General features: G+C 38.3%; 5 protein-coding genes and 1 long non-coding RNA gene across 6 annotated transcripts; 3 read left to right on the forward strand and 3 right to left on the reverse strand.

The window, feature by feature from the left end:
• Nucleotides 1-3,971: 3,971 nt before the first annotated feature.
• Nucleotides 3,972-6,204, forward strand: LOC116143915 (probable LRR receptor-like serine/threonine-protein kinase At2g28960). The gene is given in 9 exon segments (XM_031429361.1): nucleotides 3,972-4,009; nucleotides 4,520-4,686; nucleotides 4,756-4,958; nucleotides 5,037-5,163; nucleotides 5,260-5,322; nucleotides 5,422-5,611; nucleotides 5,799-5,836; nucleotides 5,839-5,902; nucleotides 5,904-6,204. Coding segments are annotated over 9 exon segments (1,191 nt in total).
• Nucleotides 6,205-7,883: 1,679 nt separating this feature from the next.
• Nucleotides 7,884-12,162, reverse strand: LOC116143928 (putative leucine-rich repeat receptor-like protein kinase At2g19210). Its single transcript, XM_031429373.1, has 13 exons — nucleotides 12,073-12,162; nucleotides 11,437-11,980; nucleotides 10,898-11,367; nucleotides 10,619-10,760; nucleotides 10,456-10,527; nucleotides 10,290-10,361; nucleotides 10,092-10,172; nucleotides 9,695-9,861; nucleotides 9,403-9,605; nucleotides 9,199-9,325; nucleotides 9,039-9,101; nucleotides 8,750-8,939; nucleotides 7,884-8,578 (listed from the first exon to the last, which is right to left on the reverse strand). Exons 1-13 carry the CDS (start codon nucleotides 12,155-12,157, stop codon nucleotides 8,167-8,169), a joined length of 2,628 nt encoding a protein of 875 aa, XP_031285233.1. The 5' UTR covers nucleotides 12,158-12,162; the 3' UTR covers nucleotides 7,884-8,166.
• Nucleotides 12,163-21,142: 8,980 nt separating this feature from the next.
• LOC116143916 (receptor-like protein kinase At3g21340) lies at nucleotides 21,143-57,318 on the reverse strand. Its single transcript, XM_031429362.1, has 7 exons — nucleotides 57,270-57,318; nucleotides 56,727-56,863; nucleotides 56,455-56,587; nucleotides 56,306-56,368; nucleotides 56,005-56,198; nucleotides 54,761-54,765; nucleotides 21,143-21,536 (listed from the first exon to the last, which is right to left on the reverse strand). Exons 1-7 carry the CDS (start codon nucleotides 57,316-57,318, stop codon nucleotides 21,143-21,145), a joined length of 975 nt encoding a protein of 324 aa, XP_031285222.1.
• LOC116143917 lies at nucleotides 57,317-58,429 on the forward strand. Its single transcript, XM_031429363.1, has one exon. It carries the CDS (start codon nucleotides 57,317-57,319, stop codon nucleotides 58,427-58,429), a length of 1,113 nt encoding a protein of 370 aa, XP_031285223.1.
• A 3,908-nt stretch (nucleotides 58,430-62,337) lies between these two features.
• LOC116143918 lies at nucleotides 62,338-67,145 on the reverse strand. Its single transcript, XM_031429364.1, has 4 exons — nucleotides 66,873-67,145; nucleotides 66,491-66,712; nucleotides 64,549-66,385; nucleotides 62,338-63,725 (listed from the first exon to the last, which is right to left on the reverse strand). The coding sequence occupies exons 1-4, from the start codon at nucleotides 67,143-67,145 to the stop codon at nucleotides 62,338-62,340; spliced, it is 3,720 nt and encodes a 1,239-aa protein (XP_031285224.1).
• A 74,730-nt stretch (nucleotides 67,146-141,875) lies between these two features.
• Nucleotides 141,876-142,588, forward strand: LOC116143912. The gene is made up of 2 exons (XR_004130189.1): nucleotides 141,876-141,968; nucleotides 142,216-142,588. It is a non-coding gene; the product is annotated as an uncharacterized LOC116143912 (long non-coding RNA).
• Nucleotides 142,589-144,179: the final 1,591 nt, after the last annotated feature.

Below are 144,179 nucleotides of genomic sequence, written 5' to 3' on the forward strand. Positions count from 1 at the left end.
CCCGGCAAGGTCTATCATCGCGCGGGCAGAGCCTCAAAAACTGTCATACCTGGCGGACCACTCAACGCCCAGGCAGAGCCAATAAAATCTGTCATACGCATGCGCAGAGCCAAAATCTGAAACTGTCATACCCAGCGGAATCCTGCATCGCTCGGGCAGAGCCAAAAATCTGTATCTCTGGGGGATGGGTACTTCGTAGGGTGGTTTTAGCACCACAACATACTCATGCATAATCTCAAGTAACATGGAAGTCAAGAGTATATTACGTATGTGCCTACAGATCATACTATATGACATAATATTCAAAAATCACATATAGGGCTGAAAATGAAAACTGTAAAACATGTTTCAAAACTGACAGTTTAACCCCTTTTTATTTAACCTTAAAAAAAACGAAATTCCAACAACCTTAACCCGTCACTTTCCATGAAATCAACATCTTTAATTATTCAATTCACACATAATTTCCAAGTGATTGAAAGGCAATAACTTAAAAGTAACATGCAAGCTTAAAAACTCAATCTTTAGTAAAGGATTTGGTGCAATTCCCACTCAGTCTTTGATTAGCAAACTATCTCCAATTTAAGCCAGCAGCCCTTTTTTTTAAGAACAGAACACCAAATGCACCTTTATAAACCTATATGTGTACATAAATAAAGAAAAGAGTTAATTATATGATAAAGTCTCATTCTAAATAAATATATATTCCATTCAACAATTTAATAAGCCAACACCAACATTTCCCGTTACCAAAACTCTGCATAATATAATTTTCTCCACCCTTCAACATAAGCCGAACCCAACTCTCTCTACAGTGCCACCACACCCCAAATCAAGCAGCCATCAACATCAATTTTTATGAGACAGCCATATACATATATTTAAATAACATGCAGCATGAAAATTTATTACTTTGGAACAAGATCTAATTCATTATCACCCAAAAATTTGCTCAGCCGAAACATGCAAGATAAGTTTTAGCAAATAAAATACTTAACTCAAGATTTTGCACCCAAAACATTATAATAGAAATAAATAACTTGACATGCAAACCGGAATTAAGTTTTTTAAAAACACTTTTTGGTTAAACCACTCACTCTTCTATCCTATAATTGGCTGCCTATTACAGTGCTTGGATTTCAATCTCCACCGTTCAGAATGTAGAGTTGTGTTTCATGAACAACATCTCCAAAAATCAGAACGATCGAACGGCAGACGAGCTCCAGATCACGATTTGATGATGCACTGTTCACAGACTCAAAAACTAATATATCCTCTCCCTTTCTCTTAGTTCTTTTTTTTTTTTTTCTTCTCTTCCTCTCTCACTCTATCTCTCGGCCGAACCCACTCTTTCTTCTCTTCTCCCCCCTTTTTTTTCTTTCTCCTTTCTCTCCTCTCTTTCTCCTTTCCTTTCTTTCTTCTGCTCTCGTTTTCTTCTTTTTCCTTTGGGCGAACTACCCAGTTTCTTCTTTTAAACAAAAACAGCTTTCTGAAATTATTTCTGCCCCCCAATTTCTCTAAATTTCAGTTTAACCCCGCCACATAAGCTTTCCCTAGCAAAAATGTCCAAATTTTTCCCTCTTGAGACATACAAACCCATCAGGATTTATTTCTTCGATTTCACCCCTTAACACAGCTTTAAAAACTGACAGAAATACCCCTATCTTACCACAATATCAAAAATCAAATTAAAACAAAAGAATTAATTAACTAAATACAATTCATGATCTAACTAAAATCAGGAATGGGGTTTTACATTATTAGCATAGATTGTGGAATATCAGAAAACTCTGTCTATACTGCTAAGGTGACAGACCTAAACTATTCTTCTGTTGCACTTTAAAAACTGAACCTGGCAACATTAAGTTCTGATTAGAGCAAGATTCATGTATGGAAATTATGATGGCCTAGGAACAGTACCAAGCTTTGATCTACTTCTTGAAGCTGATGTGTGGGATTTAGTGCAATTGAAAGATGCAACCACTATTGTTACCAAGGAGATCATTCATATCCCCGAGAAAAATTATGTATATGTCTGTCTTGTAAACACAGGCTCAGGAACACCTTTCATTTCAGCATTAGAATTAAGGCCCGTGACTAATTCAACTTAACAAACTGAATCACGATCCCTACTACTCTCTTGGCGGTGGGATGTTGGTGCAACAGACAAGGGAACATTCAGGTAATTCATTTTATATCATCAAAATTTGGTAATTGAAATATTGGTTTCTTAGAAAAACTGTATAATGCAGGTACAGAGATGACTCTTTTGATCGCATGTGGACGCCCTACAACAAACACAGCTGGGTACCAATAATTAACTCGCGGTCTGTCGATTCCAGTTCAAACAGTTACAGGCCACCATCTACTGTCATGAGGACTGCAGTTATACCAGAAAATAGAAGCAGTCCCCTGCAGTACAGTTGGGAGAGCCCGAATTACACATCCGGATTTTATGCCTAGTTCTATTTTGCTGAAGTTCAAGAGCATCTAGCCAACCAGACTAGAGAACAGATCATCTATTTAAATGGAGATCTCTGGATCAATCCTGATGTTTTCTACTTACAAACAACAACGATTTACAGCAGATCACCCATAGTAACGGAAAATATTGATTTCTCAATCATTAAAACCGGGAATTCAACCCTACCACCAATCCTTAACGCTTTAAAGGTATTTGCAGTAAAGGACTTCCCACAATCGCTAACAGACGAACAGGATGGTATGTTCTTCCAGACAATTACTTTTATCAGTTGCGGATGATATTGTCCAGCTGTTTCTTCATTATTTATTTTTACCTTAGTCCCCCATGTTTAAATTCTTACTGTTTATATATGCGTATGGGCAACTACTAGTCAATGCTATCATGAAAATCAAGTCAATGTATAGAGTGAATACAAGTTGGCAAGGAGATCCATGTAGCCCTAAAAATTATTTGTGGCAAGGTCTTAATTGCAGCTATGATGACTATCGTGCCCCAAGGATCATATCCCTGTGAGTCTTCGCCTTTAAATTAAACTAGCATCCGTTTCAATTTTGTTAACTTTGATCCATGCCACACTTCCATTTTTTAACAAAATTATTTGTCATGCAACCAGGAACTTATCATCAAGTGGAATATCCGGTGAGATATCTCCTTATATATCCAGTCTCGCATTAATACAATATCTGTAAGCATCTCTGTCTTGAATCAACTTGTAAGTACTCAAATTATTGATGATGGGAACCACTCCAAGCTAGTTTAATATTCTCAACCACCATTTCTGGGACTTATCGAATAACAACTTGATTGGACCTGTTGTGAGGTGGCAATTGATTTATGCCCACGTGGAAGTCAAAATAACACTTGGGCAGTCAAAGTTAAAATGCTAAAAGCTAAGGGGCAATCCTGTTATATCCAGGTCTCAATAAACCTAATACAAATTAGGTTTTGTTCATTTTTCTTTCCCTTGAGCTTTCTCTCTTGGTTAACAGAGAGAGAAAGTTTGTTATGAACTGCTGGATACGCTGGAAATCTGAAGAGCGTTGATGGAATCAACGGTGGTAGTAGGTCTTAGCTGGATTATTCTTTCTGTTACACTTTCTGTATAAATCTGTCACTAATATTTGGTTATTGTGTGGGATATATGAGAGGTGAGGAGATCTGGGTTTTTACAGAGGGGTTTTGTGCACTGTGTAAAGGGTGAGCGTATACCTCTGTAAGGTTCTCTATTCTCATAATAAAATCTGCTTATTGCCCTGAAGAGTGGATGTAGGTAATCTGTAAAGATTACTGAACCACTATAAATCATTGTGTCTTTTATTTTCAGTTCATTATCTGTTATTTCTTGTGATTCATCTGCAATTTTGGATGCTGGTTTTGTTGTTTAGTTTTTCGTTAGGTCTCTCTTTTTGCAACAGGACCCGTGCCTGAATTTCTGTCATAGCTACCATTCCTGACGGTGCTGTAAGTTTTCTTCATCACGATTATGATGGATAAGCACAGTTACTCCACTGAAAAGAAAATTGAGTAATGCTATGCTTACTCATAATCTTACTAACCATCTTACAATCTTGGAAAATATAACAGCATAGTACGGGTACCATACGCATAGTACCCATACTATGCCGTTATATTTATCAGGATAGTAAGATGGTTAGTAAGATTGTGAGTAAGCATAGTTTTATTGAAGAAAATTTAGGGATCATCTTTACTATTCTCTTGCAGAAACCTGAATGGAAATAAACTCGAAGGTTTAGTTCCAGCTGTACTCGTGGAAAGAAAGCACAATGGTTTGCTATCACTAAGGTTTAATTTACATTCAAAGCTATAGCTTGATTGCTATGATCAAAATTCTAAAAGAGCAATACCTAAATTTTCTATTCCCGACACCAAAAAATCATCCGTACAGACCATATTCCGTTAAATAATAGATCTATGGACTATTTGTAGCTATCAGCACTAAATATTATTATTCAAGTGTTACCTTGACAGTTCTCATTTTTTCAAGTGCTATATTAATAATTCTCATTTTTCTAGTGTGGACGGAAATCCAGATCTTTGTCCTCAAGCTTCTTGCAAAGACACAGAGAAAAATAAGCTTACTATTCCGGTAGCAGTTGTTCCAATAGTAGCAGTAGTAGTCTCAATATGTATCATCCTAACTGCAATCTCTATTTTGTGGAACTTCAAAACAAGAAGACAAGGTACAAAATTATTAAAATTTTTGGAACATCCACTCAACTCATTTTATTGAATTTTATATTCTTTTCCAGTTGGGACGAAGAATGAATCATTGGACTCGAAAACTCGACGGTATAAATACTCTGATTTAGTGAGATTTACCAATAACTTTGAGAGGGCTATTGGGAAAGGAGGATTTGGAACAGTTTACCATGGATACTTGGATGACACTCAAGTAGCTGTGAAGAAGCTCTCTCAATCATCAGTTCAAGGATATAAGGAATTTAAAGCCGAGGTATTTCAACTAATTTACTTGATAAAACTTTCAACTTCCTCATATATGATTAACTAAGATATGTCTGTTGCTTTACAGATTGAACTTCTCATGAGAGTTCACCATAAAAACTTGACAACACTTGTTGGATACTGTGACGAGTGCACAAATATGGGATTAATCTATGAGTTCATGGCTAATGGAAACTTACAATCCCATCTCATAGGTTGGTTTTGGTCATTCGATAGTATTTTTATGAAGTTTAAGATGCTTATATTGACTTCGGAAAAAAAGTCTTCATACAATTTTTTTATGGATACAGAAAATGATGCAGATACCTTGAGTTGGGAAGGTAGACTCCGAATAGCAACAGAGGCAGCACAAGGTTACAAATACTTTGACTTGCAATATTCTTTTTTCAACATTTTCTACGTGTCTTTTCTATCTAAGAAGTGACCTATTGTGCATTGAATTTAAAATGTAGGATTGGAGTATCTCCACAGTGGTTGTAAGCCACCCATAGTCCACAGAGATGTGAAGTCCTCAAACATCTTATTAAATGAGAAATTCCAGGCCAAATTATCTGACTTTGGTCTTTCCAAAATCTTTTCAGTTGAAAGTGGAACTCATGTGTCCATGATTGTTGCTGGAACCCCTGGATACCTTGACCCGGAGTAAGTTGTAGATGTGACTGTTATAGTATTGTAATGCAGAAACTTCAACCATTATACACGTCTGCAATTTTAGAGGCGTGAAATTCCCTTGTAATATGTCAAATTGCACAATCATTTTATTAAGGAAACATAGTCTTATATAATAGAAATTAACCAAAATTGAGTCTATTTTTTTTTTAACCAACAGGGTCTATATATCAAACAGGTTAACTGAAAAAAGTGATGTGTAAGTTTTGGAGTGGTTCTGTCGGAGGTAATCACAAGCAAACCTGTCATTAAAAATACGCTAGACTCATATAAGTCAGTGGGTGAGTTTCATGCTTTCCAAGGGGGATATTGCAAATATTGTTGATCCAAGACTACATGGAGATTTTGACACCAACTCTGTCTGGAAAGCTGTAGAAATAGCAATGACTTGTGTTTCTCCAACTTCTGCTAAAAGACCAACCATGAATCAGGTGGTGGTGGAACTGAATGACTCTTTAGCAATGGAGGTAGCTCGTAAGAAGTTGGGCAAGGATGCTGAACCAAAAGATTCTGTGTTATCGATGAATTTGAATGTTGATACTGAAGCATCTCTCATGCTAAAGTAGTACTTTCGCAAAAGGTATTGCACTTCACTATGCATAATATTATGTGCATATACAGGTGCCAGGCTTTGGACCAACCTGCTTGTATGCTCGAAGAAAAATAAAGAAATAAGCACTGATGTTCTACTTTGTTTAACATATATTAGCATAAGAAAATAGAGGTGCTGCAGTTTTTGAAGCAGAACAGAGCAGATTACTGTAGTATTTGTTCCACCAATTACCAGTGCTAGTTAGCTTGGAAATGTATTATACATGCAATCAAGGGCCGTTTTTACAACTGTTTTGACGTACATATTCATAACCAGGGCTGCATATATGAAAGTGTACTCAAATTCTGTACACATGAAACAAATAACTATTTATATGTGTTTTTCTTCTCCAAATTCTATATCTCCTACCTAGAAGAAGAAGGAAAGTTCTTAACTCTAATGAAACAATAAGTGTTTTCGAAACATTGCTATTACTAGTTTTTATGATATGATATGACTTCAGGGCGAAAAATTGTTCTAGTTTAAAACAACTAAAATTGAACACAAACAGAGTACTCTCTGCTCACAGCCTGTTAAAATACAAACAGGACAAAGCAAAACAGAACGCATGTGAAAATGAATCACGAAGGCGAACGGGCACCAGCACACTGTGAACCACAACACACTTTTGAATTTCAAGTCATTGAAAATAAATAAATATTTGGTGATGCTTCGCTGTTATGAGTTCTCAGGCTACTCACTTGCAGCCAATTTCTGCAAAAATGTTTCGTTCTGATTTTTCCAGTAAATCGTTCTTGAAAACTAATGAATCAATTACCATGACACGATTATTTTCAATGTGAAAATATATTTGAAGATGGAAGAAAAATTAGATTTCAGAACCATCTTCTGTTGTCTTCCCTGTCTTTCTACAGAGTTTCAGTGCTGTTCCATAAGTACTTTCTCTTTCCTAGTTGACGGTATTGTTTAGCACTCTAGAAAAGAAGCCAATGGTATATTAGACCATATTTTCAACATGTTTACATTATCCCTACTTGATGGGTTTATGGGAATTTTCTCCTCAAGGTTTGAGGAAAGTACTGTACAAGGGTTTCAGATAGTAATAAATCCACCGAAAAATGATTATTTTAACATATAAAGACTATAATACCCTTTGTCTAATTATATACTCTTCAGTTTTTATTTCGTAAATTTTTATTTTATAAATAAAAATTGAAGAAATAAAAAGGGAAAAGAATCTGAAACTTTATTTCAAAAGGACGTTATTATTCTTTATCTTATTATACTTCACTCTCCCATTTTAATTTATTCAATTTTAGTAAGTAATTTAATTAAATTTAAGGTTTATAATTAGACAAAGGTACTATGGTAAAGTAATCAGTTTTCTGGATGCATTTGTTACTATCCGAAAACCCCGGGTGTGTTTTTTGGCTTCCTCAAACCTTGCGGATGAGATTGTTATAACCCCATATTTTGATGAGTGTAGCTGATTACTTAGTACTGCTAAGTGTTAACTTCATTCTCTGAACCATTTTCGTGCACTTGAGAAATGTCATGTTAAAGAAAAACTTGTGATACCATTGTTTGGAAACCATTTCTTGTTTCATTAGAGTTTAGAACTTTTCTTCTTCCTGTAGGTAGGAGACAGAGATATTTGGAGAGGAAAAACACGTATCAATAGTTATTAGCTTCATGTGCATAGAATTTAAGTACATATTAATAGAATTGGGATAACTAGAAATGCTAATTGGTGGAGGAATTGAAGGTCAAACACCAAATAATGCAGTTTTCTTCTCTGTTCTGCTTCAACAACTGCACCAGCTCTATTTCATGCTAATGTATGCTACACAGAGTAAAACATCGCTGCCTTATTTCTTTATGTTTCTTCAAGTACACAAGAACATTGGTCCAAGACCTGTCACATGTACGAAGATATATTTATGCATGGTTAAGTGGGCTACATTTAGGAAAAGTACTACCTTAGTATGGGAGATGATTCAATATCTAGATTCAAACTCATCGATAACATAGAATCTTTTGGTTCAGCATCCTTGTCCATCTTCTTACGAGCTACCTCCATTGCTAAAGACTCATTCAGTTCCACCACTACCTGATTCATGGTTGGCCTTTTGGCAGAAGTTGGAGAAACACATGTCATTGCTACTTCTACAGCTTTCCAGGCAGAGTTTGTCTCAAAATCTCCATGTAGTCTTGGATCAACAATATTTGCAATATCCCCCTTGGAAAGCATGAAACTCACCCAATGACTTATATGAGTCTTCTTAAGCGTATTTTCAACGACAGGTTTGCTTGTTATTATCTCCAAGAGAACCACTCCAAAACTATACACATCACTCTTTTCAGTTAACTTGTTTGATATATAGTATCTGCAAGGGGGGGAAAAATAGACTCAGTTTGGTTTAATTTCCATTTTTTCATGAAACTAGGTTTCCTTCATACTATGATTGTGCAATTTGACATTACAAGTAATTTCAAGCCTCTAAAATTGCAGATGTGTATAATGGTTGAAGTTTCTGCATTAGTTAACATCTACTTACTCAGGGTCAAGATATCCAGGGGTTCCAGCAACAATCGTGGACACATGAGTTCCACTTTCACCAGAAAAAATTCTGGAAAGACCAAAATCAGCTAATTTGGCCTGGAATTTTTCATTTAATAAGATGTTTGTAGACTTCACATCTCTGTGCACTATGGGTGGCTTACAACCACTGTGGAGATACTCCAATCCTACATTTTAAATTCAATGCACAATAGTTCACTTCTTAGATAGAAAAGACAAGTAGAAAATGTTGAAAAGAGAAAATTGCAAATTGAAGTATTTGTAACCTTGCGCTGCCTCTGTTGCTATTCGCAGTCTCCCTTCCCAACTCAACGTATCTACATCATTTTCTGCATCCATAAAAAAAATTGTATGAAGACTTTTTTTCCAAAGTCAATACAAGCATCTTAAACTTCATAAAAATCCTATCGAATGAGCAAAACCAACCTAGGAGATATGATTGTAAGTTTCCATTAGCCATGAACTCATAGACTAATCCCATATTTGTGCACTCATCGCAATATCCAACGAGTGTTGTCAAATTTTTATGGTGAACTCTCATAAGAAGTTCAATCTGTAAAGCAGCTGACATATTTTAGTTGGTCTAATATAAGGAAGTTGAAATTTTCTCAAGTAAATTAGTCTAAATACCTCAGCTTTAAACTGCTTGTATCCTTGAAATGATGATTGAGAGAGCATCTTCACAGCCACTTGAGTGTCATCCAAGTATCCATGGTAAACTGTTCCAAATCCTCCTTTCCCAATAGCCCTCTCAAAGTTATTGGTAAATCTCACTAAATCAGGGTATGTATAGCTTCGAGTTTTCGACTCCAGTGATTCATTCTTCTTTCCAACTAGAAAAGAATACCAAATTCAATAAGCATTGAGTTGGATGCATGTTAAATAACTTTTAATAATTTCACCTATGGTGTTTAATTTGTACCTTGCGTTCTTGTTTTGAAGTTCCAAAAAATAGAAATTGCAGTTAGGATGATACATATTGAAACTACTACTGCAACTATTGGAACAACTGCTACTGGAACAGTAAGCTTATTTTTCTTTCTACCTTTGCAAGAAGCTTCAGGACAAAGATCTGGATTTCCTTCCACACTAGAAAAATGAGAATTATTAAAATATACTTGAAAAAATGAGAATTGTTAATGTAACACTTGAATAATTATACGTAGTGCTGACAACTTCAAATAGTCCATAGATATATTATTTAGCTGAATATGGTCTGTATGGATGATTTTTTGGTGTTGCGAATAGAGAATGCGTGTAATACTCTTTGAGAATTTTGATCATATTGATCTAGCTATAGCTTTGAACATAAATCAAACCTTAGTGATAGAAAACCATCGTGCTTTCTTTCCACGAGTACAGCTGGAATTGAACCTACGAGTTTATTTCCACTCAAGTTTCTGCAAGAGAATAGTAAAGATGATCCCCAATTTATTTATTTATTTATTTATTTATTATTATTTTTTTTAACGAAGTAACTGTGTTTATCCATCATAATACTGATGAAAAAAACTTACAGCACCGTCAGGAATGGTAGCTGTGACAGAAATTCAGGCACTGGTCCAATCAAGTTGTTATTCGATAAGTCCCTGAAACGGTGATTGACAATATTAAGCTGACTTGGTTCCCATCATAAACAATTTTGAGTACTTACAGAGGTTGATTCAAGACAGAGATGCTTACAGAGATTGTATTAATGCGAGACTGGATATATAAGGAGGTATCTCACCCGATATTCCACTGGATGATAAGTTCCTGGTTGCATGACTTATAATTTTGTTAAAAAATGGGAGTGTCGCATTGATCAAATTGAAACTAGGATGCTAGTTTAAAGGCGAAGACTCACAGGGATATGATCCTTGGGGGACTATAATCGTCATAGCTACAATTAAGACCTTCCCAAAAGTAATCTTTAGGGACACATGGATCTCCTTGCCAACTTGTATTCACTCCATACATTGAGTACTTGATTTTCATGACAGCATTGACTAATAGTTTCACATACGCATGTATAAAGAGTAAGAATTGTAACATGGGGAACCAAAGTTAAAATAAATAATGAAGGAAAAACTGGACAATATCATCCCCAACTGATAAAAAAAAGTTATTGACTGGAAGAACATACCATCCTGTTGGTCAGTCAGCAATTGTGGGAATTCCTTTACTGCATATACCTCTAAAGCGTTAAGGATTGGTAGAAGGGTTGAATTTTCAGTTTTGATGATTGAGAAATCGATAATTTTATCTTCTGCGGGTGATATGCAGTATTCCATACTTGTGGATAAGTAGTAAACATAAAGTTTGCTCCAGAAACGTCCATTATAATCGATGGTCTGTTCTCTAGTCTGGTTGGCTAGATTCTGTTGAACTTCAGCAAAGTAGAAGTAGGCATAATATCCGGATGTGGTATTCGAACGCTCCCAACTGAACTGCAAGGAATCGCTTCTTTTTGCAGGTACGACTGCAGTCCTCATGACAGTAGATGGTGGCTTGTAAATGCTTGCACTGGAATCGACGGGCTGCGAGTTACTTACTGCTATCCAGCTGTGTTTGTTGTACGGCGTCCATATGCGATCAAAAGGGTCATCGCTGTACCTGCATCATAGAGCTTACTTAGAAACCAAGATTCTAATTACAAAATTTTGATGATATAAAATAAATTACCTGAATGTTCCATTATCTGTTGAACCAAGATCCCAACGCCAAGAGAGTAGTAGTGATCCTGATTGAGTTTGGTAAGTGGAATTACTGACAGGCCTTAATTCTAATGCTGAAAGGAAAGGTGTTCCGGAGCCTGTGTTTACAAGACAGACATATACATAGCTTTTTTGGGGGATATGAATGATCTCCTTGGTAACAACAGTGGATGCATCTTCCATTTGCACTGAATCCCACACATCAGCTTCAAGAATGAGATCAAAGCTCGGCACTTTCCTTAGGCCATCGTAATTTCCATACATGAATCTTGCTCTAATCAGAAACTTAATGTTGCCCAGTTCAGGTTTTAAAGTGTAGCAATTTTTCATTCCTTCGGGGAAGCTTCTAACATTCAGGAATTGTTGTTCCAGGGTGTTATGGTAGTATTCTGATGATATATTTTTGCTAACACCTGTCTCTATGAAAGTTGCATCAGAAGTGTAATTTATGCCTGTTAACTTGTCAGTATATCCAGATTTTTCTGCTAGTCCACAATCTATGCTAATAAAGCCTGAGAAAAATATGGTTCGAAAATTTTAGTATAAATGCATACAGTTAGTGAATAAAAATAGAAATTAACACTTAAAATTGAGTTATAAGAACCTGATTGACTTTGAACATGAACCAGCTGCGTTGTGAGAGCAACTATGCAGAGGAATTCAAATATGAAATGTTTAAAAATCTCCATTGCTACTTTAGCTTCTTTTAGATGAAGAAAGCACACATAATCTTCATAAGTATATATAGTGTCATACCATGTAAACAACCAAGTATATTTAAAATTTGATGGTGGTTTTGAGCCACTTTTAAAGTTATCAACATCAAAATGTATGGGTAACGTAAATGTGAGGTAACGACCATAGCACATATGAAAGATCAGTCAATTGCCAATTTGGCCTTGCATGGGAGATTCCTACAGAAGACTTTTAAGTCAAGGGGTTTTACAGTGATCACTCTAGTAGACGTCTGATTCATTAACTGTTTAGAAAGTATCAAGGGGGTTCCGTTAACAATACTTTAAGGCAGACTTTCATGCTTGAGATCCAATTAGATGATTAAACCTGTATCCAGATTCATAATGAAACAAAAGGGTATGCTAATTCTAGAAGCTCAAGTCAGTTTGTCTTTTGATCAATAATTCTTAGTCATACCCACATGCAAAGAATTTAAAAAGGGTTTGCTAATTCAAAGACAAAGCCATCTATGTGATTAGTATTTATGAAAAGACCAGCACTAATTCAAGGTAGAATTTGAGTTCAGTGGAGCTATTGCGGACTAAAGAAGCCCCATTTCTTAAGAAACCCTATTTTAAAGTTTAAAAATTAACATTTTCTTCACTTCTGCTATATACCTCCCACCATTATTCCTAAAACAAAATTTTAGATAATCAAATTGAAAGTTCAGAAAAAATAGTGCTAACAAAAATGCTTACAAATAATCTCATGAATATAATAGATTTAAACAGCACAAAAAAAGAAAACACGATTAACATAACTACCCTCTTTTGAGGAAAAAAAATGATTAATTTATTTATGACTACAAACAATCTCATATGTAGGACAAATTTGTCATTATAAAATTTAAAAGTGGAGCTTCCTTCGCTCATTAGTAGGGTGTCAATAGCTCCACTCATTTGAGTTCTTGTAATAGCTCGGCCAGCACTAGTCCAAGGTAGAATTTGAGTTCCTATAACATCCCGACCCATTATCACAATATTGTTTGCTTTGGACACACAATCTATCACGGTTTTGCTTTTGGATTTTGTAACCCGAAACACATCTTGATAATTTAGGAGCTCACTGAGTATTTAAATAACCTTTCACATTTCCTTCCCAAGCGATGTAGGATGTTATAGTTACCCTTGGTTATTGATAGTTTATGTTAAAATAAATAGAGAACATCACTATTTAAAAGCAATTATATGTAAAATTATTCATTATGTTTATAAAATTCAAAGGTTGAATGTTTTGCCCTTGAAATGTTGGTACATGCAAACTAAAGTATACCTAACCTAGACAATTGATGTAGAAATTTCTCACAAAGTGTTATAAATGAATTTTTCCGAGGAAGAGTCCAAGAAAATGACTCATGAAGGCGAAAGGGACACCAGTACAACGTGAGCCACAAAAATTTGTTGACTATCAAGTCAATGGAAAAACCAAAAAGTTGTGGAACTTTGAATAACTCATGAAGAGCAAGTTGTGTAGGGAAGGTAGCTATTTTTTGAAATGGTAAACGATTTGAGTTCTCAGGCTACTCACTTGCAGCATTTTCCTGCATATATGTTTGGTTTGTTCTAATTTTTCTGACAAGTCGTTCTCTAAAACTAATGAATTAATTAGCATGGCATGATTCTTTTTAATATGCATATTCATGTTGATAGAACCTACAAAAGAAAAAAAGTATAAATATAGTTGATTTGGATTCTTATAAGCATAGAAAAAGAAAATAGCAATGCCAAAAAGAAATTTCCAGCAGCTTAAAGAAGGCTTTAATTCAAAGAAGCAGTGTGTAACTACAGAAAGTACTGCTGTAAACCTGAGTGCTCTGCTTTTCTTTGTCCTGTTTGTATTTGAGCAGGCTGCAAGTACATAGAATTTTATAAGTTTCAGCTTCAGTTTGGTTTCTTGTACAAGGTGCAAGCAGATATTATCATACAATTTATAGTATATTCCATATAAGTGTTTAAGATCACAGTAATAAACATTTTCCACTGATATCACAGTTTACAAGGTAAAATTTGAGTTCGACCAATTTGGTCAGAGTTCGTAAATGGAGAAAATCAACAATTAAAAGAAAATTATATGTAAACTTTATTCATTGTCTTTAATTATTCTTCTTGCTTAGTACTAAAAAGCAGTGATTAGTGAATTCGGTTTCTTCTTGTTTATGGTGTGGTAATTTATAATGATATGCAGAATACGATAGTGATGAACAATAAATTATAAGAATATCGGTCAATTTTCCTGCAAGTAGTCAAAGCATTTGGCTAGCTGCTAGAAGTCAGAATATTACTTCACTTAATTAAATTTTAGTACCATGTGGAATTTTCTAAGGGCACTTATAAATTCAACTGTATTAGTTTGTAATAAATATGATGTTGGGATATCTCGCTTTCTTGTTTGTTCTCATGCAAAATTGTATGTCTTTAAGAAAAGTATTTAATAAAAATACAATTGTATATAGGAATAAAATTGTGGGAGCTCGCATTAAAATATGAATCTTATTAGAAATAGAATGTCCCATATACTGCCAATAAATAAAAGGATGATGACCAATTCAAGGGTATGAGAGAATATGAGAATACAAGGTATTTGATGTAAGGGTTCTTAAACACCATGGGTAAAGTGTCTTGGAAACTAAGATTGTTTCCCCTCTAGGTACTGGGTTATGTACTAGGTTTATAGTGCTGTATACTCCTGTATATCATGTTCATGAAACTATAGTGAATTTCTCTCATTTGTAGATATAAACAGGTTATGTTGAACTACGTAAATATTATGTTTCTTTGTGTCGTGTGATTTTATTTTTATATTGTTAATCTCAAATGTAAGCATGAAAATGTAAACATGATAGAGACAAGGACATTAGCCTATAAGATGCAAGTTAATGGCCAACCTCATCCCCGGGAATGTATTTTTGAAAATACTTCCATGGTAAGAGTTGATTTATTGACTTTGGCGTTCGGCTGGTTTTCCTTCATTAGAATTTGCAAAATAAGAAGGATTAAATCCTCCAAGGATATATCTTAGTTGACTAATAATAGGACTTTGAGGAAAGAGAGTAAATGTCAAGTAACATCAAGCATTTTAATTAATTTGTTTAATATACTTACAGTTTTTTACTTCTTTAATGATTTCATACCAAAATTTGTATGTGTTAGCGAATTTTATAATCTTAGTTATACATTAGTAATTTTGGATTGAAGAATTATTCAACTAAACGTAGAGAGTGCTTTGTAGAGAAGAACTTCACATTCAAAGATATGTACCAGGAACAAAGTGGTACTCAAGGTGACAGGGACGACATTGGCCGACTGATGTGAAACACACACAAAAACAGAATTTTGACGCTCAAGTCAATCAGAAAAAGCTAAAAACCCCTGCTTTCAGAATAAGGTGGATTTTCTTCTTTCTATTGTTAATTGATTCTACACGCAAGTATTATATTCATATGTAAAATTACTTAATTATACTCGGGCAGTACTCCACCACACATTTCTCACCAGATAGGTATTATCCAATGTGAAAGTCTTTGCGTTTAGATTTTGTTTCAATTTCTACTCAAGCATCATTCATCTAAAATACCTCTAAATAACTGTGCCAAAAAAAAAAAAAAAAAAAAAAAAAAAAAAAAAAGCTCTAAGGTTTCCAAAAAAAAAAAGAATTATGTGAGCTTGAATTGAAATATAAATCCTATTAGAAATAGAATATCTTATATACTATACTATCTATAAATAAAGGGATGAGAACCAATTTAAGGTTATGAGAGAATGTGAGCGTACAAGGTATCTGATGTAAAAGTTCCTAAACACTATGGTTTAAGGGTCTTAGAAACTAAGATTGTTTCTGCTTTAGGTGCTAGGTTATGTATTGAGTTTACGGTGTTGTATAATCTTGTATATCATATTCATGAAATAATAGTGAATTTCTCTCATTTGTGGATGTGAATGAGTTATGCCAAACTATGTAAAAATCATGTTTCTTTGTGTGTCATTTTATTAATATCAAATGTAATGTAAGCATTAAAAAGTAAACATGATAGAGACAAGGACATTAGCCTATAAGAAGAAAGTTAATGGCCAACCTCATCCCCGGGAAAGTATTTTTGAAAAGACTTCTATGGTAAGAGTTGATTTATTGACTTTGGCTTTCAGCTGGTTTTTCTTCGTTAGAATTTGCAAAATAAGAAGGATTGCATTCTCCAAGGATATGTCTTAATTGACTTAAAATAGGAGTTTGAAGAAAGGGAGTAACTGTCAAGTAACATCATATATTTTAATTAATTTGTTTAATATACTTATAATTTTTTACTTCTTCAATGATTTCATACCAAAATTTGTATGTGTTAGCGAATTTTATAATCTTGGATTGAAGAATTATTCAACTAAACGTAGAGAGTGCTTTGTAGAGAAGAACTTCACATTAAAAAATATATACTAGGATCAAAGTGGTACTCAAAGTGACAGGGACGATACTGGCTGAATGATGTGAAACACGCTCAAAAACAGAATTTTGATGCTCAAGTCAATGAGAAAAAGCTAAAAACTCCTGCTTTCAGAATAAGTGGATTTTCTTCTTTCTATTGGTAATTGATTCTACACGCAAGTATTATATTCATATGTAAAATTACTTAATTATACTCGGGCAGCACTCCACCACACATTTCTCATTAGATAGGTATTATCCAATGTGAAAGCCTTGGACGTTTAAATTTTTGTTTCAATTTCTACACAAGTATCATTCATCTAAAATACATCTAAATAATTGTGCAAAAAAAAAAAAAAAAAAAATAAATAAAATAAAAAGCTCTAAGGTTGGGGTCTGCTAAAGTGGGTTTGAGTTCTACTCAAGCTCAAAAGCTAGCTTAAGGGATGAGAGAGCCCAACCATTTATCTACACTATAAGATCTCACAAACTTAGCGATATGAGACAAATTTAACTTCAATACCCTCCCTCACACTCGGCATGCAAAAGCTAGTTCAAGAAAGGAGAGAGCCAACCTACTTATATACACCATAAGATCTCACTAACTTAGCGGTGTGGGACAAATTAAACTTCAATACCCACTATCATGCTCGATGTGCAAAAGCTAGCTCAAGGGAGGAAGGTGCCCAACCATTTATATACACCATAAGATCTCACTATTCAATACCCTCCCTCATGCTTGGCATACACCATAAGATCTCACTAACTTAGAGGTGTGGGACAAATTCAACTTTAATACTCTCCCTCACACTCAGTGAGCAAAGGCCGGGTGCAAGCCAAGTCCAAACCCATCATTGCATCGAACAAACATGGTTCACGTGGCTTTGATATCATGATAAAATGAGCTTAGGTATAACTTATTCTCAAAAGCTAGCTCAAGGGAGAAGGGAGCCCAACCGCTTGTATACTCCATAACAGCTCACTAACTTGGCGATATGTGACAAATTCAACTTCAATAGGGTCCTCCTAAATAAATAGATATCTTCAATTTATAAGCCTTGAATGAATTCTCTTAACAAAATAGACTTATTTTAAGTGAAGGACACTTGCGGAAACCAAAATGCAATCTCAGATTGCTTGCCTGAACCCCAAAACTCAAATACATGCCACTTGCGTTTGCCTTCTCCCAACTCAAGTACAAGAAGTGAACAATACTGATTTGGTGCTATAGCATTTTTATTAGTGTGCATATCTGCAAACTGCAATTGCATTTTTTTTTTTTCTGAAACATTACCAAATCCAAAAGGGCATCCATATCTTCAGATTTTAACTCAGTACACTAAGATAATGGCAATTATTAGACTGGCCTCTTGCATCCTAGTGCAAATCCGATTAATTTAATTTGCAACTTCTTATAAGTCGTGTCATCGTTTATCATTTAGCTCTGCTGTCAGCTATGTACAATTAATCTTACAGATAATGATCAAGAAATGTTCTTTCATGCATATAGCGTTAAGGTCAAAGAAACAAATATATATTATCTAAGACCCGAATTTAATATATATATATATATTACCAGAAAAAAACTGCATTAACTACAACGGAAACATAGCTGCTTTCCTTTTTTATTTCTCCTCCAAAAGTAGTGTACTAACTGACGTGGTAGAAGGTCTAAACCGAGCACAAGAAAATTTGTATACATACATGTACGTGTATATTAAGAGAATACTACCTTTCTACGGGAGATAATTCAGCATGAAGATTTGAATTGATCCATTCATTTATATGCATTTATATATGATAGAATCTACAAACTAATATAGATAGCTGCAAGTTTTATTTTACTCATAATAGTATTTGGATGCTTATAAGCTAAACGAAAAGGAAAAAAAAAAAAAAGAACTTCCATAAAGAAAGTTACAGCAGGTTAAAGAAGCTTTGAATTAAAAAAAAAAAAAAAAAAAAAAAAAAAGCACTCTAGATGTGAAGTGTTGATGTAAGAATTACACTAACTAGAGTGATCCGATTGACCTTGATGAAACCGAAACCGATGTATACGTGATTAATTAAAATCAGCAATGTAATGAATGTAAAGGTAAAGCAAGTAAAGAACACAAAGAATTTTTAAAGTGGTTCGACATGTTGTAATCTCGAGCCTACGTCCATTGTATTTCTTATGGCTTAGAGAGCTTACAAAAAATAATAATATGCCTAGAATAATTTGCTAACCCCACTTCCATTGTTGGAGAGGGTTTATATACAAGTTTCTTACAAAGAAAATGGCGAAATTAAAAGAATTACAATCAAGATGAAAGTGCAGCTACGATATTCTTGCAATTGAGCGATAAGGTCACGCTATCATTATTGTTGATCTGATCTCTTCCAAAATATTCGGGATCTGAGCTTATCTGTGATCTGTTTGAACAACTGTCATGATTGGTCACAAATAGCTTATGTTGGGTCTAGCTATATCTCGACGAGCTTATACTGGGTCAGACAAGTATTGAGATGAGCTGATTCTGAGTCAAACTATAACCCCGGGAGACTTTGACTTCTCCGAGCTTAATAGAAAAATCACACATAACATGAAGTATTCTGATATTATTGATGTAACTACAAAATGGTTGATGTAACCACATAGTATTCTGTTTTTGTTTTGTCCTGTTTTTATTTTATCAGGCTGAGTACTCCGAGTATACTGTTCTTCCCTGCTCTATTTATGTGTTATCAGTTTCAGTTTTAGGTTTTTTAAACTAGCTAATCTTGTGTGAGGTTATTTAAATTTTAATGGAGCTGAAACTCGTGATCAAGAAATCAGATTAAACATCCTCTGTTGTCTTCTTCGTTTTTCTACATAAATTATCTATATTTTGTATTTATGTTGATAAGATTCAAAGGTTGCATATTAAACCTCTATAATTCAACAGAAGTTGAATTTTCCACAACGTGTTGTAGATAATTCGTCCTCGGAAGAACCGAAGAAAATGGCTCATGAAGTTGAAAGGTACACAAGTATAAATAAAATGAGACCCGGAACAAGCTATTGACTATCAACTCAAAGTCAATGGTAAAAAACAAAAAAAATTGTGGAACTTGAACAACTAAACAAGATCAAATTGTTCAGGAATGCAACTACCTTTTGATAATTTGCCTCATGCAATGGTACATTTCTTCTGTTTTCTGAGAAAAATCAGACTCTCTAAATGAAAAAGTAAAAGTTAGATCAAGAACTTCCAAAGGGAAATTTAGAGCAGGTTAATAAAGCCTATTCAAAGTATCATTTTAGAAGTATATATTAACATTAGTGACGTAATCACAGAGTAGTCTGTTCTGCTTTCTTCTGTTTATATTTTATCAGGCACAAAGAACAGAGCACTCTGTTCTGCTCTGATCTGCATTGATTAAATAGCATAATTTGAAGCATTTCAACTAAAATGTCGGCATCAGACTACCATACATTGCATATTTGTTAATTATGGAGAAGCCAATTGTATTTTAGACCATATTTTCAACATGTTTACATTATGACCACTTGTCGTGGATTAGCCAATAACAGATTTTAGAGCTTATAAGAGAATTTTTCTCCTCAAGGTTTGAGGAAAGTACAAACACACCCAAGGATTTCAGATAGTAACAAATACACCAAAAAAAAATTGATTACTCTACCATATAAACACTATAATACCCTTTGTCTAATTATATATTCTTAAGTTTTTTTTTTTTTTTCAATTTTTATTTATTTAAAATAAAAATTGAAGAAATAAAAACTGAAAATAATCTGAAACTTTATTTCAAAAGGACTTTAGTATTCTTGATCTTATTATACTTCACTCTCCCATTTTATTTTATTCAATTTTTAGTATGTAATTTAATTAAATTTACGGTTTATTATTAGATAAAAGGTACTATGGTAAAGTAATCAGTTTTCTGGATGCATATCCTAAACCCTTGGGTGTGTTTGGTACTTTCATCAAACCCTGAGGAGGAATTTATTATAAATCCATATTTTGATGAGTGTACCAGATTACTCAGTACTGCAAACTTCATTCTTTGAACCATTTTCGTGCATTTGAGTAATGCCATGTAAAAGAAAAAACCAGTGATACCATTGTTTGGAAACCATTTCTTGTTTCATTAGAGTTTAGAGCTTTTCTTCTTCCTCTAGGTAGTTACTAGGAGATATAGATATTTTAAGTAAATATTCATAGGTGCAAACCCGGTTATGAATATTTATTTAAAAAAAAAAAAAAAAAGCCCTTAATCAATCCTATGCATTCCAGGATAACTAGTAATGCTAATCTGTGGAGGAATTGAAGGTCAAACACCAAATAATGCCGTTTTCTTTTCTGTTCTGCTTCAACAACTGCAGCAGCTCTATTTCATATGCTAATGTATGTTACACAAAGTAGAACATCGCTGCCTTATTTCTTTATGTTTCTTCAAGTACACAAGAACATTGGTCCAAGACCGGTTACATGTATGAAAATATATATGCATGGTTAAGTGGGATACATATAGTAAAAGTACTACCTTGGTATGGGAGATAATTCAGTATCGACATTCAAATTCATCGATAACATAGAATCTCTTGATTTGGCATCCTTGCCTATCTTCTTGCGAGCTACCTCCATTGCTAAAGACTCATTCAGTTCCACCGCTACCTGATTCATGGTTGGTCTTTTGGCAGAAGTTGGAGAAACACAAGTCATTGCTACTTCTACAGCTTTCCAGACAGAGTTTGTCTTAAAATCTCTATATAGTCTCGGATCAACAATATTTGCAATATCCCCCTTGGAAAGCATGAAACTCACCCACTGACTTATATGAGTCTTCTCAAGCGTATTTTCAATGACAAGTTTACTTGTTATTATCTCCAAGAGAACCACTCCAAAACTATACACATCACTCTTTTCAGTTAATCTGTTTGATATATAGTATCTGCAGGGGGGAAAAAATAGACTCAGTTTGGTTTAATTTCCAATATATCATGAGACTAGGTTTCCTTCATACAATGATTGTGCAATTTGACATTACAAGGTAATTCCTGTTAGAGTCATGAAAGTGACTCTATTTTGGTGATAAAAATACCCATGTGTGATTAAATTGAAGTATATTGAGACAATTAAAGAATTTATAAATTTATTCACGAAAATCGTTTCCTAATATTTTTCTTATGAATTTAACGTGTTTGGAATGATTTTGGAAAGTATATGAGTTGATATTGGGTTGTGGTTTATGGATTAAGGGTGATTCTGTCTCATTTATGCTGTTTAGGGGGTAAAATGTCCTGTTTTAAGGGGCTGATTTTGTCACTTTTCAATTGTGTAGGGACTAATCTAAAATTTTGCAATTTGTTCTATAAAACAAAAAGTGCAGATCGTGTGAACAGGAGGCTGCCATCCAGAAAGTTTTCCGGCGACCCTTCGTCTTCCACCTCTGGTGACTCTTCGGCTTCCTCGACCACAGATCACCGTCATCCCATCGTCCCGGACCACCACCGCGAAACACGGAAGCTGCCGCGACGTTTCGTCTTCCCTCCACCACGTCGTTTCGTCTTCCCTCCACCACGTCGTTTCGTCTTCCTAGCCACTTTTGGCCATTTTCCGGCGACGATTCGGCTCCCCAAGGGTCGATCCACCTTCCCCACAGCCAGATCTACACTTCCCTTGCTTCAGCCGCCGCGAAAACCGCCGGAATCCGTGATTTAGCCACCGCGACTCTTCATCTTCCAGGCCAGATCCTGCTCATTTCCGGCAACTTCTCACCTCCCCAGGACCTGATCTGAACTCCCCATCACCAGAGCTTTCCATCGGTACCTTCGGATCCCATTTCCGCCACCGTTTTTCGGAGACCCGCTGGAAAATTAACGTTTTCCGGCAAACCGCGGCTGTTCGTATTCCGGGCTGTCCGTTGGTCGTTTGCAGCCCTTCTTCGCATCATATCACTGTCGGTTACCTCCTCTCTGCCATGGTCAGCTCCGTTTCCACCGTTTCGGCCTCCGTCATCACCACCATGAGCGGCTAAGCTCCCGGTTGTCTGTTACGGCATAGGCGAGATCGGGATTGACTCCACGACTCTCCTCATCAGCTCTCGACTAGTTGGATGAGCCCGATTATAGGACATTTGGTAGTATTGTGCTTCGGATTATATTTGTTTTCGTTTCATGATTGATTTCGATACTTTAATATTATTTGAGCATAATTTGTGATGAATATTGTTGTCCTTATGATTTAATGTTTTCATAGAACTTGCTGAATGAAAACGTTGGTTTGGAATAATAAATGATGAATATTGCTTTCATTACTTCGCATCGATTGTATTGATTTGTTCTCGGATTTAGTTTAATTTCTACTATTGTTGCTTTTATTGTGATTGGTTGATTGGATATCACGTGTTGACAATTGTATTATTAATCGGGTACCAACTAGTGGTTTTGCCTTGTAGCGTTTATCGACGTTCAATGATAGTCTTTACCCATCAACTTGAGTGATCGGGTGAGACAGGATAGATTATACCTAGAGTGTCGAGAAACCATTCATTGATTTACCTTGCCTTGTAGGTTTAGGGGATCGTAGAGGTGGAGGAGAATTGTGTGAGTCGGTCTCTGTCGAACCAAAACCGTAACGGCAACATTTTTATTATTAATCTTTATTTGTTTTAATTTCACTATTTCATTATTTGCATCTAGTTTATTTGTTTCACTAATCCATTGCCAATTTCATTTCCGCTACTTAAATACATTAGGTTGTTATCTTGCTCCCTGTGGATTCGATCTTGCTTACCCTGCTCCGGTATTTAGGTTTATTTTTTAGACTGTGACGATCGGTCTAACAAAATTTTGGCGCCGTTGCCGGGAGCAACGTGCTTTTGACTTTGTTGTTTTGGGTATTTATTAGTTTTTATTCTAGGTTTATTTTAGTCTTTGTTGTTTTGTTGTTTTGTTTGTGTTATTTTTTCTTTCTTGTGATTATTTGTTTGGGTGAATTGTTTAATATTTGTGTCCCGTTGTGTTTGTCTCTTTGCATTTTTAGTTAATTATTTTCTTTTTAGGTTGTTTGCGTAATTTCATTTTTACTTTGTTCTATTTTGTTTTCATTTTATTTTCATTGGAATAGTTTCATTTGTGTTTGTTTTTGTTTTGCAGGAAAATTGCAATTGGGAAAATGTAACGCCCCACCTGAGTCGTAGTTATTGTTTCTTCTTTCGCTCTTATTTGAGTTGGTTTGGTATATTGTTTGATTGAGTGTTGTGTTGAATGCTTGCCCTGAAATTGGTTGAAAATAAAGAAGTTCATTGTGCCAAGCTTCGCCGGGCGAAGAAGAATCTTCGCCGCGGCGAAGATGTTGAACCCACGGGAAACTCTCTGGACAGTTTCACCGCGGCGACAGAAGCTTCTTCGCCGCGGCGACAGGCCGACCAAAATGTTTGTTAAGTTTTAGATATTTTCTTCCCTAAGGGCAATTTGACCATTCTACCCCTAATTAGCAGGAAAAGTGGGGAGTTAATTATAAGGATTTTTCATGATATGTGGATATGGGGTGTTGTATGTAATGAATCAAGGATAGATAGAATTCCAAAGAAGTAAGAGCAAAATGGGAATGCTTGGGTATAAATTTCATTAAAAGGAATTAAGAGTTAGCAAACCCCTCATTCTTCTTCTCAAAACGCAACTCTCCACTCTTTTTTTCCTCTCTCAACTTCTCTTTCTTTTGATCAGGAGTTCCAGGGGTTTTTGAAGTGATTTGGGGTAGAAAATCACCTAAGGCTTCCGAAGGTAAGGATTCTTACTTTGGTTGTGAACTTTATGAGTTTATAGCTTATATGAAGTTTGAGGGTTTTTGTTCTTTTGGTTAGAGTAGAGAAAAAGTCAAGCAAACCAAGTGAAAGGAAGAGTTGGTGAAGTCTCTCCATAACAAGGTAAGTAAATCCAACTCAAGTTGAGATTTAAGAATTTTCTTGATTAAGGTTTTGATAGAATGATATGTATTGTGATATACATGTGATATGCCATGTGGAGGCTTAAAAGAGATTTCTATGCCTTGTGATTGTTTATACCTTTCAATATAAGAATGAGCTGTGAGTTGGAAAGGTAGTTTGAGATGGAATTGAAGGGTATTGTGAACCCTTTTTGAGTGTTTTTTATTTGGCAGGTTTTGTGGTTATGTGAAGGGGTTTCTCCCATTTTGGATGGTTAGAAAAGTTTTAGAATCATTGCTATATTAGATTTTTATAATGCACTGAGTTGTTTCATGAAATGCCTAATAGAGGTTTGAGTATGAGTAGTGAACCTTAATTCTTGCAACATTGCATGTTGGTTCTCATAAGTGCATTATGGAGATGAACCATCCATGGCACTAATTGTGCTTGAAAAGTGACATAAGAAAGTGTAGGAAACTTGTGTATGGAATTACTCTATGAGTAGAGAGCTTGGTGAATGCAACTACTCTAAGGATAGAGATGATGAAAATGCTAGAATAGAGTAAATGAAGTGTAGAGAGGGGTTGATGCTTTGTGATCATCACCCAACAGTTTTGGGAATCGGTGTGATGCTGGTGATCACCCCCAAATAGCCCTTAGATGGGTCGATGCTTTGTGATCGTCACCTGATTAGATAGTGGTGTGGATGCTTTGTGATCCCCCCCGGTTAGTCATAGAGAAAGGGTTGATGCTTTGTGATCATCATCCGACATTTATAGAGGTGGTTATGCTTTGTGATCATCACCCAAGTAAATAGAGACGGTTAATGCTTGGTGATCGTTACCCAAAAGTCATGAGAAACGGGTAGGGCAGGTGGTCTCCACCCTAGTTATAAAAACCGAGTAGGTGCTTTGTGATCCCCACTCGGTTCACTAAGAACGGGGTACTGTGTGAATTCCACCCGATAGTCTGGAGAGTGAGATGGTGCTGTGTGGGCGCCATCCGGCCGTGCCTCCGGTAAGATAGGCCATGACGTTTAGTAAACAGAATAGAATCAGAAATAGTATAAGGAAAGAATAAGGTAATACATACGGGGACAGACAGATAGAGGGTTTTACTTATTGAGCATTATTTTGTGCTCACCCCGTTATTTTCCTTTGTGGATGCAGGATCTAGGTGTTGATGCAGTCGGAGGGCGTCGGCAAGCGAGGAGCAATGCTACATTGTTCCCCTGTTTTGTCTTTTAAAATGACTTTTTGTAACAATACCTTTGTGTATAAAAGACATATGACTATAATGAAAGAAAGTTTTGGGCCCAATTTTCTATTGTTATTATGCATGCATTTTACTAGTTTTCAGCGTTGTTACAGAAAACGCTTCAGCATGTCGTGAGCATTGAAGATCCTGCACGTCCCGATTGTGAAATTCTCTTACCTTTGATTTTTGTCCTTAGTATTATATTCTTTTAGGTTGCATTGATAAATTTAGTTTTGATTAACATTTTGTTGTGGGAAATTTCATTGAGTATAGTTTCGTTAGATTTTAGATTTGTTTTAGTTTGTTTCGTGTGCTTAGTAAAATTTGTTTCTTAGGTTTTGCATTTAGTTAATTTTCTTTGACATGTTGCTGCGTTGCTTGTTGAGCCTTTTGTGTGTTTGGTTGATGAATGCAAACTAGAAGGTCTTTTACACGAAGAGTTATTACCTTTGAATCTTGAAATTGAACGCACTTGTAAAAGAATAGAAACACAGCACGTGATGGCTGACCAGGAAACCCGCACATGTGCCCCTTAGCTAACATTTCGCACCCCCACCTACACTTCAGCCTCATGTATCCATATCCCCATGTCCAGACACAGCACTATGAGATCAAAACTAGTGTCATCCAATTGTTGCCAAATTTATATGGGAATTTAAATGAGGAGCCATACAAACACTTAGATGAATTTTTAGAGGTTTGCTCCACATTTAGACTTCAACATGTGAATGAAGATGTCGTGCGCTAATTTTGTTCCCATTTTCACTTAGGATCGAGCCAAACAGTGGCTCAATTCTTTGGCAGCAGGGTCCATTATCTCTTGGACCCAAATGCAAGAAGGATTCCTAAAAAAGTATTATCCCATTGGTAAACCAACAGCATACATAGCCATTACTAGTTTCGCTCAACTTGATGGCGAAATTTTATGAGAGTTGGGAATGTTTGAAGGAAATGCTTAGAAGTGTCCCCATCATCTATCCCTAGTGGCAATTAGTTCGTAGTTTCTATGACGACTAACCAGAGGCATAGGAATGGTAAACGCCTCTTGTGGAGGAACATTTATGCACAAGTGAGAATGAGTTATGGCAACTCTTCGAGACCTTAGTAAATTCAATGCACTACATTTCTGCGTCTAGAATGCCTACTCAGGGCAGTCATCCAAGAAGGGTGGCTGTATGGGGTGTCACGGTTAGATGACATAGTTCCAAGTTAGAGTGTTTGGCCCATCGATTTGACCAGTTTGTATCTATACAAGGGCAACCCTCCCAATCATCTCAGAAGGCGAACCGGATGTTTTTTGCCATGCACTCCACTCTTGACCATCCGGTTGGGAACCTGCCCCTGACCCTTTTGAGGAGCAAGTGCAAGTTGCACAAGGCTTCCAGAGACGGAGCGATCCGTACTCGAACACTACAATCTTGGGTGCATAACCACCCTAATTTTTCATGGAAGCCAAACCACCTTAGAATGTCCCTAATAATATGCCATACAGGAACAATCCTTCCAATCAGCAAGGCAATTATAGGGAGCAACCTTCAATCCAACCACGCATCCACCCTAGGTTCCCACCCCCGTTCAGCAGCCTACTCCAGTGTCTAGTTCACTAAATCAATGATGGCTCAAATGCTCCAACCATGCAGGAACAAAAAGCGACATAATGCTAGGTTCCAGGACTTAGACAGAATACCCAACTTCTACATTCCCATTCCAATCCATTATTAAGCTAGAGACCTAGATTGGTCAATAGCTGAAGCAGTCAATAGGAGAACAGGCCAATTGCCTAGTCAAGTCATAGGTAACCCTAGTGGTGCTTGTCTCGCAAGAGGGTTTTCCAAACAAGCTAAGGCCGTGATGACTCTTCGGAGCGGCCGAGAGCTAATTAGGCTGAGAGGAAGTAAAATCCAGGGTAGAGAAGAGGAAAGTCTAGGTAGAGACCAAGCCAAAGAAGTGAGAGTGAGCCTCTGTTGTTGAGTTAAGTGTTCAGAGACCGTAAGGAAAAATTTGGGAGAATGAACCATCCCCTGCATCGTACATACCGAGAGCACCCTTTCCTCAGTGCTTAGCCCCCAATGTCCCCACTACTAGGAAAAGCGCTAGGATGGATGAAATGATTGAGTTGTTTAAGCAGGCAGATTAACATTCCACTCTTAGATGCCATTAAGCAATACCTGCTTATGCCAATTCCTCAAAGACTTGTGCACGCAAAAGAGGAAATGAAATCTCACACACCTAAGACTGTACATTTACCGGAAAATGTAAGTGCGTTTGTCTCAAACCACATTCCCCCCAAAGTTAAAGGAACCTGGAGCTCCTATTATTTCTTGTGTGATAGGTAATGTCACGATTGATAGAGCACTCTTAGCTTAGGGCGAACGTGAACTTATTACCCTTCCGTGTATGAACATTTTAACTTATTGAGCTCAAGTCGACTGAAGTCATACTACAGTTAGCTGACCGATTGGTCAAAATGCCTAGGGGCCTAATTGAGGACGTGTTAGTTAAGGTTGAGGAACTATATTTTCTGGTGGATTTTCTTGTCTTAGACATGGAGTATGCGAGCTGGAAGTATGCCACTGATTATTTTAGGGAGACCTTTTCTAGCAACGGCAAATGCTTGCTAACTGATCTGGAAGATGGAAGGTCTTTTGGGAAAGGAAATTGAGACTTATGTGTTTTAATGCTGGGTTAGGACCAATGCGTGAGGACTATATGATTGTTTAATGGTTGATGCTATTGACAGTCTAGTGGAGGCTCACCCCCACAGATATTATGTGATGATGCAATTTACACTCTTATGAATCTATTTGTTAGGAGAATCTAGCTTGAGTGTCGTGTCTGAGATTCAGAGGTTAGTGCGTATAGCTAGGTCGCCCACTCTAGATGTGTCGACCTTGGAACATCAGTATGAAACCTTACCACCTTTGTCTAAGACGACACAACACAAGGTCCTTAGTCTCCACCAGTCTTAGAGTTAAAAGCCTGCCTGATACTCTAAAGTATGTTTTCCTAGGACCCAACAAGACCTTACCCGTGATCATTGCCGCCAATTTAGATAGTGAGCAAGAGGAAGATTAGTGGTGGTCTGATAGCACATAAGGAAGCAATCGGTTGGTCGGTAGCCGATTTGCAAGGGATTAGCCCTTCTTTGTGCAGCATCGCATATTTTGTGAGGAGAATGCTAAACTGTGCATGAAGCTCAAAGAAGGTTAACCCGAACATGAAGGAGGTTGTGAAGAAAGAGGTGATCAAATGCTTGATGTGGGTATCATTTACCTATATCCGATAGCAATGGGTGAGTCCAACCCATGTTGTACCTAAGAAGAGTGGCCTCACCGTTGTTGAAATGAAAAAGGTGAGCGAATTCCTACCCGTACTCCCACTGATGGATAGTTTGCATTGACTATAAGAAGCTCAACCTAGCCACTAGAAAATCTTTCCCGCTCCCATTATTGCCCAATCCTAGAAAAACTCGCGGGCAGCTTCCTATTATTTTCTGGATGGCTATTCCGGATATAACCAAGTACCAGTTACCCCGAAGACCAGAAAAGACCACGTTTACATGTCCTTTTGGCACGTTTGCCTTCGTCGCATGCCCTTCGGTTTGTGCAATGCACCGGCAACATTTCAAAGGCCATGTTATCGATATTTTCTGACATGGTAGGTCAATTCCTTGAGTCTTCATGGATGATTTTATTGTGTTTGGAACATCTTTTGATGATTGTCTCGAAAACTTGAGTTGGTGTTAAAACGTTGCAAAGAGACAAATCTTGTTCTTATTTGGAAAAGAGCCATTTCATGTTCAAGAGGAATTGTCTTAGGTCATGTAGTTTCCAGGAGGGGATATCAGTGGATAAGGCAAAGGTAGAGTTGATTTCTCAACTACCACTGCCTTCGTCGGTCAACAAATTAGATCTTTTCTAGCCATGCAGATTTTATAGGCGTTCACATCCAGAATTTTAGCAAGATCTCCAAGCCTTTGTGTGATTTGCTTGCTAAAGATGTGCCATTTGTTTTTGATGACTCTTGTATGATTGCCTTTACCATTTTGAAGGAAGCGTTGACCACAGCACCCACTACAACCTCCTGATTGGAACCTACTTTGAAGTGATGTTGTGACGTGTCAGACTATGCCATTGGTGCAGTCCTTGGCCAACGGGAATAAAAAGCCCGTTGTGATCTACTATGCAAGCAGACCCTCTCCGATGCTCAATGAATTACACCACCCGGAGAAAGAGTTGCTTGCAATAGTGTTTCCCTTGTAATTTCTGGTCTTATCTTCTGGGTTAGGATAGTTGTCTTTACAATCACGTTGCATTTAGGTATTGTTAGCCAAGAAAGACACTAAGCCTACTAATTCGATGGATTTTGTTGTTGCAAGAGTTTGATCTAAAATCAAGATAAAAAGGTAGTGATAATGTGGTCGCCGACCACTTGCTAGACTCTTTACAGAGTTTGTCCCTGTCAATGTTTGAATGAACTTTCCCGATGAGCAATTGTTTGCGATATCCCAATCCAACACCTTGGATGCCCATATAGTCAATTACTTGGCTGTAGAGATAATTACTATTAGGGTGGACCAAAACTCAAAAAGATCATTTCTTTGCAACCATCAAGCATATTTTTGGGAAGACCCGGACCTTTTTAGGGTGTGTGCGACCAGAGTGTAGAGATTGTTCCCGACCACGAGTTTAGTAGTGTACTTGCATTTTGTCATTCTATGCTTGTGGTGGTCATTTAGTGGCAGAGGACCGCTTTAAAGGTCCTCCAGTGTGGTTTCTATTGGCCCTCTCTTTTTCGTGATGCATTCTTTTATTGTCGTGCTTGTACTTCATGTCAAAAGTAGGGAATATTGGTAGACGAGATTGATGCCCCTGAATCCTATTTGATTGTGGAAGTGTTTGATGTGTGGGGTATTGATTTTATGGGTCCATTTCCCTCATCTTTTGGCTTTGAATATATCTTGCTTGCAGTTGATTATGTGTCTAAATGGTAGAAGCCATTACCACTAGGACCAATGATCATAAGTTGGTCGTCAACGTTGTTCAATCGCACATCTTAGCCATTTCGTCTTATCCGTGCGCCATCATCAGTGATGGTGGCTCACATTTCACCAATAGGCACTTTGGCTCATTATTGAAAAGGTACTCAATCACCCATCAAGTTACCACATCTTATCACCACTAATAGTGACAAGTGAAACGTGCTAATAGGAAATTAGACTATCTTAGAGAAATGGTACGGCCCGATCGTAGGATTGGTCAATGCGTCTGAATGTGCACTTTGGGCCTATCGAACCGCATCTCGTCCCCCTATTGGCATGTCCCCTTATCGGTTAGTTTTTGGGAAAGCATGTCATTTGCCTGTAAACTTGAACATAGAGCATATTGGGCCCAAGGAATTCAATTTTGATATGACCCAGGCCGGTGACCATGGGAACCTCCAACTTTCGGAGTTAGATGAGCTAAGACACGAAGCTTAGGAGAACTCTCGCATCTCTAAGAGAAACTAAAGCTTTTCATGATAAACCATTGTTAGGAAGTCATTCCTCCTAATCAAAAAGTGTGGCTCTTAACTCTAATTCGCCTCTTTCCGGGAAGCTTCGGTCACGATGGGATGGCCCTTTTATTGTTTAATGTTTTCCCTCATGGAGCTGTTGAAGTCCGAACCCCAAAAACGGGACAAGTTTTTAAGGTGAATGGCCAAAGACTTAAACCTATGTCGATGGCATTAATGATGGAGAGGTGATTGGAGTGGTTTCTTTATTAGAACCACATGCCATGTCAGTGCACTGAGTCTGGCTGAAGACTTTAAACTTAGCACTTGTGGGAGGCAACCCACCTTTGTAAATATGTTTTTATTGCTTTTATGTTTTTGTTGTTTTTGTCTTCGCAGGATTGTCATGTTTGGAATCTCATTAACTATTCCAGCCTACGCTTAGCATGCTCCATAAACTCTGTTGATGACAGCCCCACCATTGTTCCTCAGTTTGTATCTCTCCACCTTACATGCTATTATGTTAGATTTCTTGTTCAAATCTTTGGAGTTTTAATGTTATTGATCATATTGCCATTTGAGATCATTTGATGTTAAATGGGGAGGATATTTGTAGTTGTGGGTCATTGAGGACAATGACATTTGAAGTTGGGAGTGTGTTTGATTTTATATTTTTGTGAAGTGTTGTTGATGATGCTTTTGTGGAGATTGTGATATTTTTTGTGATGTTTGTTTGACGCATGTTGTGGAGAGTGTGCTTAAATTTTGTGGCATGATGATGTTTTTGTTGAAAATGTGTTGAATCTATTCTTGTAAGTCCAAAAGTGGTTAGTAAACTAAAGTGAGTTATTTTTAAAATTTTTCATGATTCTGCATAATTACCATTTTAGAGCAATTAAGTGCTAGAAAGGTTTTGTGGGGTTTTTGAAAATTTTTTGTGCAACATGGTTTTAAACATTGAACTATTGTTTCTGTTTTATGCTAGGTTTTGTCCATAATGGTGTTAGACACTGTTTTGTGTAAATGTCATGTGTTTTATGTTTTTTATGCAGTCTCCCACATACTTTACATGCCCATGAGCAATTTTTCATTTATTATCTTGCGTGTGTTAAAAGTGCTTAAATGTTGCTTGATGATTTGGGTTTTGATTTGTAGCCTAGTTGACTCGAGTGAGTACGCCCGAGGGTGTTCTACACCTAATCCCCTAAAGCTATCGCTGGGAGCGTTTGGCCTAAAGCTCGTTACATGGGTCCTCTAGAAAGCTTAATAAGTCATATATAAATCATGAGCTTTTATAGAAAATAAAGAAATAAGTCTTGACTTGTAGCCTTTTTGGTTCGGTGAGTAAGTGCGAGGAGTATTTTACACTTATGGCCTATAGCCTTTGGTTTGGGAGTCATGACCTAAACCCATTCACGGACCTTCTAGAAAGCTTAAGAAGTTAACAAACCAAAAAAAAAAAAAAAAAAGGTGATGAATGAAAAGAAATTATATGTCAAAATCTTGTGTGGAAAATGACATTATGTTGCGTGTACAAAGTTGGGGAGTTTTGCATGACATTTTAACATGGTGATATGATATGAAATGTGTGTTTGAGAAGCTTGAATGGTATGGCAAATCTTGACAAAAACTTTAGTTCTTTATTTAGGATTGTGTTATTTACTTGTTATGTTCAAATTCTTCACTTTACCTTTGGATAATGTCTTGGTTGTTAATGAATATGGTTGTGTTGGTTTGTGAGAATGTTAAGAGTTCCTTTAACTTTACTCGAGGACGAGGAAAGAGTAGTTGGGGAGTGTGTTAGAGTCATGAAAGTGACTCTATTTCGGTGATAAAAACCCCATGTGTGATTAAATTGAAGTATTGAGAAATTAAAGATTTATGAATATTCACGAAAATCACCTCCAATATTTTTTCTTATGAATTTAACTTGTTTGGAATGATTTTTGGAAATATATGAGTTGATATTGGGTTGGGGTTTATGGATTAAGGGTGATTCTGTCTCATTTATGCTTTTAAGGGGTAAATGTCCATGTTTTAAGGGGCTGATTTTGCACTTTTCAATTGTGCAGGGACTAAAACTGAATTTTTGCAATTTGTTCTATAAAACAAAAGTGCAGATCGCGTAGACAGGAGGCTGCCATCCAAAGTTTTCCGGCGACCCTTGTCTTCCACCTCCGGCGACTCTTCGGCTTCCTCGACCACAGATCACCGTCATCCCATCGTCCCGGACCACCACCCGAAACACGGAACTGCCGCGACGTTTTCTTCTTTCTTCCTCCACCACGTCGTTTTCATCTTCCAGCCACTTTTGGCCGTTTTCCGACGACGATTCCTCCCCAAGGGTCGCCCCCTTCCCCACAGCCGGATCTACACTTTCCCTTGCTTCACGCCGCCGAAAACGCCGGAATCCGTGATTTAGCCACCGCAACTCTCATCTCCCAGGCCAGATCCTGCTCATTTCGCGACTTCTCCCCCCCCCAGGACCTGATCTGAACCCCCATCACCAGAGCTTTCCATCGGTACCTTCGATCCCATTTCCGCCATCGTTTTTCCGGAGACCCGCCGGAAAATTAACGTTTTCCGGCAAACCGCGGCTGTTCGTATTCCGGGCTGCCGTTGGTCGTTTTCGGCCCTTTCTTCGCATCATATCCTGTCGGTTACCTTCTCCGCCATGGTCAGCTCCGTTTCCCCGTTTCGGCTCGTCATCACCACCATAGCGGCTAAGCTCCCGGTTGTCTGTTACGGCATAGGCGATCGATTGACTCCACGACTCTCCTCTCAGCTCTCAACTAGTTGATGACCCGATATAGGACATTTGTAGTATTGTGCTTCGGATTATATTTGTTTCGTTTCATGTTGATTTCGATACTTTAATATGATTGAGCATAATTTGTGATGAATATTGTTGTCCATTATGATTTAATTTTTTCATAGAACTTGCTGAATGATAAGCGTTGGTTTGGAATATTATGATGAATATTGCTTTTCATTACTTCGCATCGATTGTAATTGATTGTTCGGATTTGTTTTAATTTCTACTATTGTGTTCTTTTATTGTGAGTTGGTTGATTGGATATTACATGTGTGACAAATTGTATTTGTTAATCACGTACCACCTATGGTTTTGCCTTGTAGCGTTTTTCGACGTTCAATGATAGTCTTTAACCAATCGACTTGGATCGGGTAGACAGTATGATTATACCTAGAGTGTCGAGAAACCATTTCATTGATTTACCTGCCTTGTAGGTTTAGGGGATCGTAAGGGTGGAGGAGAATTGTTGTAGTCGGTCTCGTGTCGAACCAAACCGTAACGGCAACATTTTTATTATTAAGTCTTTATTTGTTTTAATTTCACTATTTCATTATTTGCATCTAGTTTTTTAGTTTCATTAATCCATTGCCAATTTCATTTCCACTACTTAAAATACATTAGTTTGTTTCTTGCCCCTTGGGGATTTGATCCTGCTTACCGCTACTACTCGGTATTTAGGTTTAATTTTTAGACTGGTAACGATCGGTCTAACAATTCCGTGCCTCTAAATCGTAGATGTGTATAAGGTTGAAGTTTTTTGCATTAGTCACATTTACTTACTCAGGGTCAACGTATCCAGGGGTTCTAGCACAATCGTGGGCACATGAGTTCCACTTTCGACTGAAAAAATTCTGGAGACCAAATCAGCTAATTTGGCCTGAAATTTTTCATTTAATAAATGTTTGCGGACTTCACATCTCTGTGGATATGGGTGGCTTACAACCACTGTGCGATACTCCAATCCTACATTTTAAATTCAAAGCACAATAGTTCACTTCTTAGATGAAAAGACAGGTAGAAAATGTTGAAAAAAATATTGCAAATCGAAGTATTTGTAACCTTGTGCTGCCTCTGTTGCTATTTGAAGTCTCCTTCCCACACTGAAGGTATCTGCATCAGTTTTGTGTTCCAAAAAAAAATTGTGTATAAATTTTTTTTTTTTTTTCCGAAGTCTATAAGCATCTTAAACTTCATAAAAATCCTATCGAATGAGCAAAACCAACCTAGGAGATGTAGCAAGTTTCCATTAGCCATGAACTCATAGACTAATCCCATATTTGCGCACTCATCACAATCCAACGAGTGTTGTCAAATTTTATGGTGAACTCTCATAAAATGTTCAATCTGTAAAGCAACTGACATTTTTATTCCACTTTAGTATAAGGAACGAATAGAGACACAACAGAATTATCACAGTAAAACAAACAACCAGTAAACAAAAAAAAAAAATAATACGCGCGATTTACCCTGGTTCACCCAAGGTGGCTACGTCCAGCTGAGTCAATATTATGCATATGCCTCACCTTTCTCGTTTACATGAATAATTGCCTCTCACACACATAACAACAGAAAGTATGTTTAATACTAGGTTTAAGGGATTAAACCTAGTTTTACAAGGATTCTAATGATTCATTCTTCTTCCGAACTGAAAAGAATATAAATTCAATAAACTGAGTTAGTTGATGTTCAAAATTTGATAATTTTCATCTGTGCGTTTTGTACCTTGTTTTTGTTTTGAAGTTCCAGAAAATAGAAATTGCATAGGATGATACATTTGAAACTACTATGCAACCATTGGAACAACTGCTATTGGAACAGTAAGCTTATTTTTCTCTCTGCCTCCACAAGAAACTTCAGACAAAGATCTGGTTTTTCCGTACCCACTAGAAATCTTGAAAAAAATGGATATTAATGTAACACTCGCCATAATAATAATATGTAGTGCTGACAGCTACAGTAGTCCTATTAGATTTATTATTCAGTTGAATATGGTCGTATATGATTTTTCGGTTTTGGGAAAGAAAAATGCAGCACTTTTTGAGAAATTTAATCATATATATCTAGCTAGCTTTGAAAGTAATCAAACCTGAGAGATAGTAACCATTGTGCTTTCTCTCCACGGTACCGCTGGAATTGAACCTTCGAGTTTATTTCTACCCAGTTTCTGCAAGAGAATACTAAAATAAATGTTCCCTAATTTTTTTTTTTTTTTTTTTTTTATTTTTTATGTTTGGGCAACAAGTAACTGTGCATATCCACCATAATCCTAATGAAGAAACTTACAGCACCGTCAGGAAGTGAGCTGTGACAATTCGGCACTGGTCCTTCAAGTTGTTATTCGATAGTCCCTGAAATGGTGATTGATGGTGTTTAAGCTGACTTGGTTCCCATCATCATAATTTGACTACTTACAGGTTGATTCAAGGCGGAGATGCTTTTATGATGGAATGCAAAATGTCATTTTACCCCCCTAAACATTAGTCTTTTAACGTATTTGTTGCCTAAGGTTGTACTCAATTATCTAGTTTGATTTAGATGCAAATGGAGGCGTATTGTAAAACGGAACTAATTAAGTGATTCGGACAGTTTCGACCTTGTTTCGTAATCTGGGCATAACTCTCTCATCCGAGCTCCGATGAGATGATTCAAAATTCCTGAACGATAAGAATTTTACAACTTTCATGTTTTGAGTTTGGAGATACTCTGAATCAAGGCTGTAATCGAGCTTGAAGTTGACGCATCTGCACTGGACGTCCTTGAGCATTCTGCCTTGTCATGCAAATCAATTGAGCAGTTTATTATTGGAAGAATTTGATGGATGTGGCACGCAAGTTACAGTTCGAAATCACCACTTTCCATATTTTATTTTAAGACTTATTTATTTCCAATTAATTAGATAGGTAAATTATTTTAGGATGGAGAATTTTCTTTAGGAGATTGAGTGGGATTCGAATTCTAAAACTGGATTTTTGTCAAAGGGATCAGTTAGGGTTTTTTGAAAGGGACCACGCCTCTCCTCCTTCTCTTCTCTGGATTTTTTCTTTCTTTTTGGGTTTTTTGGTTTGGCCATGAGCGCCTAAAGCTTTTGTAAACTTGGTCGTCGAAACGGAGACCTCGGAATCAACCAACTGTGAGATCTAATCTATTTTATTTTAATGTTCAATTTTTGTGTTTGAGTATTGAATGTTATTCTGTGCATATTCTTCATGATGATGCAATTAATTACTAAAGGCCACTAGTGTATTATGTGTTGCAATCTACTGCTGAGTTTGATCAAATCCGTACTGGTTTGATCCCCTAACTTGTGAATGCAGTATGGTTATAATTTGCTGCGTCAGGAATTATAATCTTAAGAAGAAATTCAACTAAATTAAATACAACCGCTTGTGTTTGTGTTGTTTACTTCATCGATTTTCTCTAATTCTAAGGTGCCATTAGATTAATCTTGGAGCACTTTCTCAGGATTGGTTAGTGGTAAGTTAATTAAGATCGCTTGTTTCCTTTCCTAATTAATTACAATTAAGGAGATAGAATTATTCAAACGGTGAAAATATTAAGGTATAAATGTTATTTATTTTGCACAATGATCAGTTGTAAGATTCCCAATGGTGGTGTTGCCGGAGACCAAGTCCATTATATTAATTGATTTCGATTTGAATTGTTTTTGTTTTGATTTTTGCTAATTGTTTTTTTCTCTTTTACCTCAAACCCCAGCCTTATTCACATCATCAAAAATTCGGCTAGACACTCTTCGTGGGATCGACCCTTGCTTACCAATTACAGTTTAGTAGTTAGGTTAGGAAGTTTTTTAATCTTGGTTGCCTCACACAGCACACCACTTACAGAGATGGTATAATGTGAGACTGGATATATAGGAGATATCTCCCCGATATTCCATTGGATGATAAGTTCCTGGTTGCATGACCGATAATTTTGTTAAAATATGGAAGTGTCCACTGGATCAAAGTTAACATAATTGAAACTAATATGGCAGTTTAAAGGCAAGACCACTCACGGAAATGATCCTAGGGGGACTATAATCATCATAGCTGCAATTAAGACCTTGGCCCAGATAATCTTTAGGGACACATGGTCTCCTTGCCAACTTTTCACCTCCATACATGACTTGATTTCGTGACAGCATGACGATAGTTGCACATACGCATATATAAGAATAGAAATTGAAACATAGGAGACAAGAAAATTAAATATGAAGGAAATCTGGACATAACATCCACAACTGAATAAAAGTAATTGTCTAGAAAGACATCCATCCTCTTGGTCTGTTAGCAGTTGTGATTCCTTTACGGCATAACCTCAAAGAGCTAAGCATGGCTGGTAGGGTTGAATTCCCATTTGATGATGAGAATCATTTTGTGTACTCCGATGGGCTCTGTCTGGAAATGTTTATGCATAAGTAACTAAACCTCAGGTTTCCGCCAGGTCCTTCCATTTAAGCTGATGCTCCTTTCTCTAGTCGATTGGCTTGTTCTTTGAACTCCGCACAAATGGAAGTAGGCATAAAATCTTGTATGTCGTATCCGAGCGCTCCCAACGGAACTGCAGGGAACTGCTTCTATTTGCCGATTATAACTGCAGTCCTCATGACAGTAGATGGTGGCCTGTAATGTTCGTACTGGAATCGACAGGCCTCGGTTCTTATTGCTACCCCAGTTGTTGCGGTTTGTAGGGTCCATATGCGATCAAAAGGGTCGTCTCTGGCTGGCTTTCATAGAGCTTTACTTAGAAATCAGATTCTAATAGCAATTTTGATGATATAAATAATTTACCTGAATTTTCCATGTCTGTTGCACCACCATCCCACCGCCAAGAGAGTATAGTGATCCTGATTGAAGTTTGGAAGTGGAATTACTGGAGGGCCTTTTCTCAGCTTAAATGAAAAGGTGTCCGGAGCCTGTGTTTACAGGACGACATTACATAACTTTTTTGGGGGATGTGAATGATCTCCTTAGTACAATAGTGGAATGCATCTTCCATTTGAACTGAATCCCAGACATCAGCTTCAAGATGAATCAAAGCTGGCACTTTCCCAGGCCATCATAATTTCCAACAGATCATTTGCTCTAGATCAAAACTTATGTGCCGGTGCAAGTTTTAAAGTAGCAATTTTTCATCCCTTCAGGGAAGCTTCTAACATTCAGGAATTGTTGTTCCAGGGTGCCTTCGTTGTTTCTGGTGATATATTTTTGCTAACGCCAGTCTTTACGAAACTTGCGTCAGAAGTGTAATTTTGCTTGTTAACTTGTCAGTAACCATGATTTTTCTGATATTCCACAATCTATGCTAATAGCCTGGGAAAGGTATGGTAAAGACAGAGAAATTAGTAAATGAATATAGTTAGTGTAAAGAATAAAAATTTGATAGTTAAATTGAGTTATTGAACCTGATTGACTTGAGCATAAAACACTGCATTGTAGAGCAACTATGCATAGGAATTCAAACATTAAATGTTTTAGCATCAACCTGCTACTTTGATTTTCTTCAAGTTAAGAAGGCAGATAATCATAAAATTTGTTATGCCATGTCATGTAAACAACCATAATGAATACGTTATATTTACAAGGGTCAATTTTGCGTGTAACCATGTGAAGAAGCATAGCTCATATGAAAGAAAGTGGAGATCCTACAGAAGACTTTTAAGTCCACGGTTTTTCATTGTATCACATTGACTAGAGGTCCGCTTCATTAGTTGGAAAGTAAATAAGAACAGTTTTATTTTTATTTGCTTTAAATTATAAATCAAACCTCTCACACTATCATGTGAAACATGACTTGATCTTCAACAACTCTTGTACAGTTCCAAGAGATGCAATAACTGATGTACAGAAAGAATTCGGTCATTAACATTTGAAAATAGAACAATTGACTTAAATACAATCAAATAAGCAGTCATCATTCAAGTTTTTATGTTTTTCTTTTTTTTTAAAAAAAACTTTTATTGATTAGTTGACTACACACTAATTGAATCCACAATAAAGTGTTTATCTGAAGAATATAAATTCTATATCAGGGGATTGATTGAAGGCCCAGAGACACCACTAGGCAAAATCTGATGTGAATAGTTTCTTAACTTCTACTTAATTAGTCCTTCTGAGAACTATCCTCTGTTGTCTTCCCTGTTTCTCTACAGAGAGTTTCAGTTCTGTTTCATATGTACTTTCTGTTTCCTTATTGATGGTATTTTTGTAACAAGCTAAATAAATATTTTAGCCTTTGAAAATCAGTTTGCAGATAGATGGGGAATTAACATGTTAAATTATTTATCACTTAAAATCTCCATTAAAGGATGCAGGAGTATGGTCCAAACCTTGTTTCCTTCTTTCAAGGTTCCCAAACTAATCAAATTTTATTTAAGAGGATGAAAAGTTTAGCAGCTGATGTCACTAATTGGAAACAAAGAGTCGACTGAGAAAAAAATATGCATGGTAATTTCAGTTGAACTTATAAGCCATATATTATACCTCACTGCAATTTGTTTAGAGTAAATAGCATACTTTGGCGCATTTCAACAGTAATGTAAGCATCTTCATACCAAGCCAATTTTATATTACACCATTTTTTATTCTTCTTTATGACCATCATACCTTCTTGTCGCAGATTAGCCACAAACAGATTTTAGAGCTTTATATTTTGATAAGTGGGCTAATTACTTCATTTTTTGAACAACTTTTCTGCAATTTTGAGTCATGTCATGTCATAAAAAACTAGTGATACCATTGTTAGGAAACATTTTCTTGCTTCATTAGAGTTCAGAACTTTTTTACTTCCTTTAGGTAGCATACTGCATATATGGATACTTGGAGAAGTAAAACACATATGTATAGTTATTTATTTCATGTGTATAGAATTTAAGTACGTACGTATTCATACATGCATCTCTGGTTGTGAATATGTATATTGTGCAGTTACGAAAATGGCCCTTGTATGCATTTCAAGGCTAACTAGTGCTGGTGATCAGTGAAACAGTTAAATGTCAAAAACCAAATAATGCAGCACTCTTCTCTGTTCTGCTTCAAAAACTGCAGTAGCTCTGTTTTCTTATGCTAATGTATGTTACACAACATAGTGAAGCGGGATATCTTTTGTGAAAGTACTACCTTAGTATGGGAGAAAATTCAGTATCGAGATTCAAGTTCATCGATAACACAGAATCTTGAATAAACATGCAATCATGCAATTATTTGGTGATAGCAACATTAATCTAGCTACAAGTTCTGTTCCAATTATATTAACATTTGAATGTCTATAATGAAGCCAAGTAAGGAATGTTAATATTTATCGATGTAACTGTTAGATTTGAGCACGTGTAGTTAATAATAACTTTGCATTATTAGACACAATAAACAAGACACTTGAATAACTAATAATGAAGCTGAATTGAAAGCGTTAATTGCGGGTGTTTCACTGTGTAAAGAGCTGGGTTTTAATCAGTTGAATATTGAGAGTGAATCCACTTTGGTTGTCTCTTGGTTGAGTAGTCGTAAGTTGGTATTTATGGGACTACTGAGATGAGCTTTTGATCCTGTTAAGAGACGTTCATTTCACCATTACTCATCAATTCCGCGAAGGGAATAGTGCAGCTGACTTCCTCGCTCGACTGGGAGAGGAGGGTAATACTAATACATTTCTGGATTTTATGTCGTTACTAGGGAGTTGAAAGGCATTCTTCGGTTGGACAAGGCGGGTTTGCCTCAGCTCAGGCGGTTAACTTGATTTTGGGAGTCTGGTTCCAGATGGTTTTTCCTTATTATGTTGGTTGTTAGGATTCGTTTAGATTTTTCTGTTTACCAGTTTGTTTTCCGATTTGTTCCACGGCTTTCCTCAGTCAAAAGTGAGGCCTGGTAATAAAAATTGGGAGGAAGGCACGCTAAGGTGACTTCGTCTCTTTTATTAAAAAAAAAAAAAAAAAAAAAAAAAAAAAAAAAAAAAAAAAAAAAAAAGACACTTGAAGACAGACTAGACTCTCACTTGCACTCGCCATACACAAGCACTTAGACACTTGTGTTTTCCACATCCTCAAAGTGGAACCAAGTGGGGCTATTTATAGTTGCTTAAGTCGGTAAAGAACCAACTCTAAATCTCTCCAGAGAGATCTCCCACTTGCACTGAAAATCTTTGCTGCATGTCAATGAGATTTTCTTTGCCTTCAAGAATGACGAGCGGCGTGAGCAAGGAAGAAGATTCTGGACATTGCCCACCGCCATACTACTGGAGAGAGGCAGAGTTGATTTTTAACGGTAACCACAGAGTAGTCTGTTCTGCTTTGTTTTGTATTTTGTCAGGCAGTAAGCACAGAGTAATCTGTTCTTTTTCATAGTTATTAGTTTCAACTTCAGTTGTTTTAAGTTGGATAGTTGCTTGAGTTCATTTTGATTGTATGAAACTGAAACTCATGACCAAGAAAGGATCTCGTTGACTGTAAATATATTTATTAGNTGAATGAAAATTTGAGAGAAAATGGGGGAGTAGTGTGGCGGTGGAATGAAGAAAATAAGGGTTTCAAACCCTTAACACTTTAGTTTATAACCACACTTTCCCATTATGCGCTTATTCTTTCTTAGAAATTCCATCTATGTCCCTTAATCAATGACCATAATGCCCTCATTTTTAATGCATTCTCCATGAAATTCTATCTCTTTTCACTCTCCACAATTTCAACTAATTTTGAGTGAAAAGACCATTTTACCCCTAATGAAAGTTTAAGGGATTTTCTTCACATTTCTCTCAAAATAACTTTAACAAAAATTCAACTAAGGGCCAACCAACTAATATTAACAATATATCAACCCAAATAAAAGCAAAACAATAAACATTCAAGCAATACACCATAACTTAGCTACGTACCTCAAGTGGGGCATTATAAGGGAAGCTGTTGGAGTAGTCATTTGTTCAAGAGAAACCAGGTCTGATGCAATGCAGTTTCCCGGAGAGCTGGATGAGTTGTTTTGGAGAAGAAATGTTCAGTTTTTTTTTTTTTTTTTTTTTTGGTTGGAATCAAAGTGGCTCTGATACCATGTTGTTGTTTATGCACTGGAGTTTAACAAAGAAAAGAAAGAGAGCTAAACTGAATGAATCAAGTTGTGTTTTTCTGCATTGCGAAAAATGTTTACATTACAGCTAATAAAGCAAAGTTTAACACTGACTTATACCTACTTTGCAGACATATAATAACTTAAATTAATCTAAAGCCACACACTTATATCAACTACCAACTGCTGCATCAGAACATCCTTTACAATCTGGAATGCGTATCACACTTTTACAAAATAAGCAAAACATGCAGCATATCAAATACATCCCTGGCAGACTTCAGTTCAGGTTTTGCCGCCAACACACATTCAAAAACTTTAAATGAACTGCTGCATTTCCAGCCATGCATCAACGTTCAACAGAAACCAGCTGTGTACTAAGTCTCAACATTTTTTTTGGGACTGAAAATAAACCTTAATAACAGCAAACGCTTGTCTACTTTTTCTTTTAGTCTAGCTGGAATTGAGCCTTCGAGATTGTTTCCTTTCAAGTTCCCGCAACAGTCAAAATGTGATGCTCTTTTATATAATTAACTATGACAAGATAGCCTTTCTTACTGTCACATGTCCAGTAACTTACAGCACTCTCAAGTATTGTAGCTGTGTAAACAACTCAGGCACTGATCCTGTCAAACTATTGTTTGATAAGTCCCTGGAATGGTGATGGAAAATGTTAAGCTGGCTGGATTTTTATCACTCACAGATTGGCAAACTTACAAGTTTATGTGAGACTAACACGCTTACAAAGATTGAATCGATGTGAGACCGAGTATATGAGGACTTATCTCCCCAGACAATCCACTTGAAGATAAATTTCTGCTTGAGCAACACAATCAATAATTTTTGTTAACAATATTCAATCAAGGTCAAGAAATAGGATGCCTTTTGATTTAAATGCGTATACATACAGGGATATTGTTAGTGTTTTGCACTGGAGATGACAAAGAAAAGAAAGAAAGCATAACAAAGACGAAGAAAAGTTGTCTAAATTCATGCATTCAAAATGAGTTTACACTTCAACTAATAAAGTTGATATTACACTATTACAGACACAACCATGCAGACATATAATAACATGATTTAATCTAAAGCTACTGACTTAATACCAACTAAACAACAACTATGCAACACATCCCATATAATCTGGAGCACATATCTAGTATTACAAAATAAGCATAACTATGCAGCGTTACAAATGGACCCCTGACAGATTGCCTTCCAGATTTACCACCAAAACACATTCAAAAACACTAGTTAAACTGCTGCATTTCCAGCCAAGTATCAACCTTCAACACTCCTCCTTGATGGTTGGCTGGAAACATCAAGTCTGAATCTGAATTCTTCATACTTGGCTTTAGAGACAGCCTTGGTCATAATGTCAACCACTTGATATTCACTCTTGCAATGTACTAGTTTCACTTCACCATTTTGCTCAGCTTCTCTTACGGCATGGAACTTAATTTTAATGTGTTTTGTTCGTCCATGCTGCACAGGATTCTTGGCCATAGCTACTACAGATTGATTGTCACACATGATAGCAGTAGCCTTGTTCTGTTTCAGCTTCAAGTCTTCAAGGATTTTCCTTAACCAAATAGCTTGATTCACAGCTGCAGCAGCTGATATGTACTCTGCTTTAGCTGTGGATTGAGCCACGGTTTCTTGTTTCTTGGAAAGCCAGCAGATAGCACCATGATTGAAGAAGAATACAAATCCTGAAGTGCTCCTTATATCATCTGTTGAACCAGCCCAATCACTATCCGAATAACCAACTAAACTGAAGTTCTCTGATCTTTTGAACCACACCCCATATTCAATGCTTCCTTTTACATACCTTAATACCCTTTTTGCTGTTTTGAAGTGTGTTTCAATTGGATTACTCATAAATCTGGACAGCAAACTGGTTGCATACATTAAATTTGGTCTGGTCTGGTCGCTGTCAAATATAGCAGACACCCTATCAAGCTCCTATACAGACCTCATCAACCTTCTCACCATCCTCATCCTTTGACAACTTTGAGTTTGGAACCAAAGACAGATTTACTGGTTTGCAGTTTTCCATGCAGAATTTTTTCGAAACTTCACTTGCATATCTTTTTTTATTCACAAAGATCCCATCCACATGTTGATCAATCTCCATTCCAAGGAAGTAAGACATTCCACCCAAGTCAGTCATTTCAAACTCACTTTGCATGGATTTCTTGAATTCATCCACTTGAGCTTGATTGCTTCCAATTACTAGAAGATCATCCACATATAGTGAGATGATCATCAAATCATTATCAGCTTCTCTAAACAAGGTGTATTCATTTGGACTCCTAACAAAATCTAAATTCAGCAGGTGGTCATTAATCCTACTGTACCAGGCCATTGGAGCCTGTTTTAGGCCATACAAGGCCTTCCTCAGCAAATACACCTTTCCCTTTTCTCCTTGGATCACTTACCCTTCAGGTTGTTCAATGTAGATTTCCTCATTCAACTAGCCATTCAAGAAGGCAGATTTTACATCCATTTGGTACACTTTCCAGGAGAATTGAGCAACCACTGCAAGTAACAGCCTAATGGTGTCATGCTGTGCAACAGGAGCAAATGTCTCCAGGAAATCCATTCCATACTGCTGAGCAAATCCCTTAACTAAAAGCCTGACCTTATGCTTCAGAATTGACCCATGTGGATTCACCTTTTTTCTGAAAATCCACTTTACCTGGATAACTTTTCTATTTTCTGGTCTGTCCACCAGCTTTCAGGTTTGGTTTTTTTTCAATCATGGCCAACTCCTTCTTCATGGCACTCCTTCAAGATTCTGATTGTACAGCCTCTAAATAACTTGTAGGTTCTATTTGAGCTAAGTTGTACCTATCATACACATCAGCAAGTGTTCTGGTTCCCCTAACAGCAGCTTCTTCTTCTGATTCCTCCCCTGAATCTTCTTCAATTTGATCAGGTTGAACTTCACTCAGTTGAGGTTGTGTATCTACATCAGCTCTACCTTTTCACAGTTCCAGATTCCTCTTTCATCAACCTTAACATCCCTGGACACCACAACTTTTCTAGAGTCAGGAATATAAATTCTGTAGGCCTTGGATTGGCTGCTGTAGCCAATAAAAATTCCTATCACAGCCTTATCCTCCAGCTTAGTCCTCTTTGCAGGTGGCATTAGGACATAGCAAAGGCTTCCAAAAATCTTCAGTTCATCCACTGCTAGTTTGACTCCAGTCCAAGCTTCAAAAGGTGTTTGGTTTTTTAAGGCTTTGGTGGGAATCTTATTGAGTAGGTAGACACTTGTGTTTGCTGCTTCTACCCAAAATGGTTTGGGAAGATTTTTCTCAGCCATTAAGCATCTTGCCATTTCCATGACTGTCATGTTTCTCCTCTCACAAACTCCATTCTGTTGTGGAGTGTATAGGCTACTGTACTCATGTCTTATTCCAGCTTCAGTGCAGTTTTTCTCAAACTCTTGAGAAGTGTATTCAGTGCCATTATCACTTCTCAAGGTTTTGATAGATTTTTCTGTCAAATTCTCTACTGCAAGTTTGAATTTCCTAAATGTTCCAGCCACCCCATTTTTCTGTTTTAGGAAGTAAATCCACCCCATCCTAGATCAATCATCTATGAACAATACAAAATACTTGCTTCCATTGAGTGATAAGGTTTCCATGGGGCCACATACATCTGAGTGGACAAGCTGGAGTTTTTCAGAGGCTCTCCAAGCTTGGTTCACTGGGAATGGTTTCCTACTCATCTTGCCTAGTTGACACACTTTGCACACACCTCTTGGTTGCACAAGAATAGGCAGATTCTGGACTAGATTTTTGGACTGCATTTCAGCCAAATTTCTATAGTGTACATGGCCTAATCTTTTGTGCCACATTTCAGTTTCATCCTCTCTAACATTGCATGCTGTGTCTGGTGTAGCTTTCCACATTATTGGAAAGCTTTTTCCAACAATTTTCACTCTCAAAACCTCATTACCCTCATTGTCTTGAATAATGCAGGATTGTTTTTGAAAAAACAGTGCATAATTCCTTTCCAACATTTGCCCCACACTCAAAAGACTTTGACTTATATTAGGTGCATAAAGTATATTTGAGATTAGCTTTGTACCTTTTGGAGTTTGGATTGCAACATCTCCTTTGCCTCTTGCTTCCACACACTCTCCATTCCCAACCTTGATCTTTGACCGATGAGAGTAATCTATGTTCACAAAGCTACTCAAATCAGGTGTCATGTGATGTGTGCACCCACTGTCAATCAGCCATGTATCATCATTTGCTTGGATCAAGTTGGATGAGGCCATAAACAACTGCTCTATCTCCTGCATTGGCTGTTGTTCATTAGCAGTTTGAGCTTGCCATTGGGACTGATCTCCCTTGTCTCTGCATACTGTTTCAATATGCCCAAACTGTTCGCAGGCCCTACACTGTATACCAGGTCTGAACCAGCATTTGTGCTCTGCATGTCCCTTTCTTTTGCAATGAGAACAAGCTGGAAAATTTTGCATCCCCCAGCTTTGTTCCATTGGTTGTTGGACATTTCTTTTCCTCTTTTTTCCCCAGCAAACTTTCTATAATTCCCTTGCATAGGTTTGCCTTTGTAGGTTGCCAACATTGCCCCTTCATTCGCATCTTCAAGCCTTAGGAGCCTTCTTTGCCCTTGTGCCTGCAGAGCATGGACCAGCTCAGTCAATATGATCTGAGTTAGGTCCTTTGAGTCCTCCAAGGATGAAATCTTGGCTTCAAACCTTTCCGGCAAGCTCACCATTTCCTTCTCAACTATTCTGCTGTCTAACATCTCCACTCCAAGTAATCTGATTTTGTTGACAATGCTCATCAACCTGTCAACATATTCTTTCACTTTCTCAGCCTCCTGCATTCTTAAGGATTCAAACTCCCTTCTTAAATTCAGAACCTGCATGTTTCTTATCGTGCTACTTCCCATGAACTCTTCTCTCAACTTGTCCCATGATTCCTTGGCTGTTTCGCAAGCCATGATCCTTGTAAAAACAAGGTCTGTGACAGCTGAGCGGATATGGGAGAAGGCTCTTGGAGCCTTTGATGCTTCCTCTTCATGCATTCGAATTTGGTTGAGAGTGGGATTTGGTCCCAGCTGAGGAGGTTGTCTCTCTTCCTCTACATACTGATAGAGTCCTTGACCCCTCAGGTAAGCCTTCATTTTGACTAACCAAATATGGTAGTGTTCACTGTTGAACACAGGAGGTAGAAGGGAAGCTGTTGGAGTAGTCATTTGTTTGAAAGAAAACAAGTCTGATGCAAGGCAGTTTCCAGGAGAGCTGGATGTGTTGTTTGGAGAAGAAAATGTTCAGTTTTTTTGTTGGAATCAACGAGGCTCTGATACCATGTTAGTGTTTTGCACTGGAGATGACAAAGAAAAGAAAGAGAGCATAACAAAGACGAAGAAAAGTTGTCTAAATTCATGCATTCAAAATGAGCTTACACTTCAACTAATAAAGTTGATATTACACTATTACACCAACCATGCAGACATATAATAACATGATTAAATCTAAAGCTACTGACTTAATACCAACTAAACAACAACTATGCAGCACATCCCATATAATCTGGAGCACATATCTAGTATTACAAAATAAGCATAACTATGCAACATTACAAATGGACCCCCGACAGATTGCCTTCCAGATTTACTGCCAAAACACATTCAAAAACACCAGTTAAACTGCTGCATTTCCAGCCAAGTATCAACCTTCAACAGATATGATCTTTGGGAGTCCAGAATCATAGCTGTAGCAGAGACCTTCCTAGATGAAAAGTTTAGGGATACATCGATCTGTTTGCCAATTTGATATTTTCACTTCGTACTTTGTCTTGATATTCATAATAGCATCAACTAATATTTACACACAGATTAATTTTGGTAAGGATTAAATAAAAAACTATAGTGATTGATCGTAACCAAGAAGAGAAGAGAAAAGGAAAGAAAACATACCATCTTGTTCCTCTGTTACCAATTGTGAGAATTCTTTTAACCAGTATATCTCAAGGGCGTTTAAGATAGGCGGCAGGGTTGAATTCTCAGTTTTGTTGATTGAAATGTCAATTCTCGTTCCACTGAAGGGAAACAAGTTATATGCTGATCTTGTATAGAAGGAGAAGGGATGAAATTCCTAATACAAAACCTTTCCATTTGCAAAGATGTCAAATTCTCTAGTCTGGTTGTCTTGTAATTCTTCAATTTCAGCAATGTGCAGAAATAGATAATACAATCTAGTTTCATTGGCCTCCCAAAAAATTGTCAACGGATCGCTAGCATTCATAAGAGTGACGACAGTGCTCATGATTGAAGTTGGTATTTGGTCATCATCAAACTTGTTCTCAAGAAGATCAGTTTTCATTGTGCTTATTATTGTCCAAAAGGGAAAGTTGATTGGCAACCATATTCGATCGCAAACATCATCCTTGTACCTATATTTATTGAAACATAATTATATTCAGTAACCAATTAAGACCAACATATATAATTCAAGAGATGTAAAAATTACTAATCATTACCTGATTGTTCGGTTGGTTGTTGAACCAACATCAAACCTCCCATAGAGTACCAGTGATCCTGATATGGAAGGTGATCCATAACTAGAATTTATCAATGGCCTTACCTCTAATGCTGAAATGAAGGTGTTCCAAAACTCGTGTTTAGAAGACGAACACATATATAATTGTTCTGAGGGATATGGATGATATCCTTAGTAACGGTTGTAGAGGTGTCTTTGAATTCCACTGAACCTCATACATCGGATTCAAGAAATAGATTAAAACTTGGCAGGATACTTTGGCCATCATAATTTCCATACATGAATCTCACTCAGACAAAAAACTTAGAATGGTCATGACCTCCAGGTTTTAGGGTGTAACAATTTCTTGATCCTCCAGGGAAGCTTCTAACATTCAAGAACTGTTGTTCCAGGGTGTTACTCCTGTATTCCGATGATATGCTGTGGGTTTCACCAGTGTCTATAATGGCTGCATCCGAAATGTAATTTATGCCTGTTACCTTATCAGTGTAGGGTGAATTTTCTGGTATTCCACAACTATACTAATAAAACCTGAGAGACCGAGACAAATAAAGAGAAATTAGCAGAGGGACTCATTTTACATAATGAATAACTATGAGTAAAAAAGATGGAGTTCTTGAAACCTGTTTGATTTTGTGCATGAATCAGAACTGATGTTGTGGCTAATATGCCTGATGCGTGTTTCTTACAACATGCAAAACTGGCAAGTGCACTAGTCGCTCAAGTAATAAAGTGATGGGTAGGATATCGTTCCCACGAGGACTGTTAGCAAAGCACTAAGTTTCCTAACGTTATCAAGTTGAAGCAATCGAATTCTTTGGATTGGTGGGAGCAAATTGTAATGAAAAACAACAATGAAATTTAAATAAAGAATTAAATCTTAATTAAGAAAGCAAGATGAAACACAGAATATCAATTTAAGCAAAACGGGTAGGGTTTTGACTTCGTTTGGATTTTTGTGGGTTAAACCTAAAATTACACTATATTCACATTCATGCGCAATGGTTGTAAATCGAATTCACTAATGTGTTAAACATACCCTCTCGGGCTATGTTTTCCTATTCATCCTTATTAACATTCCGCACCCAACAAATTGAAGGTTAATAATTATGAATTCATTAAGCACAAGAATCCTAAATTGATTTCATTAATTCTTGAATCTATCTCTAGCATCCAATACTATAATGGTGATTACCCAAGAAGCCTAACATGAATTATTTCTCAATCTCATCATGTTCATCACATACAGCATTTAATTTCAGAGTAACACACAACCAAAGCTTATTCACATGGAAATAACACAATCAAATACTTAACCCATTTAAAATCCAAACTACAATCAAAACCCTAACCCATAAAAGATTAGTTCATAGCTAAATTAACACTACAAAAATGAAAAACAGAAATAAACAAGTTAAACATAATGAAACTGAGATGAAAGATAAGAAATCTCCCTAAAAGATGAATCTTCTAGTCAAAATCTGAATCTTCACCCTTAAAAATCCGAAAAACTCAAAGCTTTACTCTAAGAAAAGTGTAAAAACGGCTAAACCTAAAAAGCTAAAGATCCCCTTGGCAAAAGGTTAAGTTTTTCTTTTATACTTAGTCCAAAAACCCAGCCAAAAACACGCACAACACGAAACTGTGCGTTTACAAAACTGAATAAGTTGACTGTCGCCGCGGCGAAGAATGAAGAAATCCCAAATCATCTTTGGCTTACTTCGCCGCGGCGAAGACAATTTCTTCGCCGGGGCGAAGCTCCTTCAAAAGTTCTGAAATTTACAGAACTGCCACTCTGCTTGCTTCTTCGTTCGATTCTTCGATTCTCGGCTCTCTTCCTTGGGAACAAGCTTCATCGTGCTTTGTCCTGCTCTGGAACTCTCCTATCTTCTGTGATCCGCTAATTTCGGAGTCAAAACTATCCAATTTTGTCTTTATTTGCTCAAAAAGTCCATTTTAACCTGAAACACGAAAAGTAAAGAATTAAGCACCAATTCAGGTAAAAATGCACTAGAAAGTACCTGAAATCCGACAAAAAGATCAAATAAAAACTGTATAATTTACGGATTATCAATGTCAAGTAATGCAAAGATCAAATGCTTTAGAATCCCCAAAAACATTTTCGTTTCTTGGTTAGGATAAAACTGAATCAGTTTTCAGTGAGGAGATGAGTATATTATTTATCTTAAATGTTACTATAATTGGAAAATATTACGAAGCATCACTTGTAGAATCTTCAACTTCCAATTGTAATTTTAAATTAATTCGAGCATGTTAGATATTGACCTTAGCCTATAAATTTTAACTACAGCTGCACCAGGCAGAAAGTTCATTGCCGGCCTGATCTGATTGGAAAATCTTGAGAAAGACTTCAATGAGAAAAAGAATTGAATAGGCACGATTGCATCCGGATATCATCATATTATTTTTACTGAAATGTTCCTATCATGTGTTTTCATTATGATGTGCTTGCGAAATTTCAATTGCAAATATATTTGTAAAATAAATTAATGTGACTGAGTTAAACAATGACCTTAACCTAAAAGAAAGGAAAGTAAATTTCCTACATAATCTGTGAAGGAGACTCTTGAAAAAGACTTCATCAAGGTTTCTATAAAATGGGAAATTTAAGTATCAGATTTTTTTACTACCAAATAATATGTATATTTTAAAGTTGAGTACCTAATCTGATACCTCATCAACTACAAGTTGTAGGCAAAAGATCATTATTGATAATACTTGGAACAATAGTGGCTTAATAGAAAATTATTTTCTTGAGATTGTAACAAAATTTTTCCATATCTGAACTTGTTAAAGTAAACGGAAAATGTGATCAATTCTTAAAAGCCTGAACATTACAATAATTTTTTATTGTTATCTTCTGTTTATAAGATTGAATATTTCAAATTGAAATGTTTTTAAATAACATTGTCCAGCATCATTGTATGGTATTGTAGAGGTTGAAATTATTCACAAATAGTTCTTTATATTCTGTTCCTGCATAAGGCGACAAACCGACTCATGGAAGTTATAGAGTTAGAGACATCGATGTGATGCAGTTCAAGAAACCTCTTACTTTGGGCATGTCAAGGACAAAAAGCCAAACTTTTTGTGCAACACAATGTGCTCTTGACCTTTATGAGTCTTTTCAGCTTATTGTTGGGACGGAGAGTAAACAATTCTGTTAGGAGAATTGATCTATGCAAGCACACTTGCATTTCATCATTCAACCAATTTTTTGCATGTAGGAGTAACCAACCAACTCAGCAAAAGCAAGTTGTGTTGAGATTTTACCATTTCTGATAGTTTTTGTTAGGAATTGATCTACCCAAGGCAGCGGAAAAACTAAAATAAAGAATAAATTGATTCCTTTAAAACCTAAAATCAGAGTACAGATTATATAGTTATTGTGTTAAATAAAAAATGCTATTGAAAATATAAATAATTCACACAAGAATCACAGATCTTACGCACGTTTAGAGGCTCTTTAACTTTGTCTCTGATTTGGATTCGCTACCGATTCAAAATAGAATGGACCGAACGGTGATCTAGAAGGAGACAATCCAAAGAACCAAAGAGGGATTTGCTAGATCTTCTTTGGCTTCAAGTACCAAGGGTGACGTGAGAGAGTAAAAGGGAGAGAGGGCTGCCCTTTTTTTTTTTCAATGATTGAATAATAATGAATTATATATTATTTTCTCTCAACAAATATGCACTTATATAGTGCACGTGTGAAAACCCTAATCCTCTTAGGAATAGGATTGAGCTCCAACCCAAATTAGCCCTTGTGTCCAAACACTCTCAATTTGTATTTTATTTTAATTATTATTATTGTAATTAAAATCAATCAATATATTTATAAAATATATTAACATTTAATAATAATAACAATTTATTTAAATATATGCGTACATATATTTAAATATAATCTCACTTACTTGATTTAATATTAAATCCAGGCAACAATCTCAGCAAATCTAATTGCACTTTGAGATTACCAAAATACTTTTTTATCCCAAAAGACGAAATTATCCCTTGCACAAACTGATTATCAAATTATCTTCTGTGTGTGACCCGTAGACTCCTCATCATACTGGCAGTGAGTAATATCGCGATTAACACCAATTAATCGTCTCACTACACACAGACCAAGATTGACCCATAGCAAGGCACTATGGCCACTCGATAGATTTGGATTCAACGAAATAGTTACCTATCAACGATATGGTTTTTGTGCAATCAAATCCTTTCATCATCTGTTATCTCATCGAGACCGAGGTACAGAAATAGTGTCAACCTCGGTTACTCTCGATATGTTTTGTATTCAGTTACTAGACCAATGACCGAAATAATAAATTAGATTGAGCAGCAACTCAATCCCACTGTGGCCACAACTTTAGTGTCATTGTCATTTACTGAATTGCACAGCGAGATAACTTCTCCCGTACTTGGGAGTGATGAATCCTCTATTGAAACACCATAGTCTTAATACACTCCTTGATGCAGCCAATCACTACCATATTGACAACTCTAAATAGAACTGCATTGGGCTAGTGTCAAACTACACCAATTGGTGCACAAGATGCTCTAGTGATCTCAGGTCTAAGTATCACATGCACCACCATTCGTTAGTGGATTTGTTCTAGAGACACTAGGGTTACCATCTCTATGGAATCCTTTGTTGGGTCAGTCCAGTAAACTTGCCTACAGCAAACACCCATGTGTTGCACCAGGTTGTCGGCAAACAACCTTGACAAGTGAGATCAGTCACTGCCTTTCGACAAGGTCGTTCAACATTATGTTAGCCTTACCGTATTATCGGTGTCCTTCGTCAGAATAATACTAGGGCTACAGACATTTCTAGAACGACCACTATATGTGATCATGGGGTTCTCACTATCAAGATTTGAAACACTTGATACCCTCGTCACGGTTTTACCATCCTAAGGACATATATCAATACATACAATATGATTTATACTATAGAGAATAAAATGCCTTTTATTGATCAATAAGCATTATTACAAAGAGTCAATTCTACAATAATTGATTGGCTCTAGGGCACCTACTCTAATAGTTTTCAATTGCAATGGTTAGATTTCTTCTGATAACACAGGAGCAAAACCATCCAATGTAATTCTGAAATTTTTTTTTTCTCAAGAACTGGTTATTATGTAGCAAATTGGAGACTAATGGGTAAATTATGACTTGATTCTCTTATTGCACATGTAAATGTAATTTAATAATATCCTGAACGCAGAAGAGCTAATCGTGTAGCGTGTCTCTATAATTTTATATGTAACCTTAAACCGAACTGATAAGGTTGTGTATGAAACTTGTCTTCTGTCCATAGTTTTATATTTTTAAGTTTTTGAAGTGGTTAAATTTTGGAAAGATCAAGCTATATCTAAGAATCACTTGCACCAACATTTTAATCCACATGCATTATTCTAATTAATTTCCAAATCCGTAGCCATGTCAATACTTTCTTCATTTCTTTTCTACGCTATTAGCTGTATACTGATCTTACAATAGGTGATCAGGAAATGATTCCTTGACATACAGACAGAAAAAATACCAAGTCTAACACGCCAATTCAATTTTTTATCCAGAAAATGTACACTAACTTAAGTAGAAGCATAGCTGCTTTCCTTTTTAGTATTCATTGAGATACACAATAATTGATGAAGTTGAAGAAGTGTAAAACCAGACATGCGAAGACGTATATATAAACTGAAGGAACAAATAGGTTGTTAAGTTTTACTACCTTGCAAGGAGTGATAATCCAGTATGTAGATCTAAATTGACCATTCCAGTAGGATCTCTTGATTCGGTCACAGAGCTTCCTTCCTATGAGCCATCTCAATTGCTAAACATTCATTCAGTTCTGTCACTACCTGATTCATGGTTGGCGTTCTATTGGAAGATGAAGAAACACAAATCATAGCTATTTCTACAGCTTTCTAGGCAGAATTGACATCAAAATCTCCTTATATTCTTGGATCAACATTGTTTCTAATATCCACGTTCGCAACCATTAAAAGCACTCGTTTGCTTATATGAATCCCCTGGCTACTGTTTTCAGATTATCTCTAGCAAAACTACTCTAAAACTACGTACACATATCACTTTTTTTGGTTAACCTATTTGTTACAAGGTACTGCAGGACAAAAATTGATGACTCAGTCTAAGCAAATTTTGAATAGATTACGGAACAAATTTTCTCAAATGCAATAATTAAGCCTCAAAGGTTTATTGAATCTTTTTAATCACAAAAGGATATGTATAACATTAATAATCCGGTTCTACATATTCGGGGTCAAGAAATCCTGGGGTTCTAGCAATCTTTGTTGACACATGAGTTCCACCCTCATTTGGAAAACTTCTGGAGAGACCAAAATCAGCTATTTTCACTTGGAAATTTTCATTCAATAAGATATTTGCAGATTTCACATCTCTATGAACGATGGGTGGCTTGCAGCCACTATGGAGATACTCCAATCCTATTCAGAGCATAGACTTATTGATCATTTCAAATCATAGAAGAGAAACAAAAAATATAAACAAACTGAAAAACAAGATGTGAAATTCAGATCATATTCTTACTTACCTTTTGTAGCATCTATTGTTATTCGAAGTCTCCCTTCCCAACTCAAGATACCCGCTCGGTTTTCTGCATATCCATGACAAGTATAAGTCTTTAATCTGCAAAAAATTGCACTTGCAGATGTTTACATAGCAAAAAATAAATGGGGATACGCAAACCTAAGAGATGTGCTTCTAAGTTTCCATTAGCTATGAACTCATACATTAGCCCCAAGTTTGTGTCCTCATCATAGTATCCAACAAGAGCCATTAAGTTCGCGTGATGAACTCTCATAAGAAGTTCAACCTGTCAAGAAAAAAAATATATCCTCACATAAACATGAAACAGCATATAAATCCTGCACAAGTTAATTGCTTCATTTACATTATACCTCGGCTTGAAACTCCTTATATCCTTGAGCTGATGATGGAGAAAGCATCTTTACAGCTACTTGAGTTTCGTCTAAGTAACCATGGTAAATTGTTCCAAATCCTCCATTTCCAAGAACTCTCTCAAAGTTATTGGTAATCTTTACCACGTCAAGGAAACATAACCTTCTATCTGTTGAAGGTTGATGCTGTGCTGGAAGTATGGTTTGCTGAAATTGAAAGTTTGAATCTATTTTGCTGCTGTACAGGTGACGTGAATGGTGCTGTTTCTGAGTTTAGTAGTTTAAGCCTTATTGTAAACTTAAGCGTTAATTTTGAATTTGATGACTAAGCTAATTTTGTAAGGTGGTTGTTAGATGTGTGTGGATTAGCTGAGATTATGTAAAAGTTACTAACAGTGGTTGTAACAGTAAGCCAAAGCATGTTATATGCAGGTTTTTGTTGGTTAATGAATTTGTATTAGTTCTCTTCTGTTCTCTTTTTCTTTGATACATCCAGCATTAGCTTAGACACTAACATGGTATCAGAGCTACATCAACAAACCAGCAACTAACAAACTCACTCAAAAAAAACTTCCTGAATCACCATCAAACTTCAACCTTCCGCAAGAACAACACTTTCCAGAAAAACTCCAACCTGGTTTCGCATGGCAACTCAATCGGCTTCTCTCTCACCTCCAGTGTTCAATTGGGACCAGTATCACATTTGGGCTATTAGAATGAGAGCCTACCTAAGAGGGCAAGGGCTGTGGCTGTATGTGGAAGAGGAGAAACAGCAACCGCAGCTTGGTCCAAACCCAACTTTGAATCAAATGAGGATGTATGAGGAGGAGATGTCCAAAGCTCCAAGAGCTCTTTCTCACATACACTCTACAGTAACAGATCTTGTATTTACAAGGATAATGGTGTGTGAAACTACAAAAGAAGCTTGGGATAGATTGAGGGAGGAGTTCATGGGAAGTGATACAACCCGAAATATGCAAGTTATGAACCTGCGAAGAGAGTTCGAAATGCTAAGAATGCAGGAGGTAGAGAAGGTTAAAGAGTATGTAGATAGGCTTATGAGTGTAATGAACAAGATTAGATTGTTGGGAGTTGAGATGAGTGACAAGATGATAGTTGAGAAAGTGTTAGTCAGCCTACCGGAAAGATTTGAGTCCAAGATATCTTCCTTAGAAGATTCGAAGGACCTCTCCCAAATCAGTCTTACTAAATTGGTTCATGCACTGCAGGCCCAAGAACAAAGAAGGTTGATGACGCAAGAGGACTCCAATGAAGGTGCTATGATGGCTGCTCAAAAAGGATTGAATGTGAAGGGAAGAAATAGGAAATATGCTGGAGATAAGAGAGGAAAAGAGAGAACTGATGGACAGGGGGGAAAACCGAGTGGAGGAAGGAATTATCCACCATGTTCCCACTGCAAAAAGAAGGGACATCCAGACAGTAAGTGCTGGTTTAGACCTGGGATCCAATGCAGGAGGTGCAAACAGTTCGGGCACATTGAAAAAGTGTGCAAGAACAAAAGTGCACAGCAAGCACAAAGTGTAGAAGACCAGCAGCAGAGCAGTGAACCCGAGCAGCTGTTTGTAGCTTCATGCTACTCCATGCAGACCACCAGTGATGTTTGGCTAATAGAAAGTGGTTATACTAACCACATGCAGCAAAACTGGAGAATTTTGTTAGGACAGACAAAACATACAGCTCCAAGGTCAAGGTGGGAAATGGTGAGTATGTTGAGGCAAAAGCTATTGGAGATGTGACTGTCCAAACTCAAGCGGGTACCAAGATCATTTCAAGTGTTTTATTTGTTCCTGAAATTGCACAAAACCTGTTAAGTGTAGGTCAAATGTTAGAGAAAAACTACACCTTACATTTTCAAAATCATGCTTGTGTAATAATGGATTGTGAGGGAAATGAATTGATGAGTGTTAGGATGTTAGGAAAAAGCTTCCTGGTAGAGTGGAAAAAACCAGGAAACTTAGCACTAATTAGCAGGGTTGATGAGTCTAACTTGTGGCATAAAAGGTTTGGCCACTTTCATTACTTGGGAATCAAAGAACTTAAGGCAAGAGAAATGGTGCTGGAGCTACCTGAAATAGAAGAGAAAAAGTTCTTATGTATAGCCTGCCAACTTGGCAAACTTAGCAGGCCTTCATTTCCTTCGGATCAAGCCTGAAGAGCAAGTCATAAGTTGCAATTGATCCACACAGATGTGTGTGGTCCTATGAAGTCTGAATCTTTAAATGGCAGCGGGTACTTTGTACTCTTCATTGATGACTACTCAAGGGTGGCTTGGGTGTATTTTCTTAAGCAGAAAAATGAAGTGGCTGCTGTGTTTAAGAAATTCAAGTTGCTGGTGGAGAATGAAGCTGGAACCTTGATCAAAACCATAAGAAGTGACAACGGGACAGAGTACACCTCAAATGAATTCAGCAAAATTTGCAGTGAAGCTGGAATTCAGCAGCAGTTCACAGCACCATACACCCCTCAGCAGAATGGTGTTTGTGAAAGGAGAAACCAAACCATTATGGAAATGGCTAGGTGCATGATGGCTGGAAAAAATCTTCCTAAAGTGTTCTGGGCTAAAGCTGTTAATACAACAGTTTTTCTCCTAAATAGGTTGCCCACCAAGGCAGTCAAACATCAAACACCAATTGAGGCATGGAGTGGAATCAAACTAGCAGTGGGAAGCTTGAAAGTATTTGGAAGTATAGCCTATGTAATGATCCCAGCAAGCAAAAGATCCAAATTGGATGATAAGGCTAAAATTGGGATACTTGTAGGCTATAGCAGCAACTCTAAAGCATATAGAGTTTATATTCCTGAGTCTAGGAAGATTATAATCACAAGAGACATAAAGGTTGATGAAGGTGGAGTATGGAACTGGGAAGAAAAGAGAGTTGATGTGCAGGCTGAATCAAGACAAGAAGAGATAAATGAGAGGCTGATTCAGATGAGGAAGAAGAACATGCTGTTAGAGGGACAAGATCATTGGCTTATGTATATGAAAGGTGTAATACGGCAGTGGTGGAACCAAGATGTTGTCTTGAAGCTGCAAAATCTGAATTGCGGAGGGCTGCAATGCAGGAGAAACTCAGCATGATTGATAAAAATCAAACCTGGAAATTGGTACCAAGACCTGAAAAAAGGAAAGTAATTCAGGTGAAATGGATCTTCAAACTGAAAATAAATCCTAATGGCTCAATCTACAAGCATAAAGCAAGGCTAGTGGTGAAGGGCTTTGCACAGCAACCAGGTATTGATTTTTCAGAGATATTTGCCCTGGCAGCTAGGCAAGACACAATCAGGCTGCTGTTGGCACTTGCAGCTCAGTTTAATTGGAAAATTTTCTAGCTAGATGTTAAATCAGCATTCTTGAATGGGTGGATTTCAGAGGAGATTTTTGTGGAGCAACCAGAAGGGTACAAGGTTAAGAGATCATGTGTATTTGCTAAAGAAAGCCTTGTATGGCTTGAAGCAGGCTCTTAGAGCCTGGTACAGCCGAATAAATGACCATTTGTGCAGCCTTGGTTACTCTAAAAAAATATGCGGCAGGGCGCGTCGGGGTACGTGGCGTTGTTAGACCAGAGGTCGCCAAGTGCTGCCAGGCAGCTTTTAAGGCGGTTACTGGTTTCCAGCCGATATACCCTTAGTAGGATGATGCTGCTACAAAAACGTGAACCACAACGGGCTGGTGAGCCGCGGCCTCTTCTAGATTCTGAAAAGGAGGCCAGCTCCAGAAAACACCCGCTATTCAGCAGTCGTAAGTTGTCGTAACAGGAAATCCGGTGGAGTGAATAGCATAAAACGCCGCATCCAGGATCACAAAAATATTCAGGTATTAACAGACAACCGCGGCAGAGCCGAACTGAGTGTCTGTTAAGACGAGAAACTTCTGTGAAGGTGGAGGGCTTCCGGCCAGAGAAATCTTTAACAGAACTAATGCATTAAGAAATTTAGAGAGAGAGAGACATTTGTAGAAAGAAGTGTTTATTGCGTTTCCCTTGTGTTCTCTGCCTTCTGAGTGAAGGGGAGTCTCCTTATATAGGAGAAGGGAGGCTAACTACAAGCATTACAATCCATACACGTATTACATCGGGATTGCAAATATTACAACAAGTGGAAGGCCAAGATTTGGCCAGCATAAAAGCAAAATACAAGTGGCAAAAGATTAAAATAAACGGCTAGGATGTTGCCGACAGTCGGTGGAGACTACGTGTCTGCCTCTGGAGAGAGGATGACATCAACAGGATGACGTCATTCAGAGGATGAGGTGTCAGTCCTGTTTGGGTCTTCATTGTCTTCTGAGTCCATTGGGTCGTGAGTATATCCAAGAGTCTTCCACCAGAGTGGATCTGGAGAGTATGGGTTCTGGGAGTCTTGGATCATTCGGGCCTGGGCCTGGATGTAGGCTGGGCTGTTGAGAACAAGATCAAGATCTTCATCTCCTGTCTGAATTCCAGGGATGGTAACAGCATGATTCGTTTGTGGAGGTTGGTGGTTGATAAGCTGAGTGTATTGGAGGACTGGAACAGTATCCTTGACTTTGGGACGAACATTTGAAGAAGATCCTGCTTGAGAGTTTGCATGTTGATGAACAGCTGTAATCAAAGTTTGGCAGTAAGGGTGAGGTAATGTATCCCATGGTGGTTCTGAAGGATTATGGCGAGGCCAAAGCGATGGAGGGATATATTTGTTTAGGTGACACATATGAGTCTGAAAGAGTTTAAGCTCTGAAAGATGGAAGGACCAGTCTGTGTGGAGGGAGAAGGTGTGAAGACGATACTTCTTAATAGTGCCAATGTGAGTGAGGTCAGTGGTGACATAATGATCGCGTTGGAAGGTAAAGATTACATAGGCTGATTTCTCTGTAGTAAAAAGATGCTTCCAATAAGAGAGAGGGTGGAACCATTCGAGGAAAGTCTGAAACAGGAAGTCAGGGAATCCAGGGTTTGGTTGGTGAGGTTTGTATGACTGAAAATAGGAGATCATAGGTTGAAGGGGAAATTCAAAGGCTAAAATGTGTTTATATAGAAGACACCAAAGGAGATACAACAGAGGGGTGGTAAACATGTGTGGGTCTGATATGTGGAAAAGAGTGAGGAAAGGGTAATCTGGGTGATAGTGTAATCCACCAAGGGTTTGTAGACCAGTGGCGTGAATGGTTTGGATTTGGTACTGTGAGGTAAGATGGGGAAGGTGTTGGTCTATAGTGTTTTCTTCAAGTAAGGCCGGGATTTCGGGAGGCTGATCTGAAAAAGGGTTCATCATGCAAAGCACAGGAATAGGTTGGGTTTGATGGAAAGTGGGCTTGATTTGCTTGGGCCGGGATAGGAAATCTGCAAGGGTGTTATGTTTGCCTTTGATGTGCTTGACAGTAAACTGGTAGCGAGAAAACCATTGGGCCCAGCGAAGACGTTGGGCATCAGGAATTTCTTTCTGCTTGAACTCGAGCATTCGTGGAAAAGATGACATGTCCATTTCAATGAGAAAATGATGACCGATCAAGTGGTATTCAAATTTCTCGATACCACGTCTGACAGCGAGAATTTCCTTGTATGTGGAATGGTAGTGTTCTTCACTTGGTTTGAAGTGTCCACTTTTGTAACCACATACTTTGCGAACACCATTATTTTCTTCAAGGAGAATGGCGGACCAGTGGGAATCACTAGCATCGGTTTGAAGTATTCGTTGGCCAGTTGAGGGAATTTGTAGTGGGGGCAGCTGTTGGGCAATTTCTTTGAGTCGTTTTACTGAAGTGGTTTGGTCTGGACCCCAGGGAGGAGGATTCTTTCTGATCNTGTATAGGGGTCAAGTCTTCTGTGGTATGATGGGTAAGGAAATCCGTAATCGGATTTGATCCAGAAGAAGACATCATGAAGCTTGGTGGAGGAGGTCCTGGTGGTGCAGGAGAAGAGGGACCTGGTTGTTCTGTTTTTGGTGGTTTTGGCGGTGGAGATGGAGTATATGTGGGAGTTGGTGGAACCTGTGTTTGTTGAGTAGGTGGTGAGGTCCGAGGGGACCATGTTTGCTGTTGAGCTGATTGTCTGTTTCGGAAAACAGACATATTGGGTGAGCCTGTAGTGAACAAAGGTGTACTCTGTAACGGTTGAGTAACACGTGGTCTGGGGAAGACGGAATACTGGCCTTGAGAAGGTGGAGTCCATAAAGGACTAAGAGTCGAATCATAACGAGGCCGAACTGGCTGTTGTGATTGCTCAAGGGAATCAAGTTGGTTTTTAAGGAACTTGATCTCCTGTTCCTGCTGAGAGAAATCTTGTCGATTCCGAATAAGAGAGAGAATCTCATTATGAAGAGAATTGATATGGGCCCGCAACCTGGCAAGATTATCTTCTTGTGATTGTAAGCGGGTAGACAACTGAGATTCTATCCGCTGTAGGCAGGAATTCTGAGCAACAGCATTCTGAGATTGCCAGTTAAGAACTGATTCAGCCGGAGAAAGCTTAGTTGGCGCTCCAGAGGGGTCCACTGTAGTAGGATTCTTGATTTTCCATTGGTGGGAAGAATGATTAGTGGTAAATGGAGTGAGTGGTGGAAAATCCTCGGGTGCTGGAGCTGAAGCAGGAGTTGATGCTGGTGGACCTGAGCTGCTTGTATACATAGCACAAGGAGCAGCTTCAAAAGTCTGTAAGGGTTGACGCTGTTCAGCAGGGATGCACTTAAGAGCCTTACGATAGTAAGGATTAAGTTCCATATCATCATCGATATCCCATCCACTTGGTTTGGTGGGATATGGTGTAGGTGGAGGAGCACCATAGGAGACAAGATAATCATACTTGCCTGAGGGTTGGCCAAGTGGGCCAACATGTGGATCACCATTATCATGTCGACTTTTAAAAGTCTTACACGAGGAACGAGGCTTTTTCTTCTTTGGGCGACGAGAATGATTCTCATCATAGATGGAAACATTCCACCCTCCAGGGCCTTGGTTTAATCTTGATGAAACCCATCCTCCAAATGAGAATGAAAATCTGAGATTATACTTGGCTGAAACTGAGCTGATAAGCCCATGCCACCTACTTGGAGTCTTAGAAGCTGTTGTAGCCCGATCATGGGCATACTTAAGCAATGGTGGAATGCCCTTGGCCCGTATCGCCAACAACAGGTCGTTGATATCAAACTTTGAACTTTGGTTTTCTCTTAAAGAATTTGTTGGAGAAACCCAAAACCGAGTTGACCAACTTCGGTGAATTCTTCAAGCTTAAGTTGTTGCTCTTGATCCTAAGGATCTGCAACTTCACTTTAAAAGAGCATCTCTTCGCTTTATAAATTGGTGGTCTGGATGACCCCAATCTAGCAGGCCTATAAGCTCATTCCTGATCTCTTTCTCAAGAGCACAACGGATCCTTGACACATGGGCTTACACTAGCTTCTATTACTTTGGTCATCTTGGCCAATTAGTTGACAAGCCCTTCAAGGCCTTGCAACAAATGGAATTTATCAATCAGTTCCATCAGACTGGTCAACGCATTGAAATCATGCCAACGTCCTGATCTTCTTCTTAAGTGCTCTCACAAGGACACTTCCTGTCATTGTCCTACAAAAAAGAAGAAACACTCCGTCGTTAAGCAGAATAAGCAATATTTGGGTGCAAAAGATAGAAACCCTTCCGCAAGAAAGGGTCCAAATTAAACCAAGGCCCTGAAGAGGGTGGAATGTACGGGGTCGGTTGACCATAAAAAGGGGTGTATGGTGGCCTGCGGTATCCTTGGGTCAGTGGATCTTCCACTATAGGGTCAGTAGGAGCCAGGAGTCGAGGTGTGTGAGCTTGTTCATGAAGATGACTGGAGACTCTGATTCGGTGGATGAGGTTTCATCAGATTCTTCAGAGGAACTAGATTCGTCCAGGGTGGCATACTGGATAGGAAGATTCTGTATATGGGTCGTTGACCATAAAAAGGGGTGTATGGTGGCTCTGTGGTATCCATTGGGTCAGGTGGATCTTCCACTATAGGTTCAGTAGGAGCCGGAGGTGGCCTAGGAGTGTGAGCTTGGTTCATGAAGATAACTGGAGAATCTGATTCGGTGGATGAGGTTTCATCAGATTCTTCAGAGGAACTAGATTCGTCCAGGGTGGCATACTGGATAGGAAGATTCTGTATAGGGGTCAAGTCTTCTGTGGTATGATGGGTAAGGAAATCCGTAATCGGATTTGAACCAGAAGAAGACATCATGAAGCTTGGTGGAGGAGGTCCTGGTGGTGCAGGAGAAGAGGGACCTGGTTGTTCTGGTTTTGGTGGTTTTGGCGGTGGAGATGGAGTATATGTGGGAGTTGGTGGAACTTGTGTTTGCTGAGTAGGTGGTGAGGTCCGTGGGGACCATGTTTGCTGGCTAGCCGGCTGTCTGTTTCGGAAAACAGACATATTGGGTGAGCCTGTAGTGAACAAAGGTGTACTCTGTAATGGTTGAGTAACTCGTGGTCTGGGGAAGACGGAATACTGGCCTTGAGAAGGTGGAGTCCATAAAGGACTGAGAGTTGAATCATAACGAGGCCGAACTGGCTGTTGGGATTGCTCAAGAGAATCAAGTTGGTTTTTGAGGAACTTGATCTCCTGTTCCTGCTGAGAGAAATCTTGGCGGTGCTGAATAAGAGAGAGAATCTCATTATGAAGAGAGTTGATATGGGCTCGTAATTTGGCGAGATTATCCTCTTGAGACTGTAAACGGGTAGACAGTTGAGATTCAATCCGCTGTAGGCAGGAATTCTGAGCAACAGCATTCTGGGACTGCCAGTTAAGAACTGATTCAGTAGGAGAAAGCTTGGTTGGAGCTCCAGTGGGGTCCACTGTAGTAGGATTCTTGATTTTCCATTGGTGGGAAAAATTATTAGTTGTAAATGGAGTGAGTGGTGGAAAATCTTCGGGTGCTGGAGCTGAAGCTGATACTGATGGACCAGAGCTGCTTGTATACATGGCACAAGGAGCAGCTTCAAAAGTCTGTATTGGTTGACGCTGTTCAGCAGGGATGCACTTAAGAGCCTTACGATAGTAAGGATTAAGGTCCGTATCATCATCATCATTATCCCATCCACTTGGTTTGGTGGGATATGGTGTAGGTGGAGGAGCACTATAGGAGACAAGATAATCATACTTGCCTGAGGGTTGGCCAAGTGGGCCAACATGTGGATCACCATTATCATATCGACTTTTAAAAGTCTTACACGAGGAACGAGGCTTTTTCTTCTTTGGGCGACGTGAATGATTCTCATCATAGATGGAATCATAGAAACAATCATCACAGTCGCAAAGATCCCAGTATTTGTGACCAGTAGAAGGATCAGAGAAGGCATAAACAGGAGCACCTTCTGAATTAAAATAATTGATAGGAACGCCAACAGTAGGATCATGGTGCTGTGATGGTGAGACATCCAGAGGAGTCATGGCAAAGGATGTAGAGAAACACGGAGGTGTATCTGTCGATGGTGTTTCCCGTTCATAACGAGTTTCGACGGTGCCATCTGGAAGTGTCTGGAAAGTGCAAGTGGTAGTCTGCACTGGCTGATTAGTCTTAGCAGTTGGATGCAGCTTTTCATAAGCTGTAAGCCATCGTTCAGGCATGAGAGTCAACAATTCGGGCTGAGGTATTTGTCGTGGTACATAGGTGCAACTAGCAGCACAGTTGCTGTCCACTTTAAGGAACAAAGCCTTATCCAGAAGATCAGGGTGACGAGGTGGTACCAAGTCAAAAGCATGATTCTGGACCCTTTAGACCATCTGATAGTGGAGAGTGGCCATATAGCCACCAGCTTGGGGAATTTGTCCTGCAACCTGTATTTGGACTTTCAAAAAATCAGGGAGTGCCTGATCATTCAAAAGCATGTTTAAGTTCGGGTAGAAGGTTGCCATTACAGTGCCAGCATTGAGAGTTGTTTCCATGCTGCCTATGCAGGCGCTGATGTAGGACGGGAACCGAGTATCCAGTAGAGCAATACGGGCGGTAGTGGGAAGACCTTTACGTCCGTGGAAGGTAAGAGCCAACCGGATTGCTCCAAAATGGATGTGCGTGAACTCCTCTCGAAGCCACTGAGAGATAAGCTCAGCGGGAAGAGTCAATGAGAGTCAATGGGAAAAACTGCTCAGCATGTGACGTGGGAATACCATGCTGGTTAAACTTAGAACTGTGAACATACTCCTTGGTTTGATACCTGGGAGGCTTGACGATAGTTTTTATACGGGTAGCTACGGGTGGGGATGGTTTTTTGTACGGAGAGGGTATGAGAAGATTATCCAACGGAGTGGAATCACCTTCTGGGATGTATGATAGTTCATACAACGACTCTACTTTATGTTTATAGTCGGTATGTATAAGAGAAGATGAAGAATCAGCTGAAGAAGGACGAGGACTATTTAGGGAAGAAGAAGATGAAGTGCGAGATAAAGCAGGTTTTGGAAGGATATTCATGGCAGATGATAATGCACTAGTCTGAAAATCTTTCTCTGGCATAGAAAGCGACATATAAGAACGAATCACAGAGCATTAAGTATACTGGACCATATTAATCTGTGGCGTGGGCACAGAACAGTATCACACTGTAACGTTTCCAATTTACATAAACAGTGTTATTCTAATGAAGGAAAATTCTCCAGGTAGTCTGGTGCGGCACCATGGCCATCTTAAATACCAGCCGCCTTGGACACACAGTCCTTGTGACAAGAACTTTCCAACATCAAATAAACCATTTAAGTAACAGGAAAGCAGTATGATAACTGTACCTACAATTATTCATAGGTTTGATGGCATTTGGCTCTGATACCAAATATGCGGCAGGCGCGTCGGGGTACGTGGCGTTGTTAGACCAGAGGTCGCCAAGTGCTGCCAGGCAGCTTTTAAGGCGGTTACTGGTTTCCAGCCGATATACCCTTAGTAGGATGATGCTGCTACAAAAACGTGAACCACAACGGGCTGGTGAGCCGCGGCCTCTTCTAGATTCTGAAAAGGAGGCCAGCTCCAGAAAACACCCGCTATTCAGCAGTTGTAAGTTGTCGTAACAGGAAATCCGGTGGAGTGAATAGCATAAAACGCCGCATCCAGGATCACAAAAATATTCAGGTATTAACAGACAACCGCGGCAGAGCCGAACTGAGTGTCTGTTAAGACGAGAAACTTCTGTGAAGGCGGAGGGCTTCTGGCCAGAGAAATCTTTAACAGAACTAATGCATTAAGAAATTTAGAGAGAGAGAGACATTTGTAGAAAGAAGTGTTTATTATTGCGTTTCCCTTGTGTTCTCTGCCTTCTGAGAGAAGGGGAGTCTCCTTATATAGGAGAAGGGAATCATTACAAACCACACACGTAATACATTGGGATTACAAATATTACAACAAGTGGAAGGCCAGGATGTGGCCAGCATAAAAGCAAAATACAAGTGGCAAAAGATTAAAATAAACGGCTAGGATGTTGCCGACAGTCGGTGGAGGCTACGTGTCTTCATCTGGAGAGAAGGTGAGATCAGCAGGCTGACGTCATTCAGAGGATGAGGTGTCCGTCCTGTTTGGGTCTTCATTGTCTTCAAAGTCCATTGGGTCGTGAGTGTATCCAAGAGTCTTCCACCAGAGTGGATCTGGAGAGTATGGGTTCTGAGAGTCTTGGGTCATGCGGGCTTGGGCCTGTATGTAGGCGGGGCTGTTAAGAACAAGATCAAGATCTTCATCTCCAGTCTGTATTCCAGGGATGGTAACAGCATGGTTTGGGTCGTATTCCAAAGGGTAAAGTGTTTGCGGAGGTTGGTGGTTGATAAGCTGAGTGTATTGGAGGACTGGAACAGTGTCCTTGACTTTTGGACGAACACTTGAAGAAGATCCTGCTTGAGAGTCTGCATGTTGATGAACAGCTGTGATCAAAGTTTGGCAGTAAGCGTGAGGTAGTGTATCCCAAGGTGGTTCTGAAGGATTATGGCGAGGCCAAAGGGATGGTGGAATATATTTATTTATGTGACACATATGGGTCTGAAATTGTTTCAGTTCTGTCAGATGGAAGGACCAGTCTGTGTGGAGGGAAAAAGGATAGAGACGATACTTTTTAAGAGTACCAATATGGGTGAGGTCAGTGGTGACGTAATGGTCTCTTTGGAAAGTAAAGATCACATGGGCTGTGGGAAAATGTGGGGTGGTGCAGAGGGATTTTTCTGTATTGAAAAGGTGTTTCCAATAAGAAAGAGGGTGAAACCATTCGAGGAAAGTCTGAAACAGGAACTCAGAAAATCCAGGGGTAGGTTGGTGAGGTGTATAAGACTGAAAATAGGAGACCATAGTTTGAAGGGGAAATTCAAAAGCAAAAATGTGTTTATATAGGAGGCACCAAAGGAGATACAACAGAGGGGTGGTAAACATATGTGGGTCTGATATTTGGAAAAGAGTGAGGAAAGGGTAATCTGGGTGATAGTGTAATCCACCAAGGGTTTGTAAGCCTGTGGCATGAATTGTTTGGATTTGGTACTGTGAGGTAAGATGGGGAAGATGTTGGTCTATAGTGTTTTCTTCAAGTAAGGCTGGGATTTCGGGTGGTTGATCCGAAAAAGGATTCATCATGCATAACACAGGAATAGGTTGGGTTTTATTTTGTGGGCTGAGGTTTAATGTGGGCTTAACGATCTTGGGCCGAGAGAGGAAATCTGCAAGGGTGTTATGTTTGCCTTTGATGTGCTTGACAGTAAACTGGTAGCGAGAAAACCATTGGGCCCAGCGAAGGCGTTGGGCATCTGGAATTTCCTTTTGCTTGAACTCGAGCATTCGTGGAAAAGATGACATGTCCATTTCAACGAGAAAATGATGACCAATCAAGTGGTATTCAAATTTCTCGATACCACGTCTGACAGCGAGAATCTCCTTGTATGTGGAATGGTAGTGTTCTTCACTAGGTTTGAAGTGTCCACTTTTGTAACCACACACTTTGCGAACACCATGAATTTCTTCAAGGAGAATGGCGGACCAATGAGAATCACTAGCATCTGTCTGAAGTATTCGTTGGCCAGTTGAGGGAATCTGTAGTGGGGGCAGTTGTTGGGCAATTTCTTTGAGTCGTTTAACTGAAGTGGTTTGGTCTGGACCCCAGGGAGGAGGATTCTTTCGGATCATTAATTGGAGGGGTCTGACTAAAGGGGAAAGTTTCTTGATAAATGGAGCCATGTAAGTGACAATGCCAAGAAACTGTTGGGTTTCGTTGAAAGTGAGATGTGAGTCTGGGAATTTCAGTAATTCTTTGCCAATATGGGGTTGGAGTTGATATTGGCCGTCTTCAATATGCATGCCAAGGAAGTCAATGGAAGTTGTCTGGAGAACCATCTTTTTCTTGGAAAGCATGACACCATATTTCTTGAGAATGGTGTAGAACTGGTGCAGCAGGGACATATGGCTTGAGTGGTCAGGGGAATAAAGCAAAATATCATCAATGTAGATGAGAGCTTGCTTTAAAATGGGTTGAAAAATGCGGATCATGGCTTTCTGAAATATTGAGGGAGCTGTTTTGAGACCAAAGGGGAGAACGGTCCACTGGTAGTGGAGATTGGGTATGCAGAAGCCAGTCTTTTCTCTTTCAGTGGGATGGAGGCCAAGTTGCCAAAAACCAGCTTTAAGATCAAACTTGGAAAAGACATGAGCATTGGTTAAATAGCTGAATAAAAAATTCTGTCGAGGCAGAGGAAACTTGATATCAGCTAAGAACCAATTTAAGGGTTTATAATTGATGACAAGGCGGAGTTTTCCGCGAACTTGTTCTGCTCGTTTATTGACATAGAAGGCTTGGCAAGCCCATGAGGATTGGGTTGGTTCAATGAGGCCTTCTTTCTCTAGTTGAGCCAATTCTTCTTGGGCAAGAGCAAGGTGTTCAGGAGTCATTCCCGGGTGAGTGGCTTTAGTAGGATTGATGTCTTCATTCTTTTTGAAAGGAAGACTAACAAAGAAATCAGGGTTTAGCCACAATGGGTTGGAACACTTAGTTAAGAAATCTGAATGTGACTCAGCAGCACAGTCAGAAATAAGTTGGGCCTTAATGTCAATGCTTGCGGCCGAGGTAATGGGTAAGGTGGTGAAGTAATTCTTGGGTTGTTTGTAGGGTTGGAAATAGGATTTGTGTTTCAGGCCTTGAGGGGTAAAACTGAATTTGGCTTTGAGCAATTGGGTAAGAAGATCCCATCCAATAACCATATCTTTCTTCGGATGGTGGGAGCCAAGACATTGATGGGTCAAGATAAGGTTAGGGAAAAATTGGATGAGGATGGGTTTACTGATAAGGTTGGTGGAAAAATGTTCACCATTGGCTGCAGTGAACCATTTGATATGTGGAGACCAATAGTCTTCAGGGAGCACATCTGGATTGAGAATGGTTGACGTGGCGCCAGTGTCAAATAAGGCCATCACTTTGATTGGATGGTCATATTTGGAAGTGAGGTAGAGGGTGAGTTCTACCATAGGAACATGTACGGATAAATTCATGGGAAAATATCCGAATTGGAAAGAACTGTCGCTGGAGTAATCACTGGATGAGGAATCATCAGGAGTGGGGAAAAGATCAACTGCAAAAATAGTAGCTGAGGTTGGTTCCTCTGTTTCTGAGTAGAGGGACTCAAGATCATGTTGATCTAGTGTGAGGTCAGTTGCTATCAACTGATGGGCAAGCTTCTGCTTCTTGGGACAATTTTTAGCAAAATGACCGGGCTGCTTACAGAAGTAACAGCGTTGGGCCTTAGGGGATCCAGAGTTCTTTTTCTGGAAATAAGTGCGCCGCTTCTTGTTTTTTAAGCGAAATTTGGATCCTCTCTTGCGGAAGGGTTTCTTATCTTTCGGTACCCAAATATTCTGCTTATTCTGCTTATAGCGACGGAAGTGCTTCTTCTTTTTTGTTGGACAATGGCAGGAAGTGTCCTTGTGAGAACACTTGAGAAGAAGATCAGGACGTTGGCATGATTTCTCAATGCGTTGACCAGTCTGATGGAATTGATTGATAAAATTCCATTTGTTGCAGAGGCCTTGAAGGGCTTTGTCAATAAGTTGGCCAAGATGACCAAAAGTAACCGAAGCAAGTGTAAGCCCATTTTGTTCAAGGATCCGTTGAGTCTCTTGAGAGAGAGAATCAGGAATAGAACTTAAATAGGCCTGTTTGAGATTGGGGTCATCCAGACCACCAATTTCATAAAAGCGAAGAGATGCTCTTTTAAAGTGAAGTTGCAGATCCTTAGGATCAAAAGAGCAGCACTTGAGCTTGAAGAATTCATCACGAAGTTGGTCAACACGGTTTTGGGTTTCTCCAACAAATTCTTTCAAGAGAAATCCAATGAACTGTTCCAAATGTTGGATATCAACAACCTGTTGTTGGCGATATGGGCCAAGAGCATTCCACCATTGCTTTAGTATTCCCATAAATCGGGCTACAACAGCTTCAAGAACTCCAAGCAAGGTGGCATTGGGCTTTATCAGCTCAGTTTCAGCCCAAGTATAAATCTCATAGATTTTTATCCTCCATTTAGAGGGATGAGTTTCATCAAGGTTGAACCAAGGCCCCGAAGAGGGTGGAATGTACTGTGGTGGTTGTGCATAAAAAGGTGTATATGGTGGCTCTGTGGTATCCATTGGTTCAGGTGGATCCTCCACAATGGGTTCAGTAGGAGCTGGAGGAGGCCGAGGAGTGTGAGCTTGGTTCATGAAGATAACAGGAGAATCAGATTCCGTGGATGAAGTTTCATCAGATTCTTCAGAGGAACTAGAATCTTCTAGAGTGGCATACTGTATGGGAAGATTTTGTATAGGTGTCAGGTCTTCTGTGGTATGATGGGTGAGGAAATCCGTGATTGGATTTGATCCTGACGAAGACATCATGAAACTTGGTGGAGGAGGTCCTGGTGGTGCAGAAGAAGATGGACCAGGTTGTTCTGTTTTAGGTGGTTTTGGTGGGGGAGAAGGAGTATATGTGGGAGTTGGTGGAAATTGTGTTTGCTGTGTAGGTGGTGAGGTCCGTGGGGACCATGTCTGTCGAACAGGTTGTCTGTTTCGGAAAACAGACATGTTGGGTGAGCCTGTAGTGAAAAGAGGTGTACTCTGTAATGGTTGAGTAACACGTGGACTGGGGAATAGGGAATGTTGGCTTTGAGAAGGCGTAGTCCATAAAGGACTGAGGGTTGAATCATAGCGAGGACGAACAGGCTGTTGTGATTGCTCAAGGGAATCAAGTTGGTTTTTAAGAAACTTGATCTCTTGTTCCTGCTGGGAGAAATCTTCTCGTCTTTGAATAAGAGAGAGAATCTCGTTATGAAGAGAATTGATATGAGCTCGCAATTTGGCGAGATTATCCTCTTGAGACTGTAAGCGAGTAGACAATTGAGATTCTATTCTCTGGAGGCAGGAATTTTGAGCAACAGCATTCTGGGACTGCCAGTTGAGAACTGATTCAGCAGGGGAAAGCTTTTGTGGAGCTCCAGTAGGGTCTACCATAGTAGGGTTTTTGATTTTCCATTGGTGAGAAGAACTATTCGTTGTGAAAGGAGTAAGTGGTGGAAAATCTTCTGGGGTTGGAGTTGGAGCTGAGGTAGATGCAGGACCAGAGCTGCTTGTATACATTGCACAAGGAGCAGCTTCAAAGGTGTGTTGAGGTTGTCTTTGCTCAGCAGGAATGCATCGAAGGGCCTTACGATAGTAAGGGTTAAGATCTGTATCATCATCTGTATCCCAACCACTTGGTTTGGTGGGATATGGGGTAGGTGGAGGAGCACCATAAGAGACAAGATAATCATACTTGCCTGAGGGTTGGCCAAGTGGACCAACATGTGGATCACCTTGGTCATATCGTCGTTTAAAAGTCTTACACGACGAACGAGGCTTTTTCTTCTTTGGTCGGCGAGAATGATTCTCATCATAGATGGAATCATAATAACAGTCGTCACAGTCGCAGAGATCCCAATATTTGTGACCAGTAGAGGGATCAGAGAAGGCATAAACAGGAGCACCTTCTGTATTAAAGTAGTTGATAGGAACGCCAACAGTGGGATCCTGTTGTTGTGCTGGTGAGACATCCAGAGGAGTCATGGCAAAGGATGTAGAGAAACACGGAGGTGTATCCGTAGACGGTGTTTCTCGCTCGTAACGAGTTTCTACTGTGCCATCTGGAAGTGTCTGGAAAGTGCAAGTGGTAGTTTGCACTGGCTGATTAGTTTCAGCGGTTGGATGCAGCTTCTCATAAGCTGTAAGCCAGCGTTCAGGCATGAGAGTCAACAATTCTGGCTTAGGAATCTGGCGTGGGACATAGGTGCAACTTGCAGCACAGTTGCTGTCTACTTTAAGGAACAATGCTTTATCCAGAAGATCTGGATGACGAGGAGGGACCAAGTCAAAAGCATGGTTCTGGACCCTGTAAACATCTGGTAATGGAGAGTGGCCATATAGCCACCAGCCTGAGGAATTTGTCCTGCAACCTGTATCTGGACTTTCAAAAAATCAGGGAGTGCCTGATCATTTAAAAGCATGTTGAAATTTGGGTAGAAGGTTGCCATAACAGTGCCAGCATTGAGGGTAGTCTCCATGCTACCTATACAGGCGCTGATGTAGGAGGGGAACCGTGTATCCAGGAGAGCAATACGGGCAGTAGTGGAAAGACCTTTGCGCCCGTGGAAGGTAAGAGCCAATCGGATTGCTCCAAAATGGATGTGTGTAAACTCCTCACGAAGCCACTGAGAAATGAGCTCAGCGGGAAGAGTTAATGGGAAGAACTGCTCAGCATGTGAAGTAGGAATACCATGTTGGTTAAACTTGGAACTGTGAACATATTCCTTGGTGTGATATTTGGGAGGTTTAACTAGGGTTTTGATACGGGTAGAAACAGGAGGGGATGGTTTTTTGTATGGAGAGGGTATAAGAAGATTATCCAATGGAGTGGAATCACCTTCAGGGATATACGATAGCTCATATAAAGACTCTACTTTATTTTTATAGTCTGTATGTACAAGAGAAGATGAAGAACCAGCTGAAGAAGGACGAGGACTAGTGAGAGAAGAAGAAGACGAAGTGCGTGATAAAGCAGGCTTTGGAAGGATATTCATTGCAAAAGATAATGCATTAGTTCTGAAAATCTTTCTCTGGCACAGAAATAAAGAGATAAGCTTGAATCACAGAGCATTAAGTATACTGGACCATATTAATCTGTGGCGTGGGCACAGAACAGCAACATACCGTAACGTTTCCAAGTTACAGAAACAGTATTATTAATTAAATTTGCTAAGGTTGTTGGCTATATTTAATTTCATACTAAAATTAAAATTAGTGAGATTACCAAAATGCCCTTTCATCTCAAAAGATGAAAATATCATTTCCATCATAATTGACAAAAATACCCTTTCATCACAAATGACAAAAATACCCTTTCTCACCAATTCATCCTCAATTTGTCTTCTATGTGTGTGACCCGAAGGCTTCTTATCATATCGGCAGTGAGTAGTCTCGCGATTGACACCAATCAATCTTTCTCACCAAACACTGACCAAGATTGGCCTCTAGCAAGGCATCATGACCACTCGATAGATTCGGATTCAACCAAACAGCTTGTCTATCAATGATATGGTTACCGTGCAATCTGATCCTTTCATCATACATTATCTCATCAAGGTCGAGGCACAGAAGTAGGGTCAACTTCTGATATCCTTGATCTCTCGATATTCGATTATTGGACCAATGATCGTAAAAGATTGGATTGAGCTACAACTCAATCCCACTATGGCCATAGATTCAATGTCATTGTCATTTACCGAATTACTCAGTGAGATAATTTCTTCTGTGCCTGGGAGTGATGAATCCTTTGTCGATTGTAACGCCCCACTTGAGATACGTAGCCATTGTTTATGGTATGGCCTAAAGGTTTACTAAATTGCTCCTGAATGAGTTTGTATATTATTCATGTTGTTTGGTTGGCCCTTAGTTGAATTTTGTTGAAGTTATTTTGAAAAAAATGTGAAGAAAATCCCTTAAACTTGCATTAGAGGCAAAATGGTCTTTTCATTCAAAATTAGTTGAAATTATGAGGAGTGAAAAGAGATAGAATTTCATGGAGAATGCAATAAAAATGAGGGCATTATGGTAATTGACTAAGGAGCATAGATGGAATTTTAGCGAAAGTGCAAGGGCAAAATGGGAACACACGCTTATATTAATTGATATGAGGCTTTATTTGAAGAAACCCTAACCCATATCCAGCCCTTGTTCATGCCACTCTACCCCATTTTTCTCTCAATTTTCTTCACTAAACTTCAAAGGAAATTCATAGGTTTTGGGTGTTTTTTGAGTGGATTTTCAATCTCAAGCTTTTATAGGTAAGATCCTTGCACTAAGAAGTGATTTTTAGTTTTTAAAGTGTTGATTTTGATGGTTTATTCTCATAGGATTTAAGAGGAAGAGAGTTTGATCAAAGGAAAGGAAAAGTGTTAGTGAAATCTCTCCATTACAAGGTAAGTAAATCCAACCAAGTTGAGATTCAAGAAAAGTAAATGAGTAGAGATTTATTTTAATTATGTATATATATGTTATGCTTACTGAAAAATTGAGATGAGATGTGTGCTTAGTCATAGTTGTTGGATGTGCTTAAATTATGAGAAGCGTTTTTTATGTGTGATGAGAGAGTGAAATTGAGTTGAAGTTGGAGGAGTTTTGTATGAATATTTTTGGGAGTGTTTTCCTTGGCAGGAATTATGACTATATGAGGGTTTTTTCCTCCCATTTTGGATGGTTAAAGAGAAGAGTAGAGTTATAGATAATTAGAGCTTTGGTATGCCCATGAATTGTTTGATGAAATGCCTAAGTGAAAACTGCCCTGTCACAGCCGTAACTTTCTGAGTGATTTTTGGGCATCTTACAGATTGAACTGGGCTGAGACCAAAACATAAAAGTTGTAGCCCTATCTCTAACCTTTAAAACGAGACCAAACCTGTAGCAATCTGAGGTGTATAACTAAAGTTATATCTTCTTGAGTGTGACTTGCGCAGAATGACTGTTTTGATGCAATATTGTATTTTTGGCATTTCAAAAGTGCATTAATGAGCATGAACCATCCATATGCATTAATTGTGCATTGAGAAGTAGCTTGAGAAAGAGTAGAGAATGTTGAGTATGAGCTACATTATGAGTACTAGCTTAAGAGTAGAGAATGTTGAGTATGAGTTACATTATGAGTACTAGCTTGAGATAGAGTGGAGAACTTTGTGATAAAATACTCTAAGAGTATAGCTTGAGAAAGAGTAGGGAACTTTGTGAATGAACTACTCTAAAAGTAAAGAGAAAAACAAAAGAAGAGAATAGAGTAGGTTATGCGATGAGGAACCCGTGAGTAATGAGTAAAGTCACAAGAGTGGGTGCTTTATGATCCCCAGCCGTGCCTCCTGTAAGATAGGGCCATGACCGTCACGAAGAATGGAACATGAGGTTCCAGCCATGCCTCCGGTAAGAAGGGGCAGTGACATTCAAGAGATAGAGAAAAAGAATGTACACTCACATGGCCAAGGGTTCCGAATCCATGCATAACTGAATCCGATCGGTAAAGAAATGAGTAGAAGTCACGTAGAGCGGGAGCGTTCCCGGCCGTGCCCCCGGTAAGATGGGGTCGTGACACTCGAGTGAGAAAGAATGAGAAAAACAGAGAAAGAGAAAGAACAGAAAGAGAAATGAGTAGAGTCACGAAGAGTGGGATGAGTCTCCAGCCGTGCCTCTGGTAAGATGAGGTCGTGACATACACCAGAGAGTGTATAGAAAAGAGCATGAGAAAGAGAGACAGAAAGAGAATCAGTAGAAGTCACGTAGAGCGGGAGAAGTCCCGGCTGTGCCTCCGGTAAGATGGGGCCATGACCGTCACGAAGAGTGGAATATGAGGTTCCAGCCGTGCCTCCGGTAAGATGGGGCCGTGACATTTAAAGAAAGAGCTAGTAGAAAAGAATTATGAGAAATGAGAAAGAGATAATAGAGAGAATTAAATGATGAGAAAGCTTGAGAAAGCTTGAGAAAGAATGAGATAGAATGAGAGGTTTTGAGCTAGTAAGAATAGAGAGTAGAAGAAAGAAACATGCAGTTCTTTTGCATTAATTGCATATACATCTCATACATGCATGCACCATGATTTCTTCCATGGTTAGTGAGAGTATGATGAGCATAAGAGAGAACCATGATTTTCCTTCATGGTGAGTAAGCATAAGAGAAGAAGAAAAGAGAATGAGAACAGAGAGAAATAAAGAATAAAAAGAGCAGAACAGAGTTAAAGGAGAATAATAGTATTAGCAAGAAAGAGAAAAACAGTGAGAATTAGAAATAGAAGGACGGTAGAGTAAGGAAAGAACCAAAGAGTGAGTTGTGGGGACAGGTAGTAGAGAATTTACTTACTGAGCATTGTTGTGCTCACCCCACTGTTCTTCCTTGTTTTGCAGGAATTTGGAGCACCGGTCGGATGGACGTCGAGAAGCGGAGAGTATTGGCACTATTGTCCACCAGTTATGATATTTTGTATTAAGTAGAAAGTTTTTAATATAGAGTATTTTGTATATGTGAAGAATTATATTTTATGAGTAAAGAAAAGTTTGAGCCCACTATCTTCCATACGCTATGTATATCTATAATTTGCATAGTATGCATTATATGAATAGTAGTAGAGAGCATGTGTTACATTTTTGGTATCAGAGCAAAGATTTTGGGATTTGACAGTGTGCCACTCTCGCCGCCATGACGTTCCGTAGCCGACCGTTGTTAGTTAAGTTTTTCCTTGCTTAAAGTGTTATTTGAGTTGTTTAATGTGGTTGTCTTGTCAATGAGATATAAGACCCGAGTATGAGATGAGAATAAGAAAGCAGTGAGTGCAGGGAAACTTACTCCCCCGAGTTGAATTAGAAAGAATTGAAACCCTGTCCAAGTACGGCCTACTAGAAGAGAAAGAGAAAGGTCGGTACCTCAGATGGTACAGAATCAGATTGAGTCGATTCATGGGCTCCCAAGTCATCATCAGCCGTTAGAGGTTAAAGGTATAAGATCCGTTGAAGTGTATGACGACATTGGTTCCCATGATGGTCCGGGACAAGAGTTTATCAGTTTTAGTAAGGATTGAGTACAGTGAAGAGTAGGCAGTGATTGTTAACTCCCTTATAAGGTTTGTTCCTGGAATAGTGAGTACTCCGAAGTTGAGAAAAAACAAGTGGTCCATGGGCTAAAATCAGAGGGAATAGAACCCCCTCGAGCTTAGAGTGAAGTTTGAGAGAAGGGAAGACTTATTTAGGAAAGTTCGTAGTGATCCATGAAAGAGAGTTAAAGAGTTAACAATTGATTAGATAGTATCCTTTGACCTACTTGGATGTTTTTGGGCACGAATTCCTTAAGGGAGATATGGAGTAGAGGTTGATTGCCAAGGGAAGAGTAAGAGTCAATCATAATATCATTTCCAGAATTACAGCGAGCCATTAGTTCAGTATGTTGAGCAGTAGTGTGAAAGTTAGAGAGATGTTAAGAAAAGGGTGTTTTGAACAGATAGTTCATGTGGTGCTAAGTAGTGATGTCCCATAACCAGAGATTCAGAGTGTGCCAGTAGTCCGAGAATTTATGGGGGTATTTCTGAAAGAGTTATCGGGCTTACCTCCCAAAAAAGCAGTTGAGTTTAGTATTGAACTGGCACCGGGGACAGCATCGATTTCTAAAATCCCTTATCTGGTGGCCCCCGCCGAGCTTCAAGAATTGAAGAAGCATCTCCAAGAGTTCTTAGATAAAAGTCTTATCCGACCAAGTCATTCTCCCTAGGGAGCTCCGATCTTTTTTGTAGAGAAGAAAGAAGGTCATTACGGATGTGTATTGATTGTAGCGAAATGAATAATTGATAGTGAAGAATAAATGCCCGTTACCATGGACGGATGATCTTTAGACCAGTTAAGGAGTACAATAGTATTTCTAATCGTGATTGGAGGTCGGGTTACATCAAGGGTTTCTTAATTATCTTGCTCGTTATAGTAGTCTTTACCCTGAAGTTCGGAGACATACCTTTATGGTGCTAGAGTAAGAGCTACACTGACCATAGAGTTTAAAGTATTTCCTACTTAGAAGGAGGTGTTGAGTATGAGATAGAGGATGGTTGAGAGCTAGTTCAAAAGTATGAAGATTGAGATCATGTTAGCAAGGACTTGCCACGTTAGGAGTTCAGTCTCAATAAGAGGGCTCTTTACGAGACTTGGTATGGTAGACTATGTTGAACTCCATTGTATGAGATGTGTGGGCAAGAAAGATGAGTTAAAGACAGTTCTTGGGCTAGAAATGACTCAGGAATTGATCAAGAGATAAAGTGAATCAGAAATAGAATAGATCAAGCCCAAGTGAAACAGAAAAGTTTGACAGATTTGAAGAGAAAAGTTATGGATTTCGGAGTGGGTGTAGAGTATTTTTAAGACTTTTCCCCCTAACCGGGTAACGTGTTTAATAGCAAGAGGAAGTTAGCACCGAGGTACGAAGTCCATTTGAGATATTATAATGAGTGGAAAGGTGCCTGACACTACACCTTATGGACGAGTGTAATATGTGTTATATATTTCGATGCTTCGAAAGTATACAAGTGATCCCTCCCATGTTTTGAGCATTGAGGATGGAGATTGAGAATCCTAAGTTGAGAAGCGTCCGGTTCAAATAGGACAGAGAGACAAGGAGCTCCAAAACAAGAATTCCCTCTAGTGAAAGTACGGAAGGTAAAACAGGGTATGCAGAACGTTACTCGGAGTTGTTCATTTGAATTTCGGGGACTAATTCTTTTAAAGGGGGGAGAATTGTAACGCCCCACTTGAGGTACGTAGTTAAATTATGTTGCATTACTTGAATGTTATGATTTATTCTCAATTGAGCTTGTATATGTTTATTGGTTGGTTGGCCCTTAGTTGATTTTGTGAAGTTATTTTGAGAAAAATGTGAAGAAAATCCCTTAAACTTGCATTAAGGGTAAAATGGTATTTTCACTCAAAATTAGTTGAAATTGTGGGGAGTGAAAAGAGATAGAATTTCATGGAGAATGCAATAAAAATGAGGCATTATGGTAATTGACTAAGGGACATAGATGGAATTTAGCGAAAGTGCAAGGGCAAAATGGGAAAGTGTGGTATAAATTAAAGTGTTAGGGTTTGAAACCCTTATTTCGTTCATTCCACCCCCCACACTTCCTCCTTTTTTCTCTCAAATTTTCATTCACTTCTCCAAGGAATTTGAGGGCTTTTGAGTAGATTTTCATAGGGTTTTGATTCAAGGCATTAAAAGGTAAGGATTCAAGCTCTTTATCTATGATTATTTGTGTAAAGGTTGAATTCTTATGAAGTTTATGATTAGGGTTAAGAGAGATTGGAATCCAACAAGAGTAGAGAGCTTATGAGAGAATACTCAGCACAAGGTAAGTAAATCAACCAAGTTGAGATTGAGAATTTTGAGTAGGATTTAGTAGAGATTTATATATGTATGAGTAGTTATACTTACTGAAAAATTGAGATGATGTGTGCTTAGTCATAGTTGTGGATATGCTTAAATTATGAGAAGTGTTTTGATGTGTAATGAGAGAGTGAAATTGAGTTGAAGTTGGAGGAGTTTTGTATGAATATTTTTGGGAGTGTTTTCCTTGGCAGGAGTTATGATTGTATGAGGGAGTTTTCCTCATTTGTGATGATTAAAGAGAAGAGTAGAGTTATAGATAAGTGGAGCTTTGGTATGCACATGAGTTGTTTGATGAAAAGCCTAAGTAAATCTGCCCTATCACAGCCGTAATCTTTCTATGATTTTTGGGCATTTTACGGCTTGAACTGGGCTGAGACCAAAACATCAAAGTTGTAGCTGTCTCTAGCTTAAAACGAGACTAAAACCGTAGCAATCCGAGGTGTAAAATCAAGTTATGCCCTTTGAGTGTGACCGTCAGAGAGTGGGTGCTTGTGATCCAGCCGTGCCTCCGGTAAGAAGGGGCTGACATTCGAGAGATAAAGAGAGAGAGATACACTCACATGGCCAAGGGTTCCGAATCCATGCATGACCGGTCCATCGGCAGAGAATGAGTAGAAGTCACGAAGAGTGGGTTGGTGCTTTGTGACTCCACCAGCCGTGCCTCCGGTAAGATGAGGTCGTGACATGCAAGTGAGGAAGAATGAGCAACATGAGAAAGAGTAAAGAGAGACAAATGAGTGGGGTACGAAGAGTGGGATGAGTACCAGCGTGCCTCGGTAAGATGAGGTCGTGACACAGCAGGAAGTTAACAGAAAAGAGTATGAGAAAGAGAGACAGAAAGAGAATCAGTAGAAGTCACGTAGAGGCGGGAGAAGTCTCCGGCCGTGCCTCCGGTAAGATGGGGCCGTGACATTCAAAGAGCGAGTTAGTAGAAATGAATTATGAGAAATGAGAATGAGATAGTAGAGAGAATGAGAAAGCTTGAGAAAGAATGAGATAGAGAGAGAGAGTATGAGAAGAATGAGAGGTTTTGAGCTAGTAAGAATAGAGAGTAGAAGAAAGAAACATGCAGTTCTTTTGCCTTAATGCATATACATCTCATACATGCATGCATCATGATTTCTTCCATTGTAGTGAGAGTAATGAGCACAAGAAGAACCATGATTTTCCTTCATGGTGAGTAAGCATAAGAGAAGAAGAAAGAGAATGAGAACAGAGAGAAAGAAAGAATAAAAAGAGCAGAACAGAGTTAAAGGAGAATAAAAGTATTAGCAAGAAAGAGAAAATAGTGAGAATTAGAAATAGAAACGGTAGAGTAAGGAAAGAACCAAAGAGTGAGTTGGTGACAGGTAGTAGGATTACTAGAGCATTGTATTGTTGTGCTCACCCACTGTTCTTCCTTGTTTTGCAGGAATTAGGAGCAGCTGTCGGATGGACGTCAGGAGCGGAGAGTATTGGCACTACTGTCCACAGCTGATATTATATTTAAGTAGAAAGTTTTTAATATAGAGTACTTTGTATATGTAGAAAATTATATTTTATGAGTAAAGAAAAGTTTGAGCCCACTATCTTCCATACGCTATGTATGTCTATAATTTGCATAGTATGCACTATCTGAATAGTAGTAGAGAGCAAGTGTTACAGCTATCAACTGATGTGGATTAAGTTTGTTGGCCTATCTAATCAACCCATTTTGGCTTGTTCGCCACAACAAAGGTTTGAAATGGGCTAAATGGGATCTTAGTCCACTAGGAAAGCCAACGGGCTTTCCCAAGTTAATAGTGAGGGCTATTGGCTTGAGGAAAATAGTGGGAGTATTTTTTAATAAAATACCATATTAAGAAATAATAAACATTATATTGGCTTTACTTTTCTGAATTGTAGATTCACTTAAAAATGAGCATTATGAACCTGCAACCGATAATCGAGAAAGAAAACAAGTTGGATGGATCCAATATCTCGGACTGGTATCGTAGTCTTTGGATTATCTTAAGTCTGAAAAGAAATTTTATATCCTTGATAAGCCATACATGGCTGAGCTCGATCCTATTGCCACTCAGGAAGTAAAGGATACTTATCAAAAGTTCCTTGATGATGCTAATGGCATTCAATGCTTGATGTTAGCATCGATGACACTAGTGCTACAAAAGATGCATGAGAATATGAACGCTATTGCCATTATTCTACACCTCAAGGAGCTTTAAGAAAGGAATGCTCGACATGAGAGGTACAAGGTGTCAAAAGCATTGTTTGGAAGTCGCCTGATCGAGGGAGCCGAAGTTGGTCCTCATGTGTTTAAAATGATTGAGCACATGGAGAGGCTTGAGACTTTGCGGTTTGAGTTGGATGCAGAATTACAAGTGGATTTAATTCTGCAATCCTTGTCTGACTCTTATGCACCGTTCATAATGAACTTCAATATGAACGCTATGGTGAAAACCTTGTCGGAGCTTTTGAACATGCTAAGGACTGCAGAGTTAGACTTGAAGAAGTCCAAGCCTGTTTTACTAGTAGCTACTAGTAAAGGAAAGGGTAAGGGAAAGGGAAAGGCCAAGGCCAGTCCCAAGTCCAAGCCTAAAGGACAGAATGCTCTCAAGCCTATGGGTGGCGTTGGGAAAGGTGGGAAGGTAGTCTACTTCTATTGTGGCAAGCCTCACCATTAGAGGAAACACTGCAAGTTTCCTCGCAAACAAGAAGAAGTCAGATGCTTCGACTTTAGGTATGTTTATGATTGAGATTAACTTCTCTCCTTCAACATCTTTGGTCACTGACACAGGATGTGGTACTCACATTTGTACTAATGTACAGGGACTAAGGTAGAGTAGATTGCTCACCAAGGAAGAAATGGACCTACGAGTTGGAAATGGAGCACATGTGGTTGCATTAGCTGTAGGGACTTATTGTTTGTCTTTGCCTTCGAGCTTATTATTAGAACTCAAAGACTGTTATTTTGTACTTGCGATTTCTAGAAACATTATTTCACTATCCGCTTTGGATAATATAGGATATCGTTTTGAAATTTCTCATGGATTGTTGTCCTTTAGTTTGAATGGTATTCTATTTGGAATTGCAAGGTTATATAACAGATTATATGTTCTTGATTTGAACAATAAGGATATTCTCAACGTTGAAACTAAGAAAGCTAAACATAGCGAACAAAACCATACATGTTAGAGTAGATGCCCTAGGGCCAATGAGTTATTGTAGAATTGACTCTCTAAAATAATGTTCATTGATCTATAAAAGGCATTTTATACTATATCGCATAAATCATCATTGTATGTATTGATATATGTCCTTAGAATGGTAGAACCGTGATGAGGGTATCAAGTGTTTCAAATCTTGATAGTGAGAACCCTATGAGCACATATGGTGGCCATTCTAGAAACATTCATAGCCCTAATATTATTCTGAAGTAAAGGGCACATATAATACGGTAAGGCTATCATAGTGTTGAATGACCCTGTTGAAAGGCAACAACTGATCTCACTTGTCAAGGTTGTTTGGTGACAACCCTGGTGCAACACATGGGTGCTTGCTGTAGGCAAGTCCACTGGACTAACTCACCAGAGGATTCCATATGGATGGTAACCCCAGTGTCTATGGATCAAATCCTCTAACAAATGGTGGTGCATGTGATCCTTAGACTTGAGATCATTGGAGTGCCTTGTGCACCGATTAGTTTGACACTAGCCTAACGCAGTTCTATTCAGAGCTGTCAATACGGTGGTGATTGGCTACATTAAGGAGTGTATCAAGACTATGGTGTATAGACAGAGGACTCATCACTCCCAGGTACGGGAGAAGTTATCTCAAGGCGCAATTCAATAAATGGCAATGACACTAAAACTGTGGTCATAGTGGGATTGAATTGTTGCTCTATCTAGTTTATAATACAAGTCATTGGTCCAGTAACTGAATACACAATATCGAGAGTAACTAAAGGTTGACACTATTTCTATGCCTTGGTCTCATCGAGATAACGTATGATGAAAGGATCGGATTGCACGGTAACCATATCGTTGACAGGTAGCTGTTTCGCTAAATCCGAATCTATCGGGTGGCCATGATGCCTTGCTAGGGGCCAATCTTGGTCTGTGTGTAGTGAGACAATTAATTGGTGTTAAACCCGATACTACATACTATCAGTATGATGAGAAGCCTACGGGTCACACACATAAAAGATAATTTAAGAACCAGTTTAGAAGAATGGCGTTTTCATCTTTTTAGGCGAAAGGGTATTTTGGTAATTTCACAGTGCAATTAAATTTGTTGAGGTCATAGCCTTTATTTAATTTGATATTAAAATTAAATAAGTGAGATTACGTTTAAATATGTGTTCGCATATATTTAAATAAATTATCATTATTGTTAAATGTTAATATATATATTGTAAATATATATTAATTGAATTTAATTGAGATCCTAGTTAGTAAATTCGCGTTTTATACGCGAATTATACGGCTAGCCGTATAATTCCCGTATAAAACGCGAACTCACGTATTTTATTAGGGCTGCCGTATAATTCGCGAATTATATACCCTATCCGTATAATTCGCGAATTATACGCGAATTTTTGCCGAATTTTTGCAGACAAAAAAATAATTAAATGTTAAGGCAAAACGACGTCGTTTTGGTTGGGTTTGACTAAAATTAAAGAAAATCTCCTTCCTCTTCCTCGGTTCTCTCTTCCACAATCTTCATCTCTTCTTCAAATCTTCAATAATTCAACTCTTTTTTCTTCATCTCTTGACTCTTTGAGTCTTGATCTCTTCTTCTCTTCTCTTTTTAACTCTCTTCTCCAAGCTTTAAGTCCAAGACTTCAACTCTTCAAGCCTCAAGCTACACACTTCTTCTCTTCTCTTTTTAACTCTCTTTGAATCTTGTATGTTGGTGATTTGTTTGTGTTTGTGCTGGTGTGTGAGTAGTAGTAATAGGGACTGGTGGATTGATGGATTTGTTATGTTGGTGGATTGATAGATTTGTTTGAAACATGTTTGATGAAATGCTTGTGAGAGTTATATTTGGTATCTGTTTTAACATAATATTTCATTTAGTTCTGTTGTTTTGTGTTGTATGGGTCAAAATGAAAAGACTAAAGATCATCTATGAAAGCAAAAGGTAATGGCAAAACTGCAAAAGAAAAGCATGAATTCATAAAAATAATATTGTCGGGCTTGGATTTGGAATTGGCAGATACTTAAAGAAGAAGAAAAAAACAACAAACCATCAGCTTGCAACCAACGCCAACTGCAAATTGTAAACCCATGTGCACTCTGTCATGTTTTTAGATTTCATAACACTATTATTATTTGACCTTTGAATGCACTATCCAATTAAATTCAGAACATAAAATTCAGAAAATAAAACAACTATACTAATTGGAATCCAAATTTTGTATGCGTAGCTATAAAATTACGGATAAAAATACTAGTCTTAGTTATTGTTCAAATATACTTTAAATAAAAAGGAAAATAAATTGTAGGGTCGACCACAATGGATTATTTAAATTGGGATGTTTTGAAAAGTGCTAAAACCAAGATTGCTATTGCCGTATTTTTCAAAACGTATTATTGACAATGTGTCGTATTAAACCCGTATATATCCGAATCGTATTTTTTCCGTATCCGAATTTTATGACCGAATTTTTACAAACGTATTTTTCACCATTTGCCGTATTATACCCGTAAAATTCCCGTACCGTTTTTTTGCCGTACCCGTATTTACTAACTAGGATTGAGATAATGATAAATTAAAATTAAAAAATATCTTAAAAGGGATGTTTGGATACAAGGGGTGTTTGGGTTGGAGCCCAAGCCCATTCCATGATGGAATAGGGTATAGTGTGCACTTTATAAGAGCACACTTTGTGAAATATTTTAATTCACTCATTCAATCATTGAATGAAATATTTCTAGCCCCTTTTCTCTTCTCACGCCAGATTGCATTCTTTGCTAAAATCAAATACACTTTGTTTTCTTTTGGTTCTTAAAGGCTAAAGAGGATCTAGCAAATCCCTCTCTAGTTCCTTGAGGTTATCTTCGTGTGGAGGTTCGATCCTATACTTGGGTCAGTAGCGAAATACGTTCAGAGACAAGTTAGAGGAGGCTCCAAACGGGCGTATGATTTCTTAAACTCTAAACTGAAAATCTACAAATTCTTATTTATTGAATAAACTGTCAATTTGTACACTAATCTTGGTTCTAAGGAACGATCTATGTCGTACATATTTTTTGTTTTCCGCTGCGTAACTGGATCGTTTACTAACGGTGGTATGAGAGCCTAGGGTACTAGATTTTACAGTTTTTGTGAATGGTTGATTACATGTATTTGATTGATAACATGTTGCCTTGATGAATCACAAAATCTGCCACGAGAGCATGTTTTAAGAAATCAATTAATTGATTAATTTAATTTGTTGATGATCTGCAAGTTTGGAACATTGGGTTATGGATTTTTGTTGAAATCAGTAACTTAGATTGATTACAAAATCCAATTGGAGTATTTTCGATGGCTGGTTGAACTGATCTATTGCTACATATCAGTGTACGCTCGCCGCAGCGATATAACCCATCGCCCCGGCGTGCGTTGTTGGCGTACACACTGATTGCAAAAATCAACACTCGTCGCGGCGATATAACCCATTGTCGCTTGTCCTGTTCACAATCAATGCTCACCGTGGCGATATAACCTATCGCCGCTGTGAGCACACGTGAATCGTGAGCACTACAGTGATCTAACCCATCACTACAGCGAGCGCACTTCCGAGTACGTAGGGGCCATATTGTAAAGTTTCAAAACTTTTGGACCAAATATAGATCTATAAATTATCAGGGTGTAATTAATAATTAACCCACTCAATTCAAAAATTGATTGTTTTTTGAAATGTATGCCATGTACTTGTTTGTATATTGCATGGTGTGCGGTACATGAGCCTTAGACCCATGGTGAATGTTTTAAATTTTTTTTTGGGTATGTATGGTTGTAATTTATTAAATAAGGCATGTGTGTCCTGCCTTTCTCCTCTTCTCGATGTACATTCTCTTCTCATCTCATTCCCCTCGAATGTAAATCGAGGTTTCTAAATTTATTGATGTAAAGAATTTTTTTTATATAATTATTCTTGTTGTAAACTTAGAATCGTGTTTTGTAATGTACTTGAAGATGGATCAAGGAAGAGAGAATCATATTTGAAGACTCAAGATTTTATTACAGGACCCCTAGGTGACCCACCGATTCCTCAAGACTCGAGGAAATCATTTTTTAGTTGGGCTATGTACCGGCACATTTTAATATTTTGTTTAGAATACATGCTAAGGTTGAATGTTCAATAACATGCCAAACAATGTCATTCTAACAAAGATAATAATCTGGTGAGACTTTAAATAACAAACCCTCAATTAAAGTATATTAAGTCACGTAAGCCTTCCATCATCATGATTTTAATCAAACCACTATTCGTCGAAACCTTGTTCGCCAAAGCGAATGGCACACTTCTACCAGTAGGAGGTTAAAATGCATTGGAGTTTTCCTTAATCATGATAGGTCGACTTAACATGACGGTTTTGCTTGTTCGCCAAAGCGAAGGTTGATAAACGCACATAGGCAAAGTAGAGACGTACACATATTGTGTGTACGTGGTGACATGTAGTGTCCACTCTACTGATACTGAGAATCACACTTGAGGAAGATGGTTAGGGCCATTGGATTGTGTGATTGGCTTGTTGGCTTTTTAACATTTGAGGTTGATAGTAGGAGCTATGAACTGGTGTGGATTAAGTTTGTGGGCCTACCTAATCAACTCATTTTGGCTTGGTCGCTAAAGAAAAGGTTTGAAATGGGCTGGATGGGATCTCAATCCACTAGAAAAGTCAACGGGCTTTCTCGAGTTAATAGTAAGGGCTATTGACTTGAGTAAAATAGTGGGAGCATCATTTAATAAAAGACCATATTAAATAGTAATGAACTTTATAATAACTTTATCTTTTCTGCAATTGTAGATTTACCAAAATGAGCATTATGAACCTACAACCGATAATCGAGAAAGAAAACAGGTTGGATGGATCCAATTTCTCAGACTGGTATCGTAATCTTCAGATTATACGCAAGTCGGAAAAGAAATTGTACATCCTTGAAAAGCCATACATGGCTGAGCCTGATCCTGATGCCCCACTTAGGAAAAAGGATACTTATCAGAAGTTCCTTGATGATGCTGATGGCGTTCAATGCTTGATGTTAGCATCGATGACACTAGTGCTACAAAAGCAGCATCAGAATATGGATGTTGCTGCCATTATTCTACACCTCAAGGAGCTTTTCGAAGGAAATGCTCAACATGAGAGGTATAAGGTGTCGAAAGCACTGTTTGGGAGTCGTCTGACTAAGGGAGCCCAAGTTAGTCCTCATGTGCTCAAGATGATTGAGCACATAGAGAGGCTTGAGACTTTGGGATTTGAGTTGGATGCAGAATTACAAATGGATTTGATTCTGCAATCTCTGCCTGACTCTTATGCACCGTTCATAATGAATTTCAATATGAACACGATGGTGAAAACCCTATTGAAACTTTTGAACATGCTGAGGACTGCAGAGTAGGACTTGAAGAAGTCCAAGCCTATTTTACTAGCTGCTGCCAGTAAAGGAAAGGGTAACGACAACGTTAAGGCCAAGGTCAAACCCAAGCCCAATCCCAAAAGACAGGTTGCTCTTAGGCCTGAGAGTGGCATAAGAAAGGGCAAAGTAGTTTGCTTCTTTTGTGGCAAGCCTGGCCACTGGAGGAAACACTGTAAGTGTTAGTGAACGACCCACTTACACAGCGGAAAACAAAAACATAAATGACATGGATCGTTCCTTAGAACGAAGATCCAGGTATAATATCACAGTTTATATAATATATAAATTAAATCTAAAGAAAAACAGATTCAAGGTTCAATAATCTTATGCACGTTTGAGGCTCCTCCAACTTTGTCCTTGAATGTTTTGCTACCGACCCAAGTGTAGGATCGAATCGACGTAGTCCACACGAAGATAATCGCAAGGAACTAAGGAGGGATTTGCTAGATCCTCCTTAGCCTTAAGAAACAAAGAAGAAAATGAGTATTTGATTTTGGCTAAACCAAAATTTGGCGTGGGAGAGAAAATGGGGTTGTAGGGTTTTTCTCTTTTCAATGAATAGTGAATGAATAATAAAAAAACTCTATATTTTTCAATTAACACTTTTCTTTTATAGTGTTATTTTGCTTGCCCTATTCCCATATGGAATGGGCTTGGGCTCCAACCCAAACACCCTATGTTTCTAAACACCCCCTAATTAGATATTTATTTTAATTCATCATTATCTTCAATTAAAATCAATTAATATATATATATATATTAACATTTAATAATAATGATAATTTATTTAAATATATGTGAACATATATTTAAACATAATTTCACTTATTTAATTTTTCTAATAAATTAAATAAAGGCTACGACCTCAGCAAATTTAATTGTACTATAAAATTACCAAAATACCCTTTTGCCTAAAAAGACAAAAACGCCATTTTTCCTTTTTGGCTCTTAAATTATCTTCTATGTGTGTGACCCATAGGCTCCTCATCATACCGGTAGTGTACAGTATCACGATTAACACCAATTAATCGTCTCACTAATACACAAACCAAGATTGGCCCTTAAAAAGACATCATTAACACCGATTAACACCAATGCTTGGATTGCTGCATATCATGACTATGAGATTTGGCAAATGGATGTCAAAACAGCTTTCCTGAACGGAAACCTTGAAGAGGACGTGTAGATGACACAACCCGATGGTTTTGTTTTTTATGGGCAAGCTGATAGAGTATGCAAGTTGCAGAGATCGATATATGGACTCAAGCAAGCTTCAAGGAGCTGGAACATTCGTTTTGATGAAGCCGTAAAAGAATTCGGTTTTATCAAGAATGAAGATGAGCCCTGTGTTTACAAGAAAATGAGTGGGAACGTAGTGGCATTTCTAGTGTTGTATGTCGATGTCATACTTCTGATCGGGAATGATATACCAAACTTGCAGTTGGTAAAGACTTGGTTATCCAAGTGCTTCTCCATGAAGGACTTAGGGGAAGTAGCCTGCATCCTTGGAATAAAGATCTACCGAGATAGATCGCGTAGGTTGCTTGGCCTAAGTCAGAGTGCATATATTGATAAAGTACTAAAAAGATTCAGTATGGAAGAATCCAAGAAGGGATTTCTTCTGATGTCATATGGTGTTTATCTCTCTAAGGAATTGTGTCCTAAAACAAAAGATGAGAGAGACAGGATGAAGAGGATCCCATATGTATCAGCAATTGGATCCATCATGTATGCCATGCTATGTACTCGGATTGATGTCTCATGTGCTTTGAGCACTTGTAGTAGATATCAATCGGATCCAAGTGAGCATCACTGGATGGCTATCAAGAATATTCTTAAGTACCTGAAGAGGACTAAGGATATGTTCTTGGTTTATGGAGGGGAATATGAGCTCACTATAAGAGGATACAGTGATGCTAGTTTCCAAACGGACAAAGATGATTATCGATCGCAATCAGGGTTTGTGTTTTGTCTCAATGGGGGTGCAGTGAGCTAGAAGAGCTCCAAGCAAAGCACTGTAGCAGACTCTACAATGGAGGCTGAGTATATTGCATTATCAAATGCGGCCAAGGAGGCAGTCTGGATTAAGAAGTTCTTTACTTAACTTAGTGTGGTTCCCACGATTGTTGATCCAATAGACATCTATTATGACAACAATGGAGCAATTGCTCAAGCCAGGGAACCACGGTCTCATCAGAAGTCCAGACACATACTTAGACGATTCCATCTCATCAGAGAGATAGTTGAGAGGAAAGATGTGCAGATCAGTAAAGTGCATACTGACGACAATCTCACAGATCCACTGATGAAGCCTCTGCCGCAGCAGAAGCATGAAAGACACTTGAGATCATTTGGTATTAAATACATGAATGATTGGATGTAGTGCAAGTGGGAGATTGTTAAGTAGGTGCCCTAGAGCCAATCAATTATTGTAAAATTGATTATATAAATAAAAGGTATATTCTTCTATATTGTGTATGTAATGGTATATGTCCTTAGGATGGTAGAACCGTGACGAGGGTATCAAGTGTTTCAAATCTTAATACTGAGAACCCTATGATCACATATGGTGGCCATTCTAGAAACATCAGTAGCCCTAGTATTATTCTGACCAAGGACATAGATAATACGCTAAGGCTATCATAGTTTTGAACGACCTTGTCGAAAGACAATGACTGATCTCACTTGTCAAGGTTGTTTGCCAACAACCTGGTGCAATGCATGGGTGTTTGCTAGAGGCAAGCTCACTGGACAAACCCACCAGAGGATTCCATATGGATGGTAACCCCAGTGTCTATGGAATAAATCCTCTAACGGATGGTGGTGCATGTGATCCTTAGACTTGAGATCACCGGAGCGCCTTGTGCACCAATTGGTGTAGTTTGACACTAGCCTAACATAGTTCTATTTAGAGTTATCAATACTGTAGTGATTGGCTACATTGCAAAGTGTATCGAGACTATGGTGGATTGACAAAGGATTCATCACTCCTGGGTACGGGAGAAGTTATCTCACTGGGTAATTCAGTAAATGGCAATGACCCTAAATCTGTGGCCACAGTGGGATTAAGTTGATGCTCAATCCAATTTAATATTCTTGTCATTGGTCTAGTAACTAAATACAAACATGTCGAGGATATCTAAGGTTGACACTATTTCTGCATCTCAGTCTTGATGAGATAATAGTTGATGAAAGGATTTGATTGCACGGTAACCATACCGTTGACAGGCTGCGGTTTCACCGAATCCGAATCTATCAGGTGGCCATGATGCCTTGCTAGGGGCCAATCTTGGTCTGTGTGTAGTGAGATGATTAATTAGTGTTAATCGCAATACTACACATTGCCGATATGATGAGGAGCTTACGGGTCACACACTTAGAAGATAATTTAAGAATCAATTTGTGAGAAGGGTATTTTCGTCTTTTAGGATGAAAGGGTATTTTGGTAATCTCACAATGCAATTAAATTTGCTGAGGTTGTTGTCTGTATTTAATTTTAATATTAAAATTAAATTAGTGAGATTATATTTAAATATGTCTCTGTATATATTTAAATAAATTATTATTATTAATTAAATATTAATATGTTATTATATATTAATTGATTTTAATTATAATAATAATAATTAATTAATTAAAATACCATAAAGGGTGTGTTTGGTTGCAAGGGTAAACTAGGGTTGGAGCCCATGGCTTTTCCTAAGTGGAATAGGGTTTTAATTGTTGCACTATATAAGTGCAACCTAAAAATTAAAACAAGAGAATTTATTCATTGAATTAAAACCCTAGCCACCTTATCTCTCTCTCTCTCAAGAAGAAAACTTTTCTTGTTCTTCTTTCTTGATTCTTGAAGCCCTTGATTGTTCTAGCAAAATAATCAAGGGTTCTGCGGATTATCTGCATGTGGACTTCCATGAGTGCGATCCTATTTTGGATCGATTGACGATAAATCACATGAACAGTAGATGGTGAATAGTAATTGTGAATAGTAGATGGTGAACAGTAACCATGAACAGTACTGTGAACAGTATTCCTGTCCGAAATCAAAGATATTCAAAGGAGCCTCCAAACGTACGTAAGTATTCTAATCCTTGAATGGATTTACTTTATACAGATTTTTGTTTATAAACATGTAAACGGTATAATCTATACTCAGATCTAGGCAAAGAAAGGTAATTGATTTACAGATTGAATTTTTGTTTTTCGTTGCGTATGGTAGATCAATTACTTACAAAAACACCAAGGCATGCTCAAACTGGAGCGTAATCTAGAGTCTCCTCTTTACTTCAGAGCTCCATAACTTCTTCAATTCAACTCTGATTCTCGATCTATTTGTTTCTACTCGTCACTCATTCTATTGTCGATATGATTCTTCATCCGAGCATAACATTTAGCACTACTAACGTGAAAAACACTCAAACACACATGTGATCGCATAAAAGACAATTATGAAAATATTAAGCAACATTATCGAATTAAGTCTAATTTCTCACCAATAATCCCCATAAACCACTAAATAAATGTGTATTTTCAAGCTCTTATCATGTGACTCATAGGCTTCTTATCATAACAGTAGTGAGTAGTATCGCGATTGACACCAATAAATCATCTCACTACACACAAACCAAGATTGGCCCCTAACAAGGCATCATGGCCACTCGATAGATTCCGATTCAACGAAACAACTACCTATCAATGATATGGTAACTGTGCAATCAAACCATTTCATCATTTGTTATCTCATCGAGGCTGAGATACATAAATAGTGTCAACCTTGGTTATTCTCGATGTCTTTGTATTTAGTTACTAGACCAATGATCAGAATAACAAATTGGATTGAGTAACAACCCAATCCCATTGTGGCCACAGCTTTAGTGTCATTGCCATTCATTGAATTACACTGTGAGATAACTTCTCCTGTACCTAGGAGTGATGAATCCTTTATCAGTCCACCATAGTCTTGATACACTCCTCGATGTAGTCAATCACTACCATATTGATAGCTCAAAATAAAACTACGTTGAGCTAGTGTCAAACTACACCAATCGGTGCATAAGGCGCTTTGGTAATCTCAAATCTAAGGATCACATGCACCACTATTCGTTAGAGGGATTTATTCCATAAACATTAGCGTTACCATTTATATGGAATCCTCTAGTGGGTCAATCCAGTGAACTTGCCCATAGAAGCACCCATGTGTTGCACCAAGTTGTCCGCAAACAACCTTGACAAGTGAGATTAGTAACTGCCTCTTGACAGGGTCATTCAACACTATGATAGCCTTGTTGTATTATCTATGTCCTTAGTTAGAATAATACTAGGGCTACAAACATATCTAGAATGGCCACCATATGGATCATAGGGTTCTCACGATCAAGATTTGAAACAATTGATACCCTCGTCACGGTTCTACCATCCTAAAGACATATATCAATACATACCATTATGAGTTACACGATATAGAATAAAATGTCTTTTATTGATAAATGAACATTATTACAAAAAGTCAATTCTACTATATTTGATTGGCTTTAGGGCACCTATTCTAACAATCTCTCACGTGCACTATAGCCAATCATTCATATATTTAATACCAAATGACCCTAAGTGCTTTTACAAAGGCTTTGTTAGTGGATCGACAAGGTTTTCATTAGTATGCACTTTACTGATCTACACATATTTCCTCTCACACATTTCTCTGATGAGATGAAATCGTCTGAGTATGTGTCTGGACTTCTGGTACGACCGTGGCTCATTTGCTTGAGCTATTGCTCCATTGTTGTTGCAATAAACATCTATTGGATCAACAATCATAGAGACCACACCAAGTTCGGTGACGAATTTCTTAATCCAGGCTGCCTCCTTGACCGTATTGGATAATGCAATATACTTAGCCTTCATTGTAGAGTCTGCTACAGTACTTTGTTTAGAGCTCTCCTAGATCACCGCACCCCCATTGAGACAAAATACAAACCCATATTACGAACGATAATCATCTATATTCGTTTGGAAACTAGCACCAATGTATCCTTGTACGTGAACTCATATTTTCCTCCATAAACCAAGAACATATCCTTAGTCCCTTTCAGGTACTTAAGGATGTTCTTGACAGCTATCCAGTGATGCTCACCTAGATCTAATTGATATCTACTACAAGTGCTTAATGCACATGAGACATCAATTCGAGTACACAACATGGTGCACATGATGGATCCAATTGCTAACATCAATCTGATTACTCATCTTGTGTTTCAGGACACATATCCTTAGAGAGATAGACACTATGTGACATCGAAAGAAATCACTTCTTGGATTCTTCAATAATGAATCTCTTCAGTACCTTGTCAATATATGTACTCTGACATAGGCCAAGCAACCTACGCGATCTATCACTATAGACCTTTATTCCGAGGATGTAGGTTGTTTCTCCTAAGTCCTTCATGGAAAAGCACTTGGATAACCAAATCTTTACTGACTGTAAGTTTTATATATCATTCCCTATTAGAAGTATGCCATCAACATACAATACCAGGAATGCCACTATGCTCCCACCTACTTTCTTGTAAACACAGGGCTCATCTTCATTCTTGATAAAACGATACGGCTTCATCGAAATGAATGTTCCAGCTCTTTGAAGCTTGCTTGAGTCCATAAATGGGCTTCTCCAACTTGCATACCTTACCAGCTTGTCCATCAAGAACGAAACCATCGGGTTGTGCTATATACACATCCTCTTCAAGGTTTCCATTCAGGAAAGCCATTTTGACATCCATTTGCCAAATCTCATAGTCATGATATGCAGCAATCACAATCATAATCCGGATGGATTTAATCATGGCAACCAACAAAATGGTTTCTTCATAGTAAATACCATGAATTTGCTTGAAACCTTTGGTAACTAGTCGGGCCTTTTAGGTATGCACCTTGCCATCAATGTCAGTCTTCTTCTTAAAGACCTATATACACACTATGGGTTTTATCCCTTCAGGTTGATCCATTAGAGACCATACCTGGTTCTGGTACATGGAGTCTATCTCAGATTTCATGGCTTCAAGCCATTTAATGGCATCTGGATCCGATATAGCGTTTTCGTAGGTTCTGGGTTCATTTCTAGGTAGACCAATACGTCACCATATTGAGTCATGAGAAAACCATATCCCCTGGCTCATGACGTACTCTCCTAGACCTACGTAACTCCTATGCCACCTGAGGTGTTCACTTTGATCCATAAATTGTGGAATGACCTCCTCATGATGTTCAACCACTTCCTGTGCCACATTTTCCCGTCCTTCGTCTAATGTATTTTATGGTTCTAGAACTTCATCGAGTTCTACTTTTCTCCCACTAGTGTTAGTAAACGACCCAGTTACGCAGCGGAAAACAAAAACATAAACTCTATGGATCGTTCCTTAGAACCAAGATCCGGGTACAAAAATTACAGTTTATATAAAATAATCAAATCTGTAGAAAAATCAGTTCAAGGTTTAAGAAACCATACCCACGTTTGGAGGCTCCACCAATATTGTCTCTGAACGTGTTTGCTACCGATCCAAGTGTAGGATCGAACCGTAGAGGTCCACACGAAGACAATTAACAAGAACCAAGGAGGGATTTGCTAGATCCTCCTTGGCCTTAAAAGATCAAAAAAGAGCAAAACGGAAAAGTTTGATTTTTCAATCAAATAGTGAAAGTGGCATGGGAGAGTGTGTTGGGGCAGGAAGTTTTTCTTTTCAATGAAAAATGGGATAATAAAAATAACACACCCTTTTCAACTAAAAGTTTTTCTTTTATAGTGTTATTTTTGTTGCCCTATTCCCATATGGAATGGGCTTGGGCTCCAACCCAAACACCTCCAAATTTGCCAAACACTCCCAATTAGATATTTTAATTTAATTCATCATTATCTCAATTAAAATCAATTAATATTTAATTAACATTTAACAATAATGATGATTTAATTAAATATGTGCGAACACACATTTAACCGTAATTTCACTTATTTAATTTTTTTTAACAAATTAAATAAAAGGCTACGACCTCAGCAAATTTAATTGCACTGTGAAATTACCAAAATACCTTCTCGCCCAAAAGACAAAAACGCCCTCTTTTCTTCTTGGCTCTTAAATTATCTTTTATGTGGTGACCTATAGGCTCCTCATCATACCAGTAGTGTATTATCGCGATACACCAATTAATCGTCTCACTAATACACAGACCAAGATTGGCCCCAGCAAGGCATCATGACCACCGATAGATTCGATTCAGCAAAGTAGCTACCTGTCAATGATATGGTTACCGTACAATTCGATCCTTTCATCATCTATTATCTCGAGAGATGAAGGCATAAAATAGTGTCAACCTTCAATTACCCTTGATATTATGTATTCAGTTTCTGGACCAATGACCCTATTATAAACGGGATAGAGCACAACTCAATCCTACTGTGGCCACAGTTTTAGTGTCATTGCCATATACTGAATTGCGCCGTGAGATAACTTCTCCGTACCCGGGAGTGATGATCCTCTGTCAATCCACCATAGTCTTGATACACTCCTTGATGCAGCCAATCACCACCGTACTGACAGCACTGAATAGAACTGCGTTAGGCTAGTGTCAAACTGTACCAATCGGTGCACAAGGCACTCCGGCGATCTCAAGTCTAAGGATCACATGCACCACATTCGTTAGAGAATTTGTTCCATAGACACTAGGGTTACCATCCATATGGAATCCTCTGGTGGGTCAGTCTAGTGAACTTGCTGCGGTATATCCCCACAACAAGCACCCATTGTTGCACCAGGTTGTCACCAAACAACCTTGACAAGTGAGATCAGTCACTGCCTTTCGCCAGGGTCGTTCAAACCTATGATAGCCTTACCGTATTATCTGTGCCCTTACTTAGAATAATACTGGGACTACGGACGTTCCTAGAATGGCCACCATATGTGCTCAAGGGTTCTCACTATCAGATTTGAAACACTTGATACCCTCGTCACGGTTCTACCATTCTAAGGACATATATCAATACATATTGGAATAATAATGATTTACGCGATATAGATAAAATGCCTTTTATTATTGATTAATGAACATTATTACAAAGAGTCAATTCTACAATAATTGATTGCTCTAGGGCATCCACTCTAACAATCTCCCACTTGCACTATAGCTAATCATTCATGTATTTAATACAAATGATCTCAAGTGCCTTTCATGCTTCTGCTGCGATAGAGGCTTTGTCATGTGATGTGCGAGATTGTCGTCAGTATGCACTTTACTAATCTGCACGTCTTTCCTCTCAACTATCTCTCTGATGAGGTGGAATCATCTGAGTATGTGTCTGGACTTCTGATGGACCGTGGTTCCCTGGCCTGAGCAATTGCTCCATTGTTGTCACAATAGATGTCTTAGGATCAACAATCATGGGAAGCACACCAAGTTCAGTAACGAACTTCTTAATCCAGACTGCCTCCTTGGCCGCATCTGACAATGCAATATACTTAGCCTCCATTGTAGAGTCTGCTACAGTGCTTTGCTTGGAGCTCTTCCAGCTCACTACACCACCATTGAACAAATACAAACCCTGATTGCAATTGATAATCACCTTTGTCCATTTGGAAACTAGCATCACTGTATCCTCTTACACTAAGCTCATCTTCCCCTCCATAAATGATAAGCATTCATAATATCTATATATTTGTTATTTTTCCTCATGTTTTAATGGTTATAAATGCTTAAACCTTGGATTTTGATTATGTTTTGTATTTTGTGGAGTAGATTAAGGAGTTAATCAAATTGAATTCAAAATCTAGAGATTTGGAGAGAAAAAATCGAGCTCAAAAGAGATACATTCCAGAAGCGATTTTGCTTAAAGCGTGGGCACGTCCTGTTTTCCCAGAATGTTCACAAAAGCAGTCAGCAGAAAAAGCGGGGGCGCCCCTTACTGGATCTGAGATTTTTGACCTAGGGTTATGAATTTGTTGGAGAAAAAGATATGTATGACAGCTGGAAAGATTTATTTACCCTTTCTTAATCTCTAGGATTTGCCAAGACTCCCTATTTTGGTGGGATTTGCTTTTAATTAGTTTCCTGATCTAGATAGGATACTGTTATTAGATGGGTTATAAATAGGGAGATTATTCCAAAAAAAGGGACATCTACTCTACCTCTCTTGCTTCTCTTTTCTTTAGGCTTTCTTTTAAATTATGAGTAGCTAAATATTTTCTCTTCCAACTGAAGGTAATTGAAGTTTTGGTTCTTCAAGGATTGTGAGATCTAAATAATTTTCAGTGTCTTTTAATTCTTTACTATTTATATATCTTCTATGTTTATTAACAATTATTGCCTTGATTGATTGATGCAAGGGCCCGTTGTTCAATTTCACATTGATAAATTGCCATTTAGAACTTAAAATCCATAATGGTTTAAATGTTCTAATATTAGTGGTAAATAACATAGTTGATTACAAAGGGATTTTCGTTTATGTTTATAATATGTATAATCTAGTCTAAATGAATCGAGCTTGTGTATTTTGTGGGCTAGAATTGGTAGTCTCTCTAATTATTATGCTGTCAATAGATATCCTAAGAGCTTGTTTAGGGTTGTTTATTGACAAGGAATAATCAAAGAGCTTGTTTTGGTTATCGAGAAATAAGGAGAGATAGGTTGTTAGAGCTTGTTATAACCATAACCAATTTAGTGAAGAATAGAAGATTTTATCCTTGTATCTGTGATCAATTCTCTGAACCAATTCTGAAATTATACCTTTGGTTGGATATTTGCGGATTTTGATTTTTCCTTAATTTTTAGTTGATTATAATTGTTTTCTTTTATTTCACTTCGAAATTTCAAAACCCCCTTTTCTTTGCTTTAATTTTCATTAAAATAAATCTACCCAATCTCTGTGGATACGACCTTGCTCATCACTATATAATTTGTATTTATTTGAGAGTGAGAATTTTATTATTTGTTGGATTCGACACCCACCAATAAACCAGAACATATCCTTGTCCTCTTCAGTACTTAAGAATATTCTTGACAGCTATCCATTGACGCTCACTTGGATCCGTTTGATATCTACTACAAGTGCTTAAAGCACATGAGACATCAATCCGAGTACATAGCATGGCATACATGATGGATCCAATTGCTGATGCATATGGGATCCTCTTCATCCTATCTCTCTCATCTTGTGTTTTAGGACACAATTACTTAGAGAGATAAACACCATGTGACATCGGAAGAAATCCCTTCTTGGATTCTTCCATCTGAATCTTTTCAGTACTTTGTCAATGTATGCACTCTGACTTAGGCCAAGCAACCTACGCGGTCTATCACGATAGATCTGTATACCAAGATGTAGGCTACTTCCCCTAGTCCTTCATGGAGAAGCACTTGGATAACCAAGTCTTTACCGACTGCAAGTTCGGTATATCATTCCCGATCAAAGTATGTCATCGACATACAACACTAGGAATGCTACTCTGCGCTTCCACTCACTTTCTTGTAAACACAGGGCTCATCTTCATTCTTGATAAAACCGAATTCTTTTACGGCTCTCATCAAACGAATGTTCCAGCTCCTTGAAGCTTGCTTGAGTCCATAAATGGATCTCTGTAACTTGCATACCTTATTAGCTTGACTATCAAGAACGAAACCATCAGGTTGTGTCATATGCACATCCTCCTCAAGGTTTCCATTCAGGAAAGCAGTTTTGACATCTATTTGCCAAATCTCTAGTCATGATATGCAGCAATTGCAAGCATAATCCGGATGGATTTAATCATGGCAACCGGTGAAAAGGTTTCTTCCACAGTCATGCCATGAATTTGTTTGAAACCTTGGCAGCCAGCCGTGCTTTATAAGTATGCAAGTTGCCATCCATGTCAGTCTTTTTTTTTAAGACCCATTTACACCCGATGGGTTTTACCCCTTCAGGTGGTTCCACCAGAGCCCACACTTGGTTCTAGTACGTGGTCCATCTCAGATTTCATGGCTTCAAGCCATTTAACGGAATCTGGATCCGATATAGCACTTCATAGTTTATGGGTTCATCGTCTTGGTAGACTAGTACGTCACCATGTTGAGTCACGAGATAATCGTATCTCTCGGGCTCATGGCGTACTCTCCCAGATCTATGCAGCTCCTATGCTATCTGAGGTGGTTCACTTTGATCCACAAGTTGTGGAGTAACCTCCTCATGATGCTCAACCACTTCTTGTGGCACATCATCCCGTCCTTCATCTAGTATATTTTGTGGGTTCTAGAACTTCATCGAGTTCTACTTTTTTCCCACTAGTATTTCTTAGAAATTTCCTTTTCTAAGAAGACACTAGATCGAGCAACAAAATTTTGCGCTCTTCTGGGTGGTAGAAATAGTATCTTTTGGTCTCCTTTGGATACCCCACAATATACATTTACAGGATTTTGGGCCCAGCTTGTTCGAAGTCAATTTCTTAACATAAGCTTCGTACCCCCAATCCTTAGATAAGACAAGTTGGGCTTTCGCCCACTCTATAGTTCATATGGAGTCTTATCTACAGACCTTGACGGCAGACGGTTCAAAACGTGAGTCGCAGTCTCTAGGGCATAACCCCAGAACGATGCAGGTAAATCACTAAAACTCATCATGGACCTAACCATGTCAAGTAGTCCTGTTCCTCATTTCCGACACTCCATTTGTTTGGGGTGTATAAGGAGGGTGAGTTGTGATACTATCCCACATTCCTTCAGGTATCCTGAAAACCCCGAGCATAAGTATTCACCTCCTTGATCTGCCCGAAGAGCTTTAATACCTTTGCCCAAAATATTTGTACTTCATTCTTGATTCCTTGAATTTATCAAAGGCTCAAATTTATGTCTCATAAGATAGACTAACCATATCTACTGAAATCATCAGTAAATGTGATGAAGTATGAATATCCACCTCTGGCTTCAACTGTTGTGGACCACATACATCACTATGGATGATGCCTAGCAGTTCAGTAGCCTTTCACCTTGTGCTGTGAAAGGAGACTTGGTTATCTTGCCTAACAGCATGACTCGCGTACTCAATGACTGGAAATCAAAAGGGGCCAAAACTCCATCCCTTTGAAGTTTTGCAATACGGGTCTTATTAACATGACACAATCTACAATGCCAGAGATATGTCTGGTTTTGATCACTATGTTTAGCTTTCTTGGTTTCAATGTTAGAATATCTTTATTGTTTAAGTCAAGAACATATAATCCATTATATAACCTTGCAATTCCAATAGAATACCATTCAAACTAAAGGACAACAATCCATTAGATATCTCAAAATGATCCCCCCATATATCCAAAACGGATACTGAAATACTATTTCTAGAAATAGAAGGTATGTGATAACAGTTATGTGGTTCCAACAATAAGCCCGTAGCAAAGATAACAATAAGTCCTTACAGCTAATGCAACCACTGTGCCCATTTCCAACTCGTAGGTCCACCTCTCCCTTGGTGAGCACTCTACTCTGCCTTAGTCCCTGCACATCAATACAAATTGGTACCACATCCTGTGTCCATTGATGCGTGTTTCTTACAACATAAAACTAGAAGTGCACTAGTCGCTCAAGTAATAAAGTGAGGGTAGGATATCGTTCCCACGAGATTGTTAGCAAAGCACTAGGTTTCCTAATGTTATCAGGTTGAAGCAATCGAATTCTTTGGATTGGTGGGAGCAAATTTTAATAAAAAAACAACAATGAAATTAAACAAAGAATTAAAACTTAATCAAGAAAGCAAAATGAAACCGGAATTCAATTCAAGCAAAACGGGTAGGGTTTTGACTTCGTTTGGATTTTTATGGGTTAAACCTAAAAATTACACTATATTCACATTCATGCGCAATGGTTGTAAATCGAATTCACTAATATGTTAAACACCCTCTCGGGCTATGTTTTTCTATTCATCCTTATAACATTCCGCACCCAACAAATTGAAGGTTAATAATTCTAAACTCATTAAGCACAAGAATCCTAAATTGATTTCATTAATTCTTGAATCTATCTCTAGCATCCAATACTATAATGGTGATTACCCAGAAGCCTAACATGAATTATTTCTCAATCTCATCATGTTCATCACATACAGCATTCAAATTCAGAGTAACACACAACCAAAGCTATTCATATGAAATAACACAACAAACACTTAACCCATTTAAAATCCAACTACCATCAAAACCCTAACCCAAAATAGATTAGTTCATAGCTAAATTAATAACACAAACGAAAAAAACGGAATAAAAAAGTTTAGCATAATGAAATTGAGATGATAGATAAGAAATCTCCCCAAAAGATGAGTCTTTTCGTCAAATCCAATCTTCTCCTCTTTAACAAACCAAAAGCTCAAAGTTTTACTCTAAAAAATGTAAAAATAGCTAACCCTAAAAATGAAGACCCCTGGAAAAAGGCTAAGTTTTTCTTTTATACTTAGTCTAAATACCTAGCAAAAACACGCACAACACGAAACTATGCGTTAAATAAAACTGAATAAAATGACTGTCGCCGGCGAAGAATGAAGAAATCCAAATTGTCCCTAGCTTACTTCGCGCGGCGAAGACAATTCCTTCGCTGGGGTGAAGCTCCTGTGAAAAGTTCTGAAATTACAGAACTGCCACTTTGCTTGCTTCTTCGTTCGATCTCTTCGATTCTCGGTGTCTTCCTTGGGAACAAGCTTCATGATGCTTTATCCTGCTCCGGAACTCTCCTATCTTCTGAGATCCGCTAATTTCTGAGTCAAAACTATCCAATTTTGTCTTTATTTGCTCAAAAAGTCCATTTTAACCTGAAACATGAAAAGTAAAGAATTAAGCAACAATTCAGGTCAAAATGCACTAAAGTACCTGAAATCCGACAAAAAGATCTAATGAAAACTGTATAATTTACGGATTATCAACTACTCCCAAACTAAAGAGATGCTCGTCCCCGGCATACAGTACAAAACTAACGAAAACATAGACAACAAACAAAAAAAAAAAAAAAACAAAACATGAAAACAACACACAACAAAACTGAAAAACAAAACCAACAAAACTCAAATTCCACAATGAATTGCCTAGAAATTGCACATGTCTCAAAAATTGTTGAAAAATTATTATCAGAAATGTTCAACACTCCAAGAAGTTATAAGCTACATCGACTGTCTTCCTCAATCGGTCCACCAAGTAGTGATCCCATTTCAATCCACATTCCAACTTCCCGGATTATTTTATGCAAAAATTGTAAAGTTTATCAAATGATGGTAGACTCCATAAGCCTAAATATCGAACTACTCTCCACTAATGAGCACTAGACACAGATGAGAATCAAAAGGTCTTTAAAAGCTTGTAACGTTAGGCTCGGTCATGGGCTCCAATAAAAGGATAGGAAACAAAGTAAGAGAACTTGGTTTTCCTAAAGCAAAACTAAAATCACATCGAAACCCACACTTTCTCAACACCAATCAACATGTCCACTAATTCACAGCCTTCAAACGCGTATCTTTAAAACTTTTGGATACCATAAAGCAGGGGAGACTCGTTTAAGGTGTACGTGGCATTGTTAAACCCGGTCGCCAAATACTGCTAGGCAGTTTTTAAGGCGGGTTCTGGTTTCCAGCCGGTATACCCTTAAACTAGGCACTTGTGTTTTTTTTTTTTTTTTCAGTCAATCAATTGAATGAATTGAGGTGACTACCTCTTTTGTTTTTATTCTTTCTCTCAACCCCCACATCTTCTTTTGGTCTCTTCTTCATTTTTCTTCTCTTAACCCCCAAACTATTCTTTTGCTCATTTGTACACTCGTCTCGTTCTTTGTTTTGCACTAGGACTCAATTCTCCTCAGGGTACGATAAAGTGTTTAGGGTAAAAGGATTGACAATTCCTGTTGTTTTCCAAGAAAAATAAAAACAATTCATACGGCTCAAATGGGTGACTAGGGATAATTTCATTCATGGGTCGGCTAGAAAGGCTCAAACGTTCCGAAAAAATGCCTAAATCATCTCCCAACCATGTCTAATCCTAGAATTTCACCTCAAGCATTTCTCAACTAGGTTCTAGAGTCCACCAACATTATGAAGACTTTACCTAATCGCATAAAATGAATCTAAGCATGCTGAAAAAAATGAAAATGGTGGTTGAAACAACTCAACAAACCTCAATCAAAATCCAGTCAATAAACATAAACTTGAAGCAATGCTTAACATTCCTCAACAATAAAAATTCAACAATCCTATTCTCATCATTGTTTATACAACTCATCATCGCAAAAACGAAACAACCACAGAAACAAAAACAAAATAGAATTTTTCTTTTTTTTTTTTCTTTTTTTTTTTTTTAGCATTTTAAGGTGTACGTAGCGTTGTTAACACCGAAGTCTCCAAGTACTGCTAGGCAGTTTTTAAGGCGGTTACTGGTTTCCAGCCAATATACCCTTAAATTTTTTTTTTTTTTTTTTTTTTTTTTTTTTTGTAGTTGGTGTATGTGGCGTTGTTAAACCCGAAGTCGCCAAGTACTGCTAGGTAGTTTTTAAGGCGGTTACTGGTTTCCAGCCAATATACCCTTAAACTCGGTTTTCCCTACCCCCAAACTAAACATGACATTGTCCCCAATGTTCCCTTATGCAAAATTAGGAATAAAGAATAATACAAAAATTATAAAGTTACAGAATGCTTCCTGGTTAATTCATGAATTGTCGTTCCACAATGAACCCGTTCTCAGACTTTTCAGCATCCAAATCTGTCAAAACATAAAACTGTGGTGTCCCTCATGTTAGAACGAATTCACAACTAACTTGAAAATTACCTAATTCCGTCCTTTTAACAACTACAAATTAAAAAAAAAAAAAAAAAAAAAAAAAAAAAAAAAAAAACAACTAAACAACTAACATGAAAACCAAAATCCAAAACCAAAATAAACTGAGTTTAAAGTTTCAAATGGACACAAAATTAAATGAAAACAGTTAAACAACAAAAAACATAAACAGGTGCTCCGGTTCAGTCTTGTTCTTCCTCTTCTTCTTCTTCTTCTTCCTCGTCTTCCTCTTCTTCCTCTGAGCCCATCCACTCATCCGAGTCCCACTCGACCCATTGGTATGCTGAAGTGTCAACCTTAAGCTCTTGGAAGCTATGTGTCAATAGTTCATGCATCCTCTCTGTCCGCTCCACCATCCAATCCTGACGTCTCTTCATATATTTCATCATGCCCAACATTTCTTGCATCATCTCTTTTTGTGAACCTATGGAGCTGGATGATGTGGCAAGGCTTGTTCTCTGCCTTTTCGCCCCTGCTCTTGGTTGTGCAGCTTTCGTTTGGTCAAGGTGTTTCTTGAAATAGTCTGTATCCAGAATTGGAGCAACATGAATATGCTGCTCATCATCTTGAACCTTGACCCCAGCGTTTAGGCACAAAGTTGTGATGAGATGCGGAAAATAGTAACTCGCTCGCCCCTTTTGGATGCTAGCTTGACACTATTAAAGATGATGTCTCCCACATCCATACTCTTTCCTGTGGCAATCGAGTAGAGCAACATTGCGTTCTCATGAGTCACTGTACTGTAGTGTGATTCTGGCATTAATTTGGCATAGACAAAGTACTGCCATAGCCGAGCCATTGGTATCAACTGCGTTCCTTTGAGTGTCTTCTTTTGTTTCTTGGACACTTCCCACGCTGCCCCAGGTTTTGCAATGACCGACAGGATAATATTATCATCAAAGTGTGATCTTTTGAACTCCACATACTGATCAGTGAAAACTTCGAGCAAGTTATAGAAACTATTGATTTCCTTTGCCGTAAATTTCACATCCTCCCCTCGTACAAACACAGTATCTTCATGACATTCTGGGAAGTTGGCATAGAACTCTCTCACCAACGGTTCTATAGCCAGAACTTCAGGAGCACACATGAACATTTCCCATCGTCTCCCTCTACTCCAGTCCAAAGCTTGTGTTGCGGTCAATCCACGCTCAGGGATGAAACCCTTATCCTTTCGTTGGATTACCGCCTCATACCGTTTACGGGCTTCGTCGTTCACAAACCGGTTGTCAATACTCTTTCCCTTACTCTTACTCTTTCCCTTGTACGGTTGCTTAACCTTCGGAGCCATTTTTTTTCAACTAAGTTCTAATTCNAGACCGTGGTTCCCTGGCCTGAGCAATTGCTCCATTGTTGTCACAATAGATGTCTATAGGATCAACAATCATGGGAAGCACACCAAGTTCAGTAACGAACTTCTTAATCCAGACTGCCTCCTTGGCCGCATCTGACAATGCAATATACTTAGCCTCCATTGTAGAGTCTGCTACAGTGCTTTGCTTGGAGCTCTTCCAGCTCACTACACCACCATTGAGACAAAATACAAACCCTGATTGCAATTGATAATCACCTTTGTCCATTTGGAAACTAGCATCACTGTATCCTCTTACACTAAGCTCATCTTCCCCTCCATAAATGATAAGCATTCATAATATCTATATATTTGTTATATTTCCTCATGTTTTAATGGTTATAAATGCTTAAATCTTGGATTTTGATTATGTTTTGTATTTTGTGGAGTAGATTAAGGAGTTAAATCAAATTGAATTCAAAATCTAGAGATTTGGAGAGAAAAAATCGGAGCTCAAAAAGAGATACATTCCAGAAGCGGATTTTGCTTAAAGCGTGGGCACGTCCTGTTTTCCCAGAATGTTCACAAAAGCAGTCAGCAGAAAAAGCGTGGGCGCCCCTTACTGGATCTGAGATTTTTGACCTAGGGTTATGAATTTGTTGGAGAAAAAGATATGTATGACAGCTGGAAAGATTTATTTACCCTTTCTTAATCTCTAGGATTTGCCAAGACTCCCTATTTTGGTGGGATTTGCTTTTAATTAGTTTCCTGATCTAGATAGGATAACTGTTATTAGATGGGTTATAAATAGGGAGATTATTCACAAGAAAAGGGACATCTATCTCTACCTCTTTTTCTTCTCTTTTCTTTAGGCTTTCTTTTAAATTATGAGTAGCTAAATATTTTTCTTCCAACTGAAGGATAATTGAAGTTTTGGTTCTTCAAGGATTGTGAGATCTAAATAATTTTCAGTGTTCTTTTAATTCTTTACTATTTATATATCTTCTATGTTTATTAACAATTATTGCCTTGATTGATTGATGCAAAGGGCCCGTTGTTCAATTATCACATTGATAAATTGCCATTTAGAACTTTAAATCCATAATTGTTTAAATGTTCTAATATTAGTGGTAAAATAACATAGTTGATTACAAAGGGATTTTCGATTTATGTTATGAATATGTATAATCTAGTCTAAATGAATCAGATTGGGTTTGTTTTTTTGGCTAGAATTGGTAGTCTCTAATTATAATGCTGTCAATAGATAAATCTAAGAGCTTGTTTAGGGTTGTTTATTGACAAGGGAAGTAATCAAAGAGCTTGTTTTGGTTATCGAGAAAAAAGAGAGATGGTTGTTAGAGCTTGTTAATAACCATAACCAATTTAGTGAAGAATAGAAGATTTTATCCTTGTATCTGTGATCAATTCTCTGAACCAATTCTGAAATTATCCTTTGGTTGGATATTTGCCTGATATTGATTTTTCCTTAATTTTTAGTTGATTATAATTGTTTTCTTTTATTTCACTTCGAAATTCAAAACCCCCTTTTCTTTGCTTTAATTTTCATTAAAATAAATCTACCCAATCTCTGTGGATACGACCTTGCTCATCACTATTATAATTTGTATTTATTTGAGAGTGAGAATTTTTTATTGTTGGATTCGAAACCCACAATAACCAAGAACATATCCTTAGTCCTCTTCAGGTACTTAAGAATATTCTTGACAGCTATCCAGTGACGCTCACTTGGATCCGATTGGATATACTACAAGTGCTTAAAGCACATGAGACATCAATCCGGTACATAGCAGGCATACATGATGGATCCAATTGCTGGCATATGGGATCCTCTTCATCCTATCTCTCTCATCTTGTGTTTTAGGACACAATTACTTAGAGAGATAAACACCATGTGACATCGGAAGAAATCCCTTCTTGGATTCTTCCATACTGAATCTTTTCAGTACTTTGTCAATGTATGCACTCTGACTTAGGCCAAGCAACCTACGCGTCTATCACGATAGACTGATACCAAGGATGTAGGCTACTTCCCCTAAGTCCTTCATGGAGAAGCATTGGATAACCAAGTCTTTACCGACTGCAAGTTCGGTATATCATTCCCGATCAAAGTATGTCATCGACATACAACACTAGGAATGCTACTGCGCTTCCACCACTTTCTTGTAAACACAGGGCTCATCTTCATTCTTGATAAAACCGAATTCTTTTACGGCTCATCAAAACGAATGTTCCAGCTCCTTGAAGCTTGCTTGAGTCCATAAATGGATCTCTGTAACTTGCATACCTTATAGCTTGACTATCAAGAACGAAACCATCAGGTTGTGTCATATGCACATCCTCCTCAAGGTTTCCATTCAGGAAGCAGTTTTGACATCTATTTGCCAAATCATAGTATGATATGCAGCAATTGCAAGCATAATCCGGATGGATTTAATCATGGCAACCGGTGAAAAGGTTTCTTCACAGTCAATGCCATGAATTTGTTTGAAACCTTTGGCAGCCAGCCGTGCTTTATAAGTATGCAATTGCCATCCATGTCAGTCTTTTTTTTTAAGACCATTTACACCCGATGGGTTTACCCCTTCAGGTGGTTCCACAGAGACCACACTTGGTTCTAGTACGTGGAGTCCATTCAGATTTCATGGCTTCAAGCCATTTAACGGAATCTGGATCCGTATAGCATCTTCATGGTATGGGTTCATCGTCTTGGTAGACTAGTAGTCACCATGTTGAGTCACGAGATATCGTATCTCCGGGCTCATGGCGTACTCTCCCAGATCTATGCAGCCTATGTATCTGAGGTGGTTCACTTTGTACCACAAGTTGTGGAGTAACCTCCTCATGATGCTAACCACTTTTGTGGCACATCATCCCGTCCTTCATCTAGTATATTTTGTGGTTCTAGAACTTCATCGAGTTCTACTTTTTTCCCACTAGTATTTCTTAAAAATATTCCTTTTCTAAGAAGACACTAGATCGAGCAACAAAAATTTTGCGCTCTTCTGGGTGGTAGAAATAGTATCTTTTGGTCTCCTTTGGATACCCCACAAATATACATTACAGGATTTTGGGCCCAGCTTGTTCGAAGTCAATTTCTTAACATAAGCTTCGTAACCCCAAATCCTTAGATAAGACAAGTTGGGCTTTCGCCCACTCTTAGTTCATATGGAGTCTTATCTACAGACCTTGACGGCAGACGGTTCAAAACGTGAGTGCAGTCTCTAGGGCATAACCCCAGAACGATGCAGGTAAATCACTAAAACTCATCATGGACCTAACCATGTCAAGTAAGGTCCTGTTCCTCATTTCCGACACTCCATTGTGTTGGGGTGTATAAGGAGGGGTGAGTTGTGATACTATCCCACATTCCTTCAGGTATTCTGAAAACCCCGAGCATAAGTATTCACCTCCTTGATCTGACCGAAGAGCTTTAATACCTTTGCCCAAAATATTTTGTACTTCATTCTTGAATTCCTTGAATTTATCAAAGGCTTCAAATTTATGTTATAAGATAGACATAACCATATCTACTGAAATCATCAGTAAATGTGATGAAGTAGAATATCCACCTGGCTTCAACTGTTAGTGGACCACATACATCACTATGGATGATGCCTAGCAGTTCAGTAGCCTTCACCTTGTGCTGTGAAAGGAGACTTGGTTATCTTGCCTAACAGGCATGACTCGCGTACTCAAATGACTGGAAATACAAAGGGGCCAAAACTCCATCCCTTTGAAGTTTTGCAATACGGGTCTTATTAACATGACACAATCTACAATGCCAGAGTATGTTCGGTTTTGATCACTATGTTTAGCTTTCTTGTTTCAATGTTGAGAATATCTTATTGTTTAAGTCAAGAACATATAATCCATTATATAACCTTGCAATTCCAAAAGAATACCATTCAAACTAAAGGACAACAATCATTAGATATCTCAAAATGATACCCCATATTATCCAAAACGGATACTGAAATACTATTTCTAGAAATAGAAGGTATGTGATAACAGTTATGTGGTTCAACAATAAGCCCGTAGGCAAAGATAAACAATAAGCCTTACAGCTAATGCAACCACATGTGCTCCATTTCCAATCGTAGGTCCACCTCTCCCTTGGTGAGCACTCTACTCTGCCTTAGTCCCTGCACATCAATACAAATGTGAGTACACATCCTGTGTCCATTGAGGTGTTTCTTACACATGAAAAACTAGAAAGTGCACTAGTCGCTCAAGTAATAAAAGTGATGGGTAGGATATCGTTCCCACGAGGATTGTTAGCAAAGCACTAGGTTTCCTAATGTTATCAGGTTGAAGCAATCGAATTCTTTGGATTGGTGGGAGCAAATTTTAATAAAAAAACAACAATGAAATTAAACAAAGAATTAAAACTAATCAAGAAAGCAAATGACACGGAATATCAATTCAAGCAAACGGGTAGGGTTTTGACTTCGTTTGGATTTTTATGGGTTAAACCTAAAAATTACACTATATTCACATTCATGCGCAATGGTTGTAAATCGAATTCACTAATATGTTAAACATACCCTCTCGGGCTATGTTTTTCTATTCATCCTTATAACATTCCGCACCCAACAAATTGAAGGTTAATAATTCTAAACTCATTAAGCACAAGAATCCTAAATTGATTTCATTAATTCTGAATCTATCTCTAGCATCCAATACTATAATGGTGATTACCCAAGAAGCCTAACATGAATTATTTCTCAATCTCATCATGTTCATCACATACAGCATTCAAATTCAGAGTAACACACAACCAAAGCATATTCATATGAAATAACACAACAAACACTTAACCCATTAAAATCCAACTACCATAAAACCCAACCCAAAATAGATTAGTTCATAGCTAAATTAATAACAAAACGAAAAACGAAATAAAAAGTTTAGCATAGAAATTGAGATGATAGATAAGAAATCTCCCCAAAAGATGAGTCTTTTCGTCAAATCCGAATCTTCTCCCTTTAACAAACCAAAAAGCTCAAAGTTTTACTCTAAAAAATGTAAAATAGCTAACCCTAAAAAGATGAAGACCCCTGGGAAAAAGGCTAAGTTTTTCTTTATACTTAGTCTAAATAACCTAGCAAAAACACGCCACAACACGAAACTATGCGTTTAATAAAACTGAATAAAATGTCGCCGGCGAAGATGAAGAATCCAAATTGTCCCTAGCTTACTTCGCCGCGGCGAAGACAATCCTTCGTGGGGTGAAGCTCCTTGAAAAGTTCTGAAATTACAGAACTGCCACTTTGCTTGCTTTTCGTTCGATTCTTCGATTCTCGGTGTTCTTCCTTGGGAACAAGCTTCATGATGCTTTATCCTGCTCGAACTCTCCTATCTTCTGAGATCCGCTAATTTCTGAGTCAAAACTATCCAATTTTGTCTTTATTTGCTCAAAAAGTCCATTTTAACCTGAAACATGAAAAGTAAAGAAAAGCAACAATTCAGGTCAAAATGCACTAGAAAGTCCTGAAATCCGACAAAAGATCTAGAAAAACTGTATAATTTACGGATTATCAACTCTCCCAAACTAAAGAGATGCTCGTCCCGAGCATACAGTACAAAACTAACGAAAACATAGACAACAAACAAAAACAAAAACAAACATGAAAACACAAACACCAAACTGAAAAACAAAACCAACAAAACTCAAATTCCACAATGAATTGCCTAGAAATTGCACATGTCTCAAAAATTGTTGAAAAATTATTATCAGGAATGTTCAACACTCCAAGAAGTTATAAGCTACATCGACTGTCTTCCTCAATCGGTCCACCAAGTAGGTGATCCCCATTTCAATCCACATTCCAACTTCCCGGATTATTTTATGCAAAAATTGTAAAGTTTATCAAATGATGGTAGACTCCATAAGCCTAAATATCGAACTACTCTCCACTAATGAGCACTAGACACAGATGAGAATCAAAAGGTCTTTAAAAGCTTGTAACGTTAGGCTCGGGTCATGGGCTCAATAAAAGGATAGGAAACAAAGTAAGAACTTGGTTGTCCTAAAGCAAACTAAAATCACATCGAAACCCCACACTTTCTCAACACCAATCAACATGCCACTAATTCAAGCCTTCAAACGCGTATCTTTAAAAACTTTTGGATACCATAAATGCAGGGGAGACTCGTTTAAGTGTAGTGGCATTGTTAAACCGAGGTCGCCAAATACTGCTAGGCAGTTTAAGGCGGGTTCTGGTTTCCAGCCGGTATACACCTTAAACTAGGCAGCATTGTGTTTTTTTTTTTTTTTTCAGTCAATCAATTGAATTGAATTGAGGTGACTACCTCTTTGTTTTTATCTTTTCTCTCAACCCCCACATCATTCTTTTGGTCTCTTCTTCATTTTCTTCTCTAACCCCCAAACTATTCTTTTGCTCATTTGTACACTCGTCTCGTTCTTTGTTTTGCACTAGGACTCAATTCTCCTCAGGGTACGATAAAGTGTTTAGGGTAAAGGATTGACAATTCCTGTTGTTTTCCAAGAAAAATAAAACAAAATTCATAACGGCTCAAATGGGTGACTAGGGATAATTTCATTCAGGGTCGGCTAGAAAGGCTCAAACGTTCCGAAAAAATGCCTAAATCATCTCCTCAACCATGTCTAATCCTAGAATTTCACCTCAAGCATTTCTCAACTAGGTTCTAGAGTCCACCAACATTATGAAGACTTTACCTAATCGCATAAATGAATCTAAGCATGCTGAAAAAAATGAAAATGGTGGTTGAACAACTACAAACCTCATCAAAATCCAGTCAATAAACATAAACTTGAAGCAATGCTTAACATTTCTCAACAATAAAAATTCAACAATCCTATTCTCATCATTGATTTATACAACTCATCATCGGCAAAAACGAAACAACCAACGAAACAAAAACAAAAATAGAATTTTTCTTTTTTTTTTCTTTTTTTTTTTTTTAGCATTTTAAGTGTAGTTAGCGTTGTTAAACCCGAAGTCTCCAAGTACTGCTAGGCAGTTTTTAAGGCGGTTACTGGTTTCCAGCAATATACCCTTAAATTTTTTTTTTTTTTTTTTTTTTTTGTAGTTTAAGGTGTATGTGGCGTTGTTAAACCCGAAGTCGCCAAGTACTGCTAGGTAGTTTTTAAGGCGGTTACTGTTTCCAGCCAATATACCCTTAAACTCGGTTTTCCCTACCCCCAAACTAAACATGACATTGTCCCAATGTTCCCTTATGCAAAAATTAGGAATAAAGAATAATACAAAATTATAAAGGTACGAGAATGCTTCCTGGTTAATTCATGAATTGTCGTTCCAAATGATCACCCGTTCTCAGACTTTTCAGCATCCAAATCTGTCAAAACAATAAACTGTGGTGTCCCTCATGTTAGAACGAATTCACAACTAACTTGAAAATATTACACACTAATCTCGTCCTTTTAACAACTACAAATTAAAAAAAAAAAAAAAACAACTAAACAACAACATGAAAACCAAAATCAAAACCAAAATAAACTGAGTTTAAAGTTTCAATGGACACAAAATTAAATGAAAAACAGTTAAACAACAAAAAACATAAACAGGTGCTCCGGTTCAGTCTTGTTCTTCCTCTTCTTCTTCTTTCTTCCGTCTTCTCTTCTTCCTCTGAGCCCATCCATCATCCGAGCCACTCGACACCCATTGGTATGCTGAAGTGTCAACCTTAAGCTCTTGGAAGCTATGGTCAATGTTCATGCATCCTCTCTGTCCGCTCCACCATCCAATCCTGACGTCTCTTCATATATTTCATCATGCCCAACATTTCTTGCATCATCTCTTTTTGTTGAACCTATGGAGCTGATGTGTGGCAAGGCTTGTTCTCCTGCCTTTCGCCCCTGCTCTTGGTTGTGCAGCTTTCGTTTGGTCAAGGTGTTTCTGAAATAGTCTGTATCCAGAATTGGAGCAACATGAATATGCTGCTCATCATCTTGAACCTTGACCCCAGCGTTTAGGCACAAGTTGTGATGAGATGCGGAAAATAGTAACTCGCTCGCCCCTTTTGGATGCTAGCTTGACCTATTAAAGATGATGTCTCCCACATCCATACTCTTTCCTGTGGCAATCGAGTAGAAGCAACATTGGTTCTCATGAGTCACTGTACTGTAGTGTGATTCTGGCATTAATTTGGCATAGACAAAGTACTGCCATAAGCCGAGCCATTGGTATCAACTGCGTTCCTTTGAGTGTCTTCTTTTGTTTCTTGGACACTTCCCACGCTGCCCCAGGTTTTGCAATGACCGAAGGATAATTTATCATCAAAGTGTGATCTTTTGAACTCCACATACTGATCAGTGAAAACTTCGAGCAAGTTATAGAAACTATTGATTTCCTTTGCCGTAAATTTCACATCCTCCCCTCGTACAAACACAGTATCTTCATGACATTCTGGGAAGTTGCATAGAACTCTCTCACCAACGTTCTATAGCAGAACTTCAGGAGCACACATGAACATTTCCCATCGTCTCCCTACTACCCAGTCCAAAGCTTGTGTTGTGCGGTCAATCCACGCTCAGGGATGAAACCCTTATCCTTTCGTTGGATTACCGCCTCATACCGTTTACGGGCTTCGTCGTTCAAAACCGGTTGTCAATACTCTTTCCCTTATCTTACTCTTCCCTTGTACGGTTGCTAACCTTCGGAGCCATTTTTTTTCAACTAAGTTCTAATTCCAAATTTTAACCCCAAAGATTCAGTCCTTTCTTAACAATCACTTCCTACCTGCAAAAAAACCCACACTTCCAAAATTTTCAATTTAACCCCCAAACTACGATTATTCAATTCAACACAAACACTCCAAAATTATCAACACCCACACTCCTAACAATCAAGCACTGCACAAACCACTCTTCTTCAAACACAAATACAACTCAACATCCACAAAACACTTCAAAATTCAATCCCAAAATTTTCAGATCTACACTTAGTAACTTGAAAATTTTCAATTTAAGCTTTGGGTTGTTGAGATCTTACCACAATGAAGGAGTGTGCACCACCAATTGAAGCAGAAACGACCCAGATTGAAAAGCCCCAAAATTTTTGATTCAAAAATTTTCGTGAAATTTTCGCGAAAATTGTTGTTAAAAAGGGTTGTTTTGGTGTTTAGTGATGTTGTGGAGTAAGAAATTTTGTGGAGAAGCAATGAAGAAAAGATTGAAGTTTGAAAAATTTTCTCTCAACTCAAAATGCAAGGCGGCGTGAAAAGAAGAGACTAAAGCGAGTATTTATAGAAAAGGCTCGTCGCCGCGGCGAAGTTCATCATTCATAAACCCTAATAAATTTCCAGGTTTCGTGCGGCGATGAAGAAACTCGCCGCGGTGATGTTCTTCGTTTATGAACCCTAAAAATTTCCCAGGTTTTCGCCGCGGCAAAGAAAAATTCTTCACCGGGGCTAAAACTTCCCGGAGTACAAGGCTTACTTGCCTCGGCGAAGAAATTCTTCGCCGCGGCGAAATGCCTTAGCCAATTTTTCACCAAATTATTCTCTTTCTTTGCCGCGGTGAAATCCTCCATGAGCTAACTCTTCTAATTTAGTTTTCTTCGCCCGGCGAAGTCTGGAGCATTTTCATACCTTTCTTTGGCTCACGACTTCACCTGAAACACCCAAAAACAAAAACATCAAATTTTATACAAACTCATAATGAAATAAATAAATTCGAACGACCAAAATTAAAAGCAAAAGTTAAGAACACTTGGGTTGCCTCCCAAGAAGAGCGCTTGTTATAGTCGAAGCTCGACTCTCCCAATTCTCAAGTTGGGATTTCAAGCCGGATTGGGAGAATTGCAACTCATCAACCCCCTCAAGTATGGCTTCAACCTCTGTCATTAATCGTGAAAGTGCCTTTTCCTCATGTGTGACTTCCACTGCTCCGGATGCATGGATCTTCGTAATAGTGAATGGTCCGACCATCTAGACTTAAGTTTTCTAGGGAAAAGCCTAAGTCTAGAGTTGAACAACAATACCTTCTGTCCAACTTCAAAAGCCTTGACCCGGATGTGCTTGTCGTGCCACCTTTTTATCTTCTCTTATAATTCCGGGCATTTTCATATGTCGAGACGAAACCATCAAGTTCGTTCAAAGTTAGCATTCTCTCCTCTCCCGTGGCTTTCAAGTCCATGTTCAACTACTTGACGGCACAGTATGCCTTATGTTCAAGTTCTATCGGCAAGTGGCACGCTTTCCCATAACAATCTGAATGGAGACATACCAATTAGGGTTTGAAGGCAGTGCGATAAGCCCATAAAGCATCGTCCAACTTCCGTGATGAATCCTTCCTCGAGGCATTAACTGTTTTTTTCTAAAATCCCCTTTAGTTCTCTATTTGACCGTTCCACTTGCCGCTCGTTTGTGGATGGTAGGGTGTTGCAACTCTATGTGTCACTCCATACTTACTCAGCAATGCATCCATTTGCCTATTGCAAAATGCGATCCTCCATCACTAATGATTGCTCGTGGTACCCCAAACCTTGAGAAATATTCTTCCTACAAAAATTAATCACCACCCTAGCATCATTAGTTGGCAATGCAACGCCTAACCCACTTCGACACATAATCCACCCTACCAAGATATACGTGTTCCAAAAGAACTTGGAAGGGACCCATGAAATCAATCCCCCAATGTCAAAAATTTCAACCACCAGGATGTTGTTCAAAGCATCTCATCTCTTTGTTTGAAATACTTCCCATCTGTTGACATTGGTCCACTCTTGAATCACGGAAGGAATCTTAAAGAGGGTTGGCCAATAAAACCAGATTGTAGCACCTTCGCTGTTGTTCTAGCTCCCCAAAATGGCCACCTACTTCCTTCTCATGACAATGCCTTAAAATGCTCTCCATTTCTTCCTCGGGACACATCTCCATATCATTTGATCAGTATAGTGTCTGTACGGAACGGCTCTTCCCAAAAGTAGTACTTTAAATCTGAGAAAAATTTTCTCTTCTGTTGATATGCATACCTTTTAGGAGCACCCTTGATGACAATAATTTGCTAAATCCGCATACCATGGTGCTTCTTCCACTCTTATTAGTTTCTCATCCGGAAATGTTCTCTAATTGGCATTTCCTCCTCATTTCCCTTGATTGGTCTCTCAATTCTTGAAAGTGATCAGCTACCACATTTTCTGACCCCTTCTTGTCTCGAATTTCTAACTAAACTCTTGAAGTAGTAAAATCCATCTTATACACCGAGGTTTTACTTCTGCTTTGCCAGTAGGTGTCTGAGTGCTGAATGGTCTGTGTTACGAACCTTCGCACCTAATAAGTAAGAACGAAACTTGTCAAAAGCAAAAACCATAGCCAATAATTCTTTTTCAGTGGTGGTGTAATTCAGTTGTGCATCAACGAGTGTTTGCTAGCATACTGAATTACATGCAACACTTTATTTTTCTTTGTCCTAATACTACCACCTAAAGCAAAGTCACTAGCATCACACATTAGTTCGAAGGGCAATCCCCAATCGGGAACTGCAATAATAGGTGCAGATACTAGTAATTTTTTTAGAGTTAGGAAAGCATGCATGCAATCATCATTAAAATAAAAACATCTTTATTCAATAGTTGCAAAGGGGTTTAAAAAATCCTTGATGAAGCGTCTGTAAAACCCGCATGCCCCAAAAAACTTCGAACTGCCTTGACATTTGATGGTGGTGGTAACTTCTCAATCACTTCTGTCTTTGCTCGATCAACTTCAATCCCATCCTTGGAAATCCTATGCCTGAGCACTATTCCCTCTTGGACCATGAATGACATTTCTCCCAATTTAGCACCAAGTTTGTTTCCTTACATCGCTGCAAAACAAGAGAAAGATTTGTCAGACAGTTATCAATGATGAGCCAAAAACTGAGAAGTCATCTATAAAGACTTCTATAAACCGTTCCACATATCTCCAAAGATTGACATCATGCACTTTGAAATGTTGCTGGAGCATTGCATAACCCAAATGGCATCCGTCGGTAAGCAAAGGTGCCGTAGGGACAAGTGAAGGTTGTTCTCTGATCCTCAGGAGCGATGGCAATTTGGTTATATCCTGAATACCCATCCAGAAAATAATAGTAGGCATGTCCTGCCAACCTCTCAACATCTGATCAATGAAGGGGAATGGAAAAGATCCTTCCTTGTCGCCTCATTTAGTTTACGGTAATCGATGCATACTCTCCAGCCCGTCACCGTCCTTGTTGGAATCAACTCATTACTCTCATTCTTCACTACCGTGATCCCTCCTTTCTTCGGGACCACTTGTACCGGGCTCACCCATGGACTATCGGAAATCGGTAAATAATCCGCATCTAAGAGTTTCATGACCTCCTTTTCTCACCACCTCCTTCATTGAAGGATTCATCTCCGTTGGGGTTGTACCCTAGGCTTAATGTCATCCTCCATGAGAATCTATGCATGCAAAATGATGGTGAGATACCTCTAATGTCCGAAATGGTCCATCCATTGCCAGTCTATGTTCCCTCAACACTCTAATCAACCTCTCTTCCTCTAAAGCATTCAAATCCGAACTAAAATCACTGGAAAAGTTTCTGAGTCTCCAAGATAGACATTTTGAGGTGAGGTGGTAAAGGTTTCAGTTCAGCCTTGGAGCTTCTATTTTCTTCCTTTGCCTTCTCCTTGTCAAAATCAAATCAAAATCCTCAAATTCTTATATTGACTATCCTCCAATCGGTTGAGTGCTTCTAACATTCTAGCACAATCATTACTTGCTAATTCTTCTACCTCTACTGTTTTCGATTGGCTATACACGCTTCTAGAGGTAATTCTGGGATGTTTCTTCCATGGACTCCACAACAAGTTCATCCACCACATCTACACTAAAGCATGAATCTGCTTCAGACGGAAACTTCATTGCATCAAAAACATTGAAAGTTACTGTTTCATCTTGAACCCTCAATAGTAACTTTCCTTCCTGCACCAATCAGTGCTCTCCCGTGGCTAAAAATGGTCGGCCCAAAATGAGAGAATTTCCTTATCCTCTTCCAGTCCAACACCACAAAGTCTGCTGGAAAAATTATCTTCCCCCTTCACTAATACATCTTCAACTATCCCCTCGGGTGCTTTATCGACCTATCCGCTAGTTGCAATGACATTGTCGTTGGCTTCACTTCACCAATTCCCAATCTTCTAAAACAGAAAAGGGCATCAAATTAATACTAGCTCCTAGATCACAAGAACACGATCAAAGTAATACCCCTATAAACAAGGAATAGTAAAAACCCTGGATCTTTGAGCTTCGGGGGTATTTTTTCTGGAGGATTGCAATGCACTCTTCGCTGAGCATCACCATTTCTCATCTTCTAACTTCTTTTATTCGAAAGGATTTCTCAGGAACTTCGCATAATCGGCATTTGCTGTAATGCATCTACAAAAGGAATGTTAATATGCAATTTTTTGAAAATTTCAACGAATTTTGAAAATGCTTATCCTGATTCTTTTCTTCAATCTCTGAGGAAAAGGCAGGGTGGGGTTGATGTGCCAATTCTGGGGTATCTCGGGGAATGGCAATTTCTCCTTCTTCTTTTGGCCTTTCTTCGTCTTTCTTTTTCTCTTCCCCCAAATCACCTGATTTTTTCACAAATGATCTTTCATCATTCTCTCTTCAGAATCTTCCCTTTCGGGTTGCTCAACCTCTTTGGTAAGTTGTTCTACTTCTCCCAAAGCTGTCCCACTTCTCAAAATTATGGCATTTGCTTGTTCACGGGTTAGTCACTGTATTGCTCAGTAGAGAACCCTGCGGTATATCATTCAGCTTCTCGGCCAATTGGCCCATCTGTACCTCAAGATTCCGAATGGACGCCCCTTGGTTTCTAAAATTTGTCCTCATCTCATTCATGAACCCTGTGGTCTCTTGCATGAATTTACCAAACATATCCTCCAACTTCGTCACTCTTTGATCTCCCGTTTGATTGGTCACCCCTGGCGGGTTATTTGGAACTTGCCTCTGGTTCCATTGGTTATTTTGTTGATTCTGATTTCCCCAAGCCAGATTTGGATGATTTCTCCACCTTGGGTTGTATGTGTTGGAGAACGGGTTATTCAGTTGTCTCTGATTTCGTGCCAGGTAATTCACTTGCTCCGTTGATGAAGATGACGGAGCAAATGTGTTCCCAACTTGACACTCGCTGCCCACATGGTTTCCTGCACAAAATTCACATGTTAGTTGAGGTGCTTGTATAGAGTTTACCTGCATAGTTCCCAACTTTTTTTGAAGTGCAGTGAGTTGGGCTGAGATGGCTGTGAAGGCATCAACTTCATGAAGACCCGAAGATTTCCTCGTTGTGACTCTCTCATTCAGTCTTTGATAATTATTGTTGGCCATCAACTCAAGCAATTCATAAGCATCTTCTGGGGTCTTGTTATTTAAGGCTTCGCCTGCTGCCACATCTATCATCATTTGAATATTTGGTAGCAACCCATTGTAAAATGTTTGGACTTGTCTCCAAAATGGTAGACCATTATGTGGACAATTCCTTAACAACTTCGTGTACCTCTCCCAAGCTTCATATAGTGATTCATCGTTGCCTTGCACGAAAGAGGTAATGTCATTTCTCATACTTAAGACTATACAATATTTACAATTAACTACAAAAATGAAATAAATGCTTCAATTTAGCACTACACTAGATACTATCAATATTAACAATCAACTATCCCCGGCAACGGCGCCAAAAACTTGATGCGTGTTTCTTACAACATGCAAAACTAGCAAGTGCACTAGGCCTCAAGTAATAAAGTGATGGGTAGGATTATCGTTCCCACGAGGATTGTTAGCAAAGCACTAGGTTTCCTAATGTTATCAAGTTGAAGCAATCGAATTCTTTGGATTGGTGGGAGCAAATTTTAATAAAAAAACAACAATGAAATTAAACAAAGAATTAAAACTTAATTAAGAAAGCAAAATGAAACACGGAATATCAATTCAAGCAAAACGGGTAGGGTTTTGACTTCGTTTGGATTTTTATGGGTTAAACCTAAAAATTACACTATATTCACATTCATGCGCAATGGTTGTAAATCGAATTCACTAATATGTTAAACATACCCTCTCGTCGCTACCAAGATATATGTGTTCCCAAAAGAACTTGGGAAGGGACCCATGAAATCAATCCCCCACACATCAAAAAGTTCAACCACCAGGATGTTGTTCAACAGCATTTCGTCTCTTTTTGAAATGTTACCCATCCGTTGACATTGGTCACGCTCTTGAATCATCCGGAAGGAATCCTTAAAGAGGGTTGGCCAATAAAACCCTGATTGTAAAACCTTAGCTGTTGTTCTAGCTCCACCAAAGTGGCCACCTACTTCCTTCTCGGGACAATGCCGTAGAATGCTTTCCATCTCCTCCTCTAGGACACATCTCCGTATCATTTGATCAACACAATGTCTATAAAGAAATAGCTCTTCCCAAAAATAATACTTCAAATCTGAGAAGAATTTTCTCTTCTGTTGGTACGTCATTCCACTTGGGAGCACCCTTGATGACAAATAGTTTCAAAATCCGCATACCATAGTGCTTCCTCCACTCTCATCAACCTCTCATCCGGAAATGTCTCTGTAATTGGCATTTCCTCCTTATTTCCCTTCATTGGTCTCTCAATCCTCGACAAGTGATAAGCCACCACATTTTTCGACCCCTTTTTGTCTCGAATTTCCAACTCGAACTCTTGAAGTAGTAAAATCCATCTTATCAGCCGAGGTTTTGCTTCTTGCTTTGCCAATAAGTGCCTGAGTGCTAAATGGTCCGTGTAGACGATCACCTTTGCAACTAACAAATAAGAACGAAACTTGTCAAAAGCAAAAACTACGGCCAACAATTCTTTTTTAGTGGTGGTGTAATTCAATTGTGCACCAACTAGTGTTTTGCTAGCATACTGAATTACATGCAACATTTTGTTTTTCCTCTGTCCTAAAACTACCCCTAAAGCAAAATCACTAGCATCACACATCAATTCGAAAGGTAGTCCCCAATCGAGAACTGCAATAATAGGTGCAGATACTAATAATTTTTTTAGAGTTAGAAAGGCATGCATGCAATCATCGTCAAAGTAAAAAACAACATCTTTATTTAACAAATTGCAAAGGGGTTTAGAAATCTTAGAAAAATCCTTTATGAAGTGTCTGTAAAACCCCGCATGCCCCAAGAAACTTCAAACTACTTTGACATTTGAAGGTGGTGGTAGCTTCTCAATCACTTCCGTCTTTGCTCGATCAACTTCTATTCCATCCTTAGAGATCATATGCCCGAGCACTATTCCCTCTTGGACCATGAAGTGACACTTCTCCCAATTGAGCACCAAGTTCGCCTCCTTACATCGCTATAAAACAAAAGAGAGATTAGTTAGACAGTTATCAAATGATGAACCAAAAACTGAGAAGTTGTAACGCCCCACTTGAGGTACATAGTTAAGTTATGGTGTATTGTTTAAATGTTTATTGTTTTGCTTTTATTTGGGTCGATATATTGTTAATATTGGTTGGTTGGCCTTAGTTGAATTTTTGTTAAAGTTATTTTGAGAAAAATGTAGAGAAAATCCCTTAAACTTTCATTAGGGGTAAAATGGTCTTTTCACTCAAAATTAGNAATCAAATGAAAACAAATAAACAAAAAGACAAACAAAAACAGGTGCTCCAGTTCAGTCTTCTTCTTCCTCTTCTTCCTCAGAGTCCATCCACTCATCTGAGTTCCAGTCGGCCCATTGGTATGCTGAAATGTCAACATTGAGCTCCTTAAAGCTATTCCTCAGCAGCTCATGCATCATCTGAGTCTGCTCCACCACCCAATCCTGACGTCTTTTCATATATTTCATTAAACCCATCATTTGCTGCATCATTTCTTTCTGTGTAGCTGTGGAGCTGAAGGATGTGGTAGGGCCTATTCGCTGCCTTTTTGCCCCTGCTCTTGGTTGTGCAGTTTTCGGACGGTCCAGGTGCTTCCTATAACACTCGAAGTCTAAAACTGGGGCAGCATGAATACGGTGCTCGTCATCCTGAACCTTGACTCCCTCTCTAAGGCATAAGGCTGTGATGAGATGTAGGAACCCATAACTTGTTCGCCCTGGTTTTGAAGCTAGGTTAATGCTGTTCCAGATCATGTCTCCCACATCGATTCTCTTCCCTGTGGCAATAGAGTAAAGCAAGTCTGCCTTCTCATGAGTAACTGTGCTGTAGTGCGATTCTGGCATCATTTTCGCACTGACAAAATATTGCCACAATCTAGCCATCGGTGTCAACTGAGTTCCTTTGAGAGTCTTCTTCTGTTTCTTCGATACTGCCCAATCTGCATCCGGTTTTGCAATGACTGGAAGGATGATACTGTCATCAAACCGTGATCTCTTAAATTGTACGTACTCATCCTAAAAAATTTCAGTCAGGTTATAGAACTCATTGATCACCTTTTCCGTAAATGGCACGTCAACCCCTCTCACTAAAACTGTACCTTCATGACAATCTGGGAGATTGGCGTAGAACTCCCTTACTAGCGGCTCTACAGCCGGTTGTGCAGGAGCACTCATAAACATCTCCCAACTTCTCCCTCTACTCCAATCCAAGGCCTGACTCGCGGTCAATCCGCACTCAGGAATAATACCCTTATCTTTTTGGATTGCCTCCTCATACCGTTTACGGGCTTGGTCATTAACAAAACGGTTGTCAACATTCTTCCCTTTACTCTTACCCTTGCCCTTGTATGGCTGCTTAATTTTGGGAGGCATTGTTCACAATTCAATTTCAATCAAAAAATAAATCCCAACAATTCAAACCTAGTTTTTCTACACAGCCAAATCAATCCTGCAAAAGCAACCAACACTTCCAAAAATTCGCGCTTTACCCCCAAACTACAAATTTTTCAAATCCACACAAACACTTCAATTTTTCAAAAACCCGCACTCCTAACAATCACCAAATGCACGAACCACTCTTCCTCTAACAAAATCAATGCTCAAAATCACCCAATTTCCACAACTCAATCGCAACAACAATTTTCAGATCTACAATTAAAAACTTGAAATTGTGCGATGAAAAGCTTTGGGTATTCGAGATCTTACCAATGTGAATGAGTATTCGCCACCAATTGAACCAGAAACACCCCGATTGAAAAGCCCTAAATTTTTTATCAAAAATTTTCGTGAAATTTTCGCGAAAATATTTTTTGAAATGGGTTGTTTTGGTGTTTAGGAATGTTAGGGAGTAAGAATTTTGGTTGGAAAGGCACTAGGAAAGCAAAAGATTGAATTTTAAAAAATTTTCTCTTAAGTGAAAATGAAAAGTTGCGTGAAGAATGAAAAAGAAGAGTGGGTATTTATAGAAAAGCATCGTCGCCGCAGCGAAAAACAATCTTCGCAGCGGCGACGTTCTTCGTGTATGAACCCTAAAAATTACCCAGATTTCGCCGTGGCAAAGAAACATTCTTCGCCTGGGCGAAACCATACCGAGGCAACTCGCCTCGGCGAAGAATTTTCTTCTCTGCGGCGACAATGCCTTAGAAATTTTTCCAAAAATTTTTCATTCTTCTTCGCCGCGGCGAAGACAATTCCTTCGCCAGGGCAAAAACGTCCAGGAGATGACTTCTTTGTTTTCGATTGCTTCGTCGCGGCAAAGAAAACTTCTTTGCCTCGGCGAAGTATTCAGCAATTTGTGTCCTCTCTTTCTCTGAAAATTTCACCTGAAACACCCATAAACACACACATCAAAAATCATTCAAAATCATAAAGAATTCGAACAAATTCAAACACAACGAAATGAAAAACAAATAACTAAAAACACTTGGGTTGCCTCCCAAGAAGCGCTTGTTTATAGTTGATATCTCGACTCTCTCAATCCTTCAAGTTGGGATGTGATGCATGTTTCCTACAACATGCAATATGTAGCAAGTATACTAATCGCACAAGTAATATACTGATGAGTAGAGTATCGTTCCCACGAGGATTGTAAGCAAATCATTTAGTTTTCTAATGTTTTCTAGTTGAAGCAATCGAATTCTTTGGATTGGTGGGAGCAAATTCTAATTAAAAACAACAAAATGAAATTTAAACTAAGATTAAAACTTAATTAAGAAAGCAATATGAAAACACGGAATATCAATTCAAGTAAAACAGGTAGGGTTTTGACTTCATTTGGATTTTTATGGGTTAAACCTAAAATTACACTACACTCACATTCATACGCAATGGTTGTAAATCGAACTCACTAATATGTTAGACATACCCTCTCGGGCTATGCCGTCCTATTCTTCCTTATTAACCTTCCGCACCCAACAAATTGAAGATTAATAAATCCAAACTCATTAAGTAAAGGAATCCTATAATGATTTCATTAATTCTTGAATCTATCTCTAGCATCCAATACTATAATGGTGATTTCATTAATTATTTGCTCAAAATGACCATTTTAACCTGAAATACGAAAAGTAACGAATTAAGGAACAATTCAGGTCAAAATGCACTAGAAAGTACCTGAAATCCGACAAAAAGGTATAATGAAAAGTGTATAATTCACGGATTATCAGGATGTCAAGCCGGATTGGGATAGATTTGCAACTCATCATCCCAACTATGTAGGGCTTCAATCTCTGTCCATTTACTGTAAAGGTGCCCTTTTCTTCATGTGACACTTCCACTGCTCTGTATGGGTGAATCCTCGTAATAGTGAATGGTCCGGACCATCTAGACTTAAGTTTTCAGGGAAAAGCCTAAGTCTAGAGTTGAGCAACAACACCTTCTGCCCTACTTCAAATTCCTTTCTCCGGATATGCTTGTCATGCCACCTTTTTGTCTTCTCCTTATAAATCCGAGCATTCTCGTATGCATCAAGACGAAACTCATCGAGTTCGTTCAAGGTCAATATCGTTTCTTCTCCAGCAGCTTTTGAGTCCATGCTTAGCTGCTTGACTGCCCAATGTGCTTTATGCTCGAGTTCTACCAGCAAGTGGCATGCTTTCCCATAAACCATCCTAAATGGAGACTGTCTTTTCTAAAATCCCCTTGAGTTCTCTATTCGACAGTTCCACTTGACCGCTCGTTTGCGGATGGTAAGGTGTTGCAATTCTATATGTCACTCCATACTTACTCAACAGTGCATCCATTTGCCTATTGCAAAAATGAGATCCTCCATCACTAATGATTGCTAGTGGTACCTCAAACCTTGAGAAAATATTCTTCCTCACAAACTTAATCACTGCCCTAGCATCATTAGTCGGCAATGCAACTGCCTTAACCCACTTCGACACGTAATCCACCGCTACCAAGATATACGTGTTCCCAAAAGAACTTGGAAACGGACCAATGAAATCAATCCCCCACACATCAAAAAGTTCAACCACCAGGATGTTATTCCACGGCATCTCATCTCTTTTTGAAATATTACCCATCCGTTGACATTGGTCACACTCTTGAATCATCCGGAAGGAATCCTTAAAGAGGGTTGGCCAATAAAATCCCCATTGTAAAACCTTGGCTGTTGTTCTAGCTCCCCCAAAATGACCACCTGCTTCCTTTTCATGACAATGCCATAGAATGCTTTCCATCTCCTTCTCCAGGACACATCTCCGTATCATTTGATCAGCACAATGTCTGTAAAGAAACGGCTCTTCCCAAAAATAATACTTCAAATCTGAGAAGAATTTTCTCTTCTGTTGGTATGTCATTCCACTTGGGAGCACCCTTGATGACAAATAGTTTGCAAAATCCGTATACCATGGTGCTTCTTCCACTCTCATCAGCTTCTCATCCGGAAATGTTTCTATAATTGGCATTTCCTCCTCATTTCCCTTGATTGGTCTCTCAATTCTCGACAAGTGATCACCACCACGTTTTTCGACCCCTTCTTGTCTCGAATTTCCAACTCAAACTCCTGAAATAGTAAAATCCATCTTATTAGCCGAGGTTTTGCTTCTTGCTTTGCTAATAGGTGCCGGAGTGCTGAATGGTCCGTGTAGACAATCACCTTTGCACCTAACAAATAAGAATGAAACTTGTCAAAAGCAAAAACTGCAGCCAACAATTCTTTTTCAGTGGTCGTGTAATTCAATTGTGCATCAATGAGTGTTTTGCTAGCATACTGAATTACATGAAACACTTTATTTTTCATCTGTCCTAAAACTACCCCTAAAACAAAATCACTAGCATCACACATCAATTTGAAGGGTAGTCCCCAATCGGGAACTGCAATAATAGGTGCAAATACTAATAATTTTTTTAGAGTTAGAAAGGCATGCATGCAATCATCGTTAAAGTAAAAAACAACATCTTTATTTAATAAATTGCAAAGGGGTTTAGAAATCTTAGAAAAATCCTTTATGAAGCGTCTGTAAAACCCCGCATGCCCCAGGAAATTTCGGACCACTTTGACATTTGATGGTGGTGGCAGCTTCTCAATTACTTCTGTCTTTGCTCGATCAACTTCAATTTCATCCTTGGAGATCCTATGCCCGAGCACTATTCCCTCTTGGACCATGAAGTGACACTTCTCCCAATTAAGCACCAGGTTCGTCTCCTCACATCGCTGCAAAACAAAAGAAAGATTAGTTAGACAGCTATCAAATGATAAACCAAAAACTGAGAAGTCATCCATGAAGACTTCTATAAACCATTCCACCATGTCTCCAAAGATTGACATCATGCATCTTTGAAATGTTGCTGGTGCATTGCACAACTGAAAAGGCATTCTTCGGTAAGCAAAAGTACTGTAGGGGCAAGTGAAGGTCGTTTTCTCTTGATCCTCAAGAGCGATGGCAATCTAGTTATATCCTGAATACCCATCCAGGAAACAGTAATAGGCATGTCCTGCCAACCTCTCCAACATCTGATCAATGAAAGGTAATGGAAAATGATCTTTCCTTGTCGCCTTATTCAATTTACGGTAATCAATGCATACTCTCCAGCCCGTCACCGTCCTCGTTGGTATCAACTCATTACTCTCATTCTTTACCACCGTGATACCTCCCTTCTTCGGAACCACTTGTATCGGCCTCACCCATGGGCTATCGAAAATAGGATAAATAATCCCCGCATCTAAGAGTTTCACCACCTCCTTTCTCACCACTTCCTTCATCGAAGGATTCAATCTCTGTTGTGGTTGCACCCTAGGCTTAAAATCATCCTCCATGAGTATCTTATGCATGCAAAATGATGGCGAGATTCCTCTAATGTCCGAGATTGTCCATCCAATTGCTAGTCTATGTTCCCTCAACACCCTAATCAACCGCTCTTCCTCTAATGTACTCAAATCTGAACTAATAATCACCGGGAAAGTTTCTGAGTCTTCAAGATAAGCATATTTGAGGTTGGAAGGTAAAGGTTTCAATTCAAGCTTTGGAGGTTCTTCATTTTTTTCCTTCTCCTTCTCTTTGTCAAAATCAAACTCCTCAAATTCTCCATCTTGACTCTCATCAATTGGTTGAAGTGCTTCTAACATCCTAGCACAATCATTCCTCTCCGACTCTTCTACCTCTATTGTTTTTTATTTGGCTATACAAGCTTCTAGAGGTAATTGTGGGGTGTTTTCTTCCATAGATTCCTCAACCAATTTGTCCACCACATCGACACTAAAACATGAATCCGTTTCAGCCGGAAACTTCATCGCCTCAAAGACACTGAAAGTTACTGTTTCATCTTGAACTCTCAACAGTAACTTTCCTTCCTGCACATCAATAAGTGCTCTCCCCATGGCCAAGAACGGTCGGCCCAAAATCAGAGAAATTTCCTTATCCTCTTCCATGTCCAACACCACAAAATCAGCTGGAAAAATTATCTTTCCCACCTTCACCAATACATCCTCTATTATCCCCCTCGGGTGTTTTTTTGACCTATCAGCTAGTTGCAATGACATGGTCGTTGGCTTCACTTCACCAATTCCCAATCTCCTGAAAACAGAAAAGAGTATCAAATTAAAGCTAGCTCCTAGATCACATAAAACACGATCAAATTTAATATCTCCTATAATACAAGGAATAGTAAAACTCCCTGGATCTTTGAGCTTTGGAGGTAACTTCTTCTGGAGGATGGCACTACACTCCTCTGTGAGCATCACCGTTTCCTCATCGTCCAACTTCCTTTTGTTCGATAAGATTTCCTTCAGGAACTTCGCATAACTCGGCATTTGCTGTAATGCATCTGCAAAAGGAATGTTAATATGCAATTTTTTTAAAATTTCAATAAACTTTGAAAATTGCTTATCCTGATTCTTTTTCTTCAATCTCTGAGGAAAAGGCATGGGTGTGGTGTGATGTGCCAACTCTGGTGGTATCTCGAGGAATGGCAATTTCTCATTTTTCTTTTTCCTTTCGTCCAAACCAATTGGTTTCTCTTCAACAACAATCTCTTCATCAACTTCCTCATCAGAATCTTCCTTTCCAGGTTGCTCAACCTCCTTGGTAGCTTGCTTTTCCTCTTCCAAAACTGTCCCACTTCTCAACATTATGGCATTTGCTTTCTCACATGGGTTAGTTACTGTATTACTTGGTAAGGAACCCTGCGGTCTCTCATTAAGCTTCTCGGCCAATTGGCCTATCTGTACTTCAAGATTCCGAATGGACGCTCATTGATTTTTGAAATTTTTCCTCGTCTCATTCATGAATCCCGTTGTCTCTTGCATAAATTTCCCAAACATATCTTCCAGCTTTGTTACTCTTGAATCTCCCGGTTGATTATTCACCCCTGGTTCGTTATTTGGAACTGTCCTTTGGTTCCATTGGTTATTTTGTTGGTTCTGATTTCCCCAAGCCAGGTTTGGATGATTTCTCCACCCCGGGTTGTATGTTGGAGTATGGGTTGTTTAGTTGTCTCTGATTTCTTGCCAAGAATTCACTTGCTCCGTTGATGAAGATGACGAAGCAAATGTGTTCCCAACTTGACACTTGCTACTCACATGGTTCCTTGCACAAAAATCACACGTTAGTTAAGGTGCTTGAATAGAGTTTACTTGCAAAGTTCCCAACTGTTTTTGAAGTGTCGTGAGTTGGGCTGAGATGGCTGATAATCCGTGGATTATATAGTTTTCTTTAGACTTTTTATTTGGATTTCAGGTACTTTTTGGTGCATTTTGACCTGAATTGTTGTTTAATTCCTTACATTTTGTGTTTCAGGTTAAAATGGACATTTTTGAGCAAATAAGGACAAAATTTGAAGTTTTTGACCTAGAAGTTAGCGGATCTCAGAAGTTAGGGGAGTTCTAAAGTAGGATAAAGCATGATGAGGCTTGTTCCAAAGGGAGAGCATCGAGAATCGAAGAAGGAATCGAAGAAGCAAGCAGAGTGGCAGTTCTGTAAATCCAGAACTTTTCAAGCAGCTTCGCCTCGGTGAAGATTTGTCCTTCGCTGCGGCGAAGTACGCCAGACACGCTCCAAATCTGTTTCTTTCTTCGCCGCGGCGAAGAACTCTTCTTCGCTGCGGTGACGGTCATTATTTGCAGTTTTGTTAAACGTACAGTTTTACTTTGTGCGTGTTTTTGGGCAAGGTATAAAAGAAAAACTGAGCCTTTTGTCTAGGAGTCTTCGTTTTTAGGTTAAACAGCTTTTACATATTCTTTGGATGAGTTTTTGAGCAATTTTTTATTGTAACATGGGTGAAGATTCGATTCTAACTAAGGGATTCATCTTTTAGGGAGATTTCTTATCTTTTATCTCAGTTTCATTATGTTGAACTTGATTATTTGTGTTTTTCGTTTTTGTATTATTAATTTAGCTATGAACTAATCATTTTTGGGTTAGGGTTTTGATTGTAGTTTGGATTTTTAATGGGTTAAGTGTTTGATTGTTTTATTTTCATATGAGTATGCTTTGGTTGTGTGTTTACTCTGAGTTTTAATGCTTTATGTGATGAACATGATGAGATTGAGAAATGAGTCATGTTAGGCTTCTTGAGTAATCACCATTATAATATTGGATGCTAGAGATAGATTCAAGAATTAATGAAATCATTGTAGGATTCTTTTGCTTAATGAGTTTGGAATTATTAACCTTCAAATTGTTGGGTGNTAAACCTAAGAGTTACACTATTTTCACATTCACGTGCAATGGTTGTAAATCGGATTCACTACTATGTTAACATACCCTCTCGGGCTATGTTTTCCTATTCATCCTTATTAACATTCCGCACCCAACAATTTGAAGGTTAATAATTCTAAATCATGAAGCATAAGAATCCTAAATTGATTTCATTAATTCTTGAATCTATCTCTAGTATCCAATACTATAATGGTTATTACCCAAGACGCTTAACATGAATTATTTCTCAATCTCATCATGTTCATCACATACATCAATTAATTGCAGAGTAACACACAACCAGAGCTTATTCACATGGAAAATAACACAATCTAATACTTAACCCATTTCAAGTCCAAACTACAATCAAAACCCTAACCCATAGAAGATTAGTTGATAGCTAAATTAACAGTATAAAAATGAAAAATAAAAGTAAACAGATTAAACATAATGAAACTGAAATGAAAGAACAGAAATCTCCCCAAAAGATCAATCTTCCAGTCAAAATCTGAATCTTCCCTTTAACAATCCGAAAAACTCCAGCTTTTTCTCTAAAAAAAAAATGCAAAAGACGGCTAAACCTAAGATCTAAGATCCCTCCTAAAAAGTTAATGTTTTTCTTTTATACCTAGTCCTAAAAACCCAGTCACAAAAACACGCACACGCGAAACTATGCGTTTACAAAACTGAAAACTTTGACTGTCGCTGCGGCGAAGAAGAATCTTCGCCGCGGCGAAGAACGGAAATTCCCAATTCGTCTCTGGCCTACTTCGCCGCGGCGAAGACAATTTCTTCGCCGGGGCGAAGCTCCTTTAAGGGTTCTGAAATTTATAGAACTGCCACTCTGCTTGCTTCTTCGTTCGATTCTTCGATTTTCAGCTCTCTTCCTTGGAAACAAGCTTCATCGTGCGTTGTCCTGCTCCGGAACTCTCCTATCTTCTGAAATCCGCTCAATTCTGAGTCAAAACTATCCAATTTTTGTCTTTATTCGCTCAAAAAGTCCATTTTAACCTGAAACACGAAAAGTAAAGAATTAAGCACCAATTCAGGTAAAAATGCACTGGAAAGTACCTGAAATCCGACAAAAAGATCAAATGAAAACTGTATAATTTACGGATTATCAGCAGTTAAAATGAACGCATATCTAAGGGGTCAAGGACTTCAGTAGTATGTAGGAGAGGAGAAACAACCCCCTCAGTTGGGACCAAATCCCACACTCAACCAAATCTGGTTGCATGAAGAAGAAGTTTCAAAGGCTCTAAGAGCCTTATCCCACATTCACTCAGCTGTCATAGACCTTGTTTTTACAAGGATCATGGCATGCGAAACAACAAAAGAATCTTGGGACAAGTTAAGAGAGGAGTTTATGGGGAGTGACACTACAAGAAACATGCAGGTGCTAAATTTGAGAAGGGAATTTGAGACATTGAGAATGCAGGAGACTGAGAAAGTGAAGGAATATGTTGACAGGTTGATGAATATAGTCAACAAAATCAAGTTGCTTAGAGTGGAGATGACAGATAAAAGAATAGTGGAGAAGGTGATAATAAGCTTACTGGAAAGGTTTGAAGCAAAAATCTCATCTTTGGAGGACTCAAAAGACCTGACCCAGATCACTTTGACTGAGCTAGTCCATGCTCTGTAGGCACAAGAGTAGAGAAGGCTTCTAAGGCTAGAGGATGCGAGTGAAGGGGCAATGTTAGCAGCTCACAAGGGCAAGTCTATATAAGGAAATAACAGAAGGCTTGCTGGAGATAAGAAAGGAAAAGAAAGGTCCCATGTTCAATGGAACAAAGTTGGTGGAATGAAAAATTTTCCAGCTTGTTCTCACTGTAAAAGGAAGGGACATGTAGAGAATAGATGTTGGTTCAGGCCAATTATACAATATAGGGCCTGCAAACAATTTGGCCACATCGAAAGAGTTTGCAAAAAAAAAAAGGGAGAGCAACCCCAACAACAAGCTCAGACAGCTGATGAACAACATTCGGGGCAGGAGATAGAGCAGTTATTTGTGGCCTCATCCAGTTTGATCCAAGCATGTGATGAAACCTAGTTGTTGACAGTGGATGTACACATCACATGACACCATAGTTGCAGAGTTTTGTGAACCTGGATCACTCACATCGGTCAAGGATCAAAGTGGGAAATGGAGAGTTTGTGGAAGCAAAAGGGAAAGGAGATGTTGTTGTCCAGACACCAAAAGGTATGAAGTTAATCTCTTATGTACTTTATGCACCTGATATAAGTCAGAGTCTCCTTAGTGTGGGATAGATTGTAACGCCCACATTAAGGTACGTAACTTAACTTATGCCCTTATACCCTTAGTTGATTTTTGTTGTTAAAGTTATTTTGAGAAAATGTGAAGAAAATGCCTTAAAATTTCATTAGGGGTAAAATGGTCTTTTCACTCATAATTAGTTGAAAAAGTGGAGAGTGAAAAGAGATAGAATTTCATGGAGAAGTTAATAAAAATGAGCACATTATTGTAATTGACTAAGGGACATAGATAGAATTTTATAGAAAGTGCAAAGGCAAAATGGGAAAGTAGAAGTAATATATGAGATATCTTGGGTTCATTCTTGAAAACCCTATCATTCTCTACTCTCTCACACGCCACTTTCATCTCCAAATTCTCTCATTTTCTTCATTAAATTTCCAAGCCAATTTAGAGGATTTTGGTTGGATTTTGGTAGATATTCAATCCTAAGCATCCAAAGGTAAGAGTTCTTGCAATATGACGTGAGATTAATTTTTAAAGTGTTTAATTCTTATAGTTATATGCTTAGGGTTTAAGAAGGAGAGGAGATCTACCCAAAGAGAGAGTTTCTAGTGTGGAACTACCCAAGATCAAGGTAAGTAAATCCAACCCTAAGTTTGATTTGAGCAAGTGTGTAGAGATTTGTACATGTATGTACATGCTTATGTTTTTGAGAAGTTTTGATGAGATTGATAATTGAAATTCAGCCATGAGAATGTAGACTTTGCCTACATGGTGATTGATCATTGATGGAAGTTTGGTTGAATTTAGAAAGAGTTTGAATAGACTTATGGAGTGTATTTTCCTGGCCAGGTTTAGCGTTGATTTAAGGGAGTTTTGCTCCAAATATTGGTGGCTTGAGAAAGAAGCAGAAGTGTAGCCAAATTAGAGTTTGAGTATGCATGCAATTTGTTTGATGAAAATCCTAAGAGAAAACATGTTACCATGGTTGCCCTGTCAAAGCCATGACATTGTGAGTGATTTTTGGGCATCTTACCGATTGAATTGGATTGAGACCTAAACATAAAAGTTGTATCCCTTTCTCTAAGCTTTAAAATAAGACCAATATCGTAGCCATTTGATGTGTATAACTTGAGATATGCCTTCTTGAATATGACTTGTGCAGAATGACTACCTCAAAATATTTTTAGTCTAATAATCTATGATTGATTTCAAGTATGGGAATGTTGTTGGTAAAAAATACCAGTTCTCTAATGATATTTTTTATATGCCATAATGCATTCTCACATTCTCACATTTGCATTTAGAAAGAATAGCAAAGAATGAGCATAGTTCCATGCACATACACATGGATGAGAATAGTAAAGAATAAAGAAAAAGAATTAAAAGAATTAAAGGTAGAAGTATTATCTAAAGAAATATACTTAAAGAAGAATTCAAATCTGAAATTTTACTTAAAGAAATTTAAAAAGAAAAGAGAAGTGAAGGTTGTTGCGATGGGGAACCCGTGAGTGACAGAGAAGAATAGTCCCACATACACGCCGTCTTCAGTGAGCGGCCTCAGAATCAGAAAGAAGTAAGTGTACAGTTCATTAGAAGTGTATGTGGATGAGAACTATACCAAAAAAATTTACCTACATGCACACCGCCTTTAGTGAGCGGCCTCAGAATTAGAAAGAAGAGTTGTACAGTCTAATATAAGTGCATGTAGATGAGGACTTTACGCACTCACATGGCTAGGGTTCCGAATCCATGCCTCAACTAAGTCCGATCAGCATAGAAAGAAATAATAGAAAGAAAGAACAGAACAAACAGAAAGAAAGAAGAGAAACATAAAACATAAAAGAAATTGCATTCTTTATGCATTTATACATATGCATCATGGCATTCATATTATTCAAAATTAGTTTCTCTAGTTATGCTTACTTGTTAGTAAGTGAGAAACAAGAATATAGAAAGAACAGAGAAAAAGAAAGAAATGTGTTGTAAGGAAAGAAATTCAGAAGTTGAACAACAGAGAGAAATGAGTAGCCTAGTGGGTTTACTTACTGAGCAATTAGTGCTCACCTCGTTGTTTTCAATGTTTTTGTAGGTAGTAGATGAGAGGTGTTCTGAAGGAGTGTCAAGAAGCAGAAGGAGCGGGCAACACTGTCAAGACTATTTCAGAGAAAAATGCCATGTACATTATAAAAGTCTAAGGGAGATTCAGTCAAAAAACTTAGTTCAGAATCTGCCCATTGTTGAAGAACCAAAAGGAGTCTGCCAAGCACGTCAATTAGGCAAGATGAGTAGAAAACCTTTTCTGGTGAATCAAGCCTGGAGAGCCTTTGAAAAACTTCAGCTTGTTCACTCGGATGTGTGTGGCCCAATGCAAACCTTATCCCTAAATGGAAGTAGATATTTTGCATTGTTCATAGATGATTGGTCCAGGATGTGCTGGGTTTACTTTCTAAGGTAGAAAAATGAGGTGGCTGGAGTATTCAAGAAGTTCAAACAGCTGGTGGAAAACCAAACAGGAAAGACTATCAAAACCTTGAGAAGTGACAATGGTACTGAATACACTTCTTAAGAGTTTGAAATGATTTGCAAAGAGGTTGGAATCAGACATCAATTCAGCAGCCCTTATACTCCACAACAAAATGGAGTTAGTGAAATGAGAAACAAGACTGTTATGGAGATGGCAAGATGTATGATGGCTGAGAAAAGACTTCCAAAATCCTTCTGGGCAGAAGCTGTCAACATAGGGGTGTACTTGCTCAACAGACTTCCTACTAGAGCTTTGATCAGTCAAACACCATTTGAAGCCTGGACTGGAGTTAAGCCAATAGTGGATAATCTGAAAATTTTCAGAAGCATATACTATGTTCTGGTACCACCTGCAAAAAGAACAAAGTTGGAGGATAAGGTTTTAACATGAATTTTTATTGACTACAGCAGCCAATCCAAAGCTTATAGAATATACATTCTTGACTCAAAGAAAATACTTATTTCCAAGGATGTTACAGTTGATGAGAGTGGAGTCTGGACTTGGGAGAAATGTAAGGTTGATGTAGAAACAAGACCTCAATTGAGTGAAGTTCCAGTTGATCAGGTTGAAGAAAATCTAGGGGATGAATCAGATGAGGAGATTTCTGTCAAAGGAACAAGGTCTCTGGCTAATGTGTATGACAAATGCAATATGGCACAAATGGAACCTTCAAGCTACTCAGAAGCAATGAAGTCAGAACCCTGGAGGAGCTAGCCATGATTGAAAAAAATCAGACCTAGAAGCTTGTGGATAGACCAGAAAACAAGAAGTTGATCCAAGTAAAATAGATTTTCAGAAAAAAGTTAAATTCGAATGGTTCAGTTCTTAAGCATAAGGCCAGGCTTGTTGTTAAAGGATTTGCTCAACAATATGGAGTAGATTTCCTGGAGCCATTTGCACCAGTTGCCCGGCTTGATACAATCAGATTGCTGCTTGCTGTGGCAGCTTAATTTTCTTGGAAAATTCATCAATTGGATGTTAAATCTGCTTTCTTGAATGGCTGGTTGAGTGAGGAGATTTATATTGAGCAACCAGAAAGGTATCAGATTCAAGGAGAAGAGGGAAAAATCTACTTGTTGAAGAAGGCCTTATATGGCCTAAAACAGGCACCAAAGGCCTGGTATAATAGGATTAATGACCACCTACTCAGTTTAGACTTTGTGAGGAGTCCAAATGAGCACACTTTATACATTAAAGAAGCCGAAGATGATGTAATGATCATTTCTCTGTATGTGGATGATCTTTTAGTGATTGGAAGCAATCATGCTCAAGTGGAGGAATTCAAAAAATCCATGCATAGTGAGTTTGAAATGATAGACTTGGGTGAAATTTCATACTTTCTTGGGATGGAGATTAGTCAAGATACAAATGGTATTTTTGTGAATCAAAGGAAGTATGCAAGTGAAGTCCTTAAGAAGTTCTGCATGGAGAATTGTAAACCAGTGGACCTACCATTGGTTCCAACTATGAAGTTATCAAAAAGTGATGAGGTTGAGAAGGTTGATGAAGGATTGTACAGGAGCTTGATTGGTTGCCTACTATACTTGACAGCAACTAGACCAGACTTAATGTATGCCACAAGCTTGCTATCCAAATTTATGAGTCAACCAACCGAGACTCACTTCAAGACTGCAAAAAGGGTGCTGAGATATGTGAAGGCGAACACTGACTTTGGGGTGTGGTTCAGGAGATCAGAAGACTTCAAGTTGGTTGGTTTTTCTGATAGTGACTGGGCTGGTTCAACAAATGACATGAGGAGCACTTCAGGGTATGCATTTTTTTCTAAATTGTGGTGCTATTTGTTGGCTTTCCAGATAGCAAGAAACTATGGCTCAATTCATAGCAAAAGCAGAGTATATATATGCTGCTGCTGATATGAATCAAGCCATTTGGCTGAGAAAGATTCTTAAAGATTTAAAGGTGAAGCAGGTCAAGCCTACTGCCATCATGTGTGACAACCAATATGTTGTAGCAATGGCCAAAAATCCAGTGCATCATGGACGTACAAAGCATATCAAAATTAAGTTTCATGTAGTGAGAGAGGCAGAATAAAATGGTGAAGTGGAACTGATACACTGCAGGGGTGAATTACAAGTGGCTGACATTATGACTAAAGTTGTTTCCAAAGCCAAGTTTGACAAATTTAGATTCAGACTTGGTGTTTCCAGCCAACTATGAAGGAGGAGTGGTAAATTCTGATAGTTAGCTGGAAATGTAGCAATTTGTCAACTTGTTTTGAATCTGTTCTGGTGCCAAAGTGTATTGCAATCTACCATCTGTCAGTTTTGTGAGGCAGCCTTGTTTGATTCATTTTGTAATGGTTTAGATTTGTACTGCCAGGTTATATGGGATGTGTCTATAATGTTTGTTGTAAGTTGGTATTAATGTATGGCTTTAGATTAATGTTGGATAAAATATGTCTGCAAAGTGGTTATCAACAGTAAACTTTTGCTTTATTAGTTATGATGTAAAACTCAGTTGACAATGCAGAAAAAGATTACTCTTCATCTCTCTTAGTTGCTCTCTTTCTTTTCTTTGCATTCTTCGGCATTAGCAACAACAATATGGTATTGGAAAGACATATGAGTTGGTATAAATAAACCATCTATATGTCAGCAAAACTGTTTTTTATGGTATTTCTTTGAAGCATGGATGTAGTAGTCTATCGTCATCTTTTCTCAATCTGACAAATTGTTCTTTTATTTATATATCCCGTTAACCAGTTTTCATTATTGTCTTTCAGAAACTTTTGGTTCTTTTATCTTGTTCTATTATTTGCAGATGAGAATGGGGAATGTGGAGGTAAGAAAGTATAGGTTTAAAATTATATATAAATTCAGTTGTATATATAAATGGAAAGTTTGTTTGGAATGGAATTTGGCTTTTTTTTCTTTTTTTTTTTTCTTTTGTTTTCTTTTGAGAAAGGGATTGCTTGATCCTGTGGTTCAAACAAAAGAAAATTGGTGTCTGTGTGTGAGACAATTCAATAAGATCATGATTTTGTTTCATGGATGATGTTGTAGTGCCTTAACCCTCGAATGTTTCTCTTCGCTTTGAGTGGTAATGCAACATATGTAGCAAGGTGAATATGTCCCATCTATCATTCTCATCCTCATGGGTCTTTCTATTGTTGTCCACTCATCATGTTCACTTTTTCGTATTTTGTGCTGGAACCCCAATGTCAGGGCCTGATTTCTTACTGAGATCTTCTAACAAGAATATATATGTTTTCTTTTGTAGTGTTATGCCTCAAAAGTCATGCTTATGTCAGCCTAATAAATGTCTTTCTGTACTAGCTGCCAAGCCCATATCTTCTCAAAGATATCCATACCAACCCTATCTCCTTTAAAGAAATGAATTTGCTGAAGTTAAGCTCGTTTGCTCAAGTTGAGCTCGTTTAGCTCAGATTGAGCTCGTTTTGCTTTCAAGTTGAGCTCGTTTTGCTCAGATTGATTCGTTATGATCTCAGATTGAGTTCGTTTAGCTCTCAAGTTGAGCTCGTTTTGCTCAGATTGAGTTCGTTATGATCTCAAATTGAACTCGTTTTGATCTCAAATTGAGCTTGTTTTGCTCTCAAGTTGAGCTCGTTTTGCTCAAATTGAGCTCGTTTTGCTTTCAGGTCGAGCTCCTAACAGATCGCGATCAGCTTCTAGCTCTCAGCACTCGATCACGCCAAGAATAGTTCGAGCACTTCAGTTTGAGATTGTAGCCATTCAGATGAAAGACCTTAGTTTCTGAAGCACGATTACGCACTCCAAAAACTGGGGGGCTTCTATTATGCCTCAAAAGTCATGCTTATGTCAACCTAATAAATGTCTTTATGTACTAGCTGCCAAGCCCATATCTCCTCAAAGATATTCTTACCAACCCTATCTCCTTTCAAGAAATGAATGGATGAGAGCCTTCCATGTGTCAAGGCAACTTGCAAAACACTCATTACATTTGAGTGCAAGGGTGTATAAATTGGCACTCCTCTTTCTGAAGAGGGGGGCTAGGTATATGAGAGCTAACCATAGATAAGAGATCAATTCTTTCTCTCTGTAAACACTGTATTTCTTCATCTTTGTATGCCTTACAAGCAAAATCATAGAAATAGTCAGAGATCAATAAAATAACAGTGGATGTAGGAGTCGCTTGTTGAGCATCCGAACCACTATAAACACCTCTCTTGTCAGCCTATTATTTATGTTTTCTGTAACATATATAATCTCAGCTCTATATTCAAATCTCATGGATCCATCATGTGTGATTCCTAAGTCCGCTTAGCGCTTCTCATGTGTGAGTCGTTGGCGTCCAAAATCAAGCGTCAACATGTAGCATAATTGTTAGCAGCTTGGATTGGTAAAAAATCAGACCAAATCTACCATGGCTTGTAGATGCGGGAGGCTGTGTCCTACTTGATGCTTTTGTATCCTTATTAAATATCATTATCTCTTATTCTCTTTTTAGTTAGACTAGTGGAAATAGGGCATTTAATTTTTCAATGCATAGTTAGATCTACAATTCCATCTTCGCAAAAAGTAAAATATTTAGACATTTCAATGTTGTGTAGGTGCTTGACCGTGAATTATCTCCTTACTAGATTCTCAGTAACAACATCATCAGCACAAAAAGGTCATTTCTCAGTTTGCGTGGGACCTTAACATCTTCTCTAGATTTTAATCCAATTCATCTACTTCCATTGTCGGTCATCTCGAGATGTAGGTTATAAGCACGGAAACTCTAATTCAGCTTAGCAGATGATGACAAAAAAATAATTCAAGGTATCTCCAACTGTTTATGCATGTGTGTGCATGAAACCATGTCTGTATGGTCTTAGGCCGATAATTGTTCATTGTAGCCTTGATTTTCTTATTTCCATTTTTTGTTTGGAAGAAGGGTACACTTAAAGTGATAATACTTACTTAGATATGATACTGCTCCATCATGTGGTATTAAAGCTTTGACATCAACCATAACAGTGGAAACACAAAAACTCTTGTTACTGAAGGTATAGGCAACCCAAGACGGTGGGTCAATTGGGTTTCAGGTGGTCTGTAATTTTAACCAACTTTTAGTGGTGTGAGCAATTGAATGATGTGATCAATAATGTGAAAGAATAATAGTTTTCACGGGTTAATTGCCAAGTCTCAAAGGGCTCTAATGATGTGATCAATAATGTGAAAGAATAATAGTTTTCAGGGGTTTTGGTAATTTCAGGAGGTTTTTAATAGTTTTCGACATTGCTGTGACACTTACGACTTAACAATCTCTTAGGTGAGCAAATACAGTTAACCTAGTTTACAATAAAGTTAAAAGAGATAAAGAAAGACAAAACAAAAATAACATATTTTATTGTGGTCTGACAAATCCTAAGTACCAAGATTGAGGATTTAATTAGCAGTAGGTCTTGCATTACCAAGACCAAGCTTATTGCAACAGCAAATTGATTTCTTTGGTGTCATTTAGTCAAGCCACAAGGTGTGTTGTGAAAAATATAGCAAATGTACTAGTCACTCAAGTAATATAGTTAAATGAGTAGAGTATCATTTTCAGGAAGATTGTTTACCTGTTAAATACCAAAATTGTTCCAGTTTTAAATTATTTGAAAATAATGAAAATTGAAATATTACGAATTTTATAAATTAAAAGTTGAAATCAATTAAAGAATGCAATTAACAAGCTTGAATCACCCATGGACAAAAATGCTAAGGCATTCAATTTCACCTAACCAATTCAATCTAAATCCTAAAAACATGTTACTGAAATTTTATCATCCAATGTTAATAGCAAAATACTCTAACCTATTTGAAGCCCTCTCTCAAGTAGAAACAAAATTACTCATAACAACCTATGATATCTCTATGTGAATTTAAAATCATATGAGCACATTAAGTTCTATAGTATTTCAATAAAAACCACACAAATCACTTTGACACATCTCTGTCTTTCATTCAATTCATGGCACACATCACAAGAAACAATTTATATTTATTATTCTCAACATGCACAACAAATCATTCAAATGATGATCAATCATTCAAAAGCATTAAGTAAAGTGATGCATACTCAACAAGGATTGATAAAAACTTCAATAATATAATTTAAGGATTCAAATCGTCAAAGAGAGGCTACATCAAAGCCCTAGCAAAAGGAAATTAGTTCATACTTGAACAAAGGAAAAGCATAATTTCAAATTCACAAAACATTGACTTAAAAAAAGGAAAGAAGAGAAGAAAAAACTATGAAGATGGCTACTCCACGAATTCCTTCACCTCCTGTTTTTCTAGATTTTGATTTTGCCCTACTGTCAACTTGTGTCATGATTTTCTCTCCGGTTTCGGTTGACTTGGGCGAAGTCATAAACATAAGAATTTTAGCTCTCTCAATTAGTTTTCCAACGCTGCAATAACCAAGAGATTCCGATATCTATTGCTCAAGTTGTCTCCAAAATACCCAAAGATGCTCTGATAATTCGAGAAAAACCCTTGCTTGGCCTCTAAAATTTTAAGAATTTACATCCCTCTCCTCCTTTTGCTTCAAAATTTTCCTTTTTATCCGTATTTATTTCAAAACCTAAAATAAATACAAAAAAATAAAAAAAAAATAAGCATAAAGCATGAAAAGGTAAAATAAAATA

The sequence above is a fragment of the Pistacia vera genome, unplaced genomic scaffold, assembly GCF_008641045.1.
Source record: "Pistacia vera cultivar Batoury unplaced genomic scaffold, PisVer_v2 Contig434, whole genome shotgun sequence".
NCBI classification, from domain to species: Eukaryota; Viridiplantae; Streptophyta; class Magnoliopsida; order Sapindales; family Anacardiaceae; genus Pistacia; species Pistacia vera.

Coding starts and splice junctions, on each gene's coding strand:
- LOC116143928 (XM_031429373.1), bottom strand. CDS start 12,157: ATGGAGATTTTTAAACATTTCATATTTGAATTCCTCTGCATAGTTGCT. Junction 10,761..10,897: donor GCTGACTGACCAACAGGATG/GTATGTTCTTCC, acceptor TGAAACTATTAG/TCAATGCTGTCATGAAAATC. Junction 8,940..9,038: donor AGCAACAGAGGCAGCGCAAG/GTTACAAATACT, acceptor TTTAAAATGTAG/GATTGGAGTATCTCCACAGT.
- LOC116143917 (XM_031429363.1), top strand. CDS start 57,317: ATGGCAACTCAATCGGCTTCTCTCTCACCTCCAGTGTTCAATTGGGAC.
- LOC116143916 (XM_031429362.1), bottom strand. CDS start 57,318: ATGCGAAACCAGGTTGGAGTTTTTCTGGAAAGTGTTGTTCTTGCGGAA. Junction 56,864..57,269: donor AAGTGTTGTTCTTGCGGAAG/GTTGAAGTTTGA, acceptor CCATACTTCCAG/CACAGCATCAACCTTCAACA. Junction 56,369..56,454: donor AGCACATCTCTTAGGTTTGC/GTATCCCCATTT, acceptor ATGGATATGCAG/AAAACCGAGCGGGTATCTTG.